General features: G+C 35.1%; 18 protein-coding genes, 4 long non-coding RNA genes, 1 other non-coding gene and 5 pseudogenes across 39 annotated transcripts in view; 14 read left to right on the top strand and 14 right to left on the bottom strand.

The window, feature by feature from the left end:
- The window catches only part of LOC104780692 (uncharacterized), a 1,833-nt gene extending 1,375 nt beyond the window's left edge, over positions 1-458 (top strand). For both annotated transcript variants that reach the window (XR_766797.3, XR_766796.3), the window contains exon 5: positions 235-458. This is a non-coding gene — a long non-coding RNA (uncharacterized LOC104780692). The remainder of the gene's footprint in view (positions 1-234) is intronic.
- Positions 459-2,793: 2,335 nt separating this feature from the next.
- LOC104780691 (uncharacterized) lies at positions 2,794-8,769 on the bottom strand. 9 transcript variants are annotated; one of them, XR_015596904.1, is made up of 7 exons: positions 7,908-8,769; positions 7,750-7,821; positions 7,450-7,651; positions 7,286-7,336; positions 7,141-7,191; positions 6,945-7,031; positions 2,794-3,235 (listed from the first exon to the last, which is right to left on the bottom strand). It is a non-coding gene; the product is annotated as an uncharacterized LOC104780691 (long non-coding RNA). The 9 variants fall into 9 exon arrangements; XR_015596903.1 differs by having other exon boundaries at positions 7,750-7,798; positions 7,908-8,112; XR_015596900.1 differs by lacking the exon at positions 2,794-3,235 and adding an exon at positions 5,481-5,934.
- Positions 8,770-20,815: 12,046 nt separating this feature from the next.
- LOC104780690 (bidirectional sugar transporter SWEET11) lies at positions 20,816-23,484 on the top strand. Its single transcript, XM_087510397.1, has 6 exons — positions 20,816-21,187; positions 21,328-21,364; positions 21,483-21,693; positions 21,795-21,956; positions 22,036-22,155; positions 22,897-23,484. Exons 1-6 carry the CDS (start codon positions 21,136-21,138, stop codon positions 23,197-23,199), a joined length of 885 nt encoding a protein of 294 aa, XP_087366523.1. The 5' UTR covers positions 20,816-21,135; the 3' UTR covers positions 23,200-23,484.
- Positions 23,485-24,266: 782 nt separating this feature from the next.
- On the bottom strand, positions 24,267-26,530 carry LOC104780689 (glutamate-1-semialdehyde 2,1-aminomutase 2, chloroplastic). Its single transcript, XM_010505212.3, has 4 exons — positions 26,055-26,530; positions 25,676-25,849; positions 24,952-25,596; positions 24,267-24,862 (listed from the first exon to the last, which is right to left on the bottom strand). Exons 1-4 carry the CDS (start codon positions 26,127-26,129, stop codon positions 24,440-24,442), a joined length of 1,317 nt encoding a protein of 438 aa, XP_010503514.2. The 5' UTR covers positions 26,130-26,530; the 3' UTR covers positions 24,267-24,439.
- Positions 26,531-27,557: 1,027 nt separating this feature from the next.
- LOC104780688 (ATP-dependent 6-phosphofructokinase 2) lies at positions 27,558-29,689 on the top strand. The gene is made up of 2 exons (XM_010505210.3): positions 27,558-28,554; positions 28,668-29,689. Exons 1-2 carry the CDS (start codon positions 28,045-28,047, stop codon positions 29,490-29,492), a joined length of 1,335 nt encoding a protein of 444 aa, XP_010503512.2. The 5' UTR covers positions 27,558-28,044; the 3' UTR covers positions 29,493-29,689.
- A 232-nt stretch (positions 29,690-29,921) lies between these two features.
- LOC104780687 (DEK domain-containing chromatin-associated protein 1) lies at positions 29,922-33,513 on the bottom strand. The gene is made up of 11 exons (XM_010505209.3): positions 32,877-33,513; positions 32,759-32,792; positions 32,544-32,623; positions 32,350-32,409; positions 32,138-32,251; positions 31,984-32,064; positions 31,811-31,882; positions 30,742-31,165; positions 30,558-30,655; positions 30,437-30,467; positions 29,922-30,322 (listed from the first exon to the last, which is right to left on the bottom strand). Exons 1-11 carry the CDS (start codon positions 33,204-33,206, stop codon positions 30,222-30,224), a joined length of 1,425 nt encoding a protein of 474 aa, XP_010503511.2. The 5' UTR covers positions 33,207-33,513; the 3' UTR covers positions 29,922-30,221.
- Positions 33,514-37,203: 3,690 nt separating this feature from the next.
- Positions 37,204-38,282, bottom strand: LOC147946003 (LOB domain-containing protein 32 pseudogene; annotated as a pseudogene). Its single transcript, XR_015596310.1, has 2 exons — positions 38,237-38,282; positions 37,204-37,766 (listed from the first exon to the last, which is right to left on the bottom strand). The product of XR_015596310.1 is annotated as an LOB domain-containing protein 32 pseudogene (transcript).
- A 3,353-nt stretch (positions 38,283-41,635) lies between these two features.
- On the top strand, positions 41,636-45,966 carry LOC104783914 (putative carboxylesterase 13 pseudogene; annotated as a pseudogene).
- A 2,504-nt stretch (positions 45,967-48,470) lies between these two features.
- On the bottom strand, positions 48,471-49,493 carry LOC104783913 (uncharacterized). The gene has a single exon (XM_010509014.1). The coding sequence runs from the start codon at positions 49,491-49,493 to the stop codon at positions 48,471-48,473; it is 1,023 nt and encodes a 340-aa protein (XP_010507316.1).
- A 4,994-nt stretch (positions 49,494-54,487) lies between these two features.
- On the top strand, positions 54,488-54,594 carry LOC147946002 (small nucleolar RNA R71). The gene has a single exon (XR_015597905.1). It is a non-coding gene; the product is annotated as a small nucleolar RNA R71 (small nucleolar RNA).
- A 3,566-nt stretch (positions 54,595-58,160) lies between these two features.
- LOC104780686 (putative carboxylesterase 12 pseudogene) lies at positions 58,161-59,395 on the top strand (annotated as a pseudogene). The gene has a single exon (XR_015596894.1). The product of XR_015596894.1 is annotated as a putative carboxylesterase 12 pseudogene (transcript).
- A 1,965-nt stretch (positions 59,396-61,360) lies between these two features.
- Positions 61,361-62,692, bottom strand: LOC104780684 (uncharacterized). The gene is made up of 2 exons (XR_015596895.1): positions 62,441-62,692; positions 61,361-61,807 (listed from the first exon to the last, which is right to left on the bottom strand). It is a non-coding gene; the product is annotated as an uncharacterized LOC104780684 (long non-coding RNA).
- A 453-nt stretch (positions 62,693-63,145) lies between these two features.
- LOC147946001 (F-box protein At1g70360-like) lies at positions 63,146-63,770 on the bottom strand (annotated as a pseudogene).
- An 8,162-nt stretch (positions 63,771-71,932) lies between these two features.
- Positions 71,933-73,223, top strand: LOC147946000 (B3 domain-containing protein At4g02870-like). The gene is made up of 3 exons (XM_087509449.1): positions 71,933-72,104; positions 72,224-72,463; positions 72,550-73,223. The coding sequence occupies exons 1-3, from the start codon at positions 71,933-71,935 to the stop codon at positions 73,221-73,223; spliced, it is 1,086 nt and encodes a 361-aa protein (XP_087365575.1).
- A 40-nt stretch (positions 73,224-73,263) lies between these two features.
- Positions 73,264-74,024, bottom strand: LOC104783910 (uncharacterized). Its single transcript, XM_010509010.2, has 4 exons — positions 73,983-74,024; positions 73,815-73,904; positions 73,606-73,745; positions 73,264-73,510 (listed from the first exon to the last, which is right to left on the bottom strand). Exons 1-4 carry the CDS (start codon positions 74,022-74,024, stop codon positions 73,417-73,419), a joined length of 366 nt encoding a protein of 121 aa, XP_010507312.1. The 3' UTR covers positions 73,264-73,416.
- Positions 74,025-74,705: 681 nt separating this feature from the next.
- On the top strand, positions 74,706-76,076 carry LOC104780682 (putative carboxylesterase 12). Its single transcript, XM_087510396.1, has one exon. It carries the CDS (start codon positions 74,962-74,964, stop codon positions 75,934-75,936), a length of 975 nt encoding a protein of 324 aa, XP_087366522.1. The 5' UTR covers positions 74,706-74,961; the 3' UTR covers positions 75,937-76,076.
- A 238-nt stretch (positions 76,077-76,314) lies between these two features.
- LOC104780683 (gamma carbonic anhydrase-like 2, mitochondrial) lies at positions 76,315-78,383 on the bottom strand. The gene is made up of 2 exons (XM_010505206.3): positions 77,799-78,383; positions 76,315-76,906 (listed from the first exon to the last, which is right to left on the bottom strand). The coding sequence occupies exons 1-2, from the start codon at positions 78,190-78,192 to the stop codon at positions 76,530-76,532; spliced, it is 771 nt and encodes a 256-aa protein (XP_010503508.1). The 5' UTR covers positions 78,193-78,383; the 3' UTR covers positions 76,315-76,529.
- Positions 78,384-92,399: 14,016 nt separating this feature from the next.
- LOC147945999 (uncharacterized) lies at positions 92,400-92,863 on the bottom strand. Its single transcript, XR_015596234.1, has 3 exons — positions 92,847-92,863; positions 92,676-92,765; positions 92,400-92,586 (listed from the first exon to the last, which is right to left on the bottom strand). It is a non-coding gene; the product is annotated as an uncharacterized LOC147945999 (long non-coding RNA).
- Positions 92,864-94,856: 1,993 nt separating this feature from the next.
- On the top strand, positions 94,857-99,095 carry LOC104780680 (putative pentatricopeptide repeat-containing protein At3g49142). 2 transcript variants are annotated; one of them, XM_087510394.1, is made up of 4 exons: positions 94,862-97,016; positions 97,318-97,410; positions 97,693-98,120; positions 98,226-99,095. In XM_087510394.1, the coding sequence occupies exon 1, from the start codon at positions 94,941-94,943 to the stop codon at positions 96,993-96,995; it is 2,055 nt and encodes a 684-aa protein (XP_087366520.1). In that variant the 5' UTR covers positions 94,862-94,940; the 3' UTR covers positions 96,996-97,016; positions 97,318-97,410; positions 97,693-98,120; positions 98,226-99,095. The 2 variants fall into 2 exon arrangements, with proteins under 2 accessions (XP_019100217.2, XP_087366520.1); XM_019244672.2 differs by lacking the exon at positions 97,318-97,410 and having other exon boundaries at positions 94,857-97,016.
- On the top strand, positions 97,309-99,095 carry LOC109125267 (plastidial pyruvate kinase 4, chloroplastic-like). Its single transcript, XM_087510395.1, has 3 exons — positions 97,309-97,410; positions 97,693-98,120; positions 98,226-99,095. Exons 1-3 carry the CDS (start codon positions 97,345-97,347, stop codon positions 98,431-98,433), a joined length of 702 nt encoding a protein of 233 aa, XP_087366521.1. The 5' UTR covers positions 97,309-97,344; the 3' UTR covers positions 98,434-99,095.
- A 5,324-nt stretch (positions 99,096-104,419) lies between these two features.
- On the bottom strand, positions 104,420-107,964 carry LOC104780678 (protein INVOLVED IN DE NOVO 2). Of its 3 annotated transcripts, none has more exons than XM_010505199.3 (8): positions 107,607-107,964; positions 106,871-107,283; positions 105,965-106,686; positions 105,790-105,879; positions 105,413-105,700; positions 105,100-105,309; positions 104,777-105,015; positions 104,420-104,680 (listed from the first exon to the last, which is right to left on the bottom strand). In XM_010505199.3, the coding sequence occupies exons 1-7, from the start codon at positions 107,771-107,773 to the stop codon at positions 104,779-104,781; spliced, it is 2,127 nt and encodes a 708-aa protein (XP_010503501.2). In that variant the 5' UTR covers positions 107,774-107,964; the 3' UTR covers positions 104,420-104,680; positions 104,777-104,778. The 3 variants fall into 3 exon arrangements, with proteins under 3 accessions (XP_010503501.2, XP_019100218.2, XP_010503502.2); XM_019244673.2 differs by having other exon boundaries at positions 106,871-107,278; positions 107,607-107,857; XM_010505200.3 differs by having other exon boundaries at positions 106,871-107,278; positions 107,384-107,700.
- Positions 107,965-108,601: 637 nt separating this feature from the next.
- Positions 108,602-109,111, bottom strand: LOC104780677 (uncharacterized). The gene has a single exon (XM_010505198.3). The coding sequence runs from the start codon at positions 108,991-108,993 to the stop codon at positions 108,784-108,786; it is 210 nt and encodes a 69-aa protein (XP_010503500.1). The 5' UTR covers positions 108,994-109,111; the 3' UTR covers positions 108,602-108,783.
- Positions 109,112-111,300: 2,189 nt separating this feature from the next.
- On the top strand, positions 111,301-115,116 carry LOC104780675 (non-specific phospholipase C6). Its single transcript, XM_010505197.3, has 3 exons — positions 111,301-112,399; positions 112,567-113,069; positions 114,541-115,116. The coding sequence occupies exons 1-3, from the start codon at positions 111,813-111,815 to the stop codon at positions 115,011-115,013; spliced, it is 1,563 nt and encodes a 520-aa protein (XP_010503499.1). The 5' UTR covers positions 111,301-111,812; the 3' UTR covers positions 115,014-115,116.
- A 31-nt stretch (positions 115,117-115,147) lies between these two features.
- Positions 115,148-116,530, top strand: LOC104780673 (nuclear transcription factor Y subunit C-1). Of its 2 annotated transcripts, XM_010505195.3 has the most exons (2): positions 115,150-115,933; positions 116,293-116,530. In XM_010505195.3, exons 1-2 carry the CDS (start codon positions 115,218-115,220, stop codon positions 116,294-116,296), a joined length of 720 nt encoding a protein of 239 aa, XP_010503497.1. In that variant the 5' UTR covers positions 115,150-115,217; the 3' UTR covers positions 116,297-116,530. The 2 variants fall into 2 exon arrangements, with proteins under 2 accessions (XP_010503498.1, XP_010503497.1); XM_010505196.2 differs by lacking the exon at positions 116,293-116,530 and having other exon boundaries at positions 115,148-115,937.
- Positions 116,531-116,735: 205 nt separating this feature from the next.
- LOC104780674 (putative xyloglucan endotransglucosylase/hydrolase protein 11) lies at positions 116,736-118,100 on the bottom strand (annotated as a pseudogene). Its single transcript, XR_015596893.1, has 4 exons — positions 117,812-118,100; positions 117,619-117,719; positions 117,334-117,525; positions 116,736-117,239 (listed from the first exon to the last, which is right to left on the bottom strand). The product of XR_015596893.1 is annotated as a putative xyloglucan endotransglucosylase/hydrolase protein 11 (transcript).
- Positions 118,101-126,159: 8,059 nt separating this feature from the next.
- On the top strand, positions 126,160-127,284 carry LOC104780672 (protein transport protein Sec61 subunit gamma-3). Its single transcript, XM_019244690.2, has 3 exons — positions 126,160-126,370; positions 126,462-126,594; positions 127,093-127,284. Exons 1-2 carry the CDS (start codon positions 126,277-126,279, stop codon positions 126,575-126,577), a joined length of 210 nt encoding a protein of 69 aa, XP_019100235.1. The 5' UTR covers positions 126,160-126,276; the 3' UTR covers positions 126,578-126,594; positions 127,093-127,284.
- A 107-nt stretch (positions 127,285-127,391) lies between these two features.
- On the top strand, positions 127,392-129,915 carry LOC104780671 (acetolactate synthase, chloroplastic). The gene has a single exon (XM_010505194.3). The coding sequence runs from the start codon at positions 127,719-127,721 to the stop codon at positions 129,720-129,722; it is 2,004 nt and encodes a 667-aa protein (XP_010503496.2). The 5' UTR covers positions 127,392-127,718; the 3' UTR covers positions 129,723-129,915.
- Positions 129,916-132,674: 2,759 nt separating this feature from the next.
- LOC104783907 (uncharacterized) lies at positions 132,675-133,589 on the bottom strand. The gene has a single exon (XM_010509008.2). It carries the CDS (start codon positions 133,587-133,589, stop codon positions 132,675-132,677), a length of 915 nt encoding a protein of 304 aa, XP_010507310.2.
- Between the last annotated feature and the right edge of the window lie 5,894 nt (positions 133,590-139,483).

Raw genomic sequence — 139,483 nt, 5'->3', positions numbered from 1 at the left:
GCTGTAAAGAGTAAAGACATTCAAATAGTTTGCACAAAAGAAAAAAAAAAGACTTTTAAATAGGATTTTTATTATGTCTACAATTCGTGAGTTTTGTTTAATTTGGGAGTTGTGCTACTTGGAATGGCTACTGTGTTATAAAGGTTGTGTGGTTAATGATACTCTTTAGTTTATTTGATTTTTTTTTATCATATTGCGTCTATCTTTGTATTGAATTGAAAAACTTGATTGCAGGAGCTATGAAGTCAAGCATCGACAAGAAAGAAGAATGAGTTCTCATATATTATGTACAGTGGAGAAAACACGTTTGAATAGTCAATTCTATGAGTCTGATAGTTATATAAATCTCAAAGCTTCTTAATGAATGTAAAATACTAATTAGTCAATTTCTTCTTGTTTGTGCAAACAAGTTTTTATTATTATGATAATTAAATAAAACGGATTTTTTTCCGTAAAAATCATTCTCTAAATATGTTATTGTTATCAAAAATAAATAAATAAGATTATCAATACGCAACCAAATAATTAAGATTTTAATCTATAAATAAAAGAAGACAACCAATAAGATAGATTTATTCTCAAATGTTATATATATAAATTAAAAATACTCAATACATAACTATAGCTGCAAATAAAACTTTTATTTTGTTCATAATTATTCTCATACACTCGTTTGTTAGTTATACATTATCAAATAATATTCTCAAATGTTAAAACATTCATTTGTTAATTGTACATCACTCAATAATCAAATGTAATAAAGTTATTTTTCCTCAATTTTCTGTTAATTGATAAATACTAAAATATGTTTTAAAATTGAATTCTATACCCTAAACCATTTAGGGTTTAATCTTGAAACATATTTTATATTTATCAATTAACTTAATAAAAATACAAAAATATATATATATATATTCTCATACATATTTTACTATTTATAAGAATATAACTTTTCTATTTCATTATTTGCATTTTATTGGTTTTCATTGAAAATAATGAAATGTGTTTCAAAATTGAACCCTAAACCCTTTAGGGTATAGGGTTTAAGGCTTAGACTTTAGAGTTTAAACTTTCAACATATTTTTTAATTTATAAATTAACAATGTAAAATGTAAAAGAAAATTTTGTAATAATAACATACAATAGGAATAAAGATAATATTACAAATATACAAATTGATAATGGTTAGTTGTTGTAAGTATTTTTTTCATCAATAGTTTACATTATGCTATATGGTTTTATTTGTTAAACTTTTTAACTTACAATTAAATCTTTGTTAAAAATTTTTTTTGATCATAATCTCATTATTGTAACACATTTTTCATTTCATAATAGTATTTTAAAACATTTTAAATTAAGAAAAAGTGATTAAAATGTGAAAAGAAAATATATATAAACGAGAGCCAATAAAAAGAGATCACTCGGATAACTGATGTGGCATGCTTTTACACCGCAAGATCAGTAGGAATCTAAGGGATACAAATGTTAAAGTATCTTTATTATTTCATTGGCTAAGCAATTAGAGTAGGGATCATATTATTTTTAATATAAACCCTTGATTAAAATGAATCTAACAGACACAAATTTATCCTTTCTTTTAATCCTTTCTTCCACACTTTCTCTTTGAGTTTTCATCTAATAAGCCCTTAAAAGATTTCTGACAATCTCAAAACTCCCTCTCTTTTTTCGATTTTTTTTTGACTTTTTTTTTTTTAAAATCGAGAATGTGTTGTTTTACATTATTGTCCAAAGAAAACTAAGATATTTACAAAAAATATCTGGGTAGTATCCACCCAACCAAACGAAATCGGATTTAAGATCCGAAAAACTAAATCGGTATCTTTTTTAAAAAAAACTGTAAAATTTATGGTTTTGTATAAAACCGTTCTCTCTCGTCACTCTTCTCTTTCTTCGGAAAACTCGAATCGATTTGGGTGAAACTGTAGAACTAGGGTTCCCTCGTTTTCTTTCAATCAACCAAAAATTGAGTAAGAAGATGGTGAAATCAAGGGGGGGGGGGTCGTGTGAGGAGGAGAGAGCGTTTGAAAGAAAAGAAGATCTCACAAGGAGATGGTGGTTCGAAAGCAAAATCCAATTCGCCGGAAGTAGGTGTGTCGGGTTTGAGTACGGCGACAGTAGGAGGAGAGAGAGCTTTGATTACGGTGGCGGAAGAAAGTGAAAGTCGAGTTTCAGAAGAACCCAATCCGGTGGTCGAAGGAGAAAATGCGAACGAAGGAGAGAAAGCAAAATCCGGTACTCCAGAATCAAGTAATCGAGAAGATGATGATGAAGAAGGAGGAGATAACAAGAGATCTACTTCTGCGGAATCAAGCGATGGAGAAGAAGAAGGAAACGATGAAGGGGAAGAAGGAAACGGTGAAGGGGAAGAAGGAAACGATGAAGGGGAAGAAAAAAACGATGAAGGAGAAGAAGGTGAAGAAGGGGAAGAAGGTGAAGAAGGGGAAGAAGGTGAAGAAAAAAACAATGAAGGAGAAGAAAAAAATGATGAAGGAGAAGAAGGGGAAGAAAAAGACGATGAAGGAGAAGAAGAAGAAGAAGATAAGGAGGGAAGTTCGAACTCGGCAGGTAACTCGAGAAGGAGTACAAGCGATGCAACTGTAAGTACACCAAGTCTGTGTCATTCGGAATTGAATTGGAATTTGAAATCAATCTAGTAGAACTGGTAGAACTGGTGCAACTATTGGGTGTAGAACTAGTACAACTAGTTGGTGTATAACTGGTAGAACTCATGTAAAACTGATATTGTTGCAGGAATCAGAGGAGGAAACATAAGCGATGCAACCTTTAGGAATGCACTTCAAGCCTAGTCAGTACAACAAGAAAATCAAGCTATCGACAAGGTGTCATATTTTTGAAACTTTGACAATGTTTGATAAATTAGAGCATCCACTGACTAGTTCTGAGAGGGATTGGTTTGAGAAACATCCACAATTCAAAGACATTTTCCACATGCCAAGGGAACCAAACCACAAGCTTATGGGAATATGGTTGCTCTTACTTCGAACGACAGAAATTGAAAAAAAGAAGGAAGCATGGTTTGTTGTGAATGGTGTTCCAATCCGGTATGGTCTGAGAGAACACGCGTTGATGTCTGGATTAGATTGTCGGTGCTATCCACTTGATTACAAGGAAGCCGACAGTATCGAGCCGCCCACTTATTGTCTTTTAGCATTTTTAGGGTTTCCTTTCCTTTTCCTATAAAAGGTCTTGTACTCTGCAGCCACAAAAAGGAGAGACTTTTTAGAGTACAATTCTAGACCTAGTATTTACCCTTTTAGGGAATTATTCCTTTTTGCTTTTTATTGCTTGAATCTTTAGCCACTTTTGTTTATTTTCTAAGAAATCTTTGATACTTGTTGATTTCATAACTTTCAAAGTATTAAGAATTTGAGTTTGATTTCTTCTTCAATATTGTAGATATTCATCTCATCTTTCTAAACATGCAAGTTTTATTGATTTCTGGGTTTATGACTTTGTTCATCATGTTTTGTGTTTGTGAGTAGTGGCTTAGGATCTTGAGGATGGATTAAGGTGGATGATGGTTGTGGTTGTTTAGATTGGCCAAGCTTGTTTGTTATTGTCATGAGAATGGATTAACATGTATTAGAAGATCATTGTCTAGAAATAGCTCATTGTTGATTGAGGTTTGTTGACCAATTTAGATAGCCATAGCTTGAGTCCATCCCATGAATCCATCCTTAAAACATTTCTTTGTTTATTGATTTCCTTTTTAAGTATTGTTAATTGATTGATGCTTGCTCTGTTTCAATATTTGCTCTGTTTCTGGCATTCGCTCATCAACTCGACCATCCACTCGATCGAGCATCCGATCGAGTGCTTGCTCGAGCTCCTTCCAGAGTTCCTGTTTTATGTTTTGCATCTTTCTGTTTCATTCGCTGTCTCATTCTAGTTGCATTTCCTGTTGCATTCATTTAGTTTTTGTTTAACTGTGGCATTACTTAGTTTGCTTACTATAATTCATGTTCTTGCTTCATTTCATTATTGCTTTAATCATTCTGTTTACTTTGCATTTAGTATCCTGTTTTAGTAGGTTTACATTCTACATTTTATAATCATCATTATGTTGTTAGTGACAAACATCCTTCATATTTGGCTTGACTTAGATGAGTATTCACATCCTGATTGCTTGCATCACACTCATTATTGTTTGACATCCTTTATGCTACAACTACATAATGGTAATTGAAACACCTTCCACCTGATCATCATATCATTCCATCTCTTTCATCATATCATTCACCACACAAAAATATGAGTTTCAGTGGGTTATAAAGATGACATGTTGGAATTAATTAAATATCATTAAATTTGTTCTAATACAGGTTAAATCCTCTTTTTATTACTTGTCAACACTATTAATATTAGAATATTTGACATATAAAAATTAAGTTGATTTAACTAAGATTTTGTAAAATAATTAAATCATTAGGAAAAATATGACTTAATCATAGCGTATAAATGACTTACTATGTATTTAAATCCTTTATTTTTTGTTATAATAACTAAAAATTAAAATAGAATCTCAAATACTAAACAAAACAAACTAGATATACAGTAAAACCTCTATAAATTAATAAGGTCGGGACCTTGAAATTTTATTAATTTATAGAGGTTATTAATTTATCGATAAATTAATAAAATATTAACTTATGAAGAGATTTTTTTTTTCATAATTTTAAAAATTTTATTTTCAAAATAAAATACTTTTGTTATGATTCACATTTTTATAGAATTTTCTTAATTTATAATTTTGGTTATCGTAATAGGATTGATGTTAATAGTTTACTTAATTATCTAAGTGAAAATGATAAATGTTAGAAGTTAGAGTTTAGAAGAAATTGTTGGTATTATCTTTATTATAAGTTCTTAAACCATCCTTACAAACTAGATTTGGTATCAGAGCAACATGTTCCGTGATCCTGAGAGAGAATTATGATGGAAGTTGCCATTGTGACTAAAAGAAGAGAAGGAAAAGCTTCTTTGATTACAATCAAAAATATGAGAGATATTAATGTTATCAAAAAAACAAAGGAGGAAGGAAGAAAAGATCTTTCAGAAAGAGAAGAAATTTCAAAATCTGATTCAGAAGAAGAACAAGAAGATGGCCTTGTTGAAAGCTACAAGGAAGTTCGTGAGGCACTGATTAATATTGGAAAGGAGAATCAAGTTTTGGTAAAAGAAAAAATTCGCCTTGATGCACTTGTTGAATCACTGCAGAATGAGTTGAAGGATGAGAAGAAAATCAATCAAAGGAGTTTGACATTGATGCAAGACAAGCTGGCTCTTGCTGCTAAAGTAGACAATCTAGAGAAGGATTTACGTAATGAGAAGGAAATATCAGCCCGACTACAATCAGAGCTTGATCAACAACACAAGAAGATTCACATGTTTGCTGGGACTAAAAAACTTGATAAAATCTTGAGTTATGGACAGAGAAGTCTAACCGAGGATTAGGTTATATTGGACAAGAAGGATCTAATACAGGACAAATCAAGTTTGTGTCAGGAGGTGTCGCTCAACAAGTACAAGACAAATCAGAGAGTAATACAATCAAACAAACTGGATGTTACTTTTGTGGAAAGAAAGGACACATAAGAGCATACTGCTACAAGTACTGGGAAAAAATCAACAAACTTAGACGTCAAGGAAAATTTTCGTGGAATGGATATCGTAGTCAAATATGGGTAAAGAAATCTGATCTGTATGCATCAAAAGGTATGTCAAGAAAATCTGATCTGGATCAGGATACACCAAGAAGGTCAGGAAGTACAGGAGAGTTTGGATTTCGGTGCAATATGACAATTGTGACAAAAGGACATGGGGCTACTAGTAGTGGATATTCTCGCTATATGACAAGAACTCCTACAGCAGCACCTATAACTGCAGCAAAACCTGCAACAGAAAATGAGAGCATGACAGGAAGCATCGGTGATGAAAAATTTGCTGGAAATTACAAAGCATTGTGTGAGCATTGGCTTAAATTGATTGAGGAAAATTCAGTGCTGACTAAAGAGAAAGTCATGTTAGAGATTCAAATTGTTAAAGCACAAAAGTATGCAATAGAGAAAGAAGAAGAAGCATTACAAGTTAGAATCAGACTTCAAGAAACTCAAAAGAATTTAAGAATGCTTAATAGTGGTACAGACAAATTGGATCATCTTCTGAACATTGGGAAAACAGATCGACATGGTCTTGGATTCAAGGGAAAGCCTTCAAACTCAGATTCCTATTTTGTTTATGGTGGAAAAATCACATCTGCAACATGAGCTGCTACAGAGACTACAACTGGTATCAGAGACCGTGAATCGATAACAGATGAAGAAAGGAAGGAGATTTTTCGATTGGTTGGAAATTTGGGACAATGTCTGTTGAAATTAAATCAGTCCCAAAAAGAGTACAAAAAGAGGAGTTAAAATTATTGTGTAATGATGCTTCTAAGAGAGACAGAGGATCTCAAAGATCCTTTCGGGAAATTGATGGGAACGTGTGTTTGTGGACCACTAATCCGATTGGAAGGCTTCAAGAAGAAATTGTTCGCAAAGTTCATATAAGCGAATAAAGAGATCGTGTTCGTATCTTGAGTCTGCAGCTGCTGAAATAATAAGAAAAAGAGAAGAATTTGAGGCTTGAAATTCATGTTGTGTCATTGCTTGGATTAATGTGTTATTGAGACACACAATCAATGATGATGAAGAAGAGAAAGATATGCGTGATGGTGATAAATGTTTGATCAAAAGAAAAGAAGAAAAATCTTTTCGGAGATCATTACAGAAGTGTTCTATGGTTACTAAGATGAGATTTGAGATAGAACAAAAGGAGAAGAGTTTTTCACAAAAAGGACGTGACACTACCAAAGTTTCACACAAGCGAGATTCGAGAAGTTGTTCAGAAGGAAGTGGTACCTAGTATGAAGTTCCAGCGTGGCTGTGAGCTTCTTAATATCCACTAACTGAAGAAGCAACTCCAGGTAACTCCGGTAAGTCAATGACCTCGCAGAAAAGAGAAGAAAAGATTTAGGTGAGTTCATTATGTGAGGTAGATTCATGTGTAAGGAAGAAAAACAAGTTGTTACACAAAGAGAAGGAGAAATGGAGTTACATGTGGAGTTCTGAAGCTATGAGAAGGAAATTCAAGCTTCAGGTGGAGTGTCTAGTGGTAAAAGAATCCGAGGAAGTGGATTAGTTAAGGTTCCGGAATTGCAATAAGGAGATATTGATTCTAGGTGGAGCTGTGAGAGAGTTACCTGCAATTATTGGAGCAGCAAAAGAACACGGATGGTGATTCAACGGAGAAGCTGCGGAGGAAGAAAATCAGGGAATCAAGAGTTCAAATTTCTTACCTTTTCAAAAAAAAAAAAAAAAAAAATCAGAAATCTCAGAAGAGATTGTAAGAGGAGCTTGAGAATACCTGAGATTACAGAGGGTAATGGTGATAGAGGAATCACCGGAGATACAAGGATTTGTGGTACAAACTTGCATCTGATTTCACTAGCAAAGAAGAAGATAACGTGTCGTATATACACCGCAGGTACCATTTTAATGGGTTCATGGAGTTACCTAGAGGAGTTTTTTGGAGCCGTGAAGGAGAGTGATCGGTTCCAGGTGAGTTTCTGTGAGGAGGATAGTGAAATCAAAGACATGATTTCACGGGTTTATGAAATCGTAAGTGATAAAGTGTGAAGGAGATGATCACTGTTTCAAGGGTTACCAAAGCTCATCAAAGAAGAAGAAGAACACACGTTTGTTCATCCGAGAAGCTGTGAAATGAAGAATCAAAATTCTGAAAAACTTCAGAAAAATTTGTAATCTCAGAATAAATCAAACTGAAGTCGTCATAGTAGAGATGAAGAAGAGTTTGATAGGTACCGGAGTTGCAGAGACCGGTATTCGGTTTCGCCATGGAGGAAGAGAAAACCGGCGGCTTCGTCGGGTAAAGAGAAGCCTTAGAGGATTCTTAGGTGTTGGGTGTAGAGTCGGAGAAGTCTCCGGCGAACATGGAGGTGACCGGAGTTTTCGTCGTCGGAATTGCGTTCAATTTTTGGTCATTGGAGAAGAAGAGTCTCGTCGGGTCGGGTCGTCTCCATCGTTGGAGAAGAAAGAGAGGAAGAAAGGTTCATGGGCTGGACTTGTGAAGAAAGAAGTTGAAGTTGACAAAAGCCCATGGTGGAGATTGTGAAGTTATGGGCTTTAATCACATTTCCTGGCCCATTCGAATTAAGCTTATGGTATTCTCTTCTTGGGCTAAAGAAATGTTCGCCCAATTCTGAAGCATGTATCCAAGTCGGCGATGACTTGATATTAAAGGAAGAGCGACGAAGCAAAAAGACAAAACGCAAGCATAAGAGAGAACAGAGCCGTAAGAAACACAAAGAAAGAGACGGTGACATTTTCTTTGTGTAAGGAGGAGTTTATGGCTGTCACTAAAGCATCTAAAGAAGCAAACTGGCTTCGAGAACTATTTGATAAGGTCATCGGAGAAACATGTGAGAAGGTGATAATCCCACATGGTGGATATTTTAACAAAGGCACTTGGAATCAAGTTTCAAGAAATGAGAGATCTCATTGGTGTTGAAGGTTTGGAGAATATAGACTTCAAGCTTAAGAGGGAGAATGTTGGATAAGCTTGAAGAGGAAGACTTCCTAATCAAATTATGATTAGAGAAGATAAGTTCAAGAGAAGATAAGCTCAAATAATATTTAGGAGTTATCTAAATATTGGTGTTTTCCTGATAGGATTAGGATATGTGTTTTGATATAAAAAGCTATGTTGAGTTGTGACATAACCTATGAGTTTTGGGAGAGAATTTGAGAGAGACCAAAGTTTTGAGTTATTTTTTTGGTGATGAATAAAGAAGTTCTTAAACCATCCTTACAAACTAGATGAGTTGGTAGTATAATACCACCTCATTCCCAATAATTATGGGAATTTTTTGTTTAAAAATGTATGATTTTAAAATAATTTTAGGAGATAAACTTAATGGCAATAAGAAGGGGGGAAAGTGGGACAAAAATTGGTGACCAAAGCTGCCGGCCAACTGTACACAAGACAAAAAAAAAAATTAAAACGTTTTCCCTTAATGGATGACTAGTGTGTTTTTTAATACTGTATATATATTTTTTAAATCATTAGAGGCATTATGATATATGGATAATGCATATATACATATAGTGTATATTTTGTGTTACATGGCTGTGCATTGTTGAATTGTGAAGACTAAATAATGTAAAAAGCAAAAATAATGTTAATTGTTTTTTATTAATTAATCATCTATACTATTTTACTCTAGGAATTGAATTTTGATATATTATTATTCAATGTTTATATCATTATATGCACATACAAATTTAAAAAAAATTAGATTTGAAGATTATGAAAGAGGAGTATACAAGTATGCAACAACCCAATCAACTACCGAAGTTGCCAAGTGTTGCATCAAATTTGGGGAAGACCAAAAAAATAAGATATGTTCTTCTTGTAATACACAACAACAACAACAACAACAACAACAAAGAAACTAACAACAAAAGAAAAAAGGAGAGAACAAATGAATAATGGAAAGAAAAACAAAGTTGTGATATTATCTCTTGTTATCAGAGTGGAATATTAACTCATAGAAAGGCTCATAAAGCCTTCAATAATTAGTCTATCATGCGAACAAGTATAAGATTAAAAAACCAACTTGGTGTTTATATGAAAAAGTTATCCCCATCAAATTAATAAATCTCTGTTTAAAATTAATTTTAGTTTTTCCTAAGAAACAATATATATTTTTTAAATTACTTATATTTCAGTCAAATATCTTACCTACTGAAAATGGTATGAAATAGCAAATAGGGCACTGAGTTTAGATCGGTTTAGATCATAGATAATCGTGATCGATTTGGATTGTGCAAATTGAAGCAGCCACATATTGTTTGTTTAAAGGGTGAAAAGGAAAATACATATATAAACGAGTAGCAAAAGAAGCGAAAAGCCTTTTTCCATTTTGAGTATTTAACACAACTCTTTTTTTCCACATAAAGTCAATTTTTTTAATGAATGTAAAAATAAAATCAAACCCATTACAAAATCAATTGTTGAAATTCAAAAATGTGTATTATGCATATTCAATTTTTTATAATAATTTATTTTTTTGCAAAACCGTTATTCAGGAACATTAAGAATTTATAAGTGCAGTATCGATCATGAATGTATCTAGAATTTGGCAAGTTCAATATCATTGGAATCTATTAGTGTACGGATAACAATAGTCATATCTACGCCGTCATCATAAAAAGGTTCAATAGGTTTGATGTAATAAAAAGTTAATGGTGAAGTAAAGGAAGAAACAAATTCTTATTTGGTCAACCCTTTTTTATTTTTTCAGTCGTATATATGGTTGATTTTAAATTTTGAGAAAATATTATGTTTGTGAAGAGACTATAGAAAAATGAGAACTGATCGTTATATTTTGACTGATCATCACTTCGAAGAAAACAAATCCTCAAAATTATCACTTTTTGTGTTGTTCGCAAACAAATTTGTACAAATGCTGATAGATTTATCTGTTTGTACTAACTATTAATGTTGGCTATAATTAGTGAAACTGCGAATTACCTAATTATAGACAAAATGGAATAGCATGACTGAAACTTATGTCAGTCATTCGACTTACCAATTTAAGAAATTTCTTTTGTGGTTTTAATGAAGTTGAGAAGTTAGTGACTCAATATATACTAGACTGTTCCCAAAAAAATTTTGGTAAAACATGTGGTTCTAGAACTAATTATGGGTTATCAGCTTATCATTTAAATCAAATATTTTCTTGTTTAGTTAAGGGAATTTGAATAGTAACAACTAACAAAATTGGCTGCAAATAAATCTTTTTCACAGTTTTGAGTTTAGGTTTTCGTTCACATGGTGTGGACAGCAAGAAAAAAGAAATAAAACTCCTGGAATAAAACCTAGCTTAACAAAAAAATTAATATAAAAGCTACAAAATAAAACAGTTCTCCTGCTAGTAATTTCTGATTCTATTCAAAAAAATATCAAACCTTTTTAGACCCAAGAGGCGAAGACAATAAAATCTAGTTGAATTATCAAACCCGACCTTATATAATAAGGTTAGGGGGCGGCATGAAAAGAAGAAGAAACTTGACACAACTCATTTTAGAAATAAATAAATAGTGCAATTTATTTAAGTGGCAATAACAAATTTGGCCAATCATATCATATCCTCTCCAATCTCTCTTTTAATCTTTCTCTTTTTATAAGATCTCTAGATAAAGCCGACGTGATCGCTATCTTCATGGATGTTTATTTTCCTTTTTTGTTTGATAATTGTTTATTTCTTCCTTTTTAAATTCGTTATCTTATTACATGAGACGAAAACTCGCACATCACGAGTCACGATGGACATGGTTAGCCATGATTTGCCAAAAAGTTTGGAGTAAAAATCAATCATGACATCGTCATACCAAGTTAATGGAATTTCACTGTTTCTTGTAATTCTTTCCATTAAATTGAAATGAAATTAAGTCATATGATTTACGTTGGGTCATTCATCAACGCCTACGTTGAATCTATCTTTCACGTGTCGCGTGTTCGATTCCTTCTGTATGATGGTGTTATGATTTCATACGATTTAAGTTGGATGATAAATTTAGGTATATTATTAAATCTCATATTTTGGTTTTTTTTTTCTTTTCAGATATTGATTTTATGTATTATGAACCGACGTCGATTATGTATGTATTTTTATACGAGTATGATACAAGTTGGATGATACAAAAAGAAATGAAAAAGATACCAAAGGGAGAAAATATGGCAAGAAGGAGATTGGATGGAGGAGGCTGAGAGCAACTACGTATAATAGAAGAGCCACATTCTTTTGTTGTGAATTTCCTCTCCTCTTCTTTTACTTTTCTTTTTTTATAGTTAAATCTATTTTCTTATTCAATATTTTTGTGCCACTCAAATTCATCTGTCTATATTAAAGAGAAAAAAGAAGTGACAAAGAGGACATAATCTCACATAAAAATCTTAAAGAAATAACTAGTATTATAAAGAGCTGAAAATATCTTCGTTTTGAAAAAAAATCTTTAAAATTGACGAACTCAAATGCTAAGAAATTAATTAGTTTTTTAATTGGTAACCTAATACATAATTCTTCTGATGGCTTAATGATTGTTTTACCGATGTGCTGACAACGAAAATATGACTTCTGACAATTAGAAGAGAAATAATAAATCAAAAGAGTTAGCAGTAAATTCTGAAAATAGTTTTGTAGACACAAAAACTGATCAAAACTAATATTTAAGCTATTGGGACAAACTAGTCTTTATTTATCATATTTTATAGTAGCTATGCAACTTAATGCTATTAGAAAGGGCAAATTTTAAGGTATTTAAAAAAAAAAATATGATAAGTTTTCGCATTAGTCTTGGTTATAGAAATATTTCCTTGATTATTAGGAAAACAGCAAAATTAGCATTGCTTCATCTAGCTCTTTTTGCTTCAACATTGGGATTGAGTGGAAAGAACAGAAAAATTATCATACTTTTAAACTGTAGTGACTTATTAGTAGATCGATTATACAGGACAAATTGTTTTAAAAGTGTTACTTACCTAGTTATCATTACCCTAGTTATTACCACTTAATTAATTATGTGAATGTTTGACATTAGCATGACAAAGAAATCAGAGGTGTCACAGAATTATATGATTGCTTGGAACAACGTGGCGGTTTGATTATGATATAACAATGCATGGGTTAATCATTTGTTCATTACGTGGTTGCTTTTACGATACATATGTACGTTCCAGTGGATCTGTGGATGCATCAAAAGTTTCTAAAGAATAGCCAAACAACGTATATTTCCAATAAAAGAATACCACAACGGTTTTAGCAGGCGGTCATAGAAGCTTCACAATTTCAATTTTTATTTTTTTTGGGCAAATTTCATAAGTTACAAAGTTTATTGTATAAAACCTGCAGCTTTCCTTAAACAGATTTTAACTTTTTTTTTTTGTGACAACAAACAGATTTTAACCTTAAAAATGCGTTATATCTAGAAAGACTTCTTATAATTTAAAATCACGTAACAATGTTACGTACGTACTAATCGCCTTCAAATCACGTTCTTAAATTTTTGTAAGTCGTTCGAATTCTTATTTAATAATTGGGTTTTAATTTTGTTAAAGACAATTAACAAAACAAAAAAAATACAAAAAGCTTAATTAGGGTAATTATCTGATCACATATCTTATGTGTAGTTAAGGTTATTTGGTCCTTTTTCTTATTTTAACTTGTGGTATAATTTTGGAAAACATAAACACGAGATTTTATGAAATTATTCAAAAATAAATACGATCAGTTATTTGTTTCTTGGTAGTTAAATTTTATTTATGGTCGCTATATTTCTTGTAATTCATGTTTTTTATATACACATGATTTGGAAAATTTGAAAGATATTATTAGATGAGGACTAGCCCACTACATTTTTAATTAATGTAGCAGAATATCTACAATCACAAATAATAACAATTCTAAATATTGCATGAATTATCTTAGAATATAAAAAGACTTTAAAAGGAACTGTGGTGTGTGACCTTTCTTTAAAGCAATGGCTCAAGTTGTATAAACTTTCCAAGTGGTGCTTGGATGGTGGAGGAGGTTGGAATTTGGAAACGTAACCAATTATGGGACTACGATTTCTCATTTTGCTTCTTTTTTTGTTTTTGCGTATGTATTAATCGTACATCTAGTTATATAATTACATATGCGTAAAATGGCACAAGCTCAAACCAAATAATTAAAGAAAATATGAAAGTCTAAGTGGCTTACCTTAAATTCGAATACATAAATATATCTAATGATACTAATTTTGTTAGTCTGGTATTCAGTCCAGATAAGCTGTATATAAAATATGTTTTTCTTAAGAATTGTCAAGTGATAACGAAAATGGTTTGGTACTGTTAATTTAATTCCTTATATGTGTATATATATATATATATATATATTGTTAAGTGTATGAAACATATATCAAGTAAACTAATGTTTATTATAACTATAATTAAAAGAGAATTGCTATACATATCGTTTAAAATATATTTTAAATTAGTTATTATAGAATTTGTCTTTAAATCAGGTTCTTGTTTTCCCTTAAATATATATATATATATATGATGTGCATGTATTTTAGCAGTTTTATTTTAATTCGCTAATGCATTTGCTTATAGTTCGCTAATATGATTACGATGATTGAAACATAGCTATGAGATTTGACGAGTCTGGTGACTCAGGTGGTTAACCACATAGAAAGGAAAAGACAAATAAGAATTTGGTTTTAGCTTTTCTTTAAATTAATCTAAAACGAAGAAACAATATGTATACCGAAATAACGGAATTGTTGTCACTTACTTGTTGTTTGTAGTGGGAACGTCAGATAATTAGAGAGAAAAAAACATCTAGGAGAATCTTATTTCTTTGTCGTCACAGTACATTGACCACTATTGAGAAAAATAGTGTATTTAACCTTAAATTTTAGTTAATATATACTATGTGTCTAAAGATCGATTGAAAGCTAAACAATAATATATAGAGGTCACACTAGCTAGATTATGTCATTTGGGTTTTATACACTCATATATAACATGTTCATTGTCACAAGAATCCATTACGTAAACCTATCTCATATAATTAAGCAAGTAAACAGTAAACTCAGTTTACAAGCCTCCTATTGGATTAAACTGAATAATAAAACCAGACCAACATTGAAGCAATATAATTATAATTGTTTTTAAAAAAAATTAAAAACACATGCGAGTAGATGAATTCACCAATTAAAAATTTAAAACCACAGTCATCTTGTTGACAAAAAAAAAAAAAAAAAATAGCCATCTTCATATTAGATTACAGTATTTATAAAAAAGCCTCTATACCGGACTAAACTCGCTCATGTTATTTGGTTCGTGCATATTCATATATATAATCTAAACTATTAAATCTCGAAAAGCATAGTATTATTTTATATTTCAGATTGAATCAAAAGTCCGATTAGATATATAGGACAAAGCTATTTAGTGGCCGAATAATAGACATAGCTAATTTAAGTAGTGACTCAATCAATTATTGCATTTTTAATATATTTGTATGTAACCCCATCATATATATTAACATAAGGACTAATTTCTCCTTACCATAAGTTATATTTTACTTACATCTTTTTCTTTCACATATATAAATACTGAAAAAAAAAATCAACATATCTCGCATCATAAGATTGTTACATACTCGAAACGTTTATCAATGAATCGTTTTCCAAATATGCTCTTAAGAAAATATATACTGTACACTGATCACGAATAATATAGATGAATGAAAAAATAATTTATATCCATTGACTTTGGTCAAAGCATTCATCTACATAAGAAAATATCTTCCCTTTTTCGGATAAATGACACATGTCTTGCAAACATCAAAGGTCGAAAATAAAGTTGTTGTACACATCGCGGTATAAACTGTATGATAATGGTAATGAGAAATAGTATGGAGTTCAAAGGTATAACTTTAATAATGTACTGTACCTGTAAAAAAGTGGTAAAAGTATTTGTATTAAAATTTAATTAAGAATGTTTTGTAAGTGAATATCCCTAAATTATATCAGTTATATTCAGCGTACCATGCCGTTTCTTTCCAATCGAAAGATATGATGATGATAATGTAAATGTTATATATGCTGTAATTTAATTTTACTCTTTTAGAAAGGAGATAATAAACGTTTTTATTGTGTACAATCGTTCATTGGATCACCATTCAGATTCGCAGCTTATCTGATAGAATATTTTTTTTTTTTAAAAGAGAGCATAACTAATACTAGATCGCATTAAACCCATTTTTAAAAAACTAACTAATCAAACTCTTAAACTAAGTAACCAGCCATTTTTATTGATTCCAATATTCATACCAAAGTGGCAAATGATCATATGCTATTGACTTGGGAACGTTAAAAACCAATGCGATAAGGAAAAAAACCTTCCTTTTATGTGTCCGTCCATATCCCATGTACAACTATACAAGTACGACAAAGCAAAGGTGGTTACGCACACATCTACCGGCAAACAGAAGAAAAAGGTTTATACGTATTATTGGCACTGTATAAAGTTTGCCACTTGTAATGCAAACAGAGCTTTCTACCTCTAATGCGCGCGTGACGTCCACACGCATCGGAGAGGTCTGACGTATTGAAAATGATCTTACTTTCTTCTTCTTCTTTTTTTCTTTTTTTTTTTTTTTTTTTTTTTTTTTTTTTTTTTTTTATGTTTCTCCGACACAAATTTTGATTAAGCTTTCGTTTCAAACTATTTACTGTAACAGAACATTAAAATAAAGTAAAATAGGATCCGAAGGTGTAATTAGTTACAACTTACAAGAAATTGCATGATTCAAGATTTGTTTATTACAACAGAAATCGTGATTCACATTTAATTAATTTAGTTTAGAGATTACCAATTACTAATTTATTGTCGGTCAGATTGGTTACACCTTCAACGAACGTATAGTATAAAGTAAATTATGCACATGTAACTAGAGATTTGCTACTAATTAATTTAGGTCTATAGATGATTACATCATTGAACAACTAATGGTTGTTTTGAAGGAAAAAAATAAAAATATCATATCGCAATTTCCAAAACAATAAGTAAGAAAAAGTTTATGCTCTATGCATGTAAATTGAACTAACCTAAAACGGCCTAAACACTTTACAAAATGGTAACCATGTGAGACCTATTGACGCAGTAAAACTAGCTAGTAGTTCAATTTCATTAAGCTAATGATTGGTTGTAAGATATTTATCAATATTTAGTCTCTAAATAAATCTTTTTTTAGTTAAAAATCTGATCAAAGATCAATTAAAACCTAATGCGTACTCAACCACAATCTAATGATATCGTTATAACACTTCAGGATTGAATCCATAAAGATCAAACAATCACACTATAAAATTATGAAGATTAAATATAGCTAAGACTAGGCCTGTGCATTTGGGTGTTCAGGTCGGGTTCAGGTTCGGGTAATTCGGATTTACTAATATAGGATCTGAACATGTGTTCATATAATTTTGGGTCGGTTCAGGTTCGGCTCCTATTGGGTTCGGGTTATTTGGGTATTGACTTTAAGAAACATGTAATGTATCAAAAATATATTCGGTTATGGATAGTACCTACTCGAACATATCCAAAGTACCCACAAAAACCTGAAATGTACCAAAAAAACCTGAAATATAACTGTACAAACAGTTGTATAATCTAACAATTTCAACAAGAAACAGTGAACTAAATCTTAAACAAATGAAACTGAGCATACCATGAAATCTTAAACAAATGAAACTGAGCATACCATGTCTCGCAAAACAATTCATATGTGATAGTGTGATATCGTGTATAATTGTTCTCGGGTATAAACAGGTATCTTCGGTTCCTCGGGTTCGGTTCGGGTAATATCTGATACCTGTGATTATTTGAAAACAAAAACCTATTGGTTATTTAGACAGAATTGGTTCGGATCGGGTTCGGGTATTTTCAGGTTGGGTTCGGGTCGGTTCCTCGGGTTCGGTTTATTTGCCCAGGCCTAGCTAAGACAAAAGAAAGGTTTGTGATGAAAGTCAATACCAAAAATTGTAAATAAAAAAGTGTTTAAATCAATCAACAAAAAGCATTGGACACAGGGAATCATCAGAGAAATATGATAACAAATGCAATTAATTAGACGGAATGCATTAAGGAATGTTTTTGAACTCAAATCACTTGTGTAAAGCTAACTCGCTCTCACAGTGTTAACTATCTATGCAATGAACTTTCTAAATCCTAAACTCTCGTTTGAAATCTAATGCAATTAATTAGATAGAATGTATTAACAAGGTTCAAGTTTGATATGTTCACAAAGTGTCTTAACTTCAACTCCCGTTGGTTAAGAATCACTTTGCTTACCTTTGTTATTTTCAGGAAATTCAACAACACTTTCGATACCCAGATGGAATAATCCTAAGAACAAAAACTAGGTAGCTAATCTAGTTTGAGCAATAAGAAAAACAAATATGAAGAACAACAAAATCAATTCCAATCTAACAGCCTAACATCAATTAATCATAAACACAGATACATTGATATCTAAAAAATGTACTAGAATGACAAGTATATAATTACATTTTGTGAATGATTAATTTATTATGTCGTCCCATGTGTAGTATACCAGCTGAAAACTAGTATTTATACATCTATCACGTTTTACTTTTATATAATAATAAAAATCGTCAAAGAGTTTTACTTTCTCTTAACTCAAAAGGATTTGAAAAGATTAAAAGAGTATTCAACTACGATATAAAATACAAATTTAATAGGATTTAAATAGAGAATATTTTGACAAAAAAATTACTATAGTTTCAACAACAACGAAAAGAAGAGCTCCTACATATGTGTAATATAAAGAAAGATTATATATATTATTTATTTCAATGATATATACTTTTGTGCTAAAATTCTTCGTCTAATACCAATTATATTCCATACAAACAGCAATTGCTAAGCTCATCTTATCCACCTCAATTAATGACAATGATCCGGTTAGTCTCTGTTTAATCTGATTATTTTCTTTATAATCTAATTTAATTTTGTATATATCGATTATTTTAAAAGCTAAATATTAATCAGAAATTTATTTTTGTTATTTAGACATTTATATTGAGAGTTTGTGATGTACAACAATAACTAATGTACAAACTTTTAATTAAAATTATAAAATTTTGTTTTACAAATACGTTATTATGTGTTTACTATAATTTTAAAACAATAATTTTATATATTATTTGATTGTTTTTTTCTATTAACATAGATAAAACTATATATATTTAATATCATATATTCTTATTTTATTATTTATTTATTTAAATAGTCCTAAAACTAATTTAGATTCATCTTTGCTTAGTGTTCAATTTTGTTGCTAGACGCTAAGTCTATCACAAACGTCCTAACTAGTTCAATTTTTTCGCTAGACGCTAAGTCTATCACAAACGTCCGATTAGTTTCTAACGGTTCTTTTAAACAAGAGTACGGACAAAATAATAATGATTAAGAAACGGCTAATTATTTTTTTGTTCCATAAAGAAACATGAATATCAGGATTAAAAAGAGCTAAAGTGAAAACAGCATAATATTTGACATACAGTGTCACGTGAACTAATTTGCTTAGTAACGTAAATGTAGTGAGAACTTTGCAAATCTCACTCTCTTTTAAGATCTAAAGCAAATTCCAGATTGTCGTAATATTTTGTTGATGTATAGAGAACAACTAGCTAGTGGAATGATAATATTGTTATCTATATAGTGTATTTATTTATATAGTTGTATATTCATATACAATTAAACGTACATAAAACTTATGAAATATAATTTTTCCGCAACATGCCAAATTGTTTTCCGCAAAGTATATAAGCATTCATTTTGATCATTTGTGATTACTAGGTTGGTTTAAATTAGTAACTCTACGAAATGACGTATATGTGCGTATAATAAGCAATATCTTCTATATAATAAAACGAGATATATAATAAAATGGAAGTACACAACATTGTTTAAGTTGAATTTTTAAAAACAAATATAAATGATTCAATATATAAAATATTAAATTTTTATTAATATTATTCTTTAAAAATAATATCTATTGAATTAAAAATTTTACTGAGTAACGGGTCAAAATTTGAATATTTAAATTCAATTTCATACTTTTTTGTTGAATTTTATAATTTTATATAATATAATAAACTTTAAATAATTTAGTTTGAAATATTTTTAAAATATTAAAACTTGATATTAAAGTTAGAAACTATAAACACTCTAAATTGGTTTGTTATAGCAATGTCAATAATATGTCACTATAATATGCAAGAATTTTAAAAAAAAATCAAGTATATTAAAACAAAAAGTATAACAATATATTAAATTACTCATAATATAATAACTCACTTTTTAAAAACCAAATTCACAAAATTATGTCTTATAATGACATTCAAGTCATGAGATAGAATATACATTATTGAAATAACTTCACGTACATAAACCAATACAACATATTAAAATTTTATTTTAAAATAGAAAATATACAAAAGTTTGTATAAAATAAAATTTAACCAGTGTTATAGCACGGTACTGATCTAGAATCATTAACAATATAAAACTTACAAAATAAATGTCTTTTTCAAGTCATCATATTTAGCATATAATTTTGCATAATATTTTATCCAAAAAAACTTTAAAAATAATCACATAAATTATATTTTATAAAAAAAATTACAATGTAAATAAAATGAATTTCAACCCGTGCTCTAGCACGGATCTTAATCTAGTATGTAAAATAATTTAAATGACTTAATCTTAAAGAAAAAAATATCAAACGACCAAAGTTACCGAATAACGTACATAAGTATATTTAATATATTATGTAAATATGTAAGAAAGTTGGTCAAAAACCACAAAATCGTACAATAATTAGGTCATTATTTATGTCATTCTCCAATTTTTCAATCATACTACATGGGTGTATATACGGATCATAGGTAGAATCTAGACATAATCCTCAAAAAAAGAGCTTGCCTAAACTGAGATTGACAAGCATTATGATTTTTATGAATATAACTAATTATGTATTATCTCTTAAGCTAAACCCCAAAAAAGGTTATGTTGATAACTGAATTGTTTTCTGTACGTCAAAATGTATGTAATTTGGTAATGGTTTAGCGTGTGAATTATTGTTGTAGGTCTTTTATTTGTTATAAAACTACAATGACACTAAGCTTTTTTAATTATCTCTTTTTTCAAAAGTATTCAAAAATATTATTGTTCACACAAAACATTTCTTCTTTTTCCATCTCTCCCACACACACCCCGTTCCTCTCTTTAGCCCTAACCCCCTATATATACGTGAAGTCCCCGAAACACTAAGCTCGTGCCATAAGCTTTTATATTAAGAGAAAACACTTACAAATCTAAGTGTCACCTCTCTTCTTCTTCTCATATAGAAAACCTTAAACTTGTTTATATATATACCAAAAGAGAAGCATGACTCTCCTCAACACCGAAAATACATGGGCCTTCGTCTTTGGCTTGCTTGGTATGATACTAACGTTGCGTTCATTTCTTATATGTGGATATTTTTGATCAAGTTCTGCAACCGTACCCTTTTCTAAATTCTAGAGATTGGATATCGATTTACTAATACCATATTTTGCTATATATTTGCATAATTTTCAGGCAATGTCATCTCCTTCGCCGTGTTCCTCTCTCCTGTGTAAGTAACATATATATATAAATCAGCACATACATTTATATAAATAAATATGTACGTTACATCAATATATACTCCCTTATAATTGAGTAATTAATATTTAGATTTATTTTGGATGCAGGCCAACATTCTATAGAATTTGGAAGAAGAAGACAACAGAAGGGTTCCAATCTCTTCCTTATGTTGTGGCGCTCTTCAGTGCAACGCTTTGGCTTTATTATGCGACACAGAAGAAAGATGTCTTCCTCCTCGTCACTATTAACGCCTTTGGATGCTTCATCGAAACCATCTACATCTCTATGTTCCTTGCCTACGCTCCCAAGCCAGCCCGGGTACGTAAAAAAATCCTCAGCTCCTCGTATATGTCAACATGCATGTGGTTAAAAAATCAAATGAAGTCGCTAAAGAAAACATTTCTTAATGGATGCTGCAGATGTTGACAGTGAAGATATTACTTCTTATGAACTTTGGAGGATTCTGTATCATCCTCCTTATCTGCCAATTCTTGGTAAAAGGAGCAACACGTGCTAAGATTATCGGAGGGATCTGTGTTGGATTCTCTGTTTGTGTTTTCGCCGCCCCTCTAAGCATAATCGTAAGTACTAATTAATTAAGAGGCCATTAAACTGTGATTTAGTTTCAATGATTAACATATATTTTTGTTTAAAATATAGAGGACGGTTATAAAGACAAGGAGTGTGGAGTACATGCCCTTTAGCTTATCCTTAACCCTTACAATTAGTGCTGTCATATGGCTCCTTTATGGTCTTGCTCTCAAGGACATCTATGTTGCTGTAAGCCATTTCATCTCTCTCTCTCTCTCAATTTTTTTTTTTTGTCCGAACTCTCTCTCTCTCAATTTATATATTCATCTATACAAATAATTGTATTGCACATCAGCACATACACTCAATTTAATTTGAATTTTATGAAACACTGTAATCAATATAGCAGGAGTCACATATACTGAACGACGTAAAGTTAGAATAAAAACACTGATATTTTTGGTTATAAAAGAAGTGCATATATATTAACATGATTATCATGTCTTGAACCATCATAATCATAAGTTTATCATTATCATAATGTATATTACATGAAGTGGGTGCTTTTGTTTCTAATGAACCTGAGACGTTGAGGTTCTAATCATAGATTCATAGATAAAAAGAGATATGGATTGGCAAAGATAAACAACTAAAGAAAGCAAAACTCTTTTGTTTGGTACTTTCCTTTACGATTAAAATTATAAAACAATTTATAAAGAGACTCGCTTTATGTTCCACAGAAACATTAAAAGATTTTGCTTTTGCAAAAGAAACTTATTAGATATTAAGTTCTTTTTATCTTTATTTGTTACACAGAAATTATATTTTGTACGTAACTTCTATCAATGCCGCACAAGTTTGCTATAAACTTTTACTTTATATAATTTTTTTAACGTACTTTATTCATAAGCTAGAAAGCATGGAAAGTGAGAATATTAAATAAATTTATCATGTTATTTGCCAATTAATTATGTTTTTTTTTTTCTGCAGTTCCCGAACGTGATTGGTTTTGGTCTCGGTGCACTCCAAATGATACTCTACATTGTCTACAAATACTGTAAAACGTCGCCGCATATAGGAGAGAAAGAAGTAGAAGCTGCTAAGTTACCTGCAGAGGTGACCCTCGACATGCTGAAGCTAGGCACAATATCATCACCTGAGCCAGCACCTCTCGTTCGTCAAGCCAACAAGTGTACCTGCGGCAATGATCGAAGGGCTGAGATGATTGAAGATGGACGTCAGACCCCTATAAACGGCATTGGCAAGCAGCCCTCTTCCGCAGCAGCTACATAAATAATAAAAATACGTTAACCATGCATGTAATGTTGACTTTACCCTGCGCCCCCGACTTGATATACCAACCACCACGTGTACCCGTTACGCTGTCGTATTTTCTGAGTTTATCAAGTGTGCGAAGTAGAGAAATTAGGTTCCCGGATGATTTATATGCATTTTCGGATGTTATATTTATGCTTTTCCGGAATTGAATTCTCTACTTCTTTTAAAAATTTCATGTAATTATCTATTGGGGATATATGTATATTTCCTATTTTCTCATTTAACGAAAACTATTTAAAATAATCCTTATGATTCTGCCGTATTTTAAATATAGTTAATATATAGTTTTGCTGTTTATTTCAACGGTATCATATCAATAACACGAAAAATAATATTAGATTTACGTACTTGAGAATTAACGGAGTGTTTCTCATTTGATATAACAAAAAGTAAAAATCAGAAAATTTATAAATGTTTGAATATGGGAAATGTTGGTATATAACTATATATCAATCTATAAGGAGTAAACATTTACTTTTAATACTTGAACAGAAACATGATGAAAGCTCATAATCAAGTTTTAGCTGTTAACCACTCAACTCTATCCTGAGCTACTTATTGTTGTCACAAAACATGATCAAGAGAAAACTTGTTCAACTATCTAACATAAAAACCGTACAACTTGCTTTCCAAAATATCTTGACAGCTTTCATCAGGATGATTCCTCTTCATTCTTTGTGAACAACCAAAATCAGCACAGATGGTTTGGATCAAGTTACAACTAAAAAATATCCATCACACAGCAGCTAGAAGCAAAGATGTGAAGACAGAAAAATGCAACTAAAACTACGAAAACTTAACTTTGAGAAGGAAACAACATCGGGTATATCTCATTGTTGACAACTCATTGTTGAAGTAGATAACCAAAGATGTATGAAATATGTTTTTTCAATGACAGTGAAAGTCAGTGAAATATATTTATAAAACATATCCATCAAGTATTTGAGGCCACAGTTTCGATGCTCTCAAGTCTGAACCTAAGTTTCTCTACATCAAAAAAAAACAAATTGTGTCCTGTAATGTTGATTAACTCTGGTTTATTACTCGGTTTAAAAAATTGCATAGTGGGTTCCGGTTCTCCATCTATCTACCAATTATTATCATAAGCTCACTCACTACACAAGAAGTCTCATATGTTCAAATGAGAGAACACGCCAAAAAACAATCATGGTTCTCTGGAAGCTTCCAGAGCATTCTAGATTCGACTTAAAACCTTCTCGGCTGCTGCTATAGTGAACTGGATGTCTTCTGCAGTGTGAGCCAAGCTGGTAAAACCGGCTTCGAATTGAGAAGGTGCCAAGTAGACCCCTTCTTCCAACATTCCTCTGAAAAACTTTCCAAACTTCTCTGTATCACTCTTCTTGGCGTCCGAGAAATCATAGACGGGTCCTTCAGTGAAGAAGAAACCGAACATCCCACTTATGTAACCACCACACATCGCATGCCCAGTTTTCTTGCCGGCTTCTAGTATCCCACTTGTAAGCTCTTTCGTGATCTTGTCCAAGTATTCATATGTCCCAGGCTGACTTAACCGCTTCAGCGTGTGAATACCAGCAGTCATAGCCAACGGGTTACCACTTAGCGTACCAGCTTGATACATCGGTCCTGCTGGTGCAACCTGCAAAAAGACATCAATGATCAAAGCTCAGTTCACTTGCAGCAAACTCAAAGATTGGTCGTTTCAATTTCTAACAGCTGAAGCCTTACCATTTCCATAATATCTCGCCTTCCACCGTATGCTCCCACGGGAAGACCACCACCGATGATTTTCCCAAGAGTTGTTAAGTCAGGTGTGATACCAAAGTATTCTTGAGCTCCACCATAGGCTAAACGAAAACCAGTCATGACTTCATCGAAAATAAGAAGAGCACCATTATCTTTACTAATCTGGCGTAGACCATTGATGAACTCTGGTTTAGGTGTGATAAACCCTGAGTTACCAACAACAGGTTCAAGAATGATGGCACCAATCTCGCCTTTGTTTGCCTCAAAGAGCTTCTCAACAGCAGCAATATCATTATAAGGAGCTGTTAGAGTATCTGAAGTAGCTGATTTCGGGACACCAGGGGAGTCAGGTAAACCCAAAGTAGCTACACCACTACCTGCTTTGACAAGGAAAGAGTTTGCATGACCATGATAACAACCTTCAAACTTGATGAACTTTTCTTTCCCAGTGAAGGCACGAGCGAGACGTAGCACGCCCATACATGCTTCAGTACCCGAATTAACAAACCGAACCATCTCAATACTTGGAACAGCTGAAATCACCATCTCGGCAAGAACATTCTCTAAGAGACAAGGAGCACCAAAGCTTGTTCCTTTCTTCATTGTCTCAGCTAAAGCTGCAAGAACCTGCACTAGACACAGAACTACATTTAAAACCTTAATCATCAACAATTTTGAAATCATTGAAACTTGGAAAGAAACAAACCTCATCATCAGCATGACCAATTATAGCTGGTCCCCAAGAACCAACATAGTCAACGTACTCATTCCCATCAATGTCTCGTAGTCGTGAACCCTTTGCAGAATCCATCACAACTGGTTGTCCTCCAACTGATTTGAAGGCACGTACAGGTGAGTTCACACCACCAGGCATTAAGTTCTAACACAAAAGAATCAACCAGTTTCAGTAATCAGGACACAATAAAAACCAAAAAAACTAAACTTTATCTAAGATTGTGATTCAATCTCATGTATTCATGTCTTGTTCGCAATTTCCCTAGAAGGGTCACACAGATAATCAATTTAACCAAAATCAAAGCAACACGGGACATCAATGGAATCCATGGAAATTGAAAAGGCCTAACCTTGGCAGCATTGAAAGCTTCCTCAGATTTCTGAAGAGTGAAGTTCTTCGTCTTCTCTTCTATCGAAACGGACATCTTGATGCAGCGACGGTTGGACGAAGAAGAAGAAGGTCTCTTAGAGAACTTTGGGGAACAAGAAAAACCAAGAGCAATCCAGATCCAGTAAGCGTTGCTGCCATCGTTGCTCTATCTCTCTAAGTCTCTCTGTTCCTCTCTCACTTTAGTGTGTAGTCAACAAGATAAGGCGGAGATGATCTTAAGATTTTAGATGGAGCCGACCCGGTGGTTTAAATTCCGGTTCAACTTGACCCAAAATCTGTAACTCAAGTCAATTTTGTTTGTTTGACTTTTTTTTTCCCAAAACAATTGATTACAAAAAGAGAAAAACCCCTAAAAATATGACCTTAAATGGGCATGTAAGATGTGTTGCCTTGTTAAAAAATCTTACTAGAATTTTTTAACAAACGCCACGATGAAGAGAAAAAAATGTAACACGTTTTTACTCTAATCCATCATAATTACGTTACTTAAAATCTCTGATTAAAAACTTTTTGAAATTAGTTATTAGATTTTTTTTTTGTAAAAATGTCATGATAGAGAGAAAATGATACAGAGAAAAAGAACTTAGCACGCTTTTACTCAAATTCATCATAAATATGTTACTTCAAATTTCTGAAATCACGTGATAAAACATTATGAAAAAAAACTTTTTGAAATTAGTTGTTAGATTTTAAAAAGAAAAAGAAAAAGAGTGTAACACACTTTTACTTGAACTCATCATAAATACGTTACTTAAAATATCTGACATCACATGATACAACATAATGAAAAAACTTTTTAAAAGTAGTTGTTACATCTTGTTAATTATAGGTTCATTGGATACAAAGCATATTGCGTGTTCTTTGTTGTTTCGTTAGAAATTCTGGACCATATTGCTGCTAACTACATCTTTTATTTGCATCCTCGTCTTGTTAAGTGTTCTCCTATTTTAAAATACATGCAAATTAAAGTCCCATGTCTAAACAAGATTGTTGATTAATAAATGAATATATTTTGGGATAAATAAAAGATGATATGAGATTAAAGATCTTGAAGTTGTAGTTAGCAGCAATATTTACCAGATACAAGTAATGGTTGGAACTTGGAACAGTGGCCCTAATTTACCAAGTAATAATTAACTTAATTGGATACATTGTGACTGAATGATCGTGTGGCCTATTGGCTACACACCCGTATTGATACTCTGATAAATGGATAAACTTCGTGGTTCGATTCCCCACAGTTGCTGGTTTGAAAAAGTTTCCCCCATTTCTACTCGTCATTTGCTAATGCTACTTATGTTATGTGATAGCAGCATTCTTTTAATATTTTCAAATATGAAATATGCTTTGTTATATTTTGTGTAATTTATGTCATATAATTAAGAAGAATTGATTACTTTCAACTTCAAGTGATCAACGTTGAGGATAATTTTATAGCAAAATGATGCAAAACAAACATATCACTTTCAGTTGTGTACTACTTCTGTGATTAAAGACATTTGATATTACTCTTCTTTACCTCTCCTCTTCTTTCTTTAATATCTTTTTAGGTTTGTTGGCTTTATATTGATCATCTTGCTATTACTTAGTGAGTCATCGTATCCCTTCCCATTTAAAATATCAACCATCAGATAGAGAGGAGAGGCTCTATCAGTATATATTTCTTTTCAACTTGTCCGTCAGTAATATTATATGAGGAGGATTCGATTGATCAAAGTACACGTACGTTGTTCTACAAAATATCCCACTCATACAATACAATAATTAATAAAAAGTTAGAAACTTGAACAGAGAGCTACACTATACTTTTGTTTATTAATTATTATTAATAATCAGGCGACGTGTCGAGGCCTATGCGGCTGCACTTGCCACGTCTCCGCCGTGTGACCACCTCTTTCCATAAGTAAAGCCGATGTTACCATCTTCTCTTCTCTCGGCATCACCAAAGAATGGCGACAGAGACGGCAACTAGTATCAAGAAGCTCCCATCTCTCTCCGGCCTCCATCACCGGAGTAATCCACTTGATGAAAACCCCTTCTTCCACCCCTCCGATGGCTTCTACATCAACCCTTCTGACGTCATCCTCTCCCAGGTCGCCTACGACCTCTCCGACCAGTCCCAACCACGTTTCGCCTACCACAGAGCTGGACCCCGCCAAGAGATCATGTACGAGCCATCGGCTGTGAAAGCGGCGATCGTGACTTGCGGAGGGCTGTGCCCGGGGATGAACACAGTCATAAGAGAGCTCGTGGTTGGTCTATGGGAGCTGTACGATGTCAAAGAGATTTATGGCATACCAGCTGGTTACAGAGGGTTTTATTCCATGGAAGCCGTCAAGTTAAATCCCAAGATCGTTCATGATTGGCACAAGAAAGGTGGCACTGTCCTCGCCACTTCCCGAGGTGGCTTTAATCTCAATAAGATCGTAGATGCCATCCAACACAACGGTTACAACCAGGTCTTGTTCTGTTCTTTACAGTGTGTTCTGTTTTGTTTTCTTCTGTTTTGTCTAGGCAAAAGTTTGAGTTTGATCCAAATCCTCTGTTTTGTCCTCATGGACCTCATCATCAGGTGTATATAATAGGAGGAGACGGCACAATGCGTGGAGCTGTGGAGATCTTCAAGGAAGTAAGCCGGAGGAAACTCGAGGTGGGAATCACAGGTATTCCCAAAACCGTGGACAATGATGTCGGCATCATTGATAGATCGTTCGGGTTTCAAACGGCTGTAGAGATGGCTCAGCAGGCTATATCAGCTGCTCACGTGGAGGCCGAGAGCGCAGTCAATGGCATTGGACTAGTGAAGCTCATGGGCAGAAGTACTGGACACATTGCTCTACACGCCACACTTAGCAGTCGTGATGTGGATTGTTGTTTGATCCCAGAGATGGACTTCTACCTTGAAGGCAAAGGAGGGCTGTTTGAGTTTCTTGAAAAGAGACTAAAAGAACGTGGCCATGCTGTTCTTGTTGTGGCTGAAGGTGCAGGCCAAGATTTGATACCAAGAAATGAATCGCAGAAACAAGAGAGGGATGAATCTGGCAACTTAGTTTTCTTGGATGTGGGAGCCTGGTTTAAGTCAATGCTCAAGGAATGGTGGGAGAGAGAGCATCCAGACGAGCTGTTCACCGTCAAATATATCGATCCGACTTACATGATAAGAGCTGTACCTGCAAATGCTACGGATAACTTGTATTGTACACTCTTGGCTCACTCGGCTATCCATGGAGTCATGGCTGGTTACACAGGGTTCGTTTCTGGTCCGATCAATGGTAACTATGCTTATATCCCCTTAGAGGAAGTGGCACAGGCTAAGAATGAAGTGAACACGAATGACCACAAGTGGGCATGGGTGCGTTCAGTCACTACTCAGCCTGATTTTGAAACAAAATTTTAAGGGGCATTCACCGTGAGACCCTTGAGAAGATTAGAATGAGTGAGTGAAGCGAAAATCTTGTAAGCAAGTAATAATCTCATCATGTATTTGATCAAACAATGCAATCTTAGTTTGCGTAATCCAAGTTATCTATATATATGTATGTCTTTTATAACAAGGGAACAATGCTTAAATTCGAGGAAAAACTTTGAAACAAAGATGGGAATGGGATCCTTAAACTCTCTCTCTCTCTCTCTCTCTCTCTCTCTCTATTATTAATCCTAATAAGCATATTACTAGGTATTATTTCATGGCTTGCTTGTTGTGGAATCGTTTTCTTCAAGCATATAAAAGAGTGTGGTTGAGCAGGAGCTTGAGCTCTGCGCTGTGTTCCAAAATCATAGGAATGTAACAACTAGACATAAAGATCCCCCAGAAAAAGAAGAAAGATTGGAAGTCCTTACAAATACATCTCAAATTAACTCAAAAGTATCCAATCATTATAGTTAACTAGAAAGTTAGAAACTTAACAGCTACACAAGTGAGGCGAACCTGGTACTACATGAGCCTAACAGATTACACAATACACGAACAGCACAAACAAATCCCATTCTGTAAATCACTACTATGATTCACAGATGAAGGTTAAATTAAACCGTCTTCTTGGTTATGTTTTCTCTTATTTTCATATCGGATTTGCAGAAAGAAAGACAAAACTAGTCCTTTCTTTCTTTGTCTTCTTTAGCTTTCTCACCTTTCATCATCAGCACCACTCATTTCGTTAATGGCATCTGTAACGATATCCTTCACCTCTGCTTTTCTATGCATAAGATCAACTCCAAAATGGCTCCCTAATATTTACACAACCAGCAAAAATAATGTTTCAATAAAACAGTTTCCTGCAAATTTTGAAGAAGACAACAATTACGAATTGAGTAAAAGGGAAAAGCTTTACAGAAACATACCAAGCTTCCGCAGAATATCAGATAGAGTTGCCTGTTTGAAAACAAAATTCAGAATGTCCTGAGTTCAAGATTTTGGTAAACGGTTTACAATCTGTTAAATCTCAATCTATAGAAGTCTCACCGTATTGAAGTCTACTTCCTTCAGGATTTTGGCCACCACTACATGCAGTTCTTTTCTTGTGGGTTCTTTTTTACCTTTCTCAAGGGATTTTCCTGCACCTGCACAAACAATGAAATAGAAAATCGATACACCTTCAAAATTTGATATTAAAGCTTTTTATATCGAGCTGAGAAATCATTCAAACCTTGATCTTTGGATCCCTTTGCCTGTGGTTTACTTGTCTGTTTCTTGCCTTTTTCTTTAGAGGAATCATTTTTCTCAACCTCTTGCTTCTTGCTTGATGATGCAGTTGATTTATCGACTTGTTTGGAGGACTTTCGACCAGATTTTGCAGAACCTTTAAGAGACTTCTCCTCCTCAGCTGCTGGTTTCTCCTTCTTAGTCCTTTTTGACAAGCTTTTTTTATCGGTTGACTTTTTCTTCTCCTTGGCATTATCTTTCTCGTCTTCATTTTCGGTATCTTCATTTTTGTTGTTTTCTTCCTCTGGAGCTACACCATCTTCTCCATGAGAGTCATCTTCAGAACCAACATCAGCCTCACCATTTCCTTCTTCCGTTTCAGATGGCTTATCTTGCTTCTTTCCAGAACTTTTCGTCTGCCTTCTCTTCTGTATATATCAAACATAAAAAGACACTGATCATTTATGCAACGTCACGCAAAGGCAGAGAAAAGAGGCTTTCATGAAAATGCTCAACTATTTCCTTCCAGAAGTTTACACATTTTCTTCTCACAGAGCCATATCACACAAGGAGCTAAGTGGGGAAAACTAAACAATCAGAAATGGGAATGCCATTTGGTAAATGAAAAAACGAAAATGGTTTGGAAATAAGACAGTGCTGAGATGTATACATTTCCTGAATAGAAACCATCAAGTAAAAATTGACCCAGCCTTAAAATCTAGTCTTGGATTTGCTACTATTCCCAAGTTTTCCCATTATAGTACGACACATTGCTTAATAATTACCGCAAACCAAATAGCAGCCGTATGTACAACTACTAATAAGTTGTGAAATAAAAGAAAATCAGATTATAATACATAGATGTGCACTATGTAAATTGCAGAACTTCCTAGGTAAAGTTTTGTGTTCAAGAATGGATAAGGTAGCGCAGACAAAGCTACTCAAATCATAAAGATCACATGGTTCATAATAACAAACTAGAAAAGGGGGATATTTTTACCAGCCAGGGGAGAAAATAAACAAATCATGTTAATGAATTCAAACTAAAGAAGAGGAAAGATAAAATTACAAACCTTGGCTGGGACATCTGATGATTCCCCAGAAGTCAAGTTATTTAGTGTGCTCTTCTTGCGCTTTTTAGTTTCCTATATTATATGTAAAGAAAAGAGAAAACAAATCAATAACCCGTATCAAATCAAACACAATGGAGAACAGTGATTCAGATTCAGCTGCTAGCTTAGCGTACCTTTTCACTATCAGCAAGTACAACATCCCTTGTTGCCTTGGGATGTACCAAAAATTCAAGCACTTTTACAGCAAGTTCGTCCTGACAGTATCGGAACAGATGTATGAATATAAAATGAAGCAAGACACAAACAGATAGACCAAAATTCACTTACTTTTTTCACATTACTTTTGTTATTGGGTATATCAAGCACATCACAGAGATCAATTAACTTTTCTTTGATACATTTATCAAGCTTCTCCTTTGTTCTTGCTCTTTGCTTCTCCTCCTGGAAAACAATTAAAATACCGCTCTTAAAAAACAAGGCTGGTCATCAACTCATACACGCCCCTGAAACTATATATATCTACACAACAAAATTGGTACCTCTTGCTCTGACCATACAAAACCCGAAAACTGACCAATGTTTTTCTTCAGCGTCTGTGCCTGCACAGCATTTTTCACACAAACCCTTGAGTAATCATCAATCAATCAAGCACTCTGGCAAAAGAGAACAAAACATCCGGTACATAATAAACAGAGACAGAAGCTTTAATACACACACATAGTAAATAAGGTACCTTTCCTTTCTTCCCGTAGAGAATGGTGTGAAGTAAGAAGAGATTGTCGTCAGGCTTTCTCTTGGATAGTTTATAAGCCACTGAAAAAAACAGTTTAACACAATTCAATCAGACCCAAATCATTCTCTAAACAGCATAGTTAAGAGTGAACAACAACAACTCGAAATCTATTTAAGGTAAAAAAAAAACCCAAATCAGGGTGTTAAATTACATACCATTTGGAATCTCCTTAAGCCGTGTTCCACGACCCTAAACACGAAACTAAAACTAGTCAAATTCTGGAAAAATTCTAAACAAGCCCAAGAATCAAAGTTTGAATCTTTATATATATACCTGCTCAATAGAGACAGGCTTGTTCCCAGAGGATCGAGAAGGAGGAGTAGTATCCGAATTCGAAATGTAACGCTCAGTCCTCTTTCTCTCCCTTGTAGGCCTCTCACTGAGTGGAGTCACCGGAGATATAACTCTTTCTCCACCATTCGCTTCTTCTTCTTCTCCTCGTTTGTCCTTCATGGCTTCCTCTTTCTTCTTCTTCTCGGCGTCTTCACTTACTGGAGCTACTACCTTCTTCTCTGTTGTATCCTTCACGGAATCAGCTTCTTCCTTGGGCGGAGCATCAACTGCTAATTCTGGTGTCTTCAATTTTAGGGTTTCAGTCGCCATGTCGAGATGAGATTACACTAAACAGTGGTGAAAACGAGAATCGAATTAAAAGAGTACAAAAAGCAAAACCCTAAGTTTCTGAGCTTTTTGGGACAAATTCGAAAAACCAAAAAAAAAAAACCCAAAATTGGGGATTTAAAAGTTTTGGTGGTAAAAAAGAAAAAAAAAATGAAATGATAATGAAACACAAAGGGGGGGGGGGGGGGGGGGGGGCTTTTCGCGGTCACAAAAGCTCGCGGCTAAGCTTAAAAAAGGCTCTCTCAAGGCTAAATAGAGGATATCAGTAAAATGGTTTAAGGGCGTTCACGTTTTGAGGTGCGTTTTCAACGCTGTACACGCACATATAATTCATATGACTCTTTTGTCAAAATATTTTTGTAGTGCTCTTTTAGTAGTAACTGAATAAATTTCCTAATAATGTATCATTTATTAATATATCATATTATTACTATAACATTTTCTGTATTTAAATTAATTTATCATATTTTAACAAAGAATTATTTTTAGAATGATGTATAACTCATCAATATTTTTAATAAATATCATAATATTATATATATATATATTAAATAAATTATTTATCCTACATACTAGTTTAAAGTTTTTACTAAGTCGAGTATATAGTATTTAATAAATATATATATTAACTGTCGTTTGATGAAGAACAATTAAGAAGAACTGACTCTGAATAAGAACAAATAGTTATATTTTAATAAAACTGCCGATTCAAACACTCGACCATTTACTTATTCTCATACTACATAACCAACTTAGCTAATAAATGTTGGGTGAAGTAAGCCAAATGACGAGGACATCAGTAGGCAACTTCTCGAAAAACCCGTTCTACCATTTTCTGAAGAATCCGTTCTGCCAACAATGATACACAAACCTATGACAAGGTTGGAAACAAGAACCTTAAGGGAACAATTCAACAAGTCCATTGCAAGTCTGATTACTTTCATTGAGCTAGAAGATTCCAAAGAGAAGACTCCACAAACATCATTTTTGCCAGTTCTACAAGGAATTAAAGAACCCGTTCTTTTCATCATTTCTGAAGCAATCAATGAAAGACTCGAGCATGCATGAGAGTTATTTTCAAGGTAAGTGCTTGAATTCAAATAATAAATAATGGTTCTTTTCTTGTTTTGCAGGAATCGACCGTTGGGTCTTTTTGAGTCTTTTATTTATTTAGGTCCTAAAATCGAGTTTGTTGTTTTTGCAAGTTTAGTCCTTTTATTTGTAATAAATTTCGACCCTAGAAGGTCCCTTCTCAGCATTGTAACCTTTCAAGTTTTATGAAATAAAATGAGAGTTTTCTTAGGTTTTTTTCTGACTTAGAAGCAACTACCCTTTTCTCCTTCTTCTTGTGTGTGAATCCTTGAAAACTGAGATTTGACTTATCATAGATCCTTTCACAGATCTGTGTGGCGTCTTTCAATCCACCCATCTATCTCTTCATCTTCCACTGCTACCAAATAGACAGAACAATATTTTCAACCATTTGTCTATTTACCATCTCTTCGCTGCATTCCATCTATCATCCATCGAATAGACAGAACAGTGTTATCAACCATTTGCCTATTTCCATCTATCCACGTTTGTTCCCTCATCTGGGTTCCTATATCATCTGGTATGAGAGCTAAACGCTCCAAATCAGGTTTTATCCATCTCTTTTGTTTCAGTTTATTTCCCTTTGTTTGCTTCAGTTTGCGTCTGTTTCATTTTGTTTTGTTTCATTTCGTTTCTCTCTTTTAGATCTATTATTTTCGTGTGTTCTTGTTCTATTTTAATTATTCATCTTCTAAAAAGAAAACCCTAAAAAAATTTCGTTCAGATCTGTTTATTTGATTGCCCAAAACCTCCCAAATCCTAGATCTATTTACTTATAAATTTAAATTTCTACTACTTATAGTTATAGTTTTGTTTTAGAAAAATCAATACAAAATTTTAAACTTAACCCTTAAAGTTGAAAATAAAGTCATTTTCTTAATCCTAAAATTAACACTAACTGAAGAATTTATTTATTTTACTCAAATATTAGAAGATTATTTTCAAATAAAATTTTAGAACAAACATACTGGTTTCGATTAAAATTCCTATAATTAAGGCTTACTCACACATTAATATAGTAATTAGTGAAAGCTTCTTATTGGCTAATATACTGAAACAAGGATTGCACTGTCCACCGTTGATATATTGAATCCAACGGCCCATATCTTCTTCTCCCTTTTCTCTTCTTCTCCTATGTCTCTTCTACTCCACCGATGAAACATAAGTTCTTTTTTTTGTTTTTTGAAACACAGACTCATGTCGTCAATTTCAGTCTTGTGACAAACGAGATGATGATGAACAAAGAATTCACTCCAACGAGAGCGGTCTATTGCTGGAGACGGTGGCGATGTTCCTTGTAAAAAGTTGTAAAATTGTAAGGTCTTATGCTGGTGAAAGAGGGTTTGCCTGAGTCGACAACCTCTGGATCTCGTGAAAGAGGGTTTCCCTGAGCCGACAACCTCTGGATCTGCCGTGGTGGTTTTCACCGGTCCAAGCCGCCGTGTCTACCACAAAGCTGTGGTCCTTGAATCCGCCGGAGCTAATGCCCTGACTCTCTGCCTCCGGTTATACAGCAAGATCCGAGCCTCCGATATGATTTCGGCGAGTTTTTCCGATTGATTCCGTTTTGTAATTGTGTCGTCATTGTAATTGGCCCAGCCCTAGCCCATTAAGGGGTATTAATTTTAATATATATTATAAAAAGTTGAAATTAATAATTGTTTCTTTTATAAGATTTAATTTAATTTTCGAAATTAATGAATTAATTTTATGTGTTAATATTTTAGAAGGAAAATGGTAAGAGCTATGTGGTAGAAAAATAGTAGAAATTTGTTATCTATTAATATTTTGGTAGGAAAATGGTTAAAAAAAATTTCCCAGTTTCCTACGAAGTTTTTACGAAAATGTTTTAGTAGGAAATTTTCTATGAAATTCATTCCAAAACCGATTTCCTTCAGACGATTACCTCCAATATTTTTCGTAGGAAAATAGTAGGAAACACATATTTACTATTATTTTCCTTTAAAATCTGCAATAGGAATTCACATGTTTTCTTGTAGTATCGAGGAATACTTTGTAAATAAAAAAGTTCTACTCTAAAAATATAGAAATTAATATTGTTACTCCAAAGAGTAGAATATAGATTACCATTGTAGATGGTTTTACTCTATAAATAGAGTTTGAAGTAAGATATAGAGTACCATATATTTTTTCCGCTAAGAGGGGCTCATTTTATTGTGATGCTGAATCCTTTTCCACAAGGTCATAGACACATCTTTTTTTTTAATCCCTAAGAGCTATACTTCTTTATACTATTGTAAAAATTAGTCCATCATTTCACCAAATGTTAAAATCCAATTTATAAAAAAGAAAAATATCTTAGATCCCTCCCAAAATCAATATTGCATGTTATAATTTTGTTTTTTTGTCAATATAATTTAACTTAACATGAGAAAATGTTAGCATAAGTTAAGTCAACATTACTATTCTTGACGAAGACAAGAAACATTATATTGTTTTCCAGATTATATTTTGAAAGCTTATCATATAAAATAACAAGATTAATTAGAAAGGAATTAAACTTTGTTCTCCAAATTATAAGTTTTTAATTATCTTTATTTATTTCTTATGTACGTGTATCTATAAAAATCCAACCTTACCCACTATTTAAGATCTTATATACATTATGAAAAAGATTATTATGTTTCATGTGATTTAGCAACAAATCTAGTTTTCAGATAGATTTAAAAGATCTTAACATGTACTTTTGATTATTATCCAATGCAAGTAAAAGGAAACACCATATAAGAATAGCTCAAACAACATAGATATTTTATTAAAGAAACATAGATATATGACGAAATAGTAAGAAATTAAGGAAAATGACAAAATATTATTCTAGGAACTCGAGTTCAAAGAAAAAAACAAACAAAACACATGGAAGTTTTCATTGATGCTTTTTAGCTAAAGTTGTAGATGGTCAAACAGATGTTGATGCACCATGAGCTCCATGACCATCACCCATTTTTTGATCTTCTCTCATCCTGATGTTTAGATTCTTTATTTTCTCAATATAAGAATTCAAAGATGTTGATGTAACGAAGAAATCATCTGGAATGGGAAGATCAAAATATTTTGGCACTTGATCATGTCCCATGTTTGTTTCAATATCATTCACTGCATAATTAATATCTTGTTTCATATTATTGAGAATGTTCTCATAGTGTAGGATGATGCCATGGACTCCAGAAATGAGATCACGTCTACGAGCCTCAGCTGCATAGCACAGTGAGTTGACAGCAATTTCACGTTGTTCTAGAGAATCAAAATTATTAAGAATATTGCGGACGTTCATGGCTCCAAAAGTTTGATGAACATCTTCAAATCTCGTATCATGAGATGGAAAATGTGGTTTGGAGACACAAGTTAAATCACAAGGATCATTCAAGATCTTGCAAACAGCCAACGGTTGTAAGCCACTCTTCTTTGTTTTCTTTTCTCCCTTAACCCCTAAAAATATTATATTAAAAATAATCATTAATACCATTCAAAATATATGTACATATTGTACTTTTACTACAGTATGTTTCACCATAGCTGTGAGTTGTGTGATGAACAACATATACCTAAAAATTACATATATAGTCATAAATCTATCTAACTTAAGAGATATTAGAGGTTTTTAGCAAATCCTACAAAATACAATATATCAATACCAGATAAATGTGTGATAAATCATAACAGATTAATTTATAAGAGAAAAAATAATTCTCGTCAAAGATCTCATATATAGTCGAACATATATAAACCCATTATTGATGTGTCGAGTATTATATAAAAATTGAATGTAATAAAACACGACTGATATATATGACAAACATTTATCAACCAATAGAAGTATTAAAAATTAAACTAAAAACACAAAAATATTATGTGAAACTATATATATAATTAGTAGATAAACCGAGATCATATAATACCTCGATGAGAAATGTTAAAAGAATCTATATCACAAAAGAAATAAAAAAAAAGTAGTAAATTTGGGAGATGTTTGTAATGATAAAAGTATTGGTATTTATATAGTCATGGTTATATCACTGATTTTAGGTAAGAGACTAATGTCCATTAAATAAAGGAAATTTGACTTATTTATTGTCTGATATATTTGACTGTGATACTTCTTTTTTGGCAATATAATATTATATTTTGCCTACATTCAAAGTTTATTTTATTTCTGTCATGCATTAATTCTGCCAATTATTATTCCCTATAATGTATTATACTTTATTTGTAATTAGTTTCAACATAATATGTTACATTATTAGAGCATCATCGGTCAGAAACTATGTGGGTTTCTCAAATATATTAAAAAAATCTTTCAATATTAAATTATTTATTTATTTAAGTTTTAAATAATAAAAAAATAAGTTAACCAATTATATGATGCCAAGTGTGTGAGAACGTTTCTCATCGGTTGTGAAACGAGAATCGTTGAGAATCTTTTTTATACATCTCTCTTACTTTTTAATTATTTTCTATTTTTTTATTATGTTGATACCCTCTGCCACAGACAAACTTATCATTTATATTTATTTAATCTTAATTTAAGAAGAATAACAAACGTATTTTTAATTATTCTAAATGGTTATTTCAATAATTTTTTTTAATATATATCTTATTAGATAAAACTTAGGTTTCATATCTTATTATATAAAACTTATGATTCATATCTTATTATATAAAACATATAAAAAAAATATTTTTCAAGAAATATATTTTGTTATTTTTGTTAATTATATTAGTACTACTTAAATATATATTTGATATGATGCACATATTATATTTGATACAAAAAATTTAGTTGTTACTCATTAAGATTGAGTGCGTAAAATTAATATCTAATATTATGATGTGATATATACTTAATTTGTATGTAAGATGGAATGCATGAGGTTCAATTCCGGATTTAAAAACAGTAACCAAATAAAATCTACAAAAATTGTGAGGATTACCAGTTAAAATTAAAATGTTATCAAAAGTATTTAATATTTATTTCTTATATCCACGTATAGAGTATGCAAATAACTATGATTCTAACTAAAAGCTGAAGTTATTTCTAATGTGAAATGATTTATAAATAACATTTAGCCATAATTTTTTCAGTTATTGGTTAAATTCAAATTTATCATAAAATTAAATACTCGTACATAGAATGGATCCTAATATAGTATTAATAGGTAACCTATGCGGAATAAATAGATTCAAACAATCGAATTTATAAATAAATACATATATTTAAAGGAGTAATATTTGTATTATCATTAGTTTTTAACATGATGATAATATACTAAAACATATAAAATATTTTAATAGGACGAAGCAAATTTTACTCTCAATCTTATAAATTTATTTTATAATTATTAAAAAAGTCAACCAATAATATAGAGAAATATTTATAACTTAAAAATTGAATATGTATTGGAATTTACAACACAAAAAATAATATATTACACGTGATAAAATTACAAAAATATTAGATTTGTTGTTATTGTAAATAATATTAACTTGTGAATATGAAAAACTGATTCTTGAGAATGCTTCTCTATTAAGGTGTTTTTTTGGTATTTTAATGTAAATATGTGAGTACTACTATTTTTACTGTAATTAAATTAAATATTAGATTTTATAATACTAATTTTGAATTTTTTATAAAAGTAGATGTTAATAAAATGCACAAAATTAAATTTGTAAAATAAAATTATTTTTGAAATATATAATTGTATAAATGTAATTAGTATTAATTAATGAGAATTATTTGCTAAAATTTGTTTGAGTTCTGGAGCGATGAGATGTCAGCATTTTTTCAATAGTAATTCACACTCATACAAAATTTCTATAATAAAAAGAGAATAAAAGGTTATGAGATCTTACCTAACACAAAGCTTTGATTAAAATCCACGTAGCTACAGCAGTGAAATTTTAAAAACCTGTTAAATTATATACTATATATTAATAAATTATATTTTAACCTGCAGTACACCACGGAACAATATTTTTATAACAAAAACTAAATTTAAAAAAAAAAAATTTGTTTGTTAATTTTGTTTTTTTTTGTTTAGTGTTTAAGTTTGTATAATTGTATTTTGATTTTTAATTCTAAAATTTGACCAGTTGTATACCGCAGACACGACGAGACATTTATTTAGTTTTATTTCTAATAATGTTACATTTTACCGTATCGAATTTCTTATGGTTATAAAAATTTAAAATTTTAGTACTTTTAGATTTAATCCGTGAAGGAATTATTCTTACATTATTATACAAAATTTTGGTGTTTTTAAATTTAACCCGTAGGTTTAATGTTTTTTAGATTTAACCCGTAAAAAATTATATCTGTAAAAGTTATTATGTAGTATACTCCAGATTAAATTATATTATAAATACTCTAATTTATTAGATTTAACCCGTGAATTTTTTTTTTTTACATTTTTATCACCATATTAATAACCATTAAAGATATTAATTGTTCATATTAAACAATATAGTTATTATTGAATATTAGAATTTTTAAAAGTAAAAAATATGGGAGAATCTCAAAAATAACACTAATTTAAGTTTTTAGTCCAAAATTAGCACACATGCTTAAAAGTTCCAAAATTAGCACATTTTTATATATCAAAAAATATAAAATTAATAAAATTAAAACAATGTTAAAATCGTGAGATAGCAACAATTGTGTTCTCTCTCACTCTTCTCTCTCCGCCGATTCCAAATTCAATCGGAGATGATGTTCCACCGACGAACCCAATCGGATTTGTTAGCCATCAAGTCGAAGTCCGTAAAACCAGTAATTACGTACTCAACATTGAAGAGGAGCCCAAACATGAATCTAAGGACCGGAGATATCTTTGAGCTCTGGTTCAGAAAGACGATATAGCCCAAGCTTCACAGGTCCCAATCTCTCTCTCTCTCTAATTTTAATTTGAATGATTTAGTTGGTGCTGGATCTGGAGAGTTTTTTTATTTGTGACCTTCAACAACGATAAATCTCATGAAGGGGATGGGGATGACGAAGGTTTGGTTATTTTTTGCTCTATTACGATGGCTCTCATACTAGAAACTGAGAACATTGTTTTGATTTGGATCTGGATCTACTAGTTGTGATGGGGTTTCGATTCAAATATCTATGTCGGCTTTTGATCTCTTTATTTTGTGATCATTAATTTTCGAGTATCTTATGAAAATTTAGTTGTTTTGAAATTGAAATTGTGTTGCAGGTGAGCTTTATGGCATTTGCTTTCTTATTCTCCAAACTCGTTCAGTACAATCAAACCCTAGTTAAAAATATAGCTGAACTTGAGAGAAGGTGAGCTGATTGGTTTACTTAGAATGATAATATTTTCTTAGTTTGAATCATTCACATCCCATCTCCCAACAATGTGTTTTCTTACTGATAACGATGCCTCTCAGACTAGATATCATTCACATCTCATCTCTCATCACAGTCATATTTGAAGATTGAGGGAGCATTGTTGAGAATTCATGAAGACTTTCCTGAAACTTATTCCCTGATTTCAATTTTTATTGCATGGAATAGGGTTGAAGATTTCTCTAAGCTACGTCATGCTGCAGACACAAGATGCAAGTATGCTTTGGATATTTACATATGAGACTGTGTTTCTTTATCCAATTTTACTATATATGTTGTTTAGACATATATGATCTTTAGGAAACTTTTTTAGTTTTTTTTGTACTTGTATGATGTATAACATTCTCACATGTGTAAGCACTTTGCTTTAACTGTGACAGAGCTTCATGAAAGATTATATAAAATTCAGGAAGGATTGTATGAAATTCGGTAAGGATTCTATGAAATTCAGGAAGGATTTCCTTGAACTTCATAATGACTTTCATAAAAAAGTTTAGATTGTCAAACATTAGAATGTTCACAAAAATGAAATCATTACCCCTCACCAATGGAGTAATCTACTAATATTTGATATATTGATCCAAAATACACTAAAAATATATATTTAGAAAAACACATATATAAATTTATGAAGGATTCAATAATATTTAGGAATGACTTTTTGAAATTCAGGATAGTCTTCATAAAAATAATAGTTAAAAAAGATTACATCTTTAAAGTATTCTTGCTTAAATTCAGGATGGTTTAAACATGTTGTGTGCTCTGCCATGGAACATCTTGTTCATCATCAGCTCTTCTTCTTTGGAACAACATACTCAACTTCCTTACACCGTTTCTTTCTTCTTTGCTGAAATCGATATGTAAACAAAAAAAACCCACATTACAATGAAACACATCAAAGATATCACACATTTCTCCAACACAAGACACAAGATAATTATATCTTGTAAAGAAACATTTCAAAGACATCATATACATAACACTAAAATACTTCATAAAATATTTAGAAACACACAAAATCATATTGTTACTCTCATATATATAGAGATAAAATATCAAGATAGACACAAAGTAAAATCAAAAATCCCTCACGAAATAGAGTTATATGTGACACAATAAAGTAAAACAAAAATTTAAAAAAATTAGAAACTCATTTCTGTAGATTTAGGCAGGATTTAATAATGTTTAGGAAGACATTCTTAAAATTTAGAAAGCTTTTCTTGAATATTCATAAATCCCAAAAATGGTGATGAGTGATGACCAGAATGAGAAGATCATCCTCCATTGTACTCTGTCTCGTCAACACGACTAGTCAACTCCATAACCGACAAAATATTAGCCGAAGAAGCCGAATACATCGAAATCGACGACGACGATGAACTTTTTTTACTCTTTTACCAACTGTTTTGTTCTCAATGACAATATATCAAACACTTGGTATGCAAAAAATTTGGTGTCCAAAGATGAGAAAGTAGCACTCAAATACACATTTCAGCTTCAAGATTACCATGTTTATCCATTTCATTCACAATTGAAATTCTAATACCCAACAATTCAAGCCACCACTCATGATCATATATGATTCATTAACTAACAATTTTCAACAGTTCCAATACCCAACAATTCCCAAATGTTCAGATTTCATTCAATACTCAACATTTCATTCGCTAGAAGCAAAGCCAAATGATCTAAGCGAAGGAGAAGCTTCAAATTCTCGTCTACTTCCTTTATTTAGCACTAACATCTCCATTTCTACTTTCTCTTTCACATTCAGAAGCTCTGGTGGTGGTCTCAGCAGCAGAGAATAAAGATCTGTAATTAGCATCAGTGAGTGGTGGCGGCAATCTCGTCGACGATGTTCGTCGTTGGCTTTTTTTTTCAACGCCGTTCTTCTTTCTTCTTCCGATAATCACCACTATCCTCCCACCATTTCTTCTAATCCCCATGATAATAACAACGACAAAACTACAAATACAGATGTGATTCCAGCTGGTGATGAGCCAATTAGCTATATTTAGAAGCCATGATACAACAAATTCGCTTAATTCCTCAATTAAAGCTATAAGAATCCACGATTTTGTGGAGAATCTCAAAATCTGAGATTGAAATTGATACATAGAGAAGAAGAAGAAGAAGAAGCTTTGCATGAAGCTCCACCACAAGCTTCGCCCTCACCTGAAGCTTCACCGGAGCTATCACGATCATAATTTAATAAACCAATAAGTTACTAAAAATTATAATTGATTTTGTTATTTAAGATAATAATTTATTAATGCTAGTCTTGGAATATTTGAATCTGTGTGCTAAGGTTAGAATAAAAACTTAGATTGGTGCTAATCAAGGGTATTTTTCCAAAAATATTGTATAGATATTTTTGGCATATGTTATTAAGTGTAATAAATTTATAAATATATTACAAACTAAATTAGTAGAGATATTTTAGGAATCTAACTGATTTTGTTTTTTTGTATAATGTTTTAGAAATTAAATTTATAAATAAGTATAAGGGGTAAGTATATTTTAAAGAGTTTATTTCAAAAATGTTAATATAAATTAATAATACATTGCTAAACTATAATATTATATTAGTCAAGAAAATAGACCAATATGCGCAAAAACTATTAATTTAATATAAAAACATATACTATTATTTTTACATGTACAGAAATCTAGCAAACAAGGAAAAAACATGGACCAGTGACATCTACGTTGAATTGTGTAGCAAATATGTTAAATTATATTGCCTCTGTTTCAAAATATAGGATGTTTTAACTATAGCACGCAAATTAAGAAGTCTTTACTTTTAACAAGTTTAACCAATCAGAAACAATACTGCATAATATAAATACTAAACTAATCTAAAAGTTGCATAGAAACTTGAAAACATCCTCTATTATGAAACAAAAAACTTCCACGGCGGAAGATTCCTCACTGAAACCGCTTTCTCCCCAACTTACCAGACTTTTCTCACGGCGGCTGTCTCTGCCTCAGACTGTGTAGCCGTCTCTGTTGATTACTGGTGTGCACCGGAGCATTCGATTCCGACGCCTTACGATGATTCGTGGACAGCTCTCAAATGGGTTTTCTCCCACATCACCGGATATGGTCAAGAAGATTGGTTGAACAAATACGCTGATTTCACCAAAGTGTTCATGGCCGGAGATAGCGCCGGAGCGAACATAACGCATCACATGGCGATGAAAGCTGCTAAAGATAAACTCAGTCCCGGTTTGAACGATTCAGGAGTCACTGGAATCGACGACATGGAGACGACGGATGTAGCAATAAGGACGTGGATCGAGTCGATTTGGATGTTGGCTTGTCCCATAAGCAAAGATGGATTGGATGATCCGTTCATCAACGTGGTGCAATCAGAGTTGGTAGATTTGTCCGGATTGGATTGCGGAAGGGTTTTGGTAATGGTGGCTGAGAAAGACAAGTTGGTGAGGCAAGGTTGGGGTTACGGGATGAAGCTTGGTACACTACAGATTTTGGTTTGTATAGTTACCAAAAATTTTGTAGCTATTTACATATTTTCATCACAAATTCATGTTTGCTACAAATTTGTTTCGAAAAAAAGTTTGCCCCTATAGGGTAGTAGCAAATTAAGCTTTGTAGAAAATCGTAACAAATTTGCTACAATTTTATTAGAATTCAATTTGTGTCAAATTTGCTACAAATTTGCTACAATTCAGTTTGTGTCAATTTGCTTCAATTTTGTCTCAATATAATTGTAACAGATTATTATAAATTCTCACAAAATAATTTATCTCTAATAGAGACAAAAAATGCCACTAGCTCTTTGTAACAAAATAGCAACAAAGGTCTTCAGTTTAGTTGTAAAAATTAGCTGTTATATATTTGTAGCTAATTGCCACAATTTGATTAAATTACTCAAAAAATATATATTGTCGCAAATAACCACAATTAGAAATCATCTGATATGGTTTTATATGGTAGTGATCAATCATTTAAACATTAACTTATTACGAAGAAGTCAGTAGAAAACAAACACTGTACAAAGAAGCATAAGACATGATACAACGCTACACACATCAACACTAACCATTGATAGCTTAGAGAACTCTTTAAACAGTTTTTTGTTTTTCTACGCCATTATTTTTATTTTTATTTTTTGCTGTTACAGTTGGAGATTTACGAGACACTGAGCTTGTTTCTTTTTTACTCTCTTTCACTCTCAATCCGCAAGAACTGTTGCTCTTTCCACCTATTATCACACCAAGCAAACCAAGCTATTTGGTTACAAAGGCTGTTGGTTAAATCCAGTATAACAAGTTTGCTTAAATCCGCAAGAACTGCGCCTTTGAGACTCAAATCCAATATCCCTCAATATCCCTCACTCTCTTGACTTCTTGGTAGTGCTTCATGAGTGGCGCAGTCATGTATCGCGAGAGATAAGAGCTTGCAAACATCAAGTCTGGCCTTGATGCACAGAGATACAATAGCCCACCAAGGACACTTCTGAACTTTGTTGGTACACCATATTCTTCATCATTCTTAATCTTTTTGTCGTTTGGTGTAAGTGGGGAACTTACACTCTTCCTCTCTTTCATGCCAAACTTCTCAATGAGATTACATGCAAATTTTTCTTGTGACAGAAAAATTCCATGAACATCTTGAATGATTTCCATTCCAAGAAAATAATTCAGCAACCCCAAATCTGTCATCTCAAACTTCAATTTCATGTCTTCCTTGAATTTTTCAATGAGTTGAGGATCGTTGCCAGTGATCACTAAGTCGTCGACGTAGAGACTTACGATCATGATCTCCTTATATTTCTTCATTACATACAAGGCTGCATCATTCATGCTTCTTTGAAAACCACATTGGAGAAAATATGAATCAATTCTCACATACCAAGCCCTTGGAGCTTGTTTCAAGCCATATAATGCTTTTCTTAACCGTAGAACTTTATTTTCTTCACCTTCAACTACAAATCCAGGTGGTTGTGAAACATAGATCTCCTCTTTAAGATCTCCTCATTTGATAGAGGTTCCACTTCATTTGTGCCGCAAGAGCGAGAATGGCACGAATTGTGTCATGTCTTGAGACCGATGCAAACGTTTCAAGATAATTAACACCATATTGTTGAGAAAAACCCCTTGTAACTAACCTTGCTTTATACTTGATGGGATTTCCATTTGCATTTGTCTTGATACGATATATCCACTTGACACCAATGACATTCTTCTTCTCCGGGTTTTCCACAAGTAGCCATGTTCCATTTTTTTCTATCATATTTATTTCCTCTTTCATGGCTTCTCTCCATTTTCTGATCTCTGAAGCTTCATCATATGTTTGTGGCTCCGTTGACACAAGAAAACAAGCTTCACTTGCTTGAGCTTCTTCTGTTAGAGTCACCTTTGGTGTGTTTTGAATAATCTCATTCACTGATTTGTATTTTTTTGCTGGCTCAGAAGTCTCTCCTTCTTCTTCATCGTTACCACCATCATTTTGTTGAAAATGAATTGGACTGGAAATTTCTTGAATTTGCTCCGTGCATGGCGTACATGGCTCTGTACGTGACTCTTGATTAGTAAGGGGAGAGACAAAATTCCTTTTCACTTCTTCATGTCTATCCTAGTCCCATTTTCTTCCTTCTTCAAAATGCACGTCTCTAGATATCTCCACCTTTTCATTATTTAAAATGAAAATTCTATACCCTTTTGATTGGTAGCTATAACCAATACAAATTCCATGTTTGGCCTTCACGTCTAATTTGCTTGGTTTTTCATCGGGTACATGACCAAAGCATAGAGTTTCAAAAATCTTCAAGTGTCCAACTGCTGGGTTATGCCCACTCCATTTTTCAATCGGTGTGATATCATCTTCAATGGCTTTTGTTGGTAAACAATTTTGCAAATAAGCCGACGTGTACACCGTATGTGGTAAACCTTGATCTATAATCATCGTTCTCACCATCTCCACAAGTGATCGATTTTTACGTTCTGCAACACCGTTTTGCTGAGGTAAATATGGCACCGTTACTTGTCTCTCGATTCCACACTCTTGACAAAATTTGTTGAATTCACTAGAAGTAAATTCTCCACCTCCATCAGATTGTAGCTTTTTAATTTGATATTTCGATTGAGTCTTCAATAAAGCTTTAAACTTTTGAAACATTGAGGAGACTTCAGACTTGTTCTTTAGAAAATATACCCAACACATGTGAGTATAATCATCTACGAACAGTAAGAAGTACCGATTTCCATCAAGTGAAACGGTTTGCATCGGTGTGAACAATCTCACACAGCACACGTCGGTGTGAACAATCTCAAGTTTCTCCCTCGCTCTTGTTTGAGACTCCATTGGAAACGCTTCTCTTGCTTGTTTCCCAAGTTTGCATGCTCCACACACTTTTTTGCTGACTTGTAAGGTTGGTAATCCAATTACCTTTCTTTTGTTCTGCATTTGTTGCAGTCTTGAATTTCCCACGTGACCAAATCTTCTATGCCATATCGCCGCTGTTTCTTGCTCACTCATACTCATTGCCATTTCATGTGATGGATTCCATTTGATTGGAAAACTCCTGTTCTTCTTTCGTACCTCCATAATCTTCCTTCCCATGGAATCTAAGATTATGCACAGCTTGTTCTCAAACATCACACATTTTCCACAAGATAGAAATTGTGGAACACTGATCAGATGCTTCTCTAAACCGGGCACCAAGAATACGTCTTTTATAACTCACTTTTCTCTGTTTGTCATGACAGTAATAACTCCTTTACCCGCTGTTATGGTAATTTCTCCATTTCCAACTCTTATTAAAACTTGACACTTCTATCAAGTCTTGTGAAGTAACTTTCTTCTTTTGTCATATGATTTGTACAAACACTGTCTACCAGCCAAACGTCTTCTTTCGTGGGTGTAGGATTTTCTTTGCTTGCACTAAAGAGCATATGAACTCCGTCATCTTCCTCTTCATCTTCAAGGCTCATGTGTGCCCTTTCATACCTCTTAGACTGACATTCCCTTGAACCATGACCACATTTGCCACATTTGTAGCATATCATCTTGTTTCTTAGATCTTTTCCTTGATCTTCATTCTGAGGTTTCTCCCAGCAATAAGCTTCTGTATGATTATCTCTTTTACAGAAGCCACACCATCTTTTGCCTTTGCCTTGATACCCATGGCTTTGGTTGTTGAAAGATTTGAATCCAGATTTTCCTCCTCTTGTTCTAACACTAAACGCCTCTTCCGACATGGTCTCGCCTCGGGCTTCCACACGTTTCTCATGTGCTTTCAGAGTTCCTATTAACTCTGTTACCGGCAACGAAGTCAGATCCTTCGTTTGCTCCATCACAGCCACTATGCTGTCAAATCTTGCTGGGGGAGAGATGAGAATCTTCTGGACAATTTGGTAGTCCGTCTTCTCTTTACCATGAACCCTTAATTGATTTTCCAAATCAATCAACTTCTCTTTGAAAACCTTTATGTTATCACTTTTGTTCATCTTCAAATTTTCGTACTGTCTTCTCAACGATTGTAGTTTGATCAATCGTACTTGCGGAGTGCCTTGGAATTCGTTTTGCAGAGAATCCCAAGCCTCCTTTGATGATTTTGCTGGTTCTATGCGAGAGAAGATCTGATCGGACACGACCGTTTGTAAAATTTGCAAAGCCATCATATCATGTGTTGTCGCTTCTTCCCATTTAGTTTGCAAACGCAACACTTCCGGAGTCTCCTCTCTTTCCATCGGTTGGCTGGGAACTCCGTCTTCTACCACCGACCACAATTTTCTGGTTTTGAAGATGGTTGTCATCTTAATACGCCTACTTATCCCCATCGAATATGGGAATCACTTGATGCGATGTTGCTTCCATCGCTACTCTTTCTTTTTGCTTAATCTTAGTGCTTACTTATGCAGAATTTTGCTTTTGTTGTCCCTTGAATCAATATAGCTCTGATACCATGTTAGAAAGTTGATTCCAACAGAGTAAGAAAGCAAGAAGAAAAACAGAGTAAGAATATATCACAATCTTGTGTCAATTGTGATATAAGAAACTCAGTAAAAGAAAGATTGGACATTTTTATTTATCTTGAACTTATAGTTTTACATCCACGATACAATAAGTTTATATAAGAAACAAACAGACACAACATGTGAATAGTCGTGTATTGTGGTTCTGTAATTTAAACGACACAACTTTTTCTAAAGGCCACGACTCTTAACTAAATAAACTTAACATAGACATAAACTCAATTAACAATCAACATCAAGATCAAGCACAAGCCTTCAACGAGTTTATTGTTCCCTGTATCAATTATCAGTTTATCATCTAAAGACTAGACAATTCTATGCACCCTAGTCTAGTTAAACACAAAATGCTCTGAAGAGTAACTTCACTAAACAACTATCATTGAGGATTCCTAATCTAAGAACATCTTCACTCGAAACACACTATAAGCTTACTTACACTACTTAAATAATCAAAATGGACGAAGAAGATGAAAACCCTAAATTCCAGTATCAATGAATCCCCAACGCTTAAGTAAAAAATGGATACTCAAAGCTCAAAATCTGATAGAACACACACCTAACAAGCAACAATGAAATCATAAAGAGGCTCAAATTCTGGAAGAAAAATAAAACATTGGTCTTCTTAACTCTTAATTTAAAAGTTGATCTTTATGCTTAGCTAAAAAACGTAAAGAAAATTTAGTATTCTGGAAAAACTATATCATCTAATTTACATTGTTTCAAACGTAAAATATGTATGTTTATGTTGTGTTTACACGTGGTGATTGCATTCCATTGAAGGTAATAGAAGCTCCGGCCAGTGGAAGAGTTACAGGCATACCAGGCTGCATTTGTGGAGGTGTGTTCACCATCCCTGAAAGGTGTTCAGGTGGGCACGCAAGTAGAAAGCTTATCTTCCTCCATGTGAGCAAAATAATCATCAGGTCCCGCAAAAGAATGTTGATAACATCATTATTTTACTCATATTAGCTATAGTTTTCATATGCATTTAGGAAGAGTTTGATGAGATTTCTAGTATAAAAGGTCTATTATCAAGTATTTCCGGTTTCAAGAAGGTTTTATAGGTTTTATAGCAATTTGGACCAAAAGACAAGAAAAACACGTTTTAGGAAAGATTCAGAGCTTTACAGTACGGGCAACTTTTGAAGAGCTTCCAGAACTCAAAATATATCATGCTTGGTGTCTATGGAAAGCTGGAAGAGTCATCTTTCTCCTCTAAGTTAAATCAAGTCAATCTATTCATTCATCCGGAAGTTATGCCCGATTTACCGAGACGTGAAGAAAACCAACCAGTCGATGGGCTTCTATTCAAGGCCTGACCAGCGACCATCACTGCGGCCCAGTCCAAGCCTCCTTCACGGTCTAGAAGCCTCTTTTGCCGGCCCTTGTCCTGCACTTAAGAAGAAAAGACGTTTCTGCCCTTACAAAACCCTAACCCTAAATAAAACCCTATAAATACTCTTAAGACCTAGGGTTTTGGAGAGTGCATCTTCTACAGCCTTTGGAGCCGCCCTAGCCACGACCAGAGAAGCTCTCTTTCGCTCGCTCTCCGTCTCTCTTGAAGCTTGAAGATCTGCCATCAATCTCTCTTTCTACTCTTTCTACTTCTTTCATACTATCATTGCTTTTGGGATCAAGTTACTTTTGTGACAAATAGAGAAGTTTCTTTTGAATCCCTTTTTGTTTATTGATTCACTTTTGATGCTATACTTTATAATATCAATGTCGTTTCTTTGCATCATGAGCGAGTAGTTTTATTTGTTGGGTTTTATGGGGTGATTCAAGGGGAATTTATGATTCGCTTCAATTAGGTTGTTAGATCTTATTTTCGGTTTTATATTAGAGTTCTTTTGGGACATCTTTATCTTAATGCATGTGCTTGGATTGATCACCAAGTGCTGATCTAGAGAACGGGAGTGCTAACCGCGTTATCCTACTTCTCCGAACTAATGATATACCGAAACCTCGCGTCGTAACCTGCGTAAGTTGAGTTGCGGAGTTTGGTGAATGTATCGAACTTGTTTTACTAGCTGGTTGACATGCGGCGTTGCCTGCGAAAGTTGAGTAACGGAGTGTGAAGAATTTAGACTTTCATATTATGAGAATAGCTTTTTAGTTCATTAGTGTTTCGTAGTTGAGAACCTAGACCGAAAATTAGTATTTACTTGTTAGATCTTACACTTAATATTGCTTAGAACCATAAAAACCCTAAGATGACTCCCAAGACGCCCAACGCCTTAGTCTTATAGTTTTAAACCATTTTTATTTATTTTCAATATATATTAGGAAAACCAAAACCCCAATCTCTTCTTTAGTCTTAGCCATAGTTCTTTCTTTTAAAATTCAATTTGTGCTTGCTATTACTCTCTGTGGGATCGATCCTAAAATACTACACTGATTAACTGTGCACTTTCAGTCGTTGTGTAGTCTTTTCAGGTAAAAGATTTGGAGTGAAATTCTACATACATCAAATGTGATACTAGGATTTTTGCGTGTCCTAGCAGGTTCAATTAACCTTATGTGTTGTAGTACTTAAGGTGTCAATCCAAATGAGATGTTGCTATCACTCAACCTAGCATTTACTATGACAAGATAAGTAGAATTGGTTCCTAGAAAAACGTACTTGAGTTTTGAAGGGAGAGTTTTGAGTTCTACCTTTGGAGCTTACAGTTTCGACCAGTCGTCAGCATGGGAGTCTGGAGCGATCATGGTCAAGTGGGACGTTGGAGCGATCATGGTCAAGTGGGGTGCGGCTCGAGTGGTGGCTCGATTGAGTGGGACGTTGGAGAGTCGAGTCGGGTCTTGACGTCGGTCGAGTGGGAAATCTCACGTTCTGAAGTCTCTGCTTCAACTGCACATACCTCCTCTGCGTCAGATAGCTGCTCGAACTACTCTTGTCCATCCGTTTCTCTGTGGGAGTCTAGCAGATTCTTGTAACAAGTGGTCTCCTCATACAAGAACCCTTCTTTCCCATCCTTGGTAAAAACGGTCTTGAGATGATCCTCCTCAGCTAATTCCTCCAACTACTCATCAGCCAACTGATCCATCTCTTCAATGTAGAAGACTTTTCCTCCTATTGTTGGTTTCTTCAAAGTATCCTTGATGTCAAACTTCATAATGAAATCATCACCCAAATTGAGATTAATCTTGCCATTTCTGACATCAATGATGACTCCAGCAGTCGCCAGGAACGGTCTTCCTAAGATCAGAGGATCTTTTGGTTCTTCATCCAACTCCAGAACCACAAAGTCAGTTGGCACTTCCACGTCTCTGATCCTGACAGGTAAGTCTTCTAACATACCATGTGGAAGTCTCACTGATCTATCTACGAGGATGAGAGAGATGTCACAACCCTTAAACCTTGTAAAACCCAACCTCTTAGCCACAGAGACTGACATCAGATTAACTGAAGCGCCAAGATCACATAGGCACCTATCAAAAAACATAGGTCCAAGAGAGCAAGGTAGAATGAATGATCCATGATCTTTGAGCTTCTTGGGTACAATCTTCTTTTGGATGATTGCACTACACTCAAGACTTAGTACCACCATGCCTTGGATTTCTTTTGATCTCTCCATCACTAAGTCCTTGAGGAATTTCTGGTAGTGAGGAACAAGTGCGAATGCATCCAGCAATGGCATCCTCAACTCAATCTCCTTGACTTGTTTTTCGAACAAGGCTTTGTACTTCTCAGTAAGTTGCTTCTTAAACCTCACTGGAAATATTAGAGGAGACTTGTATGGTGGAGGGATGAATTTTATAGGTTTGTCATCAGAAACAACATGTTCCTTAACAGCTTCAGGTTCGGACTGCTTCACTGGTTCAATCGGATCCTTAACTGCTTGGACTGGGTCCGTCATGTGAGCTTCATCTTGAACAAAATCCTCCCCATCTAATTCCTCACTGTCCTCAGTGCCGTCTGGAACTCCCTGCCTGGGAGGCAATGTTTTCCCACTTCTCAGCGTAATTACGTTTGCAAACTCCTTGGGGTTTTGAACAGCCTTCCCTGGGAATTGGTCAGGCTTTGGTGCAGAAGTATAAGCAGATTGGCCTTCCATATATCTCATCTTCGAATTTGACATTCAGGTCATTGTAAGAACATTCCATCCTCTGACTGAGTTCAGCGAACTTCTTAGCAGTGTCCATAGAACAACTAGCTTGACCCTGAAGAAGTTGTTGCATCATTTGCTTCATTTCTTGATCAGGAGTAGTCTGAACCGGTTGAGGGCGGAATCCTTGCGGTGGTCCTGAGGGAGCTTGTAATTGTTGCTGGAATTGTCGTTTGGGCACGAATCCTTGATTGTAAGGCACAAAAGGTTTTTGTTAACCTTGTTGTTGCTGCTGAGGAGGGTACACTATCCTTTGGATTTGCAACATTGGTGCTCCGGTAAGACAAATTGGGGTTCGTCTTATAGGGGTTGTAACCCTTATTATATCCACCTTGATTCTGGTCGTAGCTGATTTCTTTAGACTGCTCACCCTCCCCATCCTGAACGTGAAAAGGGTCATTCTCAGAGACGAATTGGACGGTTTGCTGCTGATTGAGCAAGAGGCGGTCAAGCTTGTCATTGACATTCTTAAGGTCCCTCTTGTACTTCTCCTCAGAACCAAACTCTCCTCTAACTGTGCGGTCATAATTCTCGTTATAATTGCCATCAGACTAGGCGAGGTTTTCAACAAGTTCCCATCCTTCATCGACTTCCTTGTTCAGGAAGTTACCGTTTGAAGCAGTGTCAAGCAGCATACGTATCTTTGGTAGCACACCATGGTAGAGAGTGCTCAGCAATGACTCGTTGCTGAATACGTGATGTGGACACTGGCTCTGGTAACCCTTGAAACGCTCCCAGGCTTTACAGAATGATTCTGAGTTTCTCTGAGCAAAGCCAAAGATGTCATTCTTGAGACATGATGTTCTGGCATTGGAGAAGAACTTGACCAAGAAGGCTTTCTTGCAGTCGTCCCAAGTGGTGATTAATCCTTTGGGAATGTTTTTCTCCCATTGATGAGCTTTGTCTCCTAGGGAGAATGGGAAGAGTCACAACTTGTAACCATCCTCACTCACTCCATTGATCTTGGTGAGACTGCACAGACGGTCGAACTCGTCTAAGTGGTCGAGTGGATCCTCCATATGCAATCCGTGAAACTTGTTCCCTTGGATCATGGAGATCATACCACTTTTAATTTTGAAGTTGTTATTCTGCACAGCAGGAGGGACGATTCCAGCATGTTGAGTATGAGTGTTCGGCGCATCTCCAGCACCAATGTGTCACAGTCTCAGATTGGGTCCGTTAGGTTGTTCCATAGTGACTGGTGTGGGATGATCAGTGTAAAGACGAGCTTGTCGTAGTCTTTGCTTGATGTCGTCAATAGCAGGAAGGAGATTCTGAGTTCCTCTTGATCTGGTGTACATGCAAGGTTGCAATCAACAAGTTACTGAGATACAAAACAAACAAGCAGATAACAAAAACAAGTCAATATTCAGAATGATAAGTGTAACAAAACTTAATCTTGCAAAACTTGAAACTTAAATGTAGCAAAACGAATCCCAAATGGCAACGACGCCAAATTGATACTAGGATTTTTGTGTGTCTATCCTAGTAGGTTCAATTAACCTTATGCAGTTGTAATACTTAAGGTGTCAATCCAGTTGGGAAACTTTACTAGCATTCAAGATGCAATCAAGAAATCACAAGTCAAGCCAATTCAAGAGTGGATTTATGTCTAACAATCCTAGAGTGATTAGAATGCAAAACGGAAATGAGTCACAGAACTAGAAACAAAAATGTATGACATGAAGCGAACAATAATAAGTGAAACCGAAAACGATTCTAAGCATGAACTAGATAACAAGAACCGAAACACTCTTAGGAATGTAATATCAATCAAAAAGATAGAAGTCCTAAGGATGGGAGTAATTGATGTCGGTGGAGTATCCTAGTTTACAGAGTGTTTAACATACCACAAGCAAGCTATCCTAAACAATGAACATCACGACTTAGCTAATCCAATCCCTTGACAGAAGCTACTCAGACTCAACCACTTCCAAACCTAGCTCTCGCTAGAGAAACATGATCAAGCAGGCATGACAAACAAGTTCATTCATGTCAACAAACATCCTAGACAACTAATCTCTTAGGCTAGGAATGTAAGTCTCTGGCACTAGTTGGTCAGACATTTCATCAAACACATTTTGGGTGCAGAAATGTCTAAGACCTAGTTCCAATTGATCAGAGAGAAACTAGTGTTTCAAACTCTAGTCCATAAGGGAATCATACGAGTCTAAGCTTAAACACCCAACATACTGAGATCCTCCACCTATTCTATCCCATCCTCAAGAATTGTCACACTACTCAGATCCAGAAATCATCATCAAGGATACAAACTCGGAAAACATTGAATTAAGCATAGTAAGATAGACAAACATGAGATGAACAAGTTTGTAGAAGAAATCAAATGCAAAAACTCAATGAATTAAAAGATATCTGGATACAAATTCTCAAAACGTTTTAGGTAGCTAGATAAACCTTAAGGAAAAACAAAAACGAGATAAAAGATATCTTGGGCAAAGACTTAACAAAATGTATATATAGTTCAACATGGAAAGCCCTAAAACATAAAACGACAAGGTAAATAGTCGGTTTGGAAATCTGCTGAAGCGTGTGAGACGGAGCGCCTTCCTTCCTGACATGTGCGATCAAGTCAGTGCGTGTCGAGTGGAATGCAATCTCATCGTGGCTCGACTGGTGCCTCAACTGGTGGCTCGACTGGTGGTTCAACTGGTGGCTCGACTAGTGGCTCGACTGGTGGTTCAACTTGTGGCTCGAGTGGTGGTTCAACTGGTGGCTCGACTGGTGGTTCAACTGGTGGCTCGACTGGTTGCTTGACTGATGGTTCAACTGGTGGCTCGACTGGTGGTTCAACTGGTGGCTCGACTGGTGGTTCAACTGGTGGCTCGACTGGTGGTTCCACTGGTGCGTTTCCGACGTTTCATAGATACCTGAAATACTCCAAGATGCACAATGTATGCAAGGATGATGCAAGAACTACCTAAACATGCAAAGTGTATAAAAGAGACTGAAAACAATGCAAAACAATGAGTTAAGAGAATAAAATGAATAACAAATGCATGATGAAAGAGTGTAAAATATATACATATCAGAATGCAAATCATCACTCATAGCCATAGCCCCACTCCGTCGTCTTGCTTATCCAATCCAACATGTTGGAAAAAACCCTCAAGGATGGCCTTCCTACAAGCACCTTTCTTGCTCAACCTTTGGGAATGCTTTAACACGTACGAATAGGCAACAACAAGCTCAGTGAAATAACGGAACTTGCGATCACTTTTCTCCAAAAATTCAAACTGAGGGTTCATAGAGACTCTCTCCATCAAATCATCATAAAAATGCATCCCATATCGCATAACAAACTGCGATGTGAGTTTAACGAGAGCAAGTTCCTTAAGAGTGAGCCCTTCAGGAGGTATGCATGGAAAGTGAGATTCTCGAAGCGGATCCCTGGATGGAGAACCCTTACAATCAGCTACACGCGGAGGAGCATCAAGTTGTAGGATATCATCTTCAGTCATTGAATGGTATGCATTAAGTCTCTTCTGGTAAAAAGCATGATAACGGTCTGAGCTCCTCAAGAAGTTGAAAATTAGATTGCTCCTCTTATAGGTCATGAGCTTCTCCTCCATCTCCAAGCCATATTTGGCAACCAATCGTGCCGTTCTCTCAAGAATTGTTGTGCCCTCTAGAGGTGGCTCAGTGATAACATCATCATCTGCTGGATCCTTTTCACTTTTACATCTTGGGACGAGTTCTTGGCTCTCTGATCAACTTGGAACTGCTCTATTGGACGAAGAGGAGGGCTTCTTTTCCTGTTTTTGAAACAGACCAAATTTCTCCCCAGTCAATAGTGTGCGCTACTTGTGTAATTAAAGCCATATTTTGGTATATAAAAAATTCTTCAAGAAAACATGAAAAAGTGAAGGTTGAAAATTAAATTTATTTATCGGTTAAAGTTTTCATGAAACAAAACGGTTGACTGTTTTCTTTAGTGCCCAGCCAAGAAATTGTATGTAGTATAGAAAATAAAACTACATATATCTTGTTCTTCTTTTTGATAAATATGAGATAACGCATTGTCAGCTATAAATAATACACAAGCTTGATAACAAAAAAAAATATGTCGAATAAATGCCACTACCATACTTAATGGTACAAGACTACAAGTACAACCAAACCAAACAAAATATGTATACACTTAAAAATCCGGAACCAAAATGGAATGTTGAAATATATATGAAGGGAAAAATAGACAAAAATGGATAAAAAAGGAATGAAGAACGACACAATTTCCTCCGCGTTTTCCCTGACTTACCATAAAAATAGACTATTTGCCTCCGCTATTATTAGGAAATTATGGTGTATATATGCCTCCTGTATGGTAAACATATCTTCCGCGTATACAACGACACAACTCACGTGCATATTCAATAAAAATCTCTCACACACGCACATATTCAATAAAAATCTCTCACACACGCACATATTCAATAAAAATCTCTCATACACTCTCAAAGCTACAATGTTAACGTTTTTCACCGACGAACCAATGATGGATCCCGAGATCGCCGTCGACTTCTCTCCGGTGCTCAAAGTCTACAAGAGTGGCCGCATCGAGCGAATCATGGGTGAAACCACCGTCCCACCTTCTTCCGACCCACAAAACGGTGTCATTTCCAAGGACGTCGTTTATTCTCCCGACAACAACCTCTCCGTCCGCATTTACCTCCCGGATAAAGCCGCTGCCGCCGGTGAGAAACTCCGTCTCCTCGTCTACTTCCACGGCGGAGGGTTCATCATCGAAACCGCTTTCTCCCCGACTTACCACAATTTCCTCACGGCGGCTGTCTCTGCCTCGAACTGTGTAGCGGTCTCTGTTGATTACCGGCGTGCACCGGAGCATCCGATTTCAGTCCCCTTCGATGATTCTTGGACAGCTCTGAAATGGGTATTCACCCATATCGCCGGATCTGGTCAGGAAGATTGGTTAAACAAACACGCTGATTTCAGCAAAGTGGTCCTCTCCGGAGACAGCGCTGGAGCGAACATTGTGCATCACATGGCGATGAGAGCTGCGAAAGAGAAACTCAGTCCTGGTTTGAAGGATACAGGAATATCTGGAATCATCTTGGTCCATCCTTACTTCTGGTCAAAGACACCAATCGACGACAAGGAGATCAAGGATGAAACGTTGAGGATGAAGGTGGAGTCGTTTTGGATGGTGGCTAGTCCCAATAGCAAAGATGGATCAGATGATCCGTTGTTCAACGTGGTGCAGTCAGAGTCGGTGGATTTGTCCGGCTTGGGTTGCGGAAAGGTTTTGGTGATGGTGGCTGAGAAAGACACGTTGGCGAGGCAAGGTTGGGGTTACGCGGCCAAGCTTGAGAAGAGCGGTTGGAAAGGAGAGGTTGAGCTGGTGGAGAGCGAAGGAGAGAATCATGTTTTTCATTTGATGAAACCTACTTGTGAGAATGCTCTTGAAGCCATGCATAAATTCTCAGGGTTTATCAAGGGGGACTAATAGCAGCTTTGGGACCACCTCCAATGCTAGTATATGTTATTTAAGGTTTTTATCAATATTTTAATAACAAATTTTGTACTTTCTCAAAATAAGAACTTCTCTAAGATTAATTAAAATTATCCACCTCCAAGGTACAAACTACAAACTATAATTGGGTTCTTAAGAATAAAAACTGAAAGAGTGACCAAAAAATCCATGAAACAATATGTTCACAAGAAGAGGAGATTACAAAAATGAGGACAAACTGAAACCATGAGACATACTTCGTAAGCCATCTTGTCCACCATTTCCTTCACCACTTGATACAGGTGGGTCTTGCCTGCAAAGAGTGACCAAAAATCCACAAATCCTCTCTTCAACCACTCTTTACTGATCCAAAAAAGAAAAGACAAGGAGCTATAAAAAACATACAATTTGTCATTGCTGCCACGAGTAATACACTTGGCATCTCCACTCCAATATAACAAAACGAAATAAGAAACTGAAAACAAAAAAAAATTATTTTGTAAAAACAATATTTATAAGTGTTAATAAACACATTCATTCAAAACAAGATTCATTTGAATAAACATCAAAACATCAAAACAAGTAAACATGAGCAACAATGATATAACATCACCTTCCCCACATATTCGATGATATATCTTCATCTGTTGCAATCCCATATCCACATTTCTGTCTACAAGAAACAACTTATTCAACTAGCCCCAAAGTGCAAATTTTTGTATGAGCCAATTTGCTATATACAAACCTGAACTAACTTCATCTTCTTAATATGTCTTTGTTGGAACGGCTTGTTGGTACACTCACCTCTGCATTTGCAACTAGATGAACAGCCGTCAAACAGCTTTAGAGTAGAATCCTATACATCAATGAAAACAAAGAAGTACCACAAAGTTAAACATCAACAACCAAATCAATGCAGACAAGAAACATTAAATCAAAGTTCTTATACATTGATTCATGATTCATTTCAAAACTTGTAACACCTCGACCGCCATCTATTAGGGGGTCCCATGTCCACTCCCGGTTCATGGGTCCACCTCGCTTAGTGGGATCCATGTCTTTTTACTAGGTCCGTGAGCCCACCTATATCTAACAGTCGGTTTGTTCCGTATGGGAGGTTTTAAAGACTTGATTATCATCCCTATAAATATTAAATGATCTTTTCTTGTGTTTTGTCTTCACTCGCATATTTCCGACAATCACTTCCCGAAAGGTCACCTATCCTGAAACTACTCCAGCAAAAGCACGCTTAATTCGGTAGTTCTCTCAATACTCTTGACCAAAAAGATAAGTGCATTTTTGTGACATAGGTGGCCAAATAAATTATTTTAAATCTTCCTGCATGTCCCCGAAACCGGGTTGTTACAATTCACCCCCACTAACAGATCACAACGGCCCTGTTGCAAACCAAGACTGTCACCCCGATGGTGTGTGCCCATTCAACTCCACACACGTCTAGATAGGCCTGGGCGTTCGGATATCGGATCGGATTCGGTTCAGATTTTTTGGAATTCGGATTTTTTGGATATTGACTTTAACATCCATTCGGATATTTATATAATTCGGATCGGTTTCAGTTCGGATAATTCGGATTTCGGATCGGTTCGGATATGATTGTCGATAACCAAAATTAAATCAAAAGTTATTGAACAATGTTTTATTCGAATACATTTTAATCTTATTGTACCCAAATAACTATACTAATGGAGTATTAAAACAAAACAAAAAGATAGAAATTAAGTAAATGACAAGGTTCTCATAAAACCATACAAATACATAAAACATATGAGACATATCTATCGAAATGTCAAGCTATTTCTTATATGTTCAGTTATATTCGGATATCTATTGGACATCGGTTCGGATCGGATAATATCCGATATCCAAAATTATGAAACCGATCGGTTATTTCCTTAATATCGGTTTGGTTTTAATCTAGTTATTTCAGTTCGGATACGGTTCGGATTTTTGGATTCGGATTTTATATCCTGGCCTACGTCTAGGTTTGGCTCTAATACCAAACTGAAACGACCGTACCCGGATTCTCAATTCTCTCAGAGGATACACGGAAAACATTTTCACAGGAATCCAATAATTCCGACGAGACAACCTGCATAAACCATTCCTTACAAAAACTTCCACAAATATAGGACATGTCCAACTAGCCCATACTTTGCATCTACAAAACACAATCATACTCGTTATTTCACGTTTATTTTCTTCTCCCAGATCCAGGCAATTTGGTGATAGAGAAACACACTAGCGATGACATTTAGAGAAATATGGCAGCCCTTTCTCTCGCCAACAACGGCTAGAGTTTCCATTATCTCCACGTAAAAGGAGATGCGTACATGTATACATGTATACGTGCATCAACACACGTCTCTCTCTTTTCCTCTCATGCCAAACTCATCCCCCTCTCTCCCTCATCACCACTGAATCCTCTCATGGCTCTCGATGGAGGCCACCACCACCACAATGAGTCAAAGACTCCATCCTTTTTTAATACTTTGGCAAACCACCTAGTTTCCAAAGATAACAAAAACATCTTGAATCTAGATTATCGCGCATTGTAGTTGTAACCATGGCAAGTTATTATTGGCTTAGCAGTTCTGTCCCAGAGACTCTCAAGTCCCCTAAAAACTTAACAATAGCGTCTTGGCAAACCCCACTAGTCCCCAAGAAAACTCACAAAAAAAAAATCAAGATCAATTCACGAATAAAAACTAATTCATAACACAGAAAAAAAAAAAAAAAAAAAAAACATTCATGACACAAAAGACACAAAACTGATTCATAAAAAGGACACAAAACTGATTCATGAATGAGAAGATCACTCTTCAAGAACAAATTCTAGATTAGTTGCAGTTTACAAATTTCAATTCAACAATCATTAAACTGTAGGCAGTTACTTCAACTTCTTGGAATAAATTAAAAGCTGAGAAGTCAGAACAATCTTGACTAGTACCACAGATAGATCATCTAGTTTAAGTTAAACCTCGAACAACATAATTCTCAAGCTAGCTAAAGAGAACTCTCCTTTCCATTCTCGCAATGACCCGAGTCAATAGAAACTTGGCTTGATTGCACAAACTATTACAAGGGATTCACATGAATAATCAAGAGTAACTAGGAGACTATGAATCGAGACGAACCTGACTGACTTGAGAGGAGGACACAAGAGAAATGGAGGAGACTCAACACTTCGATTTGGTGAAGGAGACTCAACACTTCGATTTGGTGAATGAGACTCAACGCTTTGATTTGGTGAAGGAGACTCAACGTTTTCAAAGAACAACTCGCCGATTGTCATTCCGATTTTGAGACAAATCTCTACTGGAGAGATTCGCGAAAGAGAGATGAGGAAGAAAAATAACAAAACAATATTATCAATAAGAGCTGCCTCTGAAACATCCGAAATAAGAGTTGGTTATTAATTAATTATTTCACCATTTATGATTAATTTATTTTGCTTGAATTTTTAAACATATTATATTATATAAACCTTAAAAATTATTGTATTTCATAAAATTTTAAACAAACATGATATAAAACTATGTAACTATGCATTTATTCAATTTCACTTCATCCTATTTGAATCATTTTCCTAAATGTTTTAATTATGTTTCTCTTTGGTTGAGAAAAATCAAAGGCTAAATGCCAATTCCATGTTAACTTCAGCAACTCATCAATTTTCGTATACTTTCTTTGCAAAATCTGATTACAAACAATCGCATTCTTGAGTACTAAAAGAAGAAGCAGAAAAATATACTAAGTTGAAAATGCTCTTTGCACCTTCCTAGTATCAAAATTGCCTATTTGCAAGATTTGGAAACAAATGTAAAGCTTACCAGATGAACTCATGCTCCCTGAAAAGTACCTTTAAGTGCCCTCGCTCTTATCAAGGAGAAATTTCCCTTTTGACTCCAATAAGTAACAAACCTATCCTTCAACTTAACCACACTATTGCCTTATGTCACAAGATGTTTACACTCTTCCAAGCATTTTTGCTTCCACAAGTCATTATCTGAAGCCATGTCTCTTAATTCAGGAGTAACATAGGCCAATGTCGATCGCAATGTCCACACCAAGAAGCGAGGCTAGTATCTTGTGTTTTATCTCTCGAGGTAGACGAATTAAGCAAGGTGGAAGTTCTAAGTCGGTTTTGTAGCACAGATTAACCAACAGAGGCATGACAATACCATCTTTTATCATTCTCCACCACATGAGTACCTCACGGTGGATGCTCAAAGTATCTTCATTGTCAGATTCCAAAGTTTCCAGAACCAAATCAACAATAAGCATATAAATATGTTTATTAATGCAAACCTTATCCACCAAACTAGCCTCATCAAGAAACCCATAAACTTAAACATCACCTAAATCCTCAAGATTCAAAGTGGCAACTTCAGTTCCATTAGCATCACATTTATATAATCTGTGTAGGGCATATGCCCTAGTACCCTTCCAAGTAGATCCGTACATGTCTAAGAGCATCTTCACTCAAAACACACTATATAATAAGGATGAAGAAGATGAAAACCCTAAATTACAATATCACAAAATCCCCAATGCTTTAGCATAACTTGGATACTCAAAGCTCAAAATCTGATAGAATACTTATACGAAAGAAGAAGAAGTACTTTCTTCACTATCATAATGAATGGATACATTGTATGATATGAAGAGCTCTAGAACATCACTGTTCCCTCTTAACTCACAATACAATGCGTAAAGAAGACTAATTGTTTACAGTAATTTATATACAATTATTTTTTTATTCCCATGTATCGTTACTCTCCTCAACACGTGTTGCTCTCTACCTCTATCTTTCTTTCTTGTTTCACAACGTGATGCTTATCAATATCCCCCCTTTCAAAGTGAAACTTGTCCTCAAGCGCCAATGCTGGAAATTGTCTCTGCCACTCCTTGACTATCTCCCATGTATTCTCATGATTAGGAAACCCTTTCCAATGTACTAGGGCTTCTAACACCCCTTTTTCATTGTAAGTGTGTCTCCAGCACCTCTTTTAGTTCAATATCAATTCCTCTGCCTCATTAAACAACTCTGGTAATGGAATCACTTGATGATGATCACCTAAAACCTTCTTGAGCTGAGAGACATGAAGTACTGCATGGATCATGGACCCTTAATTATGGTAATTTGAGTCTTTAAGCTGCCTTACCAATTCTCTCTGTCACTTCATACGACACATAATATTTAGCTGGCAACTTCTGACAACCTCTTTTGCATACGAATTGTTTAATCAACTATTGAGCATGGATCAAATGATCCTTGATTTTTGCCAACATTTTGTCCCTGTCTTTGAACATATCTTCCAACTTATAAACCTTAGTACGTAGACTGCTCTTCAAAGCGCATTATAGCTGGGGGATCCTTGCTCGAGTAATTACTCGATACACTTTGTCGTGAGACAATATATATGAGGTCGAACCCACAAGGACCAATGGTAAAATAAAGATTTGCCAGACTTATAAATAGCTAAAACATACAAATGTTTGTTTGTTTGTTTTTAGAATTGTAAACAAATACAAAGAAATAGACAACTAACTTATACGATTAAAAGCATTGGCCCATAAAGTATTTCAAAGATCAATGACTAATGAGAAAATGAAACAAGACCATATAACATGCTATAGTCTCGGGCCTGAGGGGATGTACGGGCTTCGGTCCAGAACCTCTTAGTTATTCAAAAAAAAAATGAAATAAAAAGTTCAAAAGTTAAGAACCGTCCTAGAACATGAACACAATTATAGACTAACCCTCTTTCAAGACATTAACCACTAAATTTAGTTTGCTAAACGTTCATTTGTAATCTCTTAGTCATATTTGCATTACAATCAATTTCATTAAGTTCACAATATTTCCTGACATCAAATATTACTCAATTTATATTAGTTCAGGCATTCTATTGAATAAAAAATACACATGCTTGATTAAAAAAAAAATATGTTGAATAATTAAATGGTAGTGGTACCATACTTAATGGTACAAGTACAGCCAAACCAAACAAAATATGTAGACCAATATGCAATATCCACTAAAATTAGTACTTATAGTTTAAATATACAAAACATATATTTACTAACTTTTTTTTTGTACTATAAACTTAAAATTTTGGAACCAAAATGAATGTTCAAATATAAAAGAAGGAAAAAAAAGACAAAAAAGGATCAATATGGTGCACCCTTTGAATAACATGTCTCACCTAGTCAACAACTTACATGTGTGCTTTTAAGCAAGGTGGAAGCTCTAAGTCGGTTTTGTAGCACAGATTAACCAACAGAGGCGTGACAATACCATCTTTTATCATTCTCCACCACAGGAGTACCTCACGTGGACGCTCAAAGTATTTTCATTGTGAGATTCCAAATTTTACATAACCAAATCAACAGTGTGCATATAGATACGTTTATTAATGCAAACCTTATCCACCAAACTAGCCTCATCAAGAAACCCATAAACTTAAACATCACCTAAATCCTCAAAATTCGAAGTGGCAACTTCAGCAACTTCAGTTCCACTAGCACTAATCACATATGGCAGAGTATACTTAAGTGCATGGCCGGCTCAAACATTTTCTAGGTCTGTGGGAAAATTTTAAAAAATAGACCCTTAAATACATATAAACAACGTGTTTAAGAAACTTCATAATACACGAGACGGTCATTTGTAGTGTTATATACCGTACCCAACTCCTGAATAATCTATCTGTATCTCTCAAGATCAAGCACAAGCCTTCAACCAGTTTCTTGTTTCCTATATCACTAATCAGCTAAAGACTACACCATTCTATATTTCTATGCATCCTAGTCTAGTTAAACGCAAAATGCTCTGAAGAATAACTTCACTAAACAATTATCATTGAGGATTCCTGATCTAAGACAGCTTCACTCGAAACACACTATCTGAATAAGCTTACTTACACTACTTAAATAATCAAAATGGACGAAGAAGATGAAAACCCTAAATTCCAATATCAATTATCTAAAGATAACACAATTTTAGAAGATGATTGATTAGTATTATTTTTGTCTAAATTGAAGCCACTGCAATTAAAAATTAGATAATTAATTATTCGTCCGTATATAATTAACGGCTCTCGTCACTCGTGGTTTCACTAATCCAAATCTTTCTCTCTCTAAAATCGTTTTATCGAAAACTCTCTCCGACGAAGAAGAGAACGAAAGAGTATATTGACCCACTCAAAACTCTTCTTTCTTGCAACCCAAGGAAACAGATATGTCTCTCTCTCCAACAATCCTTTAGCACCGAGGGAGAAGAATCGAGCGAGTACGTGATAGGCCTCTACAAGTATACACAAGAAGGAAGAACAGAGTAGCACGTGCAGACTTGGAGGGAGACACGTGCGATCAAGAGGAAAATGTTATATAAACCTTGTTTGTAAAAGAGAGAAGTTATGTTGTTTGTTGTGAGAATACGAGACTTATGTGTCTTCGTTGGAGAGGAATATGATCTAGCTGCGCCTAGAGTTTCTCTTAGTTACTCTGTTACATTCTGTTACGATCTGTATCATTCTTTCATTCATTCACAGTTAATAAAAGGAAAGTTCTTTTCTTAACAAATGGTGCGCTCGTGATCTGCGATCGAAGCAAACGCAAAGGAATCCATTTTGTTAAAATCGGAATTTGGTGGAGAGATTGAAGATTCAAGAAGCGAAGATGGTTTTGGGATTATCACCGGTGCGAGAACTATCAGAGGAAGATTAAAATGAAGCTTCCTTGGCGGACGTCTACGATCAATTGGGGGAGATGCGAAACTCTGGAAGCAAGATGAAGGATCGAATCGAAACGTTGGGTTCACAAATGGGATCAAGAATTGAGACTCTGGGGAACGAATTGAGGATTCGCGATCAGAAATTGGAAGATCTTGGAAGGAAACTGGATCTTGTGTTGAGTTCTTTACCCGGAATCGACACAGTTCGCGAAGTTGGGTGCTCAAGCAATTCAGGACCATCGCGACTTCCAGATAATCAAAATCAGGTACGTATCTCGCCTTTGGAACCATGCCGTAGCAACATTAGGCCAGGTTTACGGGAAAACTTGATAAAGAACGTAGAAATGGCGGTCTTTGATGGAGCGGCTGTATATGGGTGGATTGCTCGTGTTGAAAGATTTTTTCGACTAGGAGGTTATAACGATGAAGAAAAGCTAGCTCTGGTTTCAGTAAGCTTGAGTGGTGAAGCCCTGGGTTGGTACAATTGGGTGGTGAATACAAAGCAGTTCGTCAGCTGGACTCAGTTTAAATCAGCTTTGATGTTGCGTTTTGGGAATTTGAAGATAAGAGGTCCAAGCCAAAGTCTTTTCTGTATAAAACAAACAGGATCGATAGCAGATTATATACAGAGATTTGAGGACTTATCATCACAAGTGACAGGCCTTGATGAACAGAAGTTAGAAGGAATATTTCTTAATGGGTTGACACAAGAAATGCAAGAACTGGTGCATATGCAGAAGCCACGTAATCTTCCAGAAATGGTAGCAGAAGCGAGGGCTATGGAGTCAAGTATTATGAGGAGAGTGGTTAAGAAGGAGCTGTTGTTAGCTAATAAGGAGAATATAGATTCATGTAATCAAGATTACAGAGGGAACTCTCAATATAACTCAAATTCATGGAAGATGAAGTCTATTTTCACAGATTCTGCACAAAACAATGATAAGCCAACGCACAAAGTGGAGCAAAGGCCTAGAAAGCACAATACAAACGCATAATTAGACGAGAAGAGAAGAAAAGGAATTTGTTTTTGATGTGATGCTCCATGGTCAAAAGAACATAAATGTCCAAACAAGGAGTTAAGAATCATGACGGTATTCAATGGGTTTGAAGTAGAAGTATTAGACGAGAACAGAGAAGAAGGGGCATGTATGGATCAAATTGGTGAATGCATGGCTATATCTTTTCATTCATTTAGAGGGATTTCTGGTCCTACAACAACTAAAGTGAGTGGGAAAATGGGCAAGGAGAGCATTGTAATAATGTTGGATAGTGGAGCAACACATAACTACATCTCACCAGCGGCTGCAAAAAAGCTTAAACTTAAATGTAGAGAGGACCCGAACCTGAATGTCACTTTGGGAACATGCATATTGGTGAATGGAATTGGTGTTTGTGAGAAGGTGACATTCTCTGTCCAAAACTTGGAATTCACTTCCGATTTTATTGTGTTGGAGTTAGGGCAAATCGATGTCATTCTCGGAGTGTATTGGTTGAGGACATTGGGTGATTGTAGAGTGAATTGGGATAAGAATGAGATGTCTTTCATTCACAATGGGCAGTTGGTGTCTATAAGAGGAGAGTCTGATCTACTCATCTCTAAAATGTCTCTAAAGTCATTGTTGAATTATGCAGTCAACAGTTAAACCAACAAGACAATACATTGCTCGATACAAGGATTGAAGAAGTGTTAAACAAATTTGTCAAAGTCTTTGAAATACCTTCAGGATTACCTCCACTTAGAGGAAGAAAGCATTCAATTACACTACTTCCAGGACATAACACCATCAGTGTAAGACCGTATAGATACCCACACGCTCAGAAGGAGATCATGGAGAAGATGGTCAAAGAGATGTTGGATTCTGGAATAATCAGACCTAGCCACAGCCCATTCTCAAGTCCAGTTCTGTTAGTTAAAAAGAAGGACAACAGTTGGAAGTTTTGCATTGACTATCGAGCTTTAAACAGAGTGACGAAAGCAGATAAGTTCCCCATTCCCATGATAGATCAACTCTTGGATGAGCTAAATGGATCCATGGTTTTCTCTAAACTGGACCTTCGAGCTGGTTACCACCAAATAAGGATGAAAGAGCAAGACATAGAAAAAACGGCTTTCAGAACTCACGATGGGCAGTATGAAGTCTTAGTGATGCCGTTCGGTTTAACGAATGCACCTACTACGTTTCAGTCCTTAATGAATGAAATCTTCAGACCATATTTGAGGAAGTTTGTGTTGGTATTTTTTTATGATATTTTGGTATACAGCACTTCCTTCGAAGAACACCAACAACACTTGATATCAGTTTTGAGGATTCTTGAAGAAAACATACTGTTCGCGAATAAGAAGAAATGTGCTTTTGGTCAGAGTCAGATCGAATACTTGGGACACATTATTTCACGTGAAGGTGTGTCAACAAACCCTGTTAAAACACAGGCCATGTCAAGATGGATCACACCAAATTCAGTTAAGGAGTTAAGGGGATTCTTGGGCCTAACAGGTTATTACAGACGTTTTATATGAGGCTATGGCATACAAGCAAAACCTCTTACTGATCTATTACGGAAGGACAAGTTCGAATGGAATCCAGAAGCACAAGCAGCGTTTGATAGATTGAAGGTAGCTATGTCCACTGCCCCAGTACTTGCATTGCCAAACTTCGAAGATACTTTTGTTGTAGAAGCAGACACATCTGGTTTTGGTCTCGGAGCAGTTTTAATGCAAAACAGAAAACCAATTGCGTATTTAGCCATGGGTTAACTGCAAAGGAGCAACTTAAACCAGTCTATGAGATGGAGCTAATGGCGATTGTTCTATCCATTCAAAAATGGAAACATTATTTGTTTGGGAGACATTTTGTGGTACATACGGATCAGAAGAGCTTAAAATTTCTGCTTGAACAGAGAGAACTGACGATGGATTATCAAAAATGGCTTGTGAAGTTGCTGAACTATGATTTCGAGATCTTATATAAACCGGGAGTTGAGAATAAAGCAGCAGATGGGTTATCAAGGATGACACAACCCCATGGAGCACTTTCCTCACATCTATTGATGGCTTTGACAATTCCCACATCATTACAACTTCAAGACATATACGAAGATATTGAGAAGGATGAGAAGATACAGAGGGAGGTTCAAGAGTGTTTGGCTGATAAGAACGGGAATAAGAAGTATATGGCGAGAGAAGGCAGGTTATGGTTCAAAAATAGACTGGTAATTCCGAAGAACTGAAGTTCTGTTCAGTTGATATTAGAAGAGTATCACAACAGTGTTATTGGTGGACATCCAGGAGTATTGAAAACAGCTAAAAGGATACAACAATCCTTTCATTGGGAAGGTCTATTCGCCGATGTTCAGAGGTTTGTATCCGAATGTGAAGTATGTCAGAGACACAAGTACTCCACCCTCTCACCTGCTGGTTTGCTACAACCGTTACCAGTTCCACAAATGGTTTGGGAGGACATTACAATGGATTTTATAGAAGGATTACCAACTTCACAGTGTAAGAATGTTATCTTAGTGATGGTGGATAGACTGAGTAAATACAGCCATTTTCTGGGTTTGAAACATCCATTCCAAGCAGCAGATGTAGCTAAGCTGTTTGTCAAGGAGGTGGTTAAACTTCACGGTTACCCAGCTTCAATAGTTTCAGACACATGCAATACCTTCTTAAGAGCCTTTTGGAAGGAGTGTTTCAAACTATTTGGCACTAAACTCAAGTATAGCACTGCATTTCACCCTCAAACCGATGGACAGACGGAGGTCCTGAATCGGAGCTTAGAAACTTATCTCAGGTGTTTGGCATCTGCACACCCTAAGACTTGGTATCAGTTCTTGTCCTGGGCAGAACTTTGGTACAATTCGTCGTATCACACATCCCTGAAGACATCTCCTTTTCGTGTCATGTACGGGAGAGATCCACCAGCCATTATACGTTTTGAGGAGCATTCAACAAAGGTTGTGGAGTTAGAACGAATGATGAAGGAACGAGATCTAATGTTGTCGCAGATAAAGAGACACCTAACACATGCTCAGCAACTGATAAAAAATAATGCTGACAAGCATCGCAGAGACGTGGAGTATGAAGTTGGAACTTGGGTTTTTCTGAAATTGAGACCGTACATGCAGCAGTCAGTAGCTAAAAGAGCATATCAGAAGTTAGCAGCTAAATACTTTGGTCCATATGAAATTATGGAAAGGATCGGGAAAGCAGCGTATCGTTTAAAGCTGCCAGAGGGTTCGAAGATTCATCCATTTTTTCACATTTCACAAATTAAAAAGGTACTGGGTGATTGCCATCAAGTTATCCCTCTTCCTGATCTGTTCAATGGGAATGAGGAGATGATTCTCGAGCCATAAGAAGTTTTAGAAACACGTTACAATACTAATGGTGTGCTAGAAGCATTGGTTCGTTGGAAGGGTTTACCAGAACAGGAGAATTCATGGGAGGTATTCAAGGAGCTAAGGAAACAATATCCTGATTTATCGCTTGAGGACAAGCTTCGTTTTGAAGGGGTGGAGGGGGTATTGATAGGCCTCTACAAGTATACACAAGAAGGAATAACAGAGTAGCACGTGCGGACTTGGAGGGAGACACGTGCGATCAAGAGGAAAATGTTATATAAACCTTGTTTGTAAAAGAGAGAAGTCATGTTGTTTGTTGTGAGAATACGAGACTTATGTGTCTTTGTTGGAGAGGAATATGATCTAGCTGCGCCTAGAGTTTCTCTTAGTTACTCTGTTACATTCTGTTATGATCTGTATCATTCTTTCATTCATTCACAGTTAATAAAAGGAGAGTTCTTTTCTTAACAGTACGATTCAGGAACGACGAGATAGCCTAGAAGATTCCTCTTTCTTGCGATCCAAGGAAACAGAGAAAAAGAGTCCGATGAGTATGAGCCAAAAAACACATAAGCCGTTTGTTTCTCCGATCAACACAGATGAAGAAGTCTTGAAGCGATATGAATCGTACTTGGATAACCCAAATGACTACGAAGGTGATAACATCCTTATCAACAACACTACAAACATGTTGAGTCCTTCTCGTTCCTTGTTCGAAGGTTAACGTTCTTTCATCACAAACTACGTATACGACATTACGCAGAACCCCTATATTTTTCTCTGAGTACCTTCTTTTACTTCTTGTGTGTTGCAATTGCATGTTCCGTTGATTCTTCAGGGAACATTGGTTCAAAACAAGATCCTAACCCGACGCAGATGAAGCCTACCTCAAGAGATGTCAAGAACAACAGTAACCAGTCTTACTTGATTGTCGAAGGTTTCAACGTTATTTCTAATGAGCCTGAGATGATACCTAGCATCTCCATAGATGGTATAGATTTACCTGCATTTTTTGCAGACTCTACCGAAGAAGATTCACAGCGTCCTTACGATAACCTTGAGGGTTTAGGAATTCTAGGTAAGTAAAGGCTAATTTATTCCCATTCCCTTGTTCTTGTGGTACTTGTGCCTGTCAATAATTGTATGTTCTTTTTATCGCTTTAGGTGAAGGATCTGGCATAGACACTACTTGCCTTTTCAAAAACAAAAGTAACATTGCTTTTGGTTCGTTTGGAAGCATTGAATCCATGATGAAGGCAAAAACAGAGAGAGAAAAGATTGTGATGATCCCTACACCTACTGTCAACGACGCACCTCAAATGATCCCTGCACCTACTGTCAATGACGCCCCTCAAACGATCCCTGCATCTACTGTCAACGACGCACCTCCTCAAATGATCCCTGCACCTACTGTCAACGACGGACCTCAAACGATCCCTGCACCTACTGTCAACGACGCACCTCAATGGACCATCAGGAGGAAACTGATTAAGAACAATATTAACCCTTATAACAACAGCCTTATTCTGCAGGAAAGCTCCGTTGATGAGCACATTCGAAGACATATGCCTGTAGCAGAATTCAAAAGGATAGTAAGTGATTCAGGAATCATTTTTGACGTATATGACTATGACTTGAGAACAATGCATAAGCTGCGCCTGCGTCTGGGAAGAAGTAGAAACTATGCTCTAACGGATGGCTGGGCGGGAGATTTTATCCGAAGGAGAAACTTGAGGAGCAATGACGAGATTGGATTTTTATGGGATTCTTCTGCTTCTAGGCTTGTATTTGGCGTCATTTCTCGTTCACCGACACGAAGGAAACCAAGGCGTAAATAGTTCCAAAGATAAACGCATATACCAACTGTGAGAGGAAGTGTTTTTTTAGCCACCAATGTATATGATATCAAATCATTAAGACCACTTTCTCTATCTCTTTTTTTTGTCTTTTCTTAAATCAATGTCAAAAGTCCCAAAGGTATAAATGTTTTAAAACCCTAAACACTATGCACTAAAGCTCTCAAAGGTAAAGTCATGCGTCCTTCTCAAGGAGGTTCACAACGTCAAGCTGATAGTTAAGCTTAGCCAAATCAATGGGATTTTTGCCATCCTTGTTTTGCAGAGTTCTACAAACAAAAGTAGTCACATCAATCACCGAGTCATATATACAGAAACCATTTAAGTCGTTAAAAACAGAGTTTTGTTTTTGTCGCAAACTTACTCTGCAGAACCCTTCTTTAGGAGAAGGCTTACACACTTTTTCCTCCCACAGTTACCAGCATAGTGCAACGGTGTGTTCTTGTTTTTGTCAACCGCGTTGAGATTTGCTCCAGCTTCCAGAAGAACTTTAGCACATTTCACCTAGAAACAGACTCAACCAATGTAAGTTGGGTTAAACACCACATGCAAGGGGAGATAGATTTGACGTACCTTGCCATACGAGCAAGCCAAATGCAGTCCTGTCCTTCCCTCGGAGTCTTCTTCATCTTTGTTCGCAGTAGCCAATGCAGTTTTCAGACCCTGATTGGTTCAAGAAACCGATGCACAATGAGTTTACAAACAGAACAGAGACATTAACAGAGTAGGAACCAATTTTACCTCCACATCACTGGAAGTAGCAGTCTTATGAACATTACCCATTGCTTAATTGAGCCTTTTGAACACACTTTCTCCATCCAGAACAACTCTAACACGTTTTATCTAGGAAACAAACACAACCAGGATAAGTTAACTCCAAAACCCGCATTTAAGGTTTCTATAAACCACATGTAAGGTCAGATAGATTGACATACCTTTTCATACTCACATATAATTTGCAACGCTTTTCTTGTTTGAGAGACTTCTTCGTCTTTATTACCACCCTAGTTGATTAAAAAAATCGCTGCTTATATTAAAGCCATATATTGGTATTTATCAAATTCTTTAAAATAACATGAAAAAATGAACGGTTGAAAATTTAATTCATTTATCGGTTAAAGTTTTCATAAACAAAACGATTGCTAGTTTTCTTTAGTGCTCCGCCAAGAAAATGCTGAAAATGTATGTCGTTTAGAAAATACAAATACAAATACATATATCTTCTTCTTCTTCTTTCTTGATATATGTGAGATAACAGATTGTCAAACCAATAATTCACAAGCTTGATAGCAAAAAAATTATGTCGAAAAAATGGTAGACCAACAGTCACTAAAATTAGTGCTTTTGCCTTTCAGTTTAAATATACAAAACAAACATTTACATGTTTTTTGTTTTTAATATAAACTGAAAAATCCGAAACCAAAATGAATGTTTTTAAGGAAAATATAGACAAAAAAGGATAAAAAAGTGCACCCTTTGAATAACATGTTTCACCTAGTCAACAACTTTACATGTGTGCTTTGAAGTTTGAATGGTGTGTAGTAAATATATATTCCGTGTAACAATGACACAACTCACGTGTCTCAACCATACCACTAAAAACTCCAATAGCTAGAGAGAGTTAAAGTTTCCACCATACTCAATATAAATCTCTCACACACACACCAATCAAAACACTCTCAAGCTTCAATCTTATCATATCTCACCGACCAAACCCATCATGGATTCTGAGATCGCCGTCGACTTCTCTCCGGTGCTCAAAATCTACAAGAGTGGCCGCATCGAGAGACTCATGGGCGAAACCACCGTCCCACCCTCTTCCGACCCACAAAACGGTGTCGTCTCCAAAGACGTCGTTCATTCTCCAGACACCAACCTCTCCGTCCGCATTTACCTCCCGGAGAAAGCCCTGGCCGCCGATGAGAAACTCCCTCTCCTCGTCTACATCCACGGTGGAGGGTTCATCATCGAGACAGCTTTCTCCCCGACATACCACAATTTCCTCACGGCGGCTGTCTCTGCCTCGGACTGTATAGCCGTCTCTGTTGATTACCGGCGTGCACCGGAGCATCCGATTTCGGTTCCGTTTGATGATTCTTGGACAGCTCTGAAATGGGTATTCACCCATATCGCCGGATCTGGTCAGGAAGATTGGTTAAACAAACACGCTGATTTCAGCAAAGTGGTCCTCTCCGGAGACAGCGCCGGAGCGAACATCGTGCATCACATGGCGATGAGAGCTGCGAAAGAGAAACTCAGTCCTGACTTGGAAGATACGGGTATCTCCGGAATCATCTTGGTCCATCCTTACTTCTGGTCAAAAACACCAATCGACGAGAAGGACGTCAAGGATGAAACGTTGAGGATGAAGGTGGAGTCGTTTTGGATGATGGCTAGTCCGAATAGCAAAGATGGATCAGATGATCCGTTGCTCAACGTGGTGAAGTCAGAGTCGGTGGATTTGTCCGGGTTAGGTTGTGGTAAGGTTTTGGTGATGGTTGCTGAGAAAGATGCGTTGGTAAGGCAAGGTTGGGGTTACGCGGCCAAGCTTGAGAAGAGTGGTTGGAAAGGAGAGGTTGAGGTAGTGGAGAGTGAAGGAGAAGACCATGTTTTTCATTTGGTGAAACCTACTTGTGAGAAAGCTCTTGAAGCCATGCATAAATTTTCAGGGTTTTTTAAGGGAGGAGACAAGTAGTTGCGTTGGTGTTGCTCTAATGAATAATTTGGTGCTGTTTAGTTGTGTCACTCATCAGTTTCTGTAATGTTTTCAGTGATTAAGCATTTCGGCTACAGCAACACAGTTAACATTTTAAAATTAATAATTTCGATCCAAAACGTCGCAAGTCAGCAAAAAGCTTTATGAATCATAAAGTATTAAAATGTAACGTAAACTGAAAAAGAGGCAATTTAGCTCAGGAAAGTTAGAAAAGCTTACGTTTCAGCCACCAAAAACACTATTCAGTTTTTATTTATGTTTAAAATTGTTTCTTTATATTATCTTAGCAAATCGTAAGCTACCAACTAAAATATCATAACACTACTTTTCCCGATAGTGGGAGAAGACAAAGTGGAGTATTTCACTTTTCAGTTTTCACCATTATCATCTTTCTAGAACGTCCGAACACAAGGATATGAATTTAACAACAAAACAGAAAGAGAAAGACAACATTTCAAACACAGCTTTGCTTTTGTTGTTGTTCCGCAGGTTACTTATCCCGATCAAATTCAAAAAAAAAAAAAGCTTTCTTAATGAGGGAAGTAGCCAGAAACCTGGAAAACGAAAGCTTTCTATACGGCAATCCCAAGGGATTTCTTGAACTTCTCAACCTCAAGATAGACAGTTGAGTAAGGCAAGAACTCAGAGAAGTAATCTCCACTTAGGTGGTTAATGGCAACAGCAAGCTTCGGGATTTCTAATGTTTCTTCATTGGTGAGAGTTCGAATAAACCTTGCTGGATTACCTCCCCAAAGTTCACCAGATGGGATTCTTCTGCCAGGTGGCACAACAGAACCAGCTTCTAGGATTGATCGTGTCTCGACCAGCGAACCTTCCATTAGGATTGAGTGTTGCCCGATGATGCATTCGGGTTCGATAGTGCATGATCTTAAAAGACTGTATGCACCAACTGTCACGTACCTATCGATCAATGTCATTGCTGGCAATCCTGAAAATACCAAAGTAGAAAAGTAACTCCTAAGATCAGATGTTTTATCTACCAGCACAAAGAGATGTTCTACCCTTCAAGATGTTTGTGCAGAAACTGCAGAAGGCTGTTTGACAGTACAGAGCTATTGACTAGAATAGAAAGGATGGTGATTCAAGTAATGAAGTACTAGTTGTACACCTCAAAGGTAACTCGGAGTATGCCAAAGTTCACACTAGAGCCTAATCAAACAAGGATGTTTTTGTACTTAAAACTTGGCTTGGAATCAAACATTGGCAAGACTACAAGATGCTACACTCATAAGGCTTAATGCAGCTTAGATTCCCGGTTCTATCACAAAGTATCTTGGAGAATCTCTTTTGTCAAGTTATAAAACCTTACTGTGACATTGATCCAGAACTTTATAAAGAGCTCTAAGAAACTTCCTACTACACAAGATGGTCATCTATAGTGCTCACGGTACTCAAATGCTGAATAGACTAACTCTCAAGATCAAGTACAAGCCTTCAACGAGTTTCTTGTTTCCTGTATCACTAATTAATCAGCTAAAGACTACACAATTCTATGCATCCTAGTCTGGTTAAACGCAAAATGCTCTAAACAGTAACTTCACTAAACAATTTATCATTCAGGATTCTTGATCTAAGAACATCCTCACTCGGAACACACTATTTTTGCAAAACCAATATGCTCAATTACACAACTTCAATAATCTAAATGGGCGAAGAAGCTGAGAACCCTAAATTCCAATAGCACTAAATCCCCAATACTTTAGCAGGCAGTAACAACAAAAATTAAGATACACAGAGCTCAAAATCTGATAGAACAGATACATAACAAGCTACAACGAAATCATACAGAGATTCAAAAGAGAGAGAGAGAGAACACGAACCTGTTGGGGACGACCACGCAGCATGAACAACACACCGTTCCTGGACATTTGAGCAGAATCCAACGGTGATCTTGTTGAGATCTCCTCTCAAAACGGCACCGTTCCACACAGACGAGCCGTCCCAGACTGTGACCTGACCAGCCAACACAACGTTAGGTGCCACGTAAGCATCGACGGCGACCTTCGGTAGCCACTGTCCCAGAGGAATGATCTGTCTTTGGCCTCTGTAGTCCCATTTCACCCGATCCAGCGACGGCGTCACCTCCGATGTCGGTTTAGGCGTTTCTGTCGTCGCCACCGCAACCGCTTCGGCGGCGAAGTTACGCCGGATCAGATTCGAAGACAGAGCTGATGTGACGCTTCTTCTAGAGATTCGAGCTAGCGAAGTCGCCATTTCTATGGATTGAGGATTCTTCAAGGAGTTGTCAAGAGAGATGGAGAGCAGCAACCCGGAGGAGGAGACAGAGAGGAGTCAGTCGGACGGGGAGATTCTTCGAAACCAGAAAAATGAACAGTTCGGAGTATTATTGGGCCTTTATGGGCTAAATTAATATTGGCCCATAAGTTCTGCCATATTCTGTTGTTACAAATTTCATGTACGATATGCGTTTTCATGTTCGTTTCTAGACCTAGGCCTGGGCATCATATCCGTACCCGAACCGTATTTGATCCGAAAAACTCGGATACGGATATGCACCGAACCGAAGATAATAACCGAATGGCTATTGATTTATTAATCCGTCTGACATCGGACCAGATCAGATAATAACCGATGTCCGAAGAACATCCGAACACATCCGAACACTTGCCTTATCTCTCTCGATCCTCCAAGATACATCGACCTCCTCTTCCCTTATCTCTTGCGATCCATACACCGGTATGGCGGTATCTATGATTTTCTTCCCTTATCTCTCGCGATTCTCTACATATAAAGGTAAAACCCTAAACTTTCAATCTAGAATCCCTAATACCATTCTCGTCGCCCCAGTTTTCTCCATCAGAGGCATCAAGAAATCGATCTCGAGTATGTCTATGATTCATATTATTCCTTAGTTATTCTATGATTCTTCTTCTTGCTTGAGACGAATTCAAGTTGGTAGTTAAATTTGTATTTTAGTTGCTTGAATTAGTGTTTTAATTTGCTTGATTTTTTACTCCTAAATTAGATTAGCTAATGGTTTGCTTGATCCCGATTCTGAGTATTATAATTCTCTTCTCTAGATAGAAACAAAACTTATGATCCGTATAAGGTTATTTTTCAAGTTTAGATAGAAACAAAATTTTAGTTTATTAACTTGTATTCTTTTTCTTATTAGATGGATTCCTCACCATTTCCAGACAACATTGACAATAGCCCTGAGCATTCGGGTAACCCGTTCGGGTTCGGGTATTACCCATTCAGGTTTGGGTAAATGGTTAATGGAAAATAGAACCCATTGGGTATTTTACTATTTTTGGGTTCGGTTCGGGTAAAGTATACCCAAAATCAACCAAAACCCAAACCGAAACCCGAACTACACCTGAAATACATGAAAAAAATCTGCAGTTTTCAATCCAAAATCTGCAGTTTTCAATCCAAAATCTGCAGTTTACCATCCAAAATCACATAAATAATGAAAACATATAATATAACTCCAAATTTAACATCCAAAAACTGAAAGAGATAGAAAAATGATAAGTGATAACAAATTTAAGTTGCTGAAAGAGTGAAAGCAAAGAAGAGTCTAGAGAAGATTCAAAATAAAAATATAAGTCTGATGTGAAAGTGCAACATAGAAATAGAAGATAGAAAGTAGAAACTTGGTGATTGATGTCTTTGATTTGAAATTTCCTGAAACAAAATGAAACAAATATCAATAACAACAATGAGAATAATGACAAATACAAAGAGTAGAGACTATATAGTATATACTTAAACTAACCATTCAAACTATAAAGATCATCTGAGTGACTCATTCTCAAGATTAGCTGTCCAAATGCTTGACTTCAGGTTCATACGCTATAAAAAACAAATGTAAACCGTAAGAACAATCAAAATCATATTCAAAATTGTAGAAACAGTTAAACAGTAAAAAGAAAACTTACCTCTCATAAGTTCATTATCATGCTCAACTTCCGAAAGCAAATGTTCTACTGTGGAGACTCCTTTTTCATTGATATGAATTTCAGCTTTTAGCCATTGCTCGGTGCAGATCAACACTTCTATCATATTGTGTGTTAAATAGCTCCTATAAGGTTCTAAAATTCTACCACTAGTGCTAAAAGCAGATTCAGAGGCTACTAAAGACACTTGCATTGCAAGTATGTCCTTAGCAATTAGAGACAAAATCGGATACTTCCCACTGTTGACCTTCCACCAAGATAACAAATCGTATTCTGTACCTTTAAGAATACTTGGTTTCTCCACATTATCTTTCAAGTAAATTTCCAACTCATTAGAGGAGCTGTAAATTACCTTTTCCATCACCATCTCATCAAATAAGTTTTCCATGTCAACAATACATGCTTTCTGACAAAAATCCGGTGCAACTTGCTCTCGGGACTGCGACTAGGAAGATGATCCATGTGACTGAGAAGATGAACCAGTCTTGTTTAGTAAACTGTTTCTATTGTACTCATCATACACGTCCTTCAAGATATTATTCAAATCATCTAAAAGATGTGCAGACTCCATACTGCCTTTCCCATACAAAGCATCAAAACAGAGCTGAGCAAATTTCGTTTTTTTTCTAGGATCAAAAACACTTGCTACTATCACCAGCCTATTCATTTCAACTTGTTCTCCAAATGGATCCCAATACTTTGCCAACTTTGTTAACATAGACAAAGCTTTCTTTTTCAAAGCGTCTTCAGGATCTGTACTCGTGGTTAACTCAGTCATGTTCTTAGTAACATAAACTATCTCATTGTAGAGTTTATGAGAGGCAACCGTATTTGAAGCAGAAAGAACCAATGTGGATTTCTAAAATATGACAAGAGTAGAAACCAACCTCTCAACTTCATCAAAATCAGATGGCATAGGTGGTCCAATCCTTTTTGTTCCATCCACCTTTTCTAGAAAGTAATCGTTATACATTTTATCTTCAGCCTCCATCCTCTCAAATGCTAATCTAAACTTCAAAGCTTGATCTAACATGAGGTAAGTCGAGTTCCATCTTTTTCTCACATCCAAAGGTACACTTCCCCTTTTAATCTTCACTGCCTCAAGTCGCAAATCAAATGATTTGAGTCTGTTTGTTGTAGCTCTCACATACTGAATACCATTTCGAATTCCAGCCACACTACTGTCAACCTCTTGTAAACCTTATTTCACAACCAAATTCAATATGTGCATAGCACACCTCAAATGCATAAACTTACCTTTCAATATCAATGCATCATCTCCAATGTTCTTCATAGCTTTCTTAAATTTAGTCATAGCAGAAATATTTGCTGTAGCATTATCTACTGTGATGCAGAACACTCTCTGTATATCCCACTCGGCTAGACACTTAAGGAGAACATTACATATTGTTTCACCCTTATGATTATCAACATTCTTGAATCCTATGACCATCTTCCTTAACTTCCACATAGCATCCACAAAATGAGCAGTTATTACCATATAACTCGCTCCAGTAGTTGTTGAAACCCATATGTCCGTAGTCAATGACAAACTTTGTCGGTTCTGCCCAAGAATCTTCTTCATAGCTGCTTTCTTATTGACATAAATCTCCATAATATCTCTTGATGCTGTCCTCCTAGAATGAGGTTTATACATTTGAGCCTTGGAGCAGAAATGTCTCCAACCCAAGCACTCTACGAATGATAAGGGTAGCTCTGCAAGTACCATCAACTCATTGGTAGTCTCTCTAAATATTGCTTCTGAAACTTTAACCGCCCTAAGACTACCACCAGCACCATCAGAAATAAAAACAGTTTGAGTTGGATCATTACCGTTAGCATCTTTCCATACCTTGTATTGTTTGCAGAACAATTCCAGATGCTTCTTCATTGTAGAAGTGCCATTTTTAGTCTCACAAGCCAAGTTTCTCCCACAGTAATGGCATTGGCATTTGTCCTGTTTTGGTCCCATCTTGGTGAAGTGATCCCAAACCCATGATCTTGTCTTAATCTTCTTACCAGAACTATTACCTCCTCCATCGTCACTAACTCTCTCTTTCCTCTTCCTCTTATTTTCGGAACCAGGAGTTTGAACATCATCATCAGATTCAGAATCGGATCCACTTAGTTCAACTTCAACATTATCATCGGGAGGATTTGGCTCAGAAGAAGACGCCATCTGCATTTTAAAAACAGAAACAAACCAATTAATCTTTAGAATCGTTAATCAGTAGATTAAGAAAATTACAAAACCAGTAACAACTAACAACACAAGAAGATGACAAAATTAGTAACAAATCTAGTAACAATCTAGAGACATTAAAGTAAACATTCTATTTAGTATGACAATCAAATCTAGTAACAATCTAGAGACAAAAATCAATTTAACAATCTAATTAGCAGAAATCGTTTAACAAAAAGCAATTAGCAATCAAATTTAAGAAAAATCAATTCAAAAATCTAATTTTGTTTGTCGTTTGAATCAAAAAAGAATCACAGAATTGAGAGAAAGAAGAACCCTAAAAAATCAGAAGTCATACCTCTGAATGATTTTGCGACAAGGCTGACGGTGATGAGTTTATCTCCTTCGACGGCGTTGATAAGGTCTCCACAAAGTTAGCAGCAGGAAGGGTTTCCAGGTTTTTCTTTGGAATTTAGAATCTTAGATGATGAATATATATGAAATCAAACCTCGAGAGATTTTAGGAAACTGAATCAACAAACAAATTACAAAACAAAAGGTAGATACTAATAACCCTAAATGCTTCATATGTTGAGTGTTATGTTCCTCGGGTCCGATGGGTACCCGAACGGGTATCGGGTATTACCCAACCCTAACCCGAACCCACGGGTTCTAAAAAATAGAACCCAATAGGGTTTTATAGCTATATCCGAACTCAACCCAAACCCGGTTTTTCGGGTAGGGTTCCGGGTTGGGTAATCGAGTTCGGATTTTATGTCCATGCCTAATTGACAAGGAGAAAGATGACCCAAATTTGATACCTGAGAGTGGAAACAAAAGGAAAGATGCTCCAGCAGATGGTGGAGTTACTTCACAACCGGACCAACCAAAGAGAAAACCGAGTACAAGATCTACTGTCTGGGGACATTTCACGAGATTTGATGACAATGTTAAGAGATGTAAGTGCAATTACTGCCACAAGTCTTACGGTTGTGATTCAAAATCAGGGACTTCTCACTTGAAGGCTCATATGGAGAGCTGCAAGCATTTTCAAGCATGGAGACAGAAACAATCACAGACTGTGATTAACTATCATGGACAACTTCAGAGTGGAAAAGTTACAGAAGAAGTTTTCAGGGAGGCTTCGAATGAGATGACTGTGCTGTCAGAGTTGCCACTTGCTTTCATTGAAAGCATCGGTTGGAAACATTTCTGCAACAAAGTCAACCTCTAGAAACCACATTCCAGAAGAACAGCTACAAAGGACATTGTTAGAATGTATGTAGAGATGAAAGCATCTCTGAAAACTTGGATTGTTGCTAGTAAGCCAAGAGTCTCGTTGACAATTGACATATGGGTTGCTAAAGCTACAGGTGCTAGTTACATAGTAATAACTGCACACTTCATTGATGTTTCTTGGCGATTGAGGAAGCTCACTATTGGGTTTAAGTATATCACAGATCACAAAGGAGCAACAATATCACGAGTTCTTCTTGACTGTTTGGCTGAGTGGGGTATAGAGAAGATTTTAACTGTGACAGTTGACAATGCAACTACAAATACTTCTGCTTTGAAAAAATTTCAGGAGGCATTCAGCTTAAGGAATAGTGAGGCATTTGTTTTAAATGGAGAGTGTATGCATATGAGGTGTTGTGCACACATACTCAATTTGATTGTTAGGGACGGGTTGCATGAATTGAGTCAAAATGTGACAGCCATACGCAATGCAGTTCAGTATGTGAGGTCTTCTACTTCAAGATGTGATTCATTTGAACAAAAAGTTGTGTCAGGGAAGATGACTAGAGGGAGTTTACCCTTGGACATCAAAACAAGGTGGAATTCTACATACTTAATGTTGTCAAGAGCTATTGATTTTAGAGTGGCATTTGATAGAATGGAGGCAGAAGACAAGATGTACAATGACTACTTCAATGAGGTTGAGAATGGGAAAAAAAAGATTGGGCCTCCTAAAAGAGCTGATTGGAATGTCGTAGAAAGGTTAGTTAGATTTCTAATCATTTTCTACAATTATACTTTGGTTGTGTCTGCTTCAACTTTAGTTGCTTCTTATTAGTGTTATGGAGAGATAGTGACTATAGAGAGGAATTTGATGTCACTAAGCAATAGTATTGATAGTGACTTGAAATCAAAAGCGGATGCTATGTTGCTGAAGTTTGATAAGTACTGGGATGGAATGAGAAACATCAATGTTTTTCTGATTGTTGCAAGTGTGTTCGATCCACGCAAAAAAATGCAATTTGCTAAGATGTGCTTTGACAAGCTTTATGGGAAAGACACAACTGATTCTAAGGAGATGAGTGAATCAATCACAACCTTTTTGACATCTTTGTTTAAAGAGTATAGCAATCATCTCCAGAAAGTACCAAGTGGTCAATCATCACAGTCTTCTACTCAGACATCGACTTCTCTTAGCCAAGGTGAGTCCACTGATTTAATGTCTGATAGTATGGGGTATGAGAGAATGGACTTTGCGTATAAGGAGTTGGTTGATGAGATTGGGGTTGATGATGGTAGGGATGAGTTGGATGTATACTTGAAGGAAAAAGTTGAAAATCCTAGAACTATTGTTGGATCAGAGTGGGATGTATTGTCTTGGTGGAGGCTCAATAGTGGTAGTTATCCTGTTTTGTCAGAAATAGCTAGGGATGTTCTTGCAATGCAGGTGTCATCAGTTGCATCTGAAAGTGCATTTAGTACTTGTGGGAGGGTCATATAGCCACACAGAAGTTGTTTAACGCATTACATGGTAGAAGTTTTGATATGCACGCAACAGTGGATGAAGAATAAGAATCACTTAGGTGAGAAAGCAGTTGTTATGAATACACAATTGCTTGCCGACATTGAACTGCTTGATAAACTTGAAAAAGGTATGGCCAAACCGACTTAATTCATTCTTACTAGTTTAAATGGATAACACTTTATCACTTACTATTTCTCTTTCTTTTCAGAGTTTGAATGTCAAGACTTAAACTAGAAGACTTGCATAAACACATCACTCGAATGTAAGGTACCCGATTATCATTTGATGTTTGATTTATGTTAGGGACATGAAGAAGTTAAATGAAAAGCCGATGCTTAAACTGATTTTTAACTAAGAATTTGTTTCTTTGTTGTGTTAGGGACATGAAGAAGTTGTAGTATGGGACTAAGAAGAAGCTTGAGGAGGTCGTTGTTGATGGCTTGCATTGGAGGTCGTTAATGCAAGATCATCTTTTATCTTTCTGCTTATCTTTTGTTCTTTTGGATGGTGCTCTACTTTGGTTTCAAATTTTAGGATGGTGATTTACTTTGGTTTTATCTTTCTACTTGGCTTTGTTATTTTGGATGGTGATTTACCTTTTTAGGATGTTATTACCTTATTGGCATGGTTTTCAATTTTTTTAAGATGTTATCGACATGGTTTTAGACATTTTAAGATGTTATTGGCTTTTTTCCCCCAAAATTTCGGATTTATCGGATATGAAAATAATAATCAGGTTCGCAATATCCGAAAACAGTATCTGATACATGAAAACCCGACCCGAAATCCGATCCGAATTTTATAAATTGTCCGTATGGATGTTAGAATCAATATCCAAATTACCCGAAATCCGAATTACCCGATCCGAAACCAACCCAACATCGGAACAATTATGCCTAATAATTCGTATGGATATTAGAATCAATACCCAAATTATCCAAAATCCAAATTACCCGACCCGAAACCAACCCGATATCCGAACGCCCAGGGCTATTCGTTTCATTTCTTTTAGGAAATTTTACAAATTTTAAATGCTGAAAATGTTATATTTAATTAGGTAAGCCATGCAACACAATATAATCTACCTATAGATTCTATACTAGTAATTTTTGCAGCAACTTTAGTAAATAAATCCTCATTTTTTACTTATTTACAATGATTGTCAATGCTTACATTTATATCCAAACAACTTGAGTTGATTCTCTCCACTATCCTTATAACTAAACACAACTAAAATATTTTAAATATCTATATATAGATATATATAACATTCAACAATTAATATAAATATGTAGAGGATTTAATCCAGATTTAAATTTCTTTATTCTCATATAATTTTGATTGATTTTAATTTTAAATTGTTATGAATCATCATATAATATATAAAGTTAATAGAAGTGTATCTTTTTCTGCATATATTTTGATTTGATTTTTTTTTCAAAACGGACATGTATTATACTCAATTGATATAAAATGTATATGTTGAACATACATATACGGTAAATTTACCTTATATAGTAAATTTAAATTTTTAAGAAGTTTAAAATATATAGCTGATATATTTAAACTTAATAGAAATTTTAAAATTATGAATAGTAATAAATATGAAATATTTTAATAACATAGATGAGTTATATTGCATGACAAGTTATATATATGACAGGACGAGTTTGAACCAATAATACTAAAAAGTAATAATATCATTAATCTGATACTTTAGTACATGTTAAATTTTTGTTTTAATATGTTTAACAATACCAATATAATGTATGTCGGATTAAACTGATTTAGTTAAGATTGTGTTAAACAAATATAGTTCTACGGTATACTACGAGATTAATTCGGGTTTTTAGTTGAACTAATTAATTTAACAATATATAATAAAAAGGGTTTCAATTTTTTTCAAAATGAACGATTTGAACCGGAAGCGAAGCGCTATGCCGGGGCGGGGGATAGGAAAAGAAACGGATGTGTCGATCAACACCTTGGTCGACACGAACGCCCTCGGTATCACCTCCAACGATCTTCCTTCGACAAAAACTAACTCCAGCTGTTCTTCCACGACCAAGCACACAACAAAATGTTGGAGTCGCTCGACACCCCCAATCTTGCCATAAAACATTCCAAGCAAAACCTCCATATTAACACTCGGTTAATTCACAACTGAATCGTTCATCTAACCAACCCATCGTTGGATATGAAGCTTGTAGCGCCACAAAGCTACCCACCAAATTCCAGCCAAATCAGATTTTGTTATATTCTCCAAACGTTGACTTGAAGCAGCCATCTCGAATCAGTCCAAGTAGTCCATACGCAGGTGTTGGTGTCGACCGAAACCATCATTGTTTCGAACGACACCAAGCCTACAACCATGAGTTAGGCTTATCCTTCAGCCTCTCCTGGCCCTAAAACTCTAAATCTCCACAATACTTGCTTTCCATACAAATAATCACAAACAACACAACCTCACAAGCCAACAATCTAGGAAAACAGCCCATGGATTCCTCCCAATTCATCTCACCCATCACAATTTGAACACTAAACCAGGCAAAACTTGATTTCATACTAAGAAAAACACACTTACTTTTATTATATGTCTTTGATCAATTCATCCCTCTCTCATTTTTGTCTCAAGCGCCATACTGATGTCAACATATTTGCTCAAAATCCCTTTCCATGGACACAAAGCATATTTGTTCGTCTATTTTGTGGGATTGTTTGAAGAAATGATTGTTCCATATTTTTTAAGAAAATGATTAAAGACAGTGAAACCAAACAAGTGGGGTTGTTTAATACGAATCAATACCAGATATATAAGTAAAATATAAGAAGAGTAAGAAAGGAAAGAGATCAAAGAAAAAGGTAAATGTTTCAAATGTGTAGAAATTTCTCTTTGTATATGATAAAGATCATCTTTGTTATATATACTATCACATATAAAGTAAATCTTGTCTAAGAGAGCAAGAGATAGAGAGAGAGATAACTTAGTAAGAAAGATAAGGTTTTTTCATATTCTTAAAACCCCTTATAAATGTTTTTATCTCGTTTATAAGGTTGTTTAAATGTTTAAGGATTTAAACAGATCTTAAAGACAACGTATAAAACCTTGTAAAAGCTTTTTAATTGACCAATTTTATTATAAAAGATTTTCATTTCAGCTTGTGATAGAATAGAGTGATGTATATTATTAAACGAAAATATTCACCATTCTTTTAACAAGATGCAAAAATATGATATAAGCATTTTAAAAATACTTACTAATGTCAATAATAATAGTAAAAATTATATGTTTAATGTAGTATAATCGTTACTTTGTATTCTTACAAAAAAAATCATTATTTGTGTGTCACTTACTTACTTTATGTTATAAATAAAAACAATTATAGAAACTCAACATCATTCTTCCCATCTGGAGGTCATTTCTAATCTTCTCTCCTAACTACATGTTGAACTCCGCTTGTTGGAACTCGTTATGTCTCTCCAACGTCATGGGTCCCTTCCACGTCATGACCTCTACCTCGGAGCACTGGCATACTCGTTCCTTCCTATGCAAGAAAATTGAAAGATATTACATTACATACATATGTTAATAGAACATAACTAAACTAATACCTAGCAGCAAGTGAAGTACCTCACTAGACCAATAGCAAAAATGATCATGAGGCTGAGAATTGCTTAATTTGATCAAAGCTTTGCTCGCATCATGAAGCTCATCGTTAGCATAACCATATATTATAGTAACCTCCTTCAGTATTTTCTTTAATTTTTCTGTATTTTCCTTCATATCATGAATGTGTCTCATGACCTGTAGGTCACCCCTCATGATCTCTATCTCCAGCTCCAATGCTTTCTTAGCATGGAGTTTTTTCACTAGCTCACGGGGTTTCTTATGTAACTCATCTTTTTACCTTTGTTAAGTAACACCAAAACTTGATCATTAGTTACCCTTCAAAGTGAATGATTTTTCAGACAGTAAACAAAAGCTTATCTGTTCTTGTTTTGCCAATTTCATCATGTCTCGTCAGCTTTGTTTTGCTCTTGAATAGTCATTAAGTTATGTGACAAATAATTCAAAGATTTTTACGAATCAAGAAAGATTTTTCTTATTACAGAAAAATTCAACTAAATGATGTGAATGGCAGAAACAGAAGGTAACGAAGAAAAAATTTCAATGGCAGAAACAAAAGGTAACGAAGAAAAAGTTTCAATGGCAGAAACAGAAGGTAACATTCACATCATTTAGTTGAAATTTTTCTGTAACAAGAAAAAGCTTCTCGATTTGTGAAAATATTTTAATTATTTTTCACATAACTTAACGTCTATTCAAAAGCAAAACAAAGCTGACGAAGACATGAAGAAATTGGCAAAACAACAACAGGTAAGCTTTTGTAATTGTCTGAAAAATCATTCACTTTGAAGGATAACTAATGATCAAGTTTGGTATTATTTCACAAAGGGAAAAATATGAGTTACATAAGAAAGCCCGTGAGCTGGTGAAAAAACTTCATGCTAAGCAGGCATTGGAGCTGGTGACAAAGATCATGAGGGTGACCTAAAGGTCATGAGACACATTCATGATATAGAGGAAGATACAAAAAAATTAAAAGAAATACTGAAGGAGGTTACTGTAAAATATGGTTACGCTAACGATAAGCTTCATGATGCGAGAGAAACTTTGATCAAATTAAGCAATTCTCAGCCTCATGATCATTTTTGTTGTTTTTCTAGTAAGCTACTTCACTTGCTGCTAGATATTAGTTTAGTTCTGTTCTATTAACATATGTATATAATGTAATATTTTTCAATTTTCTTGCATAGGAAGGAACGAGTGTGTGAGTGTTTCCAGGTAGAGGTCATAACGTGGAAGGGACCCATGACGTTGGAGGGATAAAAACAAGTGGAGTTCAACATGTTGTTAGGAGACAAGATTAGAAATGACCTCTAGATGGGAAGAATGATGCTGGGTTTATATAATTGTTTTTTTATCTATAACATAAAGTAAGTGAAATGACACACAAATAATGATTTTTTTTGGTAAGAATACAAAAATAATGATTATACTATAAGTTATGGTTTCTTTGGTGTAATGAAATTAAACATATAAATTTTTACTGTTATTGTTGACATTAGTAAGTATTTTTAAAAAGCTTATATCATATTTTTTTTCATCTTGTTAAAAGAATGGTGAATAATTTTTTTTTATAATATACATCAATCTATTTTATCACAAACTAAAATGAAAAATTTTTATAGTAAAATTGGTCAATTAAAAAGTTTTTATAAGGTTTTATATAGTGTCTTTTAAGACCTGTTATAAATCCTTAAATAGCCTTATAAACGAAATAAAAACATTTATAAGGGGTATTAAGAATATGAAAAAAATCTTATCTTTTTTACTAAGTTATCTCTTGCTCTCTTAGACAAGATTTATTTTATATGTGATCTTATAGATAACAAAGACGATCTTTATCGGACACAAAATGAAATTTCTACACATTTGAAACATTTACCTTTTTCTGATCATTTTCCTTTCTTACTCTTTACTTTTTCATATTCTATTTTACTTGTATATCTGGTATTGATAAGTATTAAATAGCCCCACTTGTTTGGTATCACTGGCTTTAATCATTTTTTTAAAAAATATCGAACCGTATTTTTTCAAACAGTCCCATAGAATAGACGAACAACTATGCTTTGTGTATCAGTTGTCTTGTCAATTTTCAAGAATGTATACGAGAAAGGTGGAGTTTATGTTTCTGGAGCATTTAGGGGCCATTAGGATTTCATCTTGAAGGGTAGAGCATTTCATTTAAATTCTTAGTTTGAACTTCTTAGAGAATGAATAGTATTTCTGTTTTTGAGGTTTGAGACTTCGGTAGTGGCTTTTAATTATAATGGGAAGAGAATGTGTAGGGTTTTCAATTTTTATCTTACATAATTAGGGTGTAAAAATAATATGGTATCGTGTTTTAAAAATTAGAATGCACATAATTAGGAATTCATTTAAATCAGAGCGTTGGCTAAAATTAAAAATTAAAGCAGTACATGATCTTTATGTGACAGTTAATTACTCGACAATTACCAGATTTAAAAACTTAATATTTAATGTATTTACTACTAGTATTTTCTATAACGTTATAAGTAATTTACTCCACTTAACATTAATCCACAATAATATATAACATCAATGCATAATACTCCATCCGTTTCAAAATATATGATATTTTAAGTAAAGCACACAAATTAAAAAGTTTTTACTTTTAACAAGTTCAAACAATCAAAAACAATACTGCATAATATAAAATACTAAAATAATCTAAAAGTTGCATAAAAACTTGAAAACATTCTATATTATAAAATAAAAAACTTGTCTAAAACATCTTATATTTTGAAACTGAGAGAGGAATAGCTAATATACAAAATCGTTTTTGCATTTAAGCATATGCGTTCAATACAGTTGCATTCAATCGGTTTAGTAGTTTATTACTCAATTTTTAAAATTAAAAAATTAAAAAGGAAAATCAAATTAGTCTTTGGACAGATGTCAAAAATTCCTTTGGTCATTTCTGAATTTGACGTCTGTCCAAATATGTAAATTGATCCAATAATCTTTCGTATTGAAAACTATTAAATAGAAGAGCAAAACTATCAATGATTCTCAATCCATGCCAACACAAAAAAAGAAAGACGGATATTAAAAAGAGAGGAAGAAGATGAAGAACTTACTATTCGAGCATCACTAGGAAATTTCGAAGCTTGATCCACTATAATATCCGCCACTAAAAACTAGTAACATGTTGATAAAAACTATGTAGCCTTCACTTGTGTGTTCCTGATGGAGGCGTAATAATGCGAGCACAGTTGTTTTTGAGAAGAGGAGGGAAGAAAGGGTTCAATGGAACATATGAGGCCAAAAACTTATATAGTTGGATGATTCAGAATATATGGACAAAAACATGTATTTATAGTCATATGATGAAACAATGGTGGTATTTAATTTTAAAACGTTAGCTTGATAATTAAGAATTAATATTAAAGTTTTACTACAAAAAGTAACTCACGTCGACGAAGGTTGTGTTACTACTAGTTATTTTATTAGCTTTCAGGTAAGTTCTTCTATAGATTTTAGTTTACAAGTCAATTAATTATATTACAATAATAATTTGTTACATTTTATTACTCGATTGTCCAAAGAGGTCAAACTCCTACTACAAATGTTACAATGAAACATCGATGCAAGACATCAAATCTGTGTCCATTATTTCACTAAATTCTAAGAAGAAAAACAAATAGAACCCACCAAGAGTTCCATCAGACCAAACACATTTCTCTGCAGCTACAAACCGCATAGCTTTTTTATTCAGTCCCTGTCCGTTTCCCTGTTCGTCCACTTGCAGCTGCAATACATCAATCGAAATCCGACATGAGCATAATATTGGCAAAAAGAACCATACTTTTTGTTCAAGTAACTAATCAAATAGGTTAAACCTTTAGGCCATTCCGTGCTTTCGTTTCGCTTTTTCCCATTGATCAAGTAAACAAGTGACACCTTCTAACTTCTCATTTAAATCTTTATAGATGGTCTCCACCTTTTTCACAATTTCAGCATCGCCATCTGATCCCATGTGCTTCATCACATTAAGCTGTCCTTTCAACTGCTCAACCTCTAGCTCAACTGCTTGTATCTGATCTCTTTGTCTTTCTAGTCTTATGATCTTTTCATGAAGCTCCTCCTTTTGCCTCTGTTACGTACACATCAACACATGGTGTTTCTCAATAATCATGATTACAAGCCAAACCATTTAAAGAAAAGAAGATGAAAGTTACTAACTCTCTGATCATCTGCCAATTTTTTAACTTCCTCGTCAGCCTTTTGTTGTTCCATGGTTGCTAGTTCAAGAGAACTATTCTTAGATGCATTCTGGTAAGAAAAACGAAACTTTTCTTAAATTTAAGCCTACAAATATTTGTAAAAGAGAGATATAGCAAGTAAACACAAAACCTGTTCAAGATCTTCACTCTTCAGTGAATTTCATTCTCTCAGCTACATTGTGCACTTCGCGCTTTGCCAACTCAATACCTCAAAATCTCTTCTCTAGACTCTAGGTGCCACTTGGCATATGGCAAAGATCAATTACATATTCTTCTTGTGAGATCAAACGTTTCCAATTCTCCCACTTCTTTATCAGTTACGCCAAAGCCACTTCTTCATCTTCCTTCCGCTTTAATTCTCTCCTCTAAACGCCACTTCCTCCTTAGATCTTTCTACAAAAAGTATTTTTCTTTTCTTTTTAATTTCAGTATCTCTCATTGTTGTTCTCGCTATCTTCCGATTTAGGATTTACGTTACGTATTTCATGTAGAAGATAGTTGTCGATCATGCAAACCAAAGACAAAATCCTTTTACCGTTCCGACTTCCAAGGCGTTGTATCAACAGTCCAGACTATTTTTTGGTTCCGATGTTTACATTTCTACTTTCAATGTGACTGGAAGGAATTATGCATACACTTTGTTAATTGTTTTATGTGTTTAGAAAATTATGTTAGATATATTATTATACTAAAAGCATCTTCTATCATAGCGTTTAATATTTTATATTTAGTCCTGGCTGCCTATACCTCTATCACGAAATTCCAATTTTGGTTATAATGACTATGACACCAACATCACTCAATTATTTTGATCACTTGCGTTCTTTGTAATTGACGTTTTATAGTCTTAGTGGTATCTCTTTCTATCGCAGATTGCTAACGTTTCGCAAGTTTCTATCATTAATACACTGGGTTTTGATCACAGTCATGTGAAGAGGCAAATCAATATAGATATAAAAATGCTAATTTCTCTCTATCAGATGAATCCGTTCATATTACTATCATGCATTATAAAGTACTCTCTATTATAACTCATAAATATCATCTTCATGTCTTGTGAAAGTACTCAGTTATAACGCATATATAAATATCACTATCATGTATTATAAGCAGGTATCCTGTTACTCATATGTCGTTAAATATAGACACCTTGCAAAATGTTTTCACCTTTGTATCTCACCATAGGACATTAGTATTTGCAGTTCCACAAAGATCAAAGCGTATAAAAATCAAGTGTGTGCTTGAATTCAACGCATAAAAGCATTGAAAATTTTGAGATATAAAAAGAAAGATATTTAATTTTATGCAAAAGAAAGTTTGTTCACTTCTGTTACGACCATCTTTTAAATATACATATGTTTTGTTTTTGACAATACATACATATATTTTTAGTGTTACATACTATCAGTCTTATAGTGGACGAGGTGGTGAAAGCTGGTTATGCTGAAGATGATGTAGTATAAACGCTGATTCACGACTATGCATAATTGAAGATGACTTTATCTAAATCATCGGTATATGTTCCCAAACTTGCCTATAAATAACAACACCAACCGGTTCGTGATCAAAACAAGTAAGTTGGTTTCCAGCAAAACTTCATAGAAAATAATTTTGAATATTATATAGAAAATTAAATATCAAGATTCTTCTTTAAATCTTTATAATAAGCACGAGTTTTGGGGTTTAACCTTATCCGTGATATTCAAAAGATTTTTTTGGTTTTTTTTTTGCATAGAACATTTGATATCTCTAGAAAAAGTAAAACTAGTTAAATAAAATTATTAAAAATAGTTGTTAATGATTGATTGAATCTTTGATTTCAATAAGTACCAAGAAGAGAGACAATAATTCTATCTAGGCAACAAAAGTCTTAGATTTAAATTAAAAGACCATGTATATCTTAAAGTAAAACAATATAAAATGAAACATATAACAAATTAACAATTAACAAACTATGAACCTTGTGACTGATTACAAAGCTCGAAGATGACTTTATCTAAATCAAGTTTTAACGACTCATAGTCATATACTGTAAATTTTCGTTGTTAAAACATCAAATTTTAAAAGTTAAAACCCAATTGGCCATGTGAGACCGGTCTGATCCGGTTTAACTATATTTGATGGTTTAACCTCTAGAACCGGCTTACACACATCGTTACCGAACTTAACGTTACTATTGTTATAACGTTATCATTGATAGTGATGAGGTTCGAATTCAAAGCTCATGAAACGCATCAATGTCGATCTCCGTCTTCTCCATTTTCCCAAATTCAGAAAATTTCAATCACGAAAAGTATCTTCTTCCCTACCCAAATTGGAACTCGATCAGGATTCACCACAGGAGACAGCTTTCGTGCTTGGTCAGGTACTTGACAATTACCCAGATCTCAGAACACTTAGAACAGTCCACTCAAGAATCATTCTGGAAGATTTACGCTACAATTCGTCTTTGGGTGTTAAACTTATGAGAGCTTATGCAACTTTAAAAGATGTGGCTTCAGCACGCAAGGTGTTCGAGGAAATTCCTGAGAGAAACGTAATTATCATTAATGTTATGATCAGAAGCTATGTGAATAATGGGTTTTACCGTGAAGGTATTCAAGTGTTTGGGAAGATGTGTGGATGTAATGTTAAACCTGATCATTACACTTTCCCGTGTGTTCTAAAGGCGTGTTCTTGCTCTGGGAATATTGTCATTGGGAAAAAGATTCATGGGTCCGCTACAAGAGTTGGGCTCTCTTCGACTTTGTTTGTTGGGAATGGTTTAGTTTCTATGTATGGAAAGTGTGGATTTTTATCTGAAGCAAGGCTTGTACTTGATGAGATGTCAAGAAGAGATGTGGTCTCTTGGAACTCGTTAGTTGCTGGTTATGCGCAAAATCAGAGATTTGATGATGCTTTGCAAGTTTGTAAGGAAATGGAGTCTGTGAAGATAAGCCATGATGCTGGCACGATGGCTAGTCTGTTAGCTGCAGTGAGCAATACAACTCCTGAAAACGTTATATATGTTAAAGATATGTTTTTCAAAATGGGGAAAAAGAGTTTGGTTTCGTGGAATGTGATGATCGGTGTGTATATGAAAAACGCGATGCCTGTTGAAGCTGTGGAGTTGTATTCCCGAATGGAGGCTGATGGGTTCGAACCTGATGCAGTCTCAATCACAAGTGTTCTACCTGCTTGTGGAGATACATCTGCTCTGTCTCTTGGTAAGAAAATTCATGAATACATTGAGAGGAAGAAGCTAGTACCGAATCTGTTGTTAGAGAACGCACTGATCGATATGTATGCGAAATGCGGATGTTTAGACAGAGCGAGAGATGTGTTTGAGAACATGAAGTCACGTGATGTTGTGTCTTGGACAGCTATGATTTCAGCTTATGGATTCAGCGGAAGAGGCTGTGACGCAGTGGCATTGTTTTCGAAAATGCAAGATTCAGGTCTCGTCCCTGATTCAATTGCATTTGTCACAACGCTCGCTGCTTGTAGCCACGCAGGATTACTAGAAGAAGGTCGGAGTTATTTCAAACTCATGACAGATCATTACAAGATCACTCCTAGGTTAGAGCATTTGGCTTGTATGGTGGATCTTCTTGGCCGAGCTGGGAAAGTGAAAGAAGCTTACAAATTTATACAAGAAATGTCAATAGAACCAAACGAGAGAGTTTGGGGAGCGTTATTAGGAGCTTGCAGGGTGCATTCTGATACAGACATCGGTCTACTAGCAGCTGATAAACTTTTCCAGTTAGCACCAGAGCAATCGGGTTACTACGTATTGCTTTCTAACATATACGCAAAGGCTGGAAGATGGGAAGAAGTGACAAACATCAGAGATATAATGAAGAGAAAAGGGTTAAAGAAAAATCCCGGATCAAGCAATGTTGAGGTCAATGGAGAAATTCATACATTCTTAGTAGGCGACAGGACTCACCCACAGTCCAATGAGATATACAGAGAGCTGGATGTTCTTGTCAAGAAAATGAAAGAGTTAGGTTATGTTCCTGATTCAGAATCAGCACTTCACGACGTAGAGGAAGAAGATAAAGAGACGCATTTAGCTGTTCACAGTGAGAAATTAGCCATTGTGTTTGCTCTAATGAACACAGTGGAAGAAGACAGTAATAACGCCATAAGAATAACGAAGAATCTTAGGATTTGTGGAGATTGTCATGTTGCAGCAAAGCTCATCTCACAGATAACTTCTCGTGAGATCATCATCAGAGACACCAATAGATTTCATATGTTCCGGTTTGGTGTTTGCTCTTGTGGTGACTATTGGTGACTGAGAAACTAAATGTTAAAGGTATTTTTCTCTTGCACTCGTGTTCTTTCTTGTCCTCTCGATATAAGAATTTCGGCGGATTTTGTTTTATATTTTTGTTGAGAAATTGTCCCAATTCCAACATATTTGCTTATATATGATTCTGAATAAACACATATCCATGATTTGTTTTTCCTGAATTTTGATTTGTTGTTCACGAACTTGATTTGTGTGTGGTTTTTTTTTTTTTTTCGTTTCTTGTCTCAGTGGTTATGCCTAGGTTAATTTTAATATCTACTGTATATATGTCTGATTCTGTGTCAACCTATTAAATATATTGTAGCTTTTAGATGTTCACTCATGAGAACAGATGGCTTTGTTGTATACGAGTTCTGCTACTTCACTCACAAATCCCTACACATTACCTAACAACAATGTGAGTACACATATGTCTGTATATGTCTTTGTCTCCTCTAGTTTTTCATTATTGTTGGGACCTTATGGGTTGTGTTAATTGTTTTCTGGTACGTATTAAGAACGTTTCCTTTTTGTTTAAAATTCCTATTTAATTGATATAGAAAAAACTGTTAGGGTTTCTATTTCTCTGTTTTCCTTTTGGTCTGTTTGCTTCTATGTTTTTTATATAGAGATGAAGATGCAAGTCTTGTTACGTTATTGTTTCTTCTCATAGAGGGTCTTTTTGGGTTTTTTTTCTCAGGTGATCCAATTAGTTGATATGGTGGGAATCGATTCAAGCCACTTGTTGAGAGGCAAGATCCTTTGCTTCTCCACCAGGTCTCTCATGAACAACCAGCATAGGACTACTACTAGTTCATTATCTCTTGACCAGATGAAATTTCGTGTTCCGAGAACCTTAGCTTTTGACTCATCCCGCGGGAAAGGCGAAGCTCGAAGTTGCAGCAGATTGGAAGCTACCTTTGGTTATAATGCCTCCACAGAATGTACCTTGAGTTTTGACTTTCCAGAGTCTAAGGTTGAGCTTCCTCATCTCGAGTCAGAAGCACACCTCTCAGGAAGCAATGGGGACAATAATGTGGCTAGTGTTATCAATAAACTGAATGCTCTCCGGTCACATCTACTAGTAGCAGAGAAGTGGAATGCTTCTCAAATTCATTTATGTGACAGGTCTACATTTATAAACTTTTTAACCATATTTTGTATAGTCTTGCATATCCATCTGCATTGCTTTGGCTTTGCCATTGCCTAACTTCCTAATACCATCTGTTGCAGGAAATATCTGGAATGTGCAACAAACTTAGTTCACTATATGGCTCTGAGGTCGCTGGACATTGAGCAGCTCAACAGCCATCTAGAATCTCTTGGTCTGTCAAGTTTAGACAACAACAACCTGGATGTTCTTTCCAGCCTTAACGCCTCTATTAGTCTGTTGATGAACAACTCTTCATACAACGACCACAAGGCTGTGACAGAGTCTTAGGATAATGCATTTCCCAAGAGCAAAAGTACTAAGAAGAATGATAAAGGGAAGGTATCATCACACAAAGCGTCATTACTGGGTAAAGTTCGTGAGGGAAGAAGGACTCATATCATGGTAACTGTTGGTGAAGAAGCAACTTTGAGTGAAACGTTTATAACTGATATTGTTAAAGCTGGCACTTCCATTATACGTATAAACTGTGCACATGGAGATCCGAGCATCTGGGGTGAGATCATCAAAAGGTTTAGAGGAGCTTCTCAGATGCTAGAGATGCCATGTCGCGTTCATATGGATTTAGGAGGACCAAAACTGAGAACTGGTACCTTAAAACCCGGCCCCTGTGTGATGAAAGTTTCACCAAAGAAAGATGGTTATGGAAATGTTGTTTCTCCTGCTGTAGTGTGGCTCTCTCTCACAGGAACAGAACCTCCTGCTCATGTTTCCCCAGATGCTGCTATCTCGGTCCAAGACGAGGATTTTCTTGCTGGTCTCCAACTTGGTGATTCTGTAAGACTAAGAAATATGATCAGATCATCATTGGCCCAAGTCAATAGCATAGTTGATTGTTTTAATTTCTTTACTTGTAAGTTTTAAGCTACATGGATTCAATATAAATGCTTATCTTTACATGCAAGAAAGAAGAAATGTTTGATTTGGTTTCACCAAGTTTTCTATGTGACAACAAAAGTCCAACGTTGAGAAGCTTAGCATCAAACAAATACTACGATTGGTTAGCATAGTGCGACAGACGTTTTTACTAAAACCTAATTTACTTATCTTTTTTAAAAAAGTAAACAATTAAGTAATTAAACGCTTAATGTTTCCAAAAAGGAAAAGGAAAAGGAGTTCAGGTGATTTTTTTAGCGTTCAAGAAAAGGAAAAAGGAGAGTTGAGGCTAATAAATTCTCTCTATAAATACTACTATAGAGTATACATTGTTTCTCAACACAACAGTCACAACACGCAAAAAAGACGAGAAAACCCTAAACTCAGTTTGTAAATTGATCGTCTCTCTCTCTGGTTTGTAACTCGATCGTCTCTCGAAAACAAACATCGATCAATAACAATGGGGGGCTTGAAGAGGAAAATAGACACGGAGAAGAAGATTGAGGGGAAAGAACCACGAGCTGTTACATTCTCGAAACGTAGGAAGGGCCTTTTCAGCAAAGCGTCGGAGCTCTGTCTTCTCTCCGGCGCTCAAATCGCAATCATAACTACTCCTGTTTCTGCTAATTCCCACAACTCTTTTTACTCTTTTGGACATTCCTCCGTGGATAGCGTTGTCGCTGCTTTCCTCGCTGATGAGACTCCGACTCCGACTCGGGATGTCGATGATGAAAATCTAGGGTTTTGGTGGGAAGACGAGAGTCTCGCCAAGTCGGAGAATGCGGAGGAACTGGCTGAGGCGATTGATTCCATGAAGAGGATGTTACACGATCTCAAGGAGGAGTTGCAAAGAGATGATCAACACGTACCAGTGGACGACGTGGTGGAGAAGGAGAACAACAACAACAACGATGCTTCTTCTTTAGGTTTAGGTTTAGGTTTAGGTGTGGGTGGATGCAACCGAGGGATGGAATACTTTGATCAAATTGATTCTGAGGTTGAGACGACTCAATCTCAGGCTATGCCGATGATCGATTACGTCGTGGGTGAAGGATGCAGCAACCAAAGGCTGGACTTTGATCAAATATTTGTTTCTGAGGTTGATGAGACTCAATCTCAATCTCAAGCTATGCCGATGATCAATTTGGACGACGACGAGTTCTTCTCTTCTGATTTCTTCAATGAACTTGATATTGATGCTCTATATGCATAAAGCCTCTCACACGTCTACAGCCTTTTAATTCCTAAAATACGCTTCTCACTACTAATTTGTATTCTCTGTATTTCTCTGCACTGCACTGTAATCTCTATTGTATTCTCTGTATTTCTCTGCATTGCACTGTAATCTCTATCTGTTCTTTATGATATTAGTTTTAGGGTTTAATCTTAAAATGTATTTAGGATATTATGATGAACTGCTTGGTTTATACTGAATAATAGATGTGAGAGATCGTAACATCCTTAAGAGTACTTTTTAGCTTTTTTTGTTCACTCTTGTTTTCCCATATTTCTTTGTCAAACTGTATGAATAAACGCACCACAAGGATGCTCGAGAGTGTCAGCAATGAAACACTCCATACAAACTCAACTTCTTTCCAAAAAATGCTCAACTTATCGTCTTTCACTGGAACATAACAACCAGAATCTGAAGACTTTTATTATATCCATATGAATCTTTTAGACTTCTATAGCCTCTTTAGAACTATGTACTGAGAGCAGAGACATTTTTCTCTGTTACTGTAAACAATATCTTACGGATATGCATGAAGTCAGGTCAGTGACATATATTTCAATTGGTCTGAAAATTTATGGAATTGTAATGTTGCAGTACTTTTAAAGAAACAGAGTTGTGGTACCTGATCCTTCATCTCTGCCATTGCTAGCATCTGCAGGATCAGACAGTATTATAAAATGATGGTGACAGGATATAATAAAAGCTAACTGAATATGTATGTAGCACAAACAGATTTAGGTTTATGCATTACCTAATAGCTATAAATAGAATCTGAGCTGTCTTTACACAAGACTTAGGTTGCAAGATGTTTCAGTACCAGTTGGCTTAATCTCCATTTTTCGTTGTGAATCATGAGCGGAACTCTTAATCCTCGAATCAAAAGGGTTGTAAGAACAACGGATGCCCACCTGAAACCACACAACAAATTTTATGAAAACACAATATACATAGATGATTTAAAATAACAGATGGTCAAGTTTGGCTATGACAAAAAGACAAGTCACACAACATTTCAAGACCGTCTTTATCCAGTAACAAGAAAGTCATCCCAACACAACCTCCAAAACAAGAGTGCCTTTTGGGATTTCTTACCAGTTCAAGCCTGTGAACGAATGCACATTGTCACTTATTGTCAGAAACTTTGATGACTGTAGTGGTCTGTGAACCATCGAAATGGACCAAAGAATCAATAGTAGTGTCAGAAACTTTGATGACTGTAGTGGTCTGTGAACCCACATGTTCCACCGGACCACCGCCGAATCTATAGTAGCTCCAGCAACATCATTCACATCGCCGTTCTCATCTGAGCCTGGAACATGTGAAGTCGACATAGAGCGATGATATAGACACCAAAAGGATCACACAGAGACAAATGTGAAGAAGAGCTTCTGAGATGCTGAGAGACAATCATCGAGCTGGTAAAAGATCTCTGATGAAGAAAAGAGCCGCTACAAGATGGTTGGTAGCAGCGAGCATTGAACAAGGATCTGCGGGATAGAGTGTGTCTCAAGGCCATTACAGAACTACTCAAAACCCTGTAAACAGTTTAGATAAGTGAGATTGGTATCAGAAGAAGCCTCACATTAGTATCTTTAACGATGAACAGTGCGTAGAGAATATAAACCGCTATAAACCCCAACTCTTCTTCTTCTCCACATTGTAAAAACGCAGAAAACACAAAAAGGGAGAGATGAAAAACGAGAACTTAAGAGCCAACGAACACCAAAAACGCAGAACACAAAAAGGGAGAGACTAAAAACAAGAAATTTAGAGCCAACGAGAACACAAACGCATAACAGAAGAAGGGATAGACTAAAAACACATTCAAGAAAGAAGATTTGCTGTTTATGCTTAATCTCCAATCTCAGCATCGTGTTACCCTCTAAACGATTGAAACATGAACACATCAAAAGATCAAACCTTTCACTGATGGAGATCACACAGATCACACTATAACACAATGCTAGAATCTCATACCAATGCACCGAGCTAAATCTTCAAATTCATTGCGAATGGTTGGTAACTTACGAAGTACACATCTTAGGGACTTTTGAGGTTTCTTGATAGACAAGAAAATTTTAAATAATCGTAAGAAAACGTATTAAACGTTGGACATCTCATTAAGTAGCTAAAGATCCTCGTTTGAGGTTGGTTAATTGATCTGCATCTTGGGGACTTTTGGTCAAGTGATGATTTTTCTAGTATATATAATATTTTTTTGGTAATTCTAGATTATTAGAAGATATTTGAATGTGTTTGATAATTGGTTTAAAAGAAAATAAGGATAAATGTGATAGTAGAGTTAAACAAGCAAAATATAAAATAATTGAACTTGTCACATAAACATGAAAAACTTTAAAAAAATGTTAAAAGAGAATATGCAAATGTTTAATTCATATAAAATTGAATGGTTTATATTTTAACAACTTATCTAATGTGCAATTAACATAGAAGATTTTGGAAACATAAAAATTTTAATAATAGAGAAATTGATTTATAAAAATTCGGTAACTCTAGATATTAGATGATATTTAAATGTGTTGGACAATTTGTTTAAAAAGAATAAGGATCAGCAATAATCTATTTGGAAAATGTGATAGTAGATTTCAATAAACTGAGAAAATTTGTGGACTTGCCACATAAACACTAAAAACTCTATTTGAATATATAGAGAATTATGCTGAAACTGTTGTCGCAGCCATCTTCCATCATGGAGAGAACATTATGGTTCCTACCCTCCTTCATGTAAGAAACCGTACTTTGGTCTCCTGTTTTCCAGCCGCGAATCCTAACCTTTATACTATCTATTGTAGAAGAAGTAATATGTCTAATGTCAGTAATATTTGAGGTTTTGGATACTCTTTTTTTATGTCAAAATGTCAATCAACTAAGACTATTCACCATCTACCCGACTTGCTCGTGGATGAGGTTTCGACTCACCATCTTCTCGTTTGTGGCAATGTGCCTTATCACTTTTGTCTCCGAGTTATGGATCTTCCGTGGAAGCTAGTATCTTATCATTTTATCTCATTCTCTGTTTAATGTTTTAAATTTTGTTGTACAGAGTCTTGGTTGGGATGAATCCTTAAACTATGTAACCCCCTTGATCATTTGAATGGAAAAACTAAGTATATTGCCCTAAAAAATATTTTAGAGGATTATACAAATCCAAATACTCATTTAAAGTCACTGAAAATTACCCGTCAAGAAAAAAGCAACTAAAGTTGTATCCCACATAGACAATTAGAAAAAGAGAAAATCTCAAACTTGGTTATAAATAATAATATTGGTTGGTGATCAAGGCAAGTGAGTTCAAAGCTTCAAAACTTAGTGACAATTTCTTAAAGTGAATTTACTTTTTCTAGAGATAATCATATTATCTGAATAAAATAAAATTCTTAAATAGTTCATATAGTGTTAAAGCACTATATGACATTAGACTAAAGTTCACAAATTTGAAGCTAAGGAGTCATGACTATAGATTGCATGCTAAATTATGTGTTCCATAAATATATATATATATATATATATATATATATATAAAAGGTGTGAAAAAAAAAAGTGTGAAAACTAACAAGTGCGAACATTGAAAGCTGGGAGTACGACGAAGAAACACAATTTTTGGATCAAAATATTGCAACTTTTGAGATCATTAACAAATCTAAATAGTTACATGAAATAATAAAAACAATCTCATCCGTTATATTTAAATTGGCCCCTAAAAGTGGGTTTAATATAATTTATAAACATATAAATCTATGAAAATTTAGAAATCATAATCAATTACCTAAATTAATACTTGGAAGAGATGATTGATGCATGTATAAATGGAAAACGACACCAAACAAAAGTTAGATGAAGGAATCAATAAATAAAATAATCTAAATTTTAACAAAGATGAGTGAATCAATGTTGATTAATAAATCGAAAGAAAATAATACTCAAAAAATTTTAAAAATTAGAGATGTGAAACAATCTATATATATAAACAAAAAGGTGTAAAACAAAAAAAATGTGAAAAAAAAAAATAGAAAAACCAATTAGTGCAAACATTGAAAGCTGGAAGTAAAAAAACACAATTATTGAATCAAAATATTGCAACTTTTCAGATTATTAACAAATCTAATGAGATAATAAAAACAACAATTTCCACCCTAAAAGTAGGTTTGCTATTATATATAGATATGTTACATTTTATTACTCGATTGTCCAAACTACAGAGGTCAAACTCATACAAATGTTACAATGAAACATCATGCAAGACATCAAAGCTGTGTCCATTATTTCACTGAATTCTAAGAAGAAAAACAAATAGAACCCATCACAGTTCCATCGAACCAAACACATTTCTCTGCAGCTACATACCGCAATAGCTTTTTATTCAGTTCCCTGTCCGTCTTCTTGCAGCTGCAAAACAACAATCGAAATCCGAACATGAGCGTAAAATATTGGCCAAAAGAACCATACTTTTTGTTCAAGTAACTAATCAAATAGGTTTAAAACCTTCAGGCCATTCCGCGCTTGCGTTTCGCTTTTTCCCATTGATCAAGTAAACAGGTGACACCTTCTTCAAGTGTAGCCTTCCTATCTTCTTTTATGTTCCATAGCTCTGATGTAATATACCTTCCACTCGGGTTATACTCGTTTATCTCCAACAAAGCTTGCGTTACCGCATTGTATGGACCATCTCCCAAATCTTCCTTCAGCTCCTTCAGCTTTTCATCTGTCTCATCAATCACTTCCTATACCCAATTCACAACACAAATCTTTCAGAGAGATTCAACAGAAACCAAAACACCAAACCCTAGTCGAGAAGGAAGTCTTACCACTTCTGTTTCTTGATTTTCAAGCTTAACCCGCTTGTATGGTTGCCAATCTGGATCTTTGAGATAGCCTTCCCAAAGTTGGAGAACATCAACTGCTCGGTCTTCAACATCTTGCTGACAATACTTTTGCTGCATTGCATCCATGAATGGTTTCGTCACGAGCTCTCCCATTCTCTTGACACCGATATTTGTTTTCCATTCTCTCATAATCTACAAATGACAATGAAACAAATAAACCAAGATTTAGGCAAAATTTTCAAGCTTTGTCAGAGCTATTCTATATGATCCAAAAGAACAATACTATGATACATACGTTTACCAATTCTTTACGAGCTTCTTGAAGCTCATCATTGGTTCTGCGCTCTCTTAGGATAAGAGTTTGGTTAAGTTTATCGAGGTCTGAGAGTTCTTCTAACTTCTCATTTAAATCTTTATAGATGGTTTCCACCTTTTGCACAATTTCAGCATCGCCATCTGATCCCATGTGCTTCATCACATTAAGCTGTCCTTTCAACTGCTCAACCTCTAGCTCAACTGCTTGTTTCTGATCTCTTTGTCTTTCTAGTCTTATGATTTTCTCATGAAGCTCCTCCTTTTGCCTCTGTTAAGTACACATCAACACATGGTGTTTCTCAATAATCATGATTACAAGCCAAACCATTTAGAGAAAAGAAGACGAAAGTTACTAACTCTCTGATCATCTGCCAATTTTTTAACATCCTCGTCAGCCTTTTGTTGTTCCATGGTTGCTAGTTCAAGAGAACTATTCTTAGATGCATTCTGATAAGAAAAATGAAACATTTCTTGAATTTAAGCCTACAAATATTTGTAAAAGAGAGATATAGCGAGTAAGTAAACATAAAACCTGTTCAAGATCTTCAGTCAATTTCATTCTCTCAGCTACATTGTGCACTTCGCGCTTTGCCAACTCAATACCTCTGATTTCGAGCTTCTTCTTCTCGGACTCCAGCAGCATCTTCTTCTTCGCATGATCATCAACTATCTTTTGAACGTGACTAAATGTTCTCTCTTGCATAGCATTCAGCTCTCGGTAATGCTTTTCTTCATTCTTTTCCTTCTCTTCCATCAACTGATTAAGTTCCTTTGACTTCACTTTACACAGCTCCTCCATCTCCTTCATGTCTTTTTTCTTTTCTTCCACAAGTTGTGTCAGATTCTGCACAAGTCTTTGCTGTTTCCTCGCCTCTTCTTCCGTTAGCTCAGCTATAGTTTTGAGATCACCCGTCTTCCTCAAGTTTTCTCCGATGATATTATTACCGTTATAATCATCAGCTCGAGCAATCCACGCGTAAAGACCTGATTTTGGACAGCCTTTTTTCAACCAGTCCTTTTTACCATGACCGTCTACTCGATAAGCCTTGTCAAACAAAAGAGCATTGTGAAGTCCATTCCAATCTTTGTTAAACTCAACTATTGCTGTTCCTGAATGTCCCCAGTGACTCCATAAAGGACGAACTCTAGTCGGATTAAACCCTCGTTGAATGTACTCATCCCTAAGCTTTGATCCACTCTCACCCGCAGATCGACCATCCACTCCCTTTGTAGTTGGTATATTAACCACAATACCTGTTTCAGCCACATTGCAGTTCAATTCTTTAGGACAAAGTAATAACCTTTCGAGACATATTCAAGAAACCGACATTGCAATTCAATCTTTAAGGATAAAGCAAGAACCTTTGGATGCATATTCAATAAAACTCCACTACTCCAATTCTCATATCTTAAGATAATAAGCTAACAAAGTATGTACCTTTCCAAGGACACACGAGCTTCTCGTCATGGTCACAATCTTGAATAGCATTTCCGTTTTTCTGGCGCTTAGCGGAAGGCTCTGCTGCATCTGAAGCTGAATCAGCAAGATCTTGTTGAAGGTACTTGACAAGAGCAAGGTGGCTTGCTTTCTCCTTGGCACTTTTTTTCTCAGAATTGCTATTACCAACTCCAGAAGCATGCTGAAGTAGATCTTTGTACTGGAAACTCGGTTTCTTCTTGGTTGGACAGTAAGGACAAAGAAAAGCTTGAGGAGAGAGTTTCACTTTAAGCTTCCCACCTTTTAGATTCAAGTACATTTTGTCTCCATACTCATCCATTTCAGATTCACTGATATCTGAATCTTCATCATCTGAGCTCAATATCACCGTGCTCCCCATCTTGTTTCCTTTGCTTAGGGAGTTAGGGTTACAAATCAAAATTGAAATCAATTAATTAAAAAAAAAACATGATCTGCTTTTGATTTTTCGACAATGCAACTCAATTCCATTACCTTTTCTCCCCAAATTTGATTCCTTTATAAAGTTAATCGCTTCTTCATCATAATTCTGATTTGCATGTTTGATTCTTTTATGTATGTTTGTTGTAATCAAAGAGACAGTGAGTTTTGAAATCAAACGAGATCGATCTTTAAACCCTAAATCTCTGTTTTGTCTTGACGAATGTGGAACCAAGAAGAAACAGAGTAATTGGGTGGGAGGGAGGGAGAAACTTACAAGAAGAAGGCTTGGAGAGTGGGTGCCCAGTGATCCGGAAGATGATGATGAAGAAGAAGAAGCTCTCTCCTCTCTCTACACTTGTTTATGTGTTGTCTTTGTAGGGTTGAAGAAAATATATGTCCTTTTCTTTTTTTTTTTATATTCCTACTTTTTACATCAAACATAAAAATAAAATTTAAAAAGTCAATAAAAGTAAAGATGAGAGAGAGAACACATCGAATATAACGTCTTTCGTTCTATCCAAAATCAACTTTTTTCATTTTTTTCTTTTTTTTTTTAAGTAATTGTGGGATGAATTTTTAATTTTGTTGAAATTACATGTTTTTTTAAATTACATTTTATCTTGGTTCTCAATAACGTTTCTTGGAAAAAGTAGAAACATTGTTTAATGCCACACACTGCAATTTACAATGAGCTAATGGAAGGAAACATTTGTGTGTGCTCGAATGGTGTCGACGCGCTTTACTTACACGCATTAACGGGACTGACACACTTGTGAGTTTACATCGTAACGCAGCGAGAGACATCTTTACAGGTGTGCGTAACTGTGTACTTCAACGTTCAATCACATCACATGAGGATCTAATACGATAGAACCGGCTCATAATAACAGACGAAATCACTTCTTCCAGATGGGTCATATCTTGGCCCATTAAAATCTTAAATTTTAAAAAGCCCATCGTTCTCACAACCCTTTTTACACATTTCTTCTCACAAACCTTTTTACACGCCTAATAATATTATTTCTTTGGCAATTTAACCAAATCCAACCAAAAGAACTCAGATATGCATAAATGAGTAACATAACCGGGTTAGTTAGTAAATTGATCCCAAATTTTGATTCGGAACCCAATGAACTAAACCGGATTCTAAACAACCTCATGCAATTTAATCAACGCATCATTATCAAACAAAATCACTAACCCAAAACCAACCAAGTTTAACCAGAAACCAAACAGAGCCACAAAAATCAAAGCCAAACAGAACAGATATTTTGGAGATAACTTAATGCATCATATATTCATATTGAAGTACTCAGACTTTCACATGTTAACTTTAACATCAGACACAGAAACAAAATATATAAACAAATACAAAAAAAGATAGGAAGCAATTTAAAAATGGAAAAACATAACTATGAACCAAACCAACCGGGTCCGGAAGAAATTACGAATTAACCGGTGTAAATGTGGAGACGAATGGCGATGGTGAAGATGGTGATGAGACCGAAGAAAATAATGGTGTGGACGAGAATGGACGCACCACTAGTCTGCATATTCCCGAATTCGACGACACGACCTCTCCCCGGAATCTGAAAGAGAAGTCCCGGTGTCAGAAGCACGAACAGTATCACAGCGATCACTACAGGTCCCCAATCCGCCATACTTTTCTCCCACTAGAGAGATAGAGAAGAGACAGAGATATAGAAATAAATAACACAGAAGTTAGAGAGACGAAATGGTTTTGAGAGTTTTTGTTTCGTTTTGAAGATGCCGAAACTTCCTCGTGCGGTGTGTAAAAAAGAAACGGCCGGTGCCAATGTCACGTGCGGGATACGTTGTTTTCGAAGCATATGGCACGTGAGTCCGTGACTATTGTGACAGTTAATGTGCCGCCGGTTAAAATCGAAATGGGCTGACTTAGGATCCAATTCAGTACTGTTTTCTCGATTCGGCCCAATATAACATTTTACGAAAACGACGTCGGCTGTGTTTTTATACACACAATCTACAATTTTTTTTGTTTAAAACAATCCGCTATATAATATTATGGAAGTACACAACTTTGTTTTTAAGACTATATAATATTTATAGATTCATTATAAAATAGATTATAGATTAAATATAGAATAATTACAAAAAAAAAGTTATAGATATAAATTGGTAATACAATTTACAAAAATAAAATCTTTATTATTTCATGTATTATTATATCATATATACTATTAGACATAAAAATATATTATTAGGCCTAAAAAGAAATAAAATCTTGGTAATTAATCACACTTAATCGTGATTTCCGAAATCTTATTCGGAATAGACTTTTACGAAATTTATTCTATGGTGTACCACGAGTTAAAATATCACGCGACGGGATATAAGGCATGATGTGTTTGAGTAGATATTAATATAAATTTAAAATGTCATTAATTTGGTGCTACACGGGTAAAATATCAATATTTCGTTAACAATATGAATATTAGGTTAATAGACATATCTAATTAAATTAATACTATAACATAAAAAATAATATGTGGTATAATGTGGGTTAAGTCATAGAATTAACAAAAAAATACAATATATAATTTTTAAACACTAAACAAATCAAATAAAATTGGTAAACAATTTTTTTTATCAAATAACTTAGCCCGCGGTATACCGCGGGTCAAAATCTAAATCTATTAGAATATATCTAACAATATATATGTTTTTCCATAAATTATATTAAGCATATGATTTCATGTCATAGTGTTTCATCCAAAAAGAGAAGAAAACTATTAAAACAAATAAAACAATCATATATATATGATGTTTTAAATAAAAATTACAAAATAAACAAAAGCAATTTCTACCCTGCTCTAGCACGAGTCCAATTCTAGTATCGTTAATCCCGATGAAAATAGATATCATATAGTAAGTAGCAACAACAACAAAAAACCTAATGTACCTTCAATTGAAGTTTCCTATTTTTTTACAATAAACTACTAATCATTTTTGTTGCTTGTTGCCAAGATGGATTTTTAACTTTCTTAATCTCTTGAATATCTTCCAATCTACTTTGCGGTCTTGCACCGAGTCACAGACCTATACTTCCTCTCCCATTCGGGAAACTGTGATGAGTCAGAGAGATAAATTATACTTTGGTTAAAAGCAAAACTTAGAAGCTTATGACCATATATTAACATGATATGAATGTGTACAGTTCACACGACCAAATCTAGTTGATTGTTATGAGCCGTTAACACTTCACACTACTGGCAAGCTCAATGGCAAACTTGTGGGCGATTGGTTTCAATTTCATTCCCTTGTATCTTTCTTCTTGTTAGTTTTATCTTTTTGGTTCACATCCTTTATTCGTACACTTTTCGCTCTTGTTTTTTATCGGATGTCTCCGAAGGAACACACTTTTCGCTCTTGTAATTAGATAAGAATCATAAGATCATAAGAGCAAAGAAATGTAGGTGTTCCCTTAAACATCTTCTAATGTCACAAAATAACAATACGACCATCTAGCACATAAGTGCTGAGATTTTTAAACCGCTAAACTTTTTTTTTGGGTATGTAAAAGCACAAACATTTTATTTTGGTATGAGAAAAGCACTACTAGTAACTTAACTCCCAAATTTTAATTTTGTTAAATTTTTGATAGATTTAGGAATGCTTTAAATTATTTATTTTCTTTAATGGACACATTAGACAAAAGTACCTAGCATAATGATGACTCCTTTATTGGTAAGACATACTGTATTCAAAAATTTAAACTACATTCTCATTCTCTCAAGACTCTCGGTGCAGAGAATTTATACAATAGTCCTAAATTAGCTTATCACATCAGATCATTCCATTATAGAAATTTGTATAGATTGTAACTAGATCCAAAATAGATAATTAAAAGTTATAATATATCATTTGTCAATATCTCACAACTAGTAAACTATTTAGAACTCTAGGAATCCACTTGTAAAACATCTACAAGAAAACAACATCAAACCCAGTGGTTTTCTCAAAGCCATGTCTTCACGTGCATATGTATTTCCAAAGTTTAGCTACAAATAATAAAATCAGCCTATATTTCGGAATTTCATTGACCGAGTAAATCATTTTTTTTGGACAAACTGACCGAGTAAATCTAAAATCTCGAGTTTTAAGTTATTTTTTTGCAGTGAGAACAGAATCTTCTTTTACAAATCGAGCCCACCTAACATCAAAGCCAGTAGTAGTGGACAACAAATATAAAAAGCAGTAACTATCCACCATAGCTTTTCTTGCTTCATGCTCTCTACACTTCACATTTACCCAAAACCTTTATAATTCTTTTGTTTTTTTCCTTTCACTTTTCTCCTTTTTTTTTTTTTTCAAAGAGACAAGACAATTATCTCCACCACTGTCTTTTATGTTCATTCAAGAAACCAATCTTTAAAGGCAAAACAAAACCACAGAATCAAATCCTTCACAAAACAAAAGCCTAAACCCATTCAATGAAATGAAACCATCATCAGTTTCAAGATTTTCTTTAACTTTCTCACACTTACTCACACTCTATTGTCTTCTCATACCAACCCAAGGATCTCATCAATGGGAATCACCAATCAAAACCGTCGTCGTTCTAGTCTTAGAGAATCGATCTTTCGACCACCTCTTGGGATGGATGAAGAAATCAGTTAACCCGACGATAAACGGTGTAACGGGTCAAGAATGCAACCCGGTTCCGAACTCTACACAAACCATATGTTTCTCTAGTGACGCTGAGTTCGTGGATCCGGATCCGGGTCATTCGTTTGAAGCTGTTGAGCAACAGGTTTTCGGATCCGGTTCCGGGTCGGGTCAGATCCCGTCGATGATGGGTTTCGTCGAGCAAGCGCTCTCCATGCCGGGGAACTTGTCGGAGACTGTGATGAAAGGCTTTAGGCCTGAATCTGTACCGGTTTACGCTGAACTGGTTAAAGAATTTGCTGTGTTTGACCGTTGGTTTTCTTCGATTCCTGGTCCGACTCAACCGAACCGGTTATTTGTTTATTCGGCTACCTCACATGGTTCAACAAGTCATGTCAAGAAACAACTTGCTCAAGGGTACATTATCAAACTCTTTCTTCAAATATCTTAGTAACTAAATTAGCAATAATCTCTAATTTTGGACTTTTTAAAAATATTGTTTTACGTAAAGTAACATAAATTACCATTTTTCTTATATAATCATTATTGTAAACCAATTTATGTATTATAATTTGATTTTTCAGGTATCCACAAAAGACTATATTCGATTCGCTCCATAGCAACGACATTGACTTCGGAATATACTTTCAGAATATTCCGACCACGTTATTCTACCGTAATCTCCGACAGCTAAAGTACATTTTCAATTTGCATCAGTACGATCTGAAATTCAAGAGAGACGCAGCGAATGGGAAGTTACCGAGCTTAACCGTAATTGAACCGAGGTATTTCGATCTCAAGGGTCTACCGGCCAATGACGATCACCCGTCGCATGATGTGGCTAATGGTCAAAAGCTGGTTAAGGAAGTGTACGAGTCACTTAGGTCGAGTCCACAGTGGAACCAGACGCTCCTAGTCATAACTTATGATGAGCATGGTGGGTTCTATGATCATGTCAAGACTCCTTATGTCGATATACCAAACCCGGATGGGAATACTGGACCGGCTCCTGGTTTCTTTAAATTCGACCGGTTAGGTGTTCGGGTTCCTACTATCATGGTTTCGCCTTGGATTAAAAAAGGAACCGGTTAGTTCTCTTTTCCTTTTTATTATTATTAATTTATGTTTTCTCTTTGATAGTTTTATAAATTTGTTAGTGTTCATTGCTTTTTTTGGGTATAACTTTTTTGGTCAAGATTATTATCATTATTATTAAAAATATACGATTTTGAACATGATTTAAATAGATTTGAAACTGTTAACAAAGGGGAAAACAAGTTTTATAACGTTTATAGTAGGGCTAGGCATTTGGGTAACCCGTTCGGGTTTGGATATTACCCATTCGGGTTCGGATAAACGGGTTTAGAAAAATAGAACCCATTGGGTATTTTTAGATATATGGGTTCGGTTCAGTTTGGGTATTATCGGGTTCGGATCAGTTTGGGTTACAAATTTTAAAACCCGATTAGTACCCGAACTACCGGGTACCCGAAAAAATATAATTAAAATTAATTAAATTTAAATAAATTTAGTTAAATTTTGATTTATGCGACAAAATATTTTAGATATTTTGATTATTTTTGATATTTAGGTATAAAACTAAATAAAATATTCAAAATTATAATCATAATTTTGGGATAATAACATTATATTAATGATAAATATTAGAAATATGTTCGGGTTTAATGGGTACCTAAACATGTATCGGATATTACCCGACCCTAACCCAAACCCACGGGTATTAGAAAATAGAACCCAATAGAGTTTTATAGACAAACCCATACCCAACCCAAATCGGTTTTTCGGGTTGGGTTCCGGGTTGTGTATTCGGGTACGGTTTTTATGTCCAGACGTAGTTTATAGGAAGTAATTTATGCCTATTGCATATATGTGTAGTGTAACCGTTAATGATATTTACTATGTTAATTTTTTTTTTTACATACTATAGTTTTTCTTCACGTATGAATTAATTAAAGCCATTAGTTAATTTGAGAAAACTATTTATTTCTCAAACCCAAATAAGAAAGTCATTTGTTTCTCATGTGGTTCCACTTTCTACTATTATTTCCGACAGTCTTCTAAACATTTGTTACAAAATTTAAGTCTGCAAAAAAACAAATCACATGGATAGGATTTGTGACAACTATAAGATTGAATCCATTAATTGTGGTGGAGAAAATAATTGAATATGTTTACTATTCCATTCAGTGGCGGATCTAGCCAAAGCTTTGATCAGGTGCAAGAAGAGCAAAAAAGTTGTTTTAAAGAGAATTTGAACCCTTGACCTCTAAAATTATGTGGTGCATTCATTACCACTACACCACTTTTATTAATAAGTTTAAGGTAAAACCAAAGCATATTTATATTTCATCTGGTGCAGTTGCACCACCCCCAACCAACGTGGGTCCGCCCCTGATTCCATTTAAAGATGTAATATTGTAATATGTCGGCGTCGTCGCGTGACTCGTGTTTTCAACCATCATCTGATCCCATTTGATTAATTTAGTTTTATGATATAGTTTAATAACAATCTCATATTATTATGTCTTTGATTGAAGTGGTGAGTGAGGCCAAAGGACCAACAGAGAGCTCAGAGTACGAACATTCGTCAATACCAGCGACCATAAAAAAACTCTTCAACCTCTCTTCCAATTTCTTAACACATAGAGATGCATGGGCTGCTACTTTCGAAGACGTTGTTTCTCACTTAACCACTCCTCGAACCGATTGCCCCATGACTCTTCCTGACGTTGCACCCATAAGAGCCACTGAGCCTAAAGAAGACGCAGCGCTTTCTGAATTTCAAGGTGAAGTGGTTCAGCTTGCAGCTGTTCTCAACGGTGACCACTTCCTCAGTAGCTTCCCGGACGAAGTAGGGAAGAAGATGACTGTCAAACAAGCTCACGAATACGTCAAAGGAGCTACATCACGGTTCATTAGAGCTAGTAAAGAGGCATTGAAGCTTGGTGCCGATAAATCTGCCATTGTCGATATGCGATCTTCGCTTACTACACAAACACGCAACCTGTAAACTGATTAAAAAAAATATTGGTGTGATTTGATGTTTGGAAACTGGAATTAAAGAACAATGTAATAGACCAAATTTAATGTTAAGTGTCATTATATTATAATCAGCTACATCGCTGTCCACCTTATCCACTTGTACCTCAATCCCTTTGGCAAAAAAGCCCATTTGATCCAAAAAAAAAAGAAATCACAAATCCAAAACTGACCAATGGACACCAACAACAACAACCACCAACCACCTCCATCCGCCGTCACCGGAATCCCTCCGCCTCCTCCTCCACCTGGAACCACCATTTCCGCCACCGGAGGAGGAGCCTCGTACCACCACCTTCTCCAACAACAACAACAACAGCTCCAATTGTTCTGGACATACCAACGTCAAGAGATCGAACAAGTTAACGATTTCAAAAACCATCAGCTCCCACTCGCTAGGATCAAGAAGATCATGAAAGCCGACGAAGATGTTCGTATGATCTCCGCGGAAGCACCGATCCTATTCGCCAAAGCTTGTGAGCTTTTCATCCTCGAGCTCACCATCAGATCTTGGCTTCACGCTGAGGAGAACAAACGCCGTACGCTTCAGAAGAACGATATCGCCGCTGCGATTACTAGGACCGATATATTCGATTTCCTTGTCGATATCGTTCCTAGAGATGAGATTAAGGACGAGGCCGCCGTGCTCGGTGGTGGCATGGTCGCTCCTCCCACCTCTAGTGGCGGGCCTTACTATTATCCGCCGATGGGGCAGCCTGCAGGTCCTGGAGGGATGATGATTGGGAGACCGGCTATGGATCCGAGTGGTGTTTATGTTCAGCCTCCGTCTCAGGCGTGGCAGAGCGTTTGGCAGACGTCGGCAGGGACTGGTGATGATGTCTCTTACGGCAGTGGTGGAAGCACTGGTCAGGGGAATCTCGACGGCCAAGGGTGAGTTTCATTTTTATGTGCAATGTAGTTACATTGATGATCATTTTAGGGTTTTAGGATTTGGAATGATAAAACAATCTCTCTAAGTCTGCTTTGATTAATTTGGCTATTATCATGTCACCATTTGCAATCTTTAGTCTAAGATTTGAATCATTGATTGTGAAACTAAGCTCATGAGTATGTCAAGGAAGTCACTTTTAGGTTCATTAGGGTTTTAGGATTTGGAATGATAACAATCTTCAAGTGTGCTGATGTATATTGTATAGTATAGTCTCTTGCTCTTCTGCTGGAATTTGAATGGATCAATGAAGTATTACTCCTTAATGTATCTTTCAATGTCTTTTGTATTATGTTTGCAGTTAAAAGCTCAGAGTATATCAGATGATGTGAGTTTACCCTGCTGCTTGAAGACAGCAGATGTTATTAGTCGACCTTGCCTTGAATTTTGGATGTGTCTAATCGATTATGCCTGAATTCGATTTAAAAGGCTTTACATTTAAAAATAGAGTAAAAAAACTCTTATTTCTCTCTGTTAACTTATATGTTATTGCAGCAAAACAATCACTCCTAACTATATATCTAATGTGCAGTTTCTAATTCTCGTATTTTGCTCCTCTTTCACCTCTTCTTGGGATGAAACATATCTGAGAAAATGCAGTCTTGTAACTTATAAGGTTCTTTTCAGAGGTTTCAGTGTTTGTAAAAGCTCAAGCAAACTCAGTCTGAACAAATGTAATTTATCCAGCTTGGTTCTGTGTAAATGTGTATCTGTATATGAACTCGTGACATAGTAATATGGAACTAGCAGCGAAGAATATCTGTTATTTAGTTGATGATTAAATAATACAAACAGCTTATTTATATAAAGCATGTCACAGTAGTATAAGTTGTTTTTTTCTCAAGATTTTTGTTTTTGTAGGCTTTTAACCCTTTGACAGGTATATTGATCTTTCTCTAACGGTAGCTTGCGCATTCTTGAGGCACCTTTGGATATCGCTGTCTGTCAGAACAATAGTCATAATCCAGGTACATCTTCCTTGCGTTTATGTACAGTTTCTTCTCTTTAGAGCTTAGCTGTTTGCGATTCCACCAGAATGAAGGATCAGTGCATTTATCTATTCCCATGAAGTCAGTTTTACACCCTTCAATCTTTGATGCCTGGAACTTAGCAACGTAAGGCATCTGCTTTGGGTCAATAACCGATCCGTTTTTTACACTTCCCATTAGGAACATTGTCTGCACCGATGGGTAGTAAATATTTGGTTTCTTCCTGTACACTCTGATTGGTGTATCGTCGACATAAAACCTGAAAATGTGGAAATACTTTTTCTTTGTTACTGATGTCAATCAATGGATTAGGGGATGATCTGACAAAAGTGTTATAGGATACAGATACTCACACAAGTTGATTTGGGCTCCAAAGTAAACTGTAGGAATGGTAATCTTTGGTTGGATCAAACCAGAGACGGAACCTTTGATCCTTTCCTCCTACACCGTACAGATACATATTCGTATTCAGCAAATACGGTGACCCATTCCTTCCCAATATCTGGAAAACAGAGCTCGGCATGGCGGCTTGAACGGGAGATTAACTGCCATATAGCAGTAAACATATTTCAAGAAGCTAGTCAGGTACGTAATCTTATCATCTTTATTTCAGACAAACAAAAGTTAATGTGATTCACGTAGAAGGATGTAATGACTCCCGTAGACTTGGTTTGGGGTGCTTTGATTCTTACGTTGAAGTATCCTGATCCGTATATTAATTGGGATTCAAACCCGGATCCTGAAAGGAACATGAGAACAATCATAATCATCGTCTTGACACACAGGTTCATCACACATAGAGACAAAGAAAGAAAGAGATATAACAGAAACCAGAGTTATGATCGAGGGTGAGGTGGAGTTCAGAGGTTTTATTAATAACCAAAGCTTGATGTCCCCATGTCAGGTAGTAGTTGTTTGCCCATGTCACGAACCCGCCACCAGTCTCTTCACCTCGAGCTGTGGCTAAAACCACCAGAACCATCATCAGTAGAATCTTCTGATTAGATCCTCTCATCTCAATATCCATCTCTCTCTCTCTCTCTCACTTTCTTTGCTTCTTTCTCACTTTACTTAATCACACTAGAACACGACACTCTTGGGCTATGTTATATAGGCATAGAGCAGCCACGTACGTTACGTTCTTTTTTTTTTCCTCTAACCAAAGTAGTCTTTATCCATTGCATCATCATATAATCCCATTGAATTAATTAATATGCTTTTTAATAAATTTTGAGTTTAATGCATTGCATCCAAAAAAGTTTCTATTTTCACGTTTCAATACTTAAGGATTTGTTAGCTAAGAAAGCATCCTATACAAAGTAAAAACTTTTGGATAGGGGAATGTATTTGATGCCAAAAAAAGAAAGAAAGAATAAGGGTGTGTATTCAATCCTATATCTTAAGTGATATGAGAGTTTTAGTGATATTTTTAATGTAATTTTCCATTTAACTAAGAAAAAATAATTTTTGGATTGAAATCACTTACATTGGGTTTTAATGGTCTTGCTGGTTATATAAATGATGTGTTTGAAATCCTAATTACTAATTGTCACTAATATATCAAATTTAAATTCCATTTTCCATTTCGTTCATATTTCTTTTTAATCTTATAATATAAAGTTGAGTTTTGAAAGTTAGCCATTAACAAAATTTTGACATGTGTCAAGTTTATATCAATCTGAGATTTTGACATGTGTAAAAGTTAATATTTAATAGGAGAGATTTGAGATTATAACAAAAAACAAAATATTTTGTTTTAAACAATATTAATAATGTAAAAAAATAATTATCAAAAAATTATAAAAATTATTATTATTTAAATAATTATAAAGAGATTATATATATATATATATATATATTTCATAAAATTCGAAACTATAACATTATTTACTTATTTTTAATTTGAAGTTATTAATTCTACCAATAAAAAAAATGGGATTAAAGAAAATTTACAGTTAATTGTTAATTCTAAATTTTGTAAATACTCACTTTTATATAAACATAATTCGCCTCATATTTTTCATCTAACAAAATAAATTATTCAAAAATATTGCTTTCAACTTTGTTCTATTGGTAAAACTTTTTAAATGGAATGTAAATTTTTCTTATTTTTTTTAACCAAAATTTTCTCCTACTGGTAAGATTAATATGTTGATCCCAAAAAAAGATTAATATATGCGTTTTTTTTTCTAATATTGTATTTTAAGATTTTAATGTGGTATTTTTAGATTATTTTATTTAATTTATCTTTTCACCTTTGAATTATTTGGGATTCATATATTATCATGCTTATAATTTTCTATTATTTCTTTATTTATATCAAATTAATTTTCTTCTAATTTCTTTGATTGGTTGGTCATAAATCCTTTTTTTGCAAACATAATTGTTTCCAATCATTCAATCCCAAAGGGAGATAAGGAGTAGAAGCTCATCAACCTAATGTTAGATAAAATAGGCTAATCAAACACAAGTTTACAACAAACATAGATAGATAGATTGGAAAACATAAATTTTTGTTGATAGATCCATAAGAGTTCGGAGACTGTGACACCTTGGTTTGCGGATATGTTTAAAAGAATTGATTTGGTCACCTATGTCACCAAATTGCACTTATCTTCTCGGTCAAGTGTCCTAAGAGAACTCCAGAGTTAACCGTGTTTGAGTTGGAGTAGTTTCAGGATAGGTGACCTTGTGGGAAGTGATTGTCGAAACTGGACGAGTGAGGACAAAACACACGGAAAAATCATATGATGATTCGTAGGGTCGGTAAACAAATGTTTAAATCATCACGGACGTAATAAACCGGCCGACGGATATGGATGAACCATGAGTAGACATGGAGCCCACTGAGGAAGGTGGACCCATGGATTGGGAGTGAACATGGGTTCACTAATCAAGGTGGCAGTCACAGAGTTTCAAAGACAAAGGCTACATCATGGTGTATCAAAGACACTTCCGCAGATACATTGGAAAATTTAACATTAGTTACTATCAAAGATTTTGTGATGTTACATCATTGATTAGTATACTATGTAATATATTTTTTATTCGAAATGTTTTTTGAGCCAATAATTTTAGTAATTGAAAAAACTATGCAAAAGTAAAAGTAAAAAAAAACATATAATAGTTGGTTTAATGTGCTCATACATACATTCTAGATGGTGGTAAATATATTTGTAACATACAATATATTTAGGTGAAAAAAATACGCTTTTAATGGTAACATAAATAAAAGATTTGTAAATGAATATAAATCAGTATATTATAGCAAAAATAAAACTTATAAATAACATACAACAAATTAAAATATATTTTTATCAAATTTAATTTTATTTACAAAATTTTAAATGCGCGCTAATAATATATAAAACTTGTTACTGTATTTTTTTTTTTTCTTTCTTTCTATCTTTCTTTTTGGCCTTCGTTCTAATCCGTTTATCACGAGAAATCCGTGTTTGTTTGTTGCAGTAGTCTCAGGGAAAAAACGACTCGTAGTGTGAAAGACGTCATGGTGACAATTGTTAAAGCTGTGATATATGTATATCGTGATCACCACCATACCACTTACCACCAGTCATAGATTCTCCGACCTAATGGCTATAATATATAAAAAAAAATTCTTAATCATGTCATTGTCAATTTCACTTAACTAACGAAATAAAAGGAGTTTTGTCGCTTTTGATTTAAAAAAGGATGGTGACTATAGTCTCTTATATATTGGTTGGATTGACTCATTAATTAGGTGACCTCTAACAGTCTAACTTGTTAAGCTTTTCATATTTGTGCTCAGTTGTGGTAAATGCGGAAAGAGAAATAAGATAACGCCAAAAAGTTGCCACCAAAGCAACAGCTAATTTGACAACATGTCAATACAACAATTACGTGTATATATGATTATATATTGAAAAATAATTCGTATTCACCTCCTTTCCTCTCAACCAATCATCATGTTCTATCTAATATTTTATTTAAAAAATAAATTAAAACTAAATTAAAAATCAAAACTAATTAAGGAACAAATGTTGTATACTTTTATTTAAAAAAAAAATATATTAGTTTGGTTTAGATTTTACAATTAAACGAAGTTATATATCGGTTTGGGATTATAAATGAGAATTGAAGTTTAGATTTTATAATTAAAATGAAATTATATGTCGGTTTGGTTTAATAAATGAGGTGATTAGGGTTTAGATTTTACAATTAGAACAAAATTATATGTCGGTTTGGGTTTTCAAATGAGATAGTTAAAGTATATATTTTACAATTAGAATAAAATTATATGTCAGTTTGTGAAACAACCCGACCCTTTTTTTTAAATAATACTAAATACAATATATAACTAAGCATCTCATACTACTTAATTAACCCAACCTAAACCACAACTCATCATTAAACCAGCAATAACCAATATACACAGCGGAAACATACCAATAACACAAAACCAATACATCATCAATACATTAACATTCCTAATCATTCCATCCATCACCTAGTCATCACTCTAACCAAGGTTCCAACATAAACAATATATCCAACAACACACAAACGAGACCCTAGATCATCCTCCTCCTCATCGCCATGATTCCACGTCACATACCTGCACACCACAAACAACAATTGAGATGCGTAAGTATTATCATAAATACTTAGTGAGGTAATCCTCCCATCTACTGGGCTATACACACAAGCAACTGAGATTCCAATGTTTAACAAACAACAAACAAAACACAACAAACCAGGAAAACACACAACAGTCAAGTGGTGTCGATCGACACTGGCCTAACATGGTGTCGACCGACACCCAACTGGTGTCGATCGACACTGACCCCGCAGACACGTTCTGCTCAAAGCCGATCATCAAATCTCCGTTTCTAACCATCTCCAATCCGTCCCAAACTCACCCAAAAGCTTCAGGAACCTATAAGAACCATAACACAACCACCACAAGCAACAACAACACCACAAACCACAACAAGACAAGCAAAACAAAGGATTCTCAGACTTAGATAAGCCATGGTCATGCACTCACCTCTTTGCAGGAAGTTTCTGACCAAAAGATGTTGAATCCAACACCTTAGGAAGCTCCTCCTTCATCCTTAGCTCTAGATCTTCACTCCACAGGAACAGATCTCACCCCACAAGCCTAGAATCTCCCATAAACCTCTCAAGAACACTCTCCAATGTTTTTCTCCTTTCTCTCTTTTCCTCTCTAAAAATAGCGACCAACTCTCTACTCCATGACCCTAGGTCGATTTTCTCATAAATATGTCGGTTTGGCACTTCAATTGAACCAAACCAACCCAAAACGACAATTCAAATCAACCTGGTCGAACCAAAATTGATAGTGTCGATCGACACTCCTCTTGGTGTCGATCGACACCCCTTCCCAATACCCAAAAAGTGGTTTGCGGAGGTTACAGTTTGGGTTTACAAATGAGATAGTTAGGGTTTAGATTTTACAATTAGAACGAAATTATATATCGGTTTGGGTTTATAAAAGAGCGGTTTAAATTTCTAATTTTATAATAATGTATACAGAATTTATTTCCTTATTTTATAAGGACGTAAATGAAGAGGTTCTCACCCCTAGGGGTGAACCCACGTATTGTCCTCATATATTCCAACCTTCGTTAACATTATGAAAATTGTATTTTCAGAATAGTATTTTGAATGATTTAAATCTGATAGGAGTAGATGTTGACAAAAGAAAATCTGACTTGAAACAGATAATACTTGTGTTTGTTAACAACACTATGTTTGGATTATTTTTAATAAAAAGGACAATTCTCATAAACCACTAAAATATGATTTTTCCAAAAATACAATTTCTAGTTTTTTGTTTACCCAAAAAATACCATTAAAATTGAACTAAAGTTTTAATATTTAAACTAATCTCTAAATCTTAAATGTTAAACTCTATCTCTAAATATATATTTTAAATAAAATATTATCGACCCAAATCAAAAAAAAAAATTCCATACTTTTAAAAATCATTTTTTTTGTTTGTGGTATTTTTGAAAATATTTTTGTCGCCGGTTGTTACTAGAGATAAACCATAAATCTCTAAATATACTAGGTTTTGAACTCACGCTACGCGTGGATTTATTTGATATATTTTGATAAAAATTATATATGATTGATTACGGTAATAAAATATTATCTCATAAAAAAAATTAAAATTAGTACTAAGGAAAAAAAAAAATTTTCAGATACACATTTTTTTAAAATATAAAATTCAGTTGTGTTATAAAATCAAATCTGATAAAAAAAATCATAAATTTAACTTGACGTCCAAGCGAGGCAAATCAAACTGATGACCTCACATATCCTAAACCATATTTTTTTACCACCTGAAAAACGAAACAATTTATAATCATGAATTTAACTCGTTTTCATATTTAATTGATTGCTACCGCCTATGTTTTCGTGTTTTTAATTCAATGTTTTCTTATTCTTCGTATTCTTTTTTGTCATTTTCATTGTCAAATTTTGTGTTAATTGTCATCGTAACTTTTACCGTTTGGTTCTTCGTTATACTCTTTTTCTTCTTCTTCCTCGTCAACTTCTTCACATTCTTCCACTGAAAAACCTTTTTTAGACTACCACACAACTTGTTAACCCATCAAACTCCAAGAACAAAATCATTTCTTTTCTCATAAAATTTGTGAAATTCATGATTACCAGCATAGTCAACACATGCACCAAATTATTGACAATTTTATCCATATACTTATTTGGTTTTAGATCCACGCGTTTAGAAACTTCTCAAACCAAAATTCTTACTTGGTTTATAATATTTTAAAAACATAATAAAATATACTAATAATTATTTATTTAATATGAATCATATGATATATAGAAATATGAGTACACTATAAGAACATATTAATTATAAATAAATAATATCTACTATATTATATCATCAAATAATATCAACCATATCATATTATCAAATAACCGTAACCGTATATAATAATAACCGCTTGAACCGTAACCGTATTTAAACGTAACCGTTTAACCGTTTGTTAAACGGTTCTAGTTAAGGTTACCAAAATTTCAAACCATAACCGATGGTAAATAAACCTTAACCGTGACAACCATAACCCTGGTCATGCCTATGTATATCTAATAAAACATGTGTGCTTGTCGTCCATCTTTCTTCTTTAAACTTCAAAATTTGACTCAAACATCAAATTAAGGTCTTGCGATGTCAATCCTTCTTCCTTAGACCCAAAAATAAAAAATTAATGAAAGAATATCAACTCATCTATAAAATAATACACAAAATATGTTTTACAGCTCATAAGAAATAAAAATCACAAATGTAGATAAATAAAATAATTTATGTTTTGCATCAATATTTATAATATTTTAAACTTTTAAAAGGTTTCGAAATATATAATTTGAACCTTTTAAAAATTTTCAATATTTATAATATTTTAAACTTTTAAAATTTAAAACTTATAATATTTAAAAGCTAAAAACTTTTAAAAGTTTCAATATTTATAATATTTAAACTTTTAAAAATTTTAAATAGTATAATATTTTTTGAAACTACTTAAAGTTTTAATTTGATCAAATAAAAAACCAGATCAAACCAAATAAAACTTTTAAACTTGGACGCCTGATAAATCAAGATTTCCTGCTCATTTGGAAGCATATTAATCTAATTTATACTGGTTCTGAACCATTGTCTAAAAAATTTATAGCCGATGTGGGATATTGTGCTTAGTTCTTTGATTTCCATAAATTTAAAATTTTTCTTTTTCTAAAAAATTCTGTAAATTTAAAAAATGTTAATGAATGACATGTCAAATCATGATAGGTTGTTTAAAATAATTCTTAATATAGAAAATTCTGGAAATTGTATAAAATGTTAATAAGTGATATGTCAAATTTCTATTGGTTGTTTAAAATCCTATGTGGACTTCTAAAAAATTCTGTAAATTTAAAAACTGTTAATGAATGACATGTCAAATCATGATAGGTTGTTTAAAATAATTCTTAATATAAAAAATTATGGAAATTGTATAAAATGTTAATAAGTGATATGTCAAATTTTTATTAGTTATTTAAAATCCTATGTGGACGGCCTTAGGAGCTTATAGCTCCTAACTTTTTATTAGTATATATTAGTTTATCATAAGAGACAAAATCATCACTTCTCGGCTTAAGTACCATCTCACTGTGAAAGTCCAAGCTAAACAAAATACCATAGCAGTTTTTTTTGTGCCGGTGAGTAATAATTTGATTTTATGGTTTTAGGAAACAGGTGTTAAGAATGCACAAAATAGCTACGAATGATAGCAAGGGTTCTTGAAAGGTATAGAAGTACCATTTTTGTTAAAAATACAAATGTATAAATCTATTCTCATGGTTTTTTATTAGTTAAAAATACAAATGTATCAATATTGTATCTTGAGTGATTTGAGTTTTATATGATTTTGGTGATTTAAAGAAGTTTGTACGATTTATGTAAAATCCTTTCAAATTTTATCTAAAATCACGAGATTTGAATTTATGTATTTTTAAGTAAAGAAATCCTTTAAAATCTTTCGGAAGCTTAAAAATAATCAAAATTAAAATTCAAATCCTCCAAACATTTTGTAGATTCTAAATTAGATATTCAAATTACTAATTTAACAATATTAAATTTTATAATATTTTTAATGATTGAATAACATAAAATTTGTTAATTTTACATGAATCAGTAAAATGTTAGATTGAATACACCTTCTAGTAGGAATTCCATAAAGTATAATTGGAGATGTGATTTCTAAATTCATATAGAATTGTAAATAATGGAAATCAAAACATATGGATTTTGAAATAACATGTTTTATCCTTGGATTTGAATCTTCTATTTTACAATTTCAAATCCATTCAAATTCATTTAAAACATAATGTGGATTTTGAAATCCAAAAGCAAACCATTAAATGAATAACATGGGATTTTAACAAGTATTTATAAATTATATAATCAATAATAAATAATTTTGATAAGTATTTTAAAATTAAAATTGAATAACAAATGATTTTTGTTTGGATTTTCAAATCCATGAAACTAGTTGAAGAGTGACCAAAATAAAACTGAACCGGAGTAGTTGTGTTCAAACCGGATGGATCAATCTGAATTGTGTAAAAATTATTGAGGACGCGAAGTCAACGGAACACAAAACTCAAAAGTATATAAAAGTCAAAATGTCAAATTAAAACCAGGCAGCACCACCAAAAACGACGAACCTCTCCTCCTGAAACCCTAATTTCGATACCTAATCCGATCTAAGAAGAAAACCATGGACGCCATTGATTCAGCAATCGATCCTCTCAGAGACTTCGCCAAGAGCAGTATTCGTCTCGTCCAGCGCTGTCACAAACCCGATCGTAAAGGTACGCCCAATTTTAAGCTTTTTTTGGATCGGATCTGGAGATTTTCATTTCTTTAATTTCTGTGATTTGATTTGATTTGATTGATTCTCAGAATTCACGAAAGTTGCTGTGCGTACTGCGATTGGATTTGTGGTGATGGGATTCGTTGGCTTCTTCGTCAAGCTCGTCTTCATCCCAATCAACAACATCATCGTTGGATCTTCTTAGGATACACACTTTACCAGGTTTTCTTACTTCTATCTGCTTAGTAATAATTGTCTCGCTTTATAATTTGCATAGACTTGGTTATGTTTCTTGAAATATATTGCATTGATTCAATTTGTTCTGTGACTTCTGGCTATTGACTATATAGTAACCACAATTCTTGGTTTTATGCTCATGGATTTGTTAATGACATTAGTAGATAGAAGATGATAGAGATATTGGAAGACTTATGGAATTTAGGATGAATTTGGCTTATTGCTTCAAAAAGATTAGAGCTTTGCTGATCTGCTGTTGCCACGCTTCTGTCCACTTGTATCTTAGTTAGCCCTCTATCTTCTGTCACACTTGAGAGTTTTGTTTGTTCTTGAATTATTTCTCTGTGTGCTGTCATGGAGTCTCTGTTGTTACCTCTTTGCTTAGTCATACCTGTGTATTACAATTCCGGTTGTTTTCATTTCAAGAAATTCGAGAATAAACACTCCTTTGTGAAAGTTTTCTAAACTGTGAATCCCTTACAGACAACGCACCGAGGAGTAGAACAAGAAGAACGACATTGTCAGCCTCAGTGGGAAGCTCTATTCCCTGCTATGTTTTTGTAGCCAAATTTTTATGTTCTTACTTATACGATTTCACTTATCGTTTTGCTCTGTTTTCATCATTTTTATGTATGCAAAAATTATATTCGTCATCAAGGAGTATCTTTTTTAAAATCTCAAGTTTCAAATTGGGAACTCAAAGTCATCATCATCATCCGAACTGTGTTTTTTTTTTTTGGGTCCAATTCTTAGAACCAACTTGCAGCTTAGGTTCACAATCAAGACAACCACAACTTGTATTCATCCTCTTAAGTCTTTAACCAACCAAAAAGAAATAAGATAAATTTTGATAAAAATATCTCAGCCACAAATTCTACATTTAGGATTTTACTCTTTTAGTATATTCAAAGGCTCAATCACAAAATACAATAAAGACTAGATTCCCTATCTATAGAGACAAAAATCACATCCTGAGGGCAAATCCGTAAATACATCACAAAACCCTTAAAACTCCCCCAAGTCTCATATTTTAAAAACGATTCATCAGGTTCACACAAAAGTCTCTCTTCTCTCTGTTTCTCTCTCTGGCTTCGTCTTTCTCCTGAACCATGGCGGCGGCAACAACAACATCATCATCTTCGATCCCCTTCTCAACAAAACCTTCCTCATCCAAATCACCATTACCAATCTCCAGGTTCACCCTCCCATTCTCCCTAAACCCAAACAAATCCTCCTCCTCCTCCCGCCGCCGCGGTATCAAATCAACCTCCCTCTCCATCTCCGCCGTTCTCAACACAACAGCCAATGTCTCAACCACTACTCCTCCATCAAAACCAACCAAACCCGAAAAAAAGAAATTCGTCTCCCGATTTGCTCCAGATCAGCCACGCAAAGGCGCTGACATCCTCGTCGAAGCTTTAGAACGCCAAGGCGTAGAAACAGTCTTCGCTTACCCAGGAGGTGCATCAATGGAGATTCACCAAGCCTTAACTCGTTCCTCCTCGATCCGTAACGTCCTCCCACGTCACGAACAAGGAGGCGTGTTCGCAGCTGAAGGCTACGCTAGATCCACAGGTAAACCAGGTATCTGTATAGCTACCTCAGGTCCTGGAGCTACGAATCTCGTTAGCGGATTAGCCGATGCCTTGTTAGATAGTGTTCCTCTTGTAGCGATCACGGGTCAAGTCCCTCGTAGGATGATTGGTACTGATGCGTTTCAAGAAACTCCCATCGTTGAGGTGACGCGTTCCATTACTAAACATAACTATCTTGTGATGGATGTTGAAGATATTCCTAGGATTGTTGAGGAAGCTTTCTTTTTAGCTACTTCTGGTAGACCTGGACCTGTTTTGGTTGATGTTCCTAAAGATATACAGCAGCAGCTTGCGATTCCTAATTGGGAACAGTCTATGAGGTTACCTGGTTATATGTCTAGGATGCCTAAACCTCCGGAAGATTCTCATTTGGAGCAGATTGTTAGGTTGATTTCTGAGTCTAAGAAGCCTGTGTTGTATGTTGGTGGTGGTTGTTTGAATTCGAGTGAGGAGTTGGGTAGGTTTGTGGAACTTACGGGTATACCTGTTGCGAGTACGTTGATGGGTCTTGGTGCTTACCCTTGTGATGACGAGTTGTCGTTGCATATGCTTGGAATGCACGGGACCGTGTACGCGAATTACTCTGTGGAGCATAGTGATTTGTTGTTGGCTTTTGGGGTGAGGTTTGATGATCGTGTCACGGGTAAGCTTGAGGCTTTTGCTAGTAGGGCGAAGATTGTTCACATTGATATTGACTCGGCTGAGATTGGGAAGAACAAGACTCCTCATGTGTCTGTGTGTGGAGATGTTAAGCTGGCTTTGCAAGGGATGAACAAGGTTCTTGAGAACCGAGCTGAGGAGCGTAAGCTTGATTTTGGAGTTTGGAGAAGTGAGTTGAACGAACAGAAACAAAAGTTCCCTCTGAGCTTCAAGACGTTTGGGGAAGCTATTCCTCCTCAGTATGCGATTCAGGTCCTTGATGAGCTGACTGATGGGAAAGCCATTATAAGCACTGGTGTCGGTCAACATCAAATGTGGGCGGCGCAGTTTTACAAGTACAAAAAACCGAGGCAGTGGCTATCATCAGCAGGCCTTGGAGCTATGGGTTTTGGACTTCCGGCTGCTATTGGAGCGTCCGTTGCGAACCCTGATGCGATTGTTGTGGATATTGACGGAGATGGAAGCTTCATAATGAATGTGCAAGAGCTGGCCACTATCAGGGTAGAGAATCTCCCAGTGAAGATACTTATACTAAACAACCAGCATCTTGGCATGGTTATGCAATGGGAGGATCGGTTCTACAAAGCTAACCGAGCTCACACATATCTTGGTAACCCGGCAGCGGAGGACGAGATATTCCCGAACATGCTGCAGTTTGCATCAGCTTGCGGTATTCCAGCGGCGAGGGTGACAAAGAAAGCAGAGCTCCGAGAAGCTATCCAGAAAATGCTGGATACCCCAGGACCATACTTGTTGGATGTGATTTGTCCGCACCAAGAACATGTGTTGCCGATGATCCCAAGTGGCGGCACTTTCAATGATGTCATAACGGAAGGAGATGGCCGGACTAAATACTGAGAGATGAAACTCTGAACTGTTTACGGTCTTTGTATCCATATGGTAAAAACTTAGTTTGCAATTTCCAGTTTGTGTTTTGGTAATTTGAGTTTTTTAGTTGTTGAACTGCTCTTTTTTGGTTACCTCAGAACTACTACTGCTACTGTTGTGTTTGTTTTCCTTCATATATAAATAAATAATCCTGTTCGGTTTACTTGTTGTGAATTGCGAATGGAGAACTGAGTAATTAAAATTGATTTTTTTTTATCTCATACTTCTAATAAGCTTGTTTGAATTGAACATTACAATGTTTGAAAATTGAAAATGTAACTCCTCCGTTCATGTCTCTCCAACCTATCAAGAAAAAGTAATTCTCAACTTTGTACAAATTAAAATGAAAAGGTTAGGCCTTGAATGGATATAGTTTTTCAAATGGTTTTTGGTATTAGATTTTTTAAAAATCTATTTTTTAACCATTCAAGATTTTATGAAAAATAGTTTCCCTAACAAAATAGTAAATCCATATTCTTGAAGATTTTACTAATTTTTTAACAAAATCTCAAATCCCACTTCAATAAGTTTTTGAGACTTCCTGTACGAAACATTTTTTTTTCTAAGTTTTCATTTGTTTTTAAATTTATTTTGCAAAATCTAAAAAACAAAATTAAAAAAAAAAACTAAAATTTATAATCTAAAAACTACCTAAAATCTCTCAAACATTCATAGCCTTAATAAAAACGTCGGCTAAAAAAAGAAGAAAAAGAAGAAATAGGGAACTCTAATAAATTGATGTTTGAAAAATATACTTGAATTAGGTATTAGTTGATTTTTCTGATTTAGGATTCACATGATCCAAAAAATAATTTCAGAAGCACTAAATCAGACATTGGAAGTGGGAAAATAATCCAGAAGGTTTTAATTTATTTATTATGTATTGACAAAGCTTTTTTTAGTTCAAACTAAAGTAATATTAATAAGCCGAAAAGAAACTAGTATTAAAGTTGTATTTTAATAAAAAGAAAGAAAAATAATTGTTCTTTAAATTATATTAATTTCTTTTTCCAGCATGAGGTTATGATGGCAGGATGTGGATATCCATTTTCCCCTTTTCTAGTCTTTAATTAATCTATTATTGTTGACAAAATTTATTAATTATTATAGTTAGGGATTTACTTATTTTAATTAGAAATTAACATCTCTAAAGAAAAATAGAAAAATATTTAGGTTCACTCCTAGGATGAACGATTGTATTCACTTCCTGCTCTCTTAACCAATCAGAATATTCTATCTAATATTTCATTTAAAACACACAAAAATTAAGGAAATATCTGTATAATTTTAATTAAGGAAAGTTAAATATTGACTTGATTTAGATTTTATAATTAAACGAAATTATATATCGGTTTGAGATTAGAAATGAGAATTAGGGTTTAGATTTTACAATTAGAATAAAATTACATGACGGTTTAGATTACAAATGAGGTGGTTAGGGTTTAGATTTTACAATTAAAATGAAATTATATGTCGGTTTGGGTTTACAAATGAAGTGGTTAGAGTTTAGATTTTACAATTAGAAGAAAATTATATGTCGGTTTGAGTTTACAAATGAAATGGTTAGAGTTTAGATATTACAATTAAAACGAAATTATATGTCGTTTTGGTTTACAAATGAGGTGGTTAGGATTTAGATTTTACAATTAGAACAAAATTATATGTCAGTTTGAATTTACAAATTAGGTGGTTAGAGTTTAGATTTTACAATTAGAACAAAATTTATATATTGGTTTAGTTTATAAAAGAACGGTTTGGAATTTTTATTTTAGAATGATATATACAAATTTTATTTCTTAATAAAGGTGAATAAAGAGGTTATTGTCCAACAAAACACAAACTTCATAAAGCTAATTTCAATAGATCGAACTCTTTAACAACAACAACAACAACAAAATCAATCAAAACTACATACTCATGATATGTACGAAGAAACAGGATGCAATTTGATAGAGAAAAGTAGATCCAAAATAAATACTAATGGTACTTTCAACGTTACATACTTACATGTAAGATCAGGATCAACCTTTATATCCTATAGCACGTTCATAAGAAGAAGAAAAAAAGCTATATAATATAGCAACCACTCATATCATATTACTTATATAAATTGGTCAATCTTCAAATTTGTAATTGGTGAGTTGTTCAAAGAGTGAGACTCTTTCGCCTTTCTCAGACACTTAAAAGTAAGACTCTCACTTTCTCTCCTTTTTTTTTTTTTTTTTAACTTTTGGCCCATTTATATACAAAATAAAATCTCTTGACTTGTGATTTTGTCTTTTTGGTTTCTCACTTTTTCTTTCTATTTGTCAATGAGAGAAAAATAGTTTAAAAAACTATAGGTTATATAGAAGGGTGATTTGCAAAACTAGACACTTCTGTCTGTTTGGGCCATCTGTATAGTACTGTATAATACTATTGCTGATCTCAAATTATACACGCACATCAATGAAATTGTACTTCTATAAGATTTTTCTTTTTTGCAAACTATTGAAATGTTTTTCTTTGTAATTTTATGGATCCAAGAGACTGTTTTGTGGTAATCGAGTTTTCAGGCTCTCATTCAAAAAATGTGATGCGTGGAACGACAATCAAACATTGACAATCACCAAGAAACTCGATCATGAAGTTTATAGTCTTTAAAACAAAACTATTTATCTCTCAAAATATTTTCCAAGATTATCATATATGTATATATATATATATATATATAAATATCATAATAAATGAATTCAGTTACACTTTTACATATAATATTTTTAATATATAGAAAATATTATGTTCTTATATAAACGATCATGTATATTTCATCTTGAATATAATATTAATCTTTTTTTTTTTTTTTGTCAAAATAGGAATTTTATTAAACTCTTAAAGTTACGAACAAGGAAGGAGAAGAGCCCCTTTTGCTACAGCATCAGCCTAGCGATAACTCGATTGAGAGATAAAACGGAAACAGCAGACATTGAAACAAACAGATAAATTCAGGATATTATGAGTAATCCCGTGAAGATCCTTGTGTGGAGTCTTCTGGTTAAGGGCTTTGACTAGGATTAGCGAGTCAGAAGCAAAGAGAATGTCGATGGTACCCAATGCAATTGCAACTCTCACCGCTGCAAGAGTTGCCTTGCCTTCGGCGACCAACGGTGAAGCGACCGCAGATAAAAGTGCAGATCCTTCGAAGATGATTCGATCGTGATGATTTCTGCAGATCCATCCGATTCCAGCCCGTCCGTCTTCCTTCCAAGAGGCATCAGTGCAGCAAATGGAACCACTCGGAGGGGCCTGTGGGATATGGGTCGGTTGGGGTGTTGTCAGGTTGTGAGCCGGGGAGATTTGAGCCTCCTGCCACTCACGGGCTCGACAAATTGTTGTTACCAGGGCTTCCTGTACGGATATATGCCTCTTGTTAAAAATCATCTGGTTTCGTGATGTCCAAATCACCCAGAGGAGCCAGGGGGCTAAGGGGCCGTTTCCCACTCCCAAAGGAGGTAAGCATGTAAGGTTGTTTACCAGCTCTAGTCCGCCTGTGAAAGAAAGGACTTCTCTCACCGCAGATTGTTCTCGGAAAGGGACCAAATCCCAGATGGTCTTTGCAAAAGGGCATTGAAAAAAGAGGTGTAAGGTTGTCTCCTCGGCTTCACAATGAGGGCACTTCATAGGGTCGAGAGCAGTGCGACATGACAGATTTTCCCCTACAGGTAAGGCATTGTGTACCGCTTTCCATAGGAATAGTTTTGTTTTTGGTGAACACTTAAGAGACCAGATTTGCTTATGCCAGTTGAAATCGTGGTTTCCGTTGTAGGATCCGTGGTCCTCAGTTTCCTCCGCCAGCATAACTTTGCTAAGAGGGCTTTATTGAAAGTTTTGATGTCTCGAAAATCCAACCCCCTGCACTGTAAGGTCTTATCATTTTCCTCCAAGCTAACCAGCACATCTTCCTTTTACCAGTATTAGAGTCCCACCAAAACTGAATAAGGGCTGATTGTATTCGTTTGCACAAGGAATTTGGCAGATGAAAGCAAGACATAGAGTAAGTCGGCATAGCAGCCAAGACTGATTTAAGCAAAGTAAGTTTACCAGCTTTGGAAAGGAAGCGTGAAGACCAACTCATAGCTCGTTGCTTAATGCGGTCTACAATGGAGGTGAACAAATCTTTTTTCTTTCTGCCAAAAAGTTCAGGTAGTCCAAGGTATTTGCCTTGACCACCTTCCTTTTGTATTTCCAGGACTCGTTTGACCCTTTTTTTTAATCTCCGGAGGTGTTTTCTTTGAAAAAGTGACTGACGACTTATCTTGATTAATCTTCTAACCCGAAGCATCTTCATATTTTTCCAGGATAGTCTTCAAGGTTCTACAACTTTGTTGATCCGAGCGGAAAAAGAACATAGTATCATCCGCAAAGAGCAGATGATTTATCCTGGGGCTCCCTTTTGCTACTCTTAGACCTGGTAAATTTCCTTTAACATGTGCCTTGTGACATAACCCAGAAAGGACCTCACTACATATAATGAACAAATAGGGTGAGAGGGGGTCCCCTTGTCTGATTCCCCTTTCCGGGACTACTGAACCTTTAACTTGACCATTAAACAAGAAAGAGTAGGATACTGTAGAGACACATTGCATAACCCATCATACCCATGTACTGTGAAAACCCATCCTTTCAAGTGCTGCTTTGATAAAATCACATTCTACTCGGTCATAAGCTTTGCTCATGTCGGTTTTAACTGCCATGAAACATTTTTTTTTTGCTTCAGAGACTTTGAGATAGTGTAGGGCTTCATGAGTACTTAGAACATTATCCGTAATAGCTCTCTGTGGGACAAAAGCTGATTGGTTTTGGGATATGCACGAATGTAAAAATTGTTGTAGACGTTTTGCAAGTAGCTTGGAGATGATTTTATAGTAAACTGAACAAAGTGCTATTGGTCTGTAATCAGATACTTTTTGTGGGCAGGTGATCTTCAGGATTAGTCTGATATGTGTGTGGTTAATCTTTTCGGGCAAAATCCCATTAATGAAGAAAGACTGCACTTCTGCAATGGTCTGATCCGCAACAGTCGACCAATTTGCTTGGAAAAAGCTTGCAGAAAAGCCATCAGGCCCAGGCGCTTTATCCGCGTGATGGAGAAACATGTGTCTTTGATCTCCAACGAGGTTGGCATGGCTATTAATCTATCATTCATCTCTGCAGTTATGCAAGGGGTAAGAGCTTCCTCCACCACATTTCTTCGATCACCCTCTTGAGAGGTAAAGATATCTTGGGAATAGTCTGCTATCACACTGATTATCTCTTTTTCCTCGTACACAGGGGAGCCTGCATGGGTCTCAATTACTGAGATATTGTTTATAGCCCGTCTACCTTTTGTAGCAGCATGGAAGAAACCCGAGTTCTTATCTCCCAAAGCAAGCCACATCTGTCGGCTACGCTGTTTCCAAAATTCCTCCTCCTGTTTATAGGCTCTTAGCAGTCTTTGGTTAATCAGGTCTACGGAGCTTTGAGGAATGTCCTCCTCACTCATCGCTTCTTCCAATTGTTCCCTGAGAGAGGCTATCTCTTTTTGACTATTTTGCAGCTGGGTTTTACTCTATTTGATGATAACCAATTTGCACCGATGGAGTCGCTGATCCACTGAATCTTCACGATCACAGGACCAAGCTTCCTTAACCAGCTTTGTAACTTCCGGGTTCTCTTTCAGCCTTCTATCATACCTGAACAAACCTTTTATGTTTTTCTTTTCAGGATCAAAAGACGTAACCAGAGGTCGATGATCAGAACCCTCAAAACGAAGATACTCACTTCTGCCCGAGGGGTATGCAATAATCCAGTCACTGTTAGCCATGGCACGGTCCAATCTGCACCGGACCACATGATCATTCCTTTTCCCTCTCTAGGATAGAAAGTTACCGTTACTAATGATATCATTAAAATATCCAAGATCTTGAATGAACCATGGTCCAGATCTTGAAAGAGCTATTTCCTGTAGACTGTTCCAGACATGTATTATCTTTGTTCGATCTCGCTCACCATATAAGAAGGTAGAATAAAATACCCTTCCCTTTGCTTTTATTTTTGTATCTATGAAGTGTTGATTGGCGGAAATGATTTCCAGGTCTAAGCTTGTCTTCCAGAAAAGAGCCAAACCTCCTGCTGCAGGAGAGAAAGAGGGAACTAGGTGGTGTGAGGGGTAGTCAATCCAGCTTAGATTTTTGAGGACCGACTCAGACAAATTCTTGGTCTCCATGAGGAATAAAAGGTCAGGAGAGATCTTTCGACGTATCTCCTTTATTCGCTGGATTGTTATGGGATTCCCCAACCCACAACAATTCCAGCTCACCATTCTTAAGGAAGAGGGGTTGATGGATTCTGAAAATCCATCTTGGTTTTCTTGACTACAGGGACCAGGGTTATCTTTGGAGGGGCTGAACCACTAGAAGTTTTTTTTCTTCCTTTAGTAGTTGCCTTGTCACCCCGTACCTCTTGGTTTGTTACAGGTTCCCTTGAAGAGCTTGGTCCAGAGTGCGAAGGACCTTGTTTTCGCATGCCTTTTGCGGTAGCAGGCTTCTTTGGTGATCCTTGGATTAGGTTACACTTTTGAATCCTAGCTCTTGTTAGTTTAACGGGTTTTGACAAGCTTTTATCCATTGGTGGTCTACCTCTTCCTCGTTTCATATGCATGTCCGAGCCATGAGAGCTTTGATCAGGTTGGGTCCCTGCAACAATCGCAGCCTGTAGAATCTGGTCAGCTGTATTATTTGTAAGGTTTCTTTATTCACCTTGTATCACCCGTTGTCGCCTAGCTGTACTTTCAGTGGGATCCGTACAAGAAATGTATTGTATTGTTACCTCCCTTACCTCACTGAGCACCTGATCTTTTGTAGGGATTGCCAGGGGGGAAGTGAACGGTGTTGTGGATGCAGTTCCATCTGGTAGACTTTGATGATGCAGTTGTGCAGGTGGGGGTGGAGTAGGTGGATCCGGTTCTTCCACTTCTCGTTCCAGTGGAGGGCGTCTTGGTCTAGAGGAGTCTGAACGCTCTGGTAGATCTCTTATTGGAACATAGGTTTTCTCTCTCCATTGAAGGTTTTGAGGGTGAGGGCTCCTCTCATCGCGAGTGTAGGGATGGTGTCAATATGAGTCTCTACTTTGGGATCCCCTTTGAAGCAATTGGCCTCTCTCTGAGTGTCATCTTGAAGTGTAAGCCTTCGAGAGAGTTCATTGCGGTATGAGTAGCCATCCGTCTTACTATATGCAGACTGGTTACGTTGGTTATGGCGATTTGCTCCATCAGAGAGGTAGTTCCTTGAAGTCGAGAAGCCCGAGACCTCCCTAGGGGGCCGAAAATTATCTTATGGGGTATAATAGTTTCTGCATAAACCTTGGGAGCTTTGGGGTGGGCCTGTCTTGCTTGACACATGGGCTTCTTTTTCAGAGGTGAGACCAGGGCAGTTTTTAACATCGTGGGTGAGTCTTTGACAATGAACACAATGGTTCTTTAATTTTTTATAGTCCAAAAACACTACTGCTTCACTCCCATCGGGGAATTCGACGATAGATTCCTTCACCAGTGGTTTGAGCCCATCAACTTGGATGTGTATCTTGGCAGAGGCGTTAGTGATTTCAGTGTCTTCCAGTTCTCCGATTTCCTCACCTATGGTTTGGAGCATGACAGGTTGCCAGTACTGCTTTGGTAGTCCTTGGAGTTCGATCCAAAAGGGTATCTTAGAGGGAAAGTTCACGGAGATTACTGGTTCCCATTTCTGGAGGATGACCATCCATTGGTCAAAGTGGTAAGGTCTGTTATCCAGAACTTTTTGCATATCTTCTTCAAAGTCAAATCTGAACTGGAAAATACCTCTACCCAGATCTGATCATACTGCTTTTCCTTTCAAGGTCCAGCGGTTAGCTAGGAAAGGAAAGAGAGACCATAACCTTTGCATAGAAGGGTTTGTGAGGCGACCTAAGAGTGTAAGGGAGTTTTCTTCTATTAAAGCTGAGGTATCCAACTCTGGAGCACGAATTCTCCTTCGAGGTGGGGGGTCAAAACCTGCAGCAGTTTCTTTGCCTTTCAGGTGGTAGGGAATTCTGCTCGCCATGGTAAAAATGGGTAAAGCTTTCCTGGGGTGAGAGGTTACGCTAAAATGGTTCTCACGGAGAAGTTGGTAGGGTTAAAAGGTTTCAAAGGGTTAACACTGAGAGGTTCAAAAGCAGAATAAGGTACATACCAGTGGAAAAAAAGATCTCCCCTGGGAGAGCCTCTGCATCTGTTCGTGATAGCGATGGAAGAGATAACCGGAAAAGTTATGCCGGAGAGGAAAAAACGCCGGAAGAATCACCAAGACCGTTGGATGAAACCAAAGTCATGCAAAAGACCAACGGTTATTTCCTCTAATGATAAAAAAGAGTTGGTGAGATCCGGTTTTTTTGAAAGTTCATTCTACTTTTAGAGATACATCGATTTCATGTCTAGGAACGTTTTTTCCTTTTCTAATCAGGTCTCGCTAGAATTGTAGTTTTCATTGGTTATTAAGTAACTATTATATATTAATCTTTTTCTTGTTTCTTAATTAATTATGTTGAATAAGCATAAATAAATAATAAGAATGCATCAAATCATATTCGGTTTCACTTGTGTGAAATTGCTAGCAAGGTGCTTATATATCAAAATAAATATATATAATTGGTAAATATTTGGGTCTTTAATGAATTAATATATGTGAAATTAGATATAGGGTAGTGATGGATCACATGATGAGAGTAACTTCCATCATCCATTGTCCCCTCTTCCTTCCCTAACACTGTCTTTTCATTCCCTTCCATTCTAAGGGCATTGTCCCTTTCTCTTTTAAATCCAACCAAACTTGGCTTCTTCTTCTTGTTTTATTTTCTCCCAATTATTGGAACTAGTTAATACTTCAATTTATGTGCAGCAATTAATAGCTAATCTAGCATCAAAGATCTAATATTTTCTTTCAAAAATATTACTTAATTAAGAATTACTGATATACAAGATTAATCTTGATTATATATTCCAATCCATGATGAAGAGACGACCTAATTGTTTATTTAACATTAACTGAGATATATGATATGGAAAATGAACATTTGAAATAAGCTACCAATGATAATTTTCTCAGTATACCTAGATTTCTAGAAGGTGGAAGTAGAGAGATGAACATGCATAATAATGAACATAAAGAGATAATAAACATGCATAATAATGAAGCTAACTTGTGTAAGGACCACAAAATATATATACACACTGAAACTAAAAAAAATCTCTGTCACAAGGATATAAACTATAAAAGACAACACAAATTATTATTAAATATTTTGTATTGTAGAAAAGAATTAGATTGAGGTTTATTTATATTTTAAGGAAAAAAAATCTAACAAGAGGGGACAAGCAAAGATCCATCCCACATGGGATTCAGAAAATATATAAATGTGTGAAAAAGCTGAACAAAGGAAAACAACACTTAGAAAATGATGGCTCTCTTTGATCTCTTTCTCTCTCACAAACACCAATATGATTGATTCTCTATATAACTGATGATAATCATGTATGTATGCATATGTATGTGCATGTATGTATGTATGTATGTATGTATGTATGATAATCATGTATGTATGTAAGTACATACAACATATGTATGTAGAGATACGCTGATATAATACACATTAATATCTATTATATATATATATGTATGCGTGTATATGTAAAAAAAATT

The sequence above is a fragment of the Camelina sativa genome, chromosome 4, assembly GCF_030686135.1.
Source record: "Camelina sativa cultivar CO46 ecotype springtype chromosome 4, ASM3068613v1".
Lineage (NCBI taxonomy): Eukaryota > Viridiplantae > Streptophyta > Magnoliopsida > Brassicales > Brassicaceae > Camelina > Camelina sativa.
This window is presented reverse-complemented; position numbering and strand designations above follow the sequence as displayed.

Bases quoted from the DNA above. Each gene is read 5' to 3' on its own strand.
- LOC104780690 (XM_087510397.1), top strand. From the start codon at position 21,136: ATGACTCTCCTCAACACCGAAAATACATGGGCCTTCGTCTTTGGCTTG. The intron at 21,365-21,482 runs GTAAGTAACATA...TTTTGGATGCAG, and splicing joins GCCGTGTTCCTCTCTCCTGT to GCCAACATTCTATAGAATTT. The intron at 22,156-22,896 runs GTAAGCCATTTC...TTTTTTCTGCAG, and splicing joins TCAAGGACATCTATGTTGCT to TTCCCGAACGTGATTGGTTT.
- LOC104780689 (XM_010505212.3), bottom strand. From the start codon at position 26,129: ATGTCCGTTTCGATAGAAGAGAAGACGAAGAACTTCACTCTTCAGAAA. The intron at 25,850-26,054 runs GTTAGGCCTTTT...CTTTTGTGTTAG, and splicing joins AAGCTTTCAATGCTGCCAAG to AACTTAATGCCTGGTGGTGT. The intron at 25,597-25,675 runs GTTTGTTTCTTT...TGTCTAGTGCAG, and splicing joins TTGGTCATGCTGATGATGAG to GTTCTTGCAGCTTTAGCTGA.
- LOC104780688 (XM_010505210.3), top strand. From the start codon at position 28,045: ATGGCGACAGAGACGGCAACTAGTATCAAGAAGCTCCCATCTCTCTCC. The intron at 28,555-28,667 runs GTCTTGTTCTGT...CCTCATCATCAG, and splicing joins AACACAACGGTTACAACCAG to GTGTATATAATAGGAGGAGA.
- LOC104780687 (XM_010505209.3), bottom strand. From the start codon at position 33,206: ATGGCGACTGAAACCCTAAAATTGAAGACACCAGAATTAGCAGTTGAT. The intron at 32,793-32,876 runs GTATATATATAA...TTTCGTGTTTAG, and splicing joins AGCCTGTCTCTATTGAGCAG to GGTCGTGGAACACGGCTTAA. The intron at 30,323-30,436 runs GTATGTTTCTGT...TGTAAATATTAG, and splicing joins TGATATTCTGCGGAAGCTTG to GGAGCCATTTTGGAGTTGAT.
- LOC104783913 (XM_010509014.1), bottom strand. From the start codon at position 49,493: ATGGGGATAAGTAGGCGTATTAAGATGACAACCATCTTCAAAACCAGA.
- LOC147946000 (XM_087509449.1), top strand. From the start codon at position 71,933: ATGAGTATGAGCCAAAAAACACATAAGCCGTTTGTTTCTCCGATCAAC. The intron at 72,105-72,223 runs GTTAACGTTCTT...TTGATTCTTCAG, and splicing joins TTCTCGTTCCTTGTTCGAAG to GGAACATTGGTTCAAAACAA. The intron at 72,464-72,549 runs GTAAGTAAAGGC...TTATCGCTTTAG, and splicing joins TGAGGGTTTAGGAATTCTAG to GTGAAGGATCTGGCATAGAC.
- LOC104783910 (XM_010509010.2), bottom strand. From the start codon at position 74,024: ATGGGTAATGTTCATAAGACTGCTACTTCCAGTGATGTGGAG. The intron at 73,905-73,982 runs GTAAAATTGGTT...TGAACCAATCAG, and splicing joins CTACTTCCAGTGATGTGGAG to GGTCTGAAAACTGCATTGGC. The intron at 73,746-73,814 runs GTACGTCAAATC...GTCTGTTTCTAG, and splicing joins TGGCTTGCTCGTATGGCAAG to GTGAAATGTGCTAAAGTTCT.
- LOC104780682 (XM_087510396.1), top strand. From the start codon at position 74,962: ATGGATTCTGAGATCGCCGTCGACTTCTCTCCGGTGCTCAAAATCTAC.
- LOC104780683 (XM_010505206.3), bottom strand. From the start codon at position 78,192: ATGGCGACTTCGCTAGCTCGAATCTCTAGAAGAAGCGTCACATCAGCT. The intron at 76,907-77,798 runs GTTCGTGTTCTC...TGGTATTTTCAG, and splicing joins TGCGTGGTCGTCCCCAACAG to GATTGCCAGCAATGACATTG.
- LOC104780680 (XM_019244672.2), top strand. From the start codon at position 94,941: ATGAAACGCATCAATGTCGATCTCCGTCTTCTCCATTTTCCCAAATTC.
- LOC109125267 (XM_087510395.1), top strand. From the start codon at position 97,345: ATGGCTTTGTTGTATACGAGTTCTGCTACTTCACTCACAAATCCCTAC. The intron at 97,411-97,692 runs GTGAGTACACAT...TTTTTTTCTCAG, and splicing joins ACACATTACCTAACAACAAT to GTGATCCAATTAGTTGATAT. The intron at 98,121-98,225 runs GTCTACATTTAT...CATCTGTTGCAG, and splicing joins CAAATTCATTTATGTGACAG to GAAATATCTGGAATGTGCAA.
- LOC104780678 (XM_010505199.3), bottom strand. From the start codon at position 107,773: ATGTTTGATGTAAAAAGTAGGAATATAAAAAAAAAAAGAAAAGGACAT. The intron at 105,701-105,789 runs GTTAGTAACTTT...TGTACTTAACAG, and splicing joins AATTGGCAGATGATCAGAGA to AGGCAAAAGGAGGAGCTTCA. The intron at 105,016-105,099 runs GTAAGACTTCCT...AATTGGGTATAG, and splicing joins AAAATCAAGAAACAGAAGTG to GAAGTGATTGATGAGACAGA.
- LOC104780677 (XM_010505198.3), bottom strand. From the start codon at position 108,993: ATGGCGGATTGGGGACCTGTAGTGATCGCTGTGATACTGTTCGTGCTT.
- LOC104780675 (XM_010505197.3), top strand. From the start codon at position 111,813: ATGAAACCATCATCAGTTTCAAGATTTTCTTTAACTTTCTCACACTTA. The intron at 112,400-112,566 runs GTACATTATCAA...TTGATTTTTCAG, and splicing joins AAGAAACAACTTGCTCAAGG to GTATCCACAAAAGACTATAT. The intron at 113,070-114,540 runs GTTAGTTCTCTT...CTTTGATTGAAG, and splicing joins TTGGATTAAAAAAGGAACCG to TGGTGAGTGAGGCCAAAGGA.
- LOC104780673 (XM_010505195.3), top strand. From the start codon at position 115,218: ATGGACACCAACAACAACAACCACCAACCACCTCCATCCGCCGTCACC.
- LOC104780672 (XM_019244690.2), top strand. From the start codon at position 126,277: ATGGACGCCATTGATTCAGCAATCGATCCTCTCAGAGACTTCGCCAAG. The intron at 126,371-126,461 runs GTACGCCCAATT...ATTGATTCTCAG, and splicing joins TCACAAACCCGATCGTAAAG to AATTCACGAAAGTTGCTGTG.
- LOC104780671 (XM_010505194.3), top strand. From the start codon at position 127,719: ATGGCGGCGGCAACAACAACATCATCATCTTCGATCCCCTTCTCAACA.
- LOC104783907 (XM_010509008.2), bottom strand. From the start codon at position 133,589: ATGCTGGCGGAGGAAACTGAGGACCACGGATCCTACAACGGAAACCAC.